Source organism: Anas platyrhynchos, chromosome 5, assembly GCF_047663525.1.
Source record: "Anas platyrhynchos isolate ZD024472 breed Pekin duck chromosome 5, IASCAAS_PekinDuck_T2T, whole genome shotgun sequence".
NCBI lineage: Eukaryota > Metazoa > Chordata > Aves > Anseriformes > Anatidae > Anas > Anas platyrhynchos.
Genome location: NC_092591.1, coordinates 37,259,426 through 37,394,871, shown reverse-complemented (window position 1 = coordinate 37,394,871; position 135,446 = coordinate 37,259,426). Strand labels below are relative to the sequence as shown.

The following is a 135,446-nucleotide window of genomic DNA, read 5'->3' as shown; positions in this document are numbered from 1 at the left end:
ACTGGTTTTCAAATTTTTTAAATGATATTGTTTAGGATACTGACAATATTTCAGAACCCAACTCTTAAATGTCTGGGATTAGCTGTTCTGCAAAGAAGAGGATGTTGGCCGCCTAGTACCACTTGGGAAATGTCAAAATCCCAGCCCACAGCTCTGCAGAGCTTAATCTAGAGCTTAATCAGAGGTCTGTTACCACCCTCAGGGGGCTCCAAGAGAAAAGCAGGTCAGGTTTTCTCTTTCATCTCTGCTGCATGTGCCAGTCCAGATGGATAATACTTCCAGCAGTGATTCCCAGCAGCAGGAGGCTGGGGCTCTGCGATGGCTACCTGACCTCCCCTGTGAAATGGAAGTACTGCCAACAGTACTGGCATTTCTTAGCAGACAAGCATCCACACGGTATAATTTCCACAGTAACTGGTGTCTTCGTGTCTGCCATGACCATTCTCCCTGCCAGCCCAGCAGACAGGACTTAAGTTACCTGGAAACAAAATTTCTCAATGAAAGTGTCCTCCCAACTTGCACCGCTCTGCAATAACAGCACATCCACTACCTTCTGTGTTTCTTGCTGTAGTTTGCCTGTGGATGGTCAATTGCGATCTTCAGGCCTACAGAGATGATTCATGTTTCCCATTGTTAGGCATATTAAAAGATAATAATAATAAACTCCCAAATTCACTGCCCTCCAGTGTGTGCACCTCTAGCCTTTATAGCTGAGACGCTGTACCCACCAGTGCTCCAAAATAACCAGCATCACCTGCGAATGTGGGCTCTGATCCTTATCTGCTGGCCAGTTTCTGAAGTTTGCAGTTAGTTGACCCACCAGTACAGTGACAGGATGCTGGGTGGAGTTGTGTGGTTCTTCCCAAATTCAGATGCGTTCAGGATGCATGGCTCAAAGATGACCAGTCTGTCACCTTTAGTATCACTGATGGATCAAAAACCCACAGATTCATGCTGCGGTGGATATGACTGTGTCTGTTGCTAATGCAGCTGCTCCAAAATGCAAACCAGAAATTTTAAGTGCTGTTGAACTAGTGAAAACCCTTTGAGGAGCAGGTGTGGGGGTGGTGGATGGCAAAACCTTGTCTGGTGAAACTGTTCAAAAGAGCAAATCTGTTAATGAACGGGGGGTTCCACATTCACCTCCAACGCCATATGCAGAACAACAAGAAGCAACAGCAAGAGCCAGCAGTGCACCAAAAGCAGAGTCCAGAATAAACCAGGCCAATAAAAAGAGCTGTGCATGTGAACAAATATGCCAGTTTAAGCCACGTTTCCTGAAGCAGTTGAACCCCCAGCCACAAAGTTCATCCCAGGAAGAAGAGCTGTTGCAGTGACGGTGCAGTGGGATAAGTCTGCCTCACAGCTGCCCTGCATACGGCTTGCCAAGCGCGTTGGTGCAGTGCTTGATTATCCATCTCTCTTCAGTACAGGAGAAAGCACTAACCTATGAAGAGCATGTGTGCGCATGAACAAGCGCCATGGGACACGTGAGCAGGACGCCGAGGGGTTACCACAGCCACCCGTGCGCATGGCCGCGGCTGAGCACCCTGGCCCACGCGAGGGACGGCACCGTGCTGGCAGCCGCGTGCCCGTGTGCAGGCAGGGAGGGTGTGGGACCGTGCTGACGGCAGCGTGGCTCTGGCAGGGAGGACTTTTCCTGGCTGCTGATGAAGTGCAGCTGGGCTCAGCAAAGAGTTAAATTGGTAGAGAAGAGTCTAGAAGGGCTCCTGCCAGCTATAAACAGAGCGATCAGCGTACACAGGATGTGGCGAGCAGCTAAAGGCGTCCCGTTATTAACTTCACTTTTATTTCAAGGGGATTCACTTCTCTGTTCTGTTTCCCATTTGGGAAGTGAAACCTAAGACCATGGTACCACTTTAAAAAAAAATGGTCACAGCTCGTTTGTTTTTCTACTTTATTCTTTTTTCTTTTAAAGGTTACTCTGCTGTTCCTTTGACGAAATTTATTGAAATCACTGGTAACACACTGAGTCTTCACTGAGAGTAACTTCACTTCTGTTTCTCTCCTGAGGCATTATCTCATTTGCTCTCATTCAAGCCTGTTGACTCTGAGGGGAGTGTTTACTTGAGGACACCTCGCTGCATGGTGCAACCCAGCCTGGAAGGAACAATGTGGAGAGCGTTAGCGCCGGTTCCTCTGAACAGCAGCGTCAGAGGCACACTGCTCACAAGGTGCTTTGTAAACATTTATTCATTCTTGCACACGCTCCCTTCCCTCCCCCCATAAGGTGAGGAAATGTTATTGTCACCATTTCACAGATGGAAGAAGTGAGTTCAGATAGGTGCAGTGACTCACCGGCCGCAGCTGAGGCAGATCAGGAGCTGAGGAGTCGAGCATAACCCAGGAGGTCACGTTCCCACCCAGGGCTGGCAATGTAGGCAGAGCCAGCTCCATCTACCTGCCACCCACTTGTCCTGAGAAGCAGTAATGCTCATCTCAACGTTTGCAGAATGAGATCAGATCGCTGTGGCTTGCTCCATGGGCTGGTGTCATCAGTGTGATATATTATTATGATATCATGATGTTATTACGCCTGAAACTAACGCAAGGCCACTCGCAGAACACGGGTAGGCAGCTGAACACCGGTGACCGTGCGCTCCGCAACCACATCACACGCACACACACGCCCTGTACCGAGGTGTTGGTCAACCCCACCACGCCGCAAGGATCTGCAAATGATCTGCGTGCTGGGAAGGGTTGTCCCCATGCCTGTCCCCCCTTCGCTGCTGTCCTGGGTTACCTTGGCCCCACACAGCCCTGGTGTGAATGACTGAGAGAGGAAACGTGGCTCTGTGAGGCAATGGAAGGAAAGTGCTTCTCAGGTGGAAACGGCTCTCACAGCACATGGCCAGCAGATAAGGATCAGAGCTCATGTTCACAGGTGATGCTGGTTATTTTGGAGCACTGGGTGCTTGTTGGAAAATCAAGCTTTCCTCAATGCAAGCACTTAGGTGACAGGCACTTGGTGCCCAATGGTGGCTGAAAATTCAGGGCCGTACATTACCACAATTTGGTGGCAACTATTGCTGTTTACAATCCTCACCAATATCGTTTTCCTCTCCCACACGGCATCAAGAACAACAACAACAACGAAAACCCCCGCTCCTTATCACCTCCGCTTGCTTTCCACACTGTCTGCACGGTGCATGGTTTCACTCATCCTCAGCTCGGCGCGGGCGAGTCAGATCAGTCAGTTCCACTTTCTGACGCAGGTCTGTCTGTCTGTCTGCTCCTCAGGCCCGGACAGGATGTGCCTGTGATCAGGTTCATAATACCGGAGGGAAGGTTGGAGTTCACTGTAGAAATCTGTGCATTTTTAGGTAAAATGCTTGATAGTCTCTTCTTTTAAACAGAACCTTTGTGGCAGGTCATCCTAATTAAGCTGCAGTTTAGCTGCCTTCTGCCTTGCCATGTGCAAAACTGGCTTCCGTTGCCACAATGAAGCCTGCAGAAAGATTCTCTTTGATGTCTGGGGGCTTTGGGCTGGTCTGGGGGCCTGGTCCTGCACGTGTTGAGAGGAATGGCCAAACCCCCGTAGACTTTAAGGTATGAGAGACCAAGCTTCTCAGAGGACTCGGGAACATGAAGGGCGTGCACCAGAGTGCCTAGGCCTCTCCAGGCCCTCCCTGCATCTCTTCCTACCGTGGAGTGTGGTTGTGGGGAGCAGTGGGACCTTACAGGCATAGGGAAATTGAGAGATGTCTAAAGCATCGAGAGCAAGATGGCTCTTGCTCCTCCTCTGGCCCTCCTTTAGGGAGCAAGCACCACATAAGCTCTGCCAGAAACCTGTCTGTAGAGTCACAGCGGGCTCAGGTTTCCCGTCCTTGCCGAGGGTCAGGCTGCAGTTTCAGGCGGTGGGGAAGGCAGGCCAGCAGCGTGAGGGGTGGCGGGAGAGCGTGGGCTGGCGTGTGGAAGCGCCTGGAGTCAGCACCTTTCGTCCTCTGTTGTGGAACTGGCAGGGAGTTAATCTCATAGTTAAACTATTACTGGGCTTCACCGCTCTTATCCCTCCACAGTGCAAGGGGCAAGGGGCTTAGTAGGTCAACTGGCACTGGTACCTGACAGCAATTAAAGGGGCCCGGCCAAGGCCCAGAATTTGACCTACGCCTTTTTGGTTAGATCTTTTTCCACACTCCATGTCAGTCCTCACAGGACTTTTTTTTTTTTTTTGTGCTTCATCGTGTTTTGTGCTAAATGAACAACATATAAATCCTGCAAAGCAGGAAGCCCAGCCCAAAGCCAGGGATGCTCAGGGCAGCCTTCATGAGCTCCCTAGAATAACGCAAGAACACACAGCATGCTTGTGAGGACAGCCTTAATATAACTGATGGGTACATGGCAGTCAGGTCCTTGCAATGTTGCAAAACACAGTGCCTGAATTTCAGGAGTTCCAGATGGGGAAGACAGCTGTGCCAGCTGTGAGACTGTGAGAGACAAATAAAACAACTAGCTGAGAAGGAGTTACAAATTCAGGACAAACGCCCAGGCAGCACCCCGCCTTCTTCTCGTAAGATGCATATAGCCAACACCCCGTTGCAATGGTAATCAGGGCCCTGGATAACATGGGGTTTGTTTGCTGCTAATATTGCCATTGTACCTACCCTAGCCGCAGATCTCTGCTCCAGACCTAAGCCACCAAGACTGCAAGTTAGAGCTCTGCTGGCCGAAAGCTTTCTGAATGGGAACAGAGAGCGATCCTCCCTATCTCTACAAGTTCTAGCTCAGCAATGTGTGCTACGCCCATTCATCTGAATGCAGAATTAGCTCTGAAACTAATGATAAGGCTTTAAACGCCATCACACAGCTAATTTATTTTCCCACTGTCCCAAAGTGCTTCCCAGGTGCTGAAAAGCTTGGCTGCCAAAATCTCCATAGCCTCTGCTGACAACCTCCGCAGTGCAGCTCTGCATTGCAACACCTTTCCCATCACCGCAGGCCCGAGCGCTTCGAGCAGCAGCGTAGCTAGCTGTGGTGAGGGCGGTCACTCTCCTCCATGCATGTTGCTGAGGCAACGTGCCCTCTCCCCCCACTCAGATGGGAAGCGTGTGCACCAGCACCAGCTGATGCCTCCCATTTTCCACGCGTCTGTTCCCTCCTCAGAGTTAATTTAGCAATTTTCTTTGCCTTGATGTCAGTGGCATTACATAAGTCTAAACTAGGTGTGAGATCACGATACAACACATCGATTATCCAAGGAGGCACAAGGTCATAACCACCCTTTGGACAGAGGGAGGACGTGTGTATACACACACATAAACACACCTAGGTGGATATATATAAACACACACGTGTGCACACAGCGTTTCCATTTGGAGATGTGCCATGCGTGGCACATGTCTGTTGGGGCAGAAAAACATCGCTGCCTGTGTTTCTGCAGCAGAATCTTTTGTTTTTCTCTCTTGGGCTTTGGAGTTACTTCTGTTTTACAAAAATAGCACCACTCAGGGCAGTCTTCCTGATAGGTGGAATAATTTCCCCTTGAGAAGGAACTGGTGGAAATCCCCTCTCTTGAGACATTTTAACTCTGCCAAAAATGTAGAATGGGAGTGACTGCTTTAACTAGCGAGCTGACTTGGATGAGCTAATGGGTTTTTCCATCACTAGTGTCTAGTTCCAGGGATTTCCATGAATTGCTGTCAGGACAGAAGAAGGCAACAGATTGCAACTGTGGGATCTGCTGTTTCAGCTCCACTGACACGTCATTCCCTCAGGACACCCAGTGACCTGGTTAATCTAGTTCTTTGCTTCTGACTTCTCCTCGTAAATGATTTATCAACTGGCGTGGATCCCTGTTTGCTTAAGGAGGCGTGTGACGACCTCTAGCAGACTGCCTGCTCAAAGCCACGGGCTGCGTTTGGCACCCGGCTGCTGGTCCCAGCTCGTGACCCTTGGGCTGCAGCGGAGCCCGGTGGCGCGGGCAGCTGCGGGGGACTGTGGGTAATGTTTACACGGTGTCTGGAGAGCGCCGTGACTAAGCTGCCGGCTCGGCAGCCAGAGCGCCTGCCCAGGACCTGCCTCGGCCTGCTCTGACCCCCGTGGTACCAAGGTGCTGGTGGGCAGAGGGCTGGCTCACTGCTGCGTACGGGCTGCTGCCCGTGGGAGCATCAGCGGTACCAGAGCCAGCCTTGAGGGCCGTGCGCTCCATGGAAAAAGTAACGTCACCGTCCTCCGCCTTGTCCAATCCCACAGAGAGATCTGCATCGGCAGCGGTGACATCAGTGTCGTGTCTGAAGCAGATGCGGCTCTGGAGGTCTTGGTCATGCACACATGTAGGTCACTATGCGTGTCACCATGTGTTAAACGCTGCCGTAAGAAAAAGATGGTACAGATCTAAACTCACTCACTCAGAAGTCAGGGAGTGAGGGTGAAGGTAGTTCCTGCAAGATTTACATTTGTACCTGGGCTAAAGGAACGTGGAAAGAGATCGGCTATCAAAAATTGGGCACCCTTCTGAAAAACTGTCTATGGGCAACTCCCTGCCTTCCCTCCAGGCCAGTTATTGCTGCTTCCTGCTCTGATTGTTTCAAATCCGGTTATCTTGAGTTGTGCCTGTCCTGGCAAATACGGTACAGCAGAGGGGAGGTTCTGTTCCAGTCGATGCTGTATGCATGCCACAGATCACAGAGATTAGCATGGGAGGAATCGCTGAGATGAGCTGCTTGAGGCAGATAGTGGGAAGCTTACAACAGAGCTGTGTAACAGAGTCATAAAACTGTTGAACGAAATCCTAATTTTGGAGGACACAGGGCCACGCTGGATTTGCAGCTGGCAGGAGGCTGCTTCACAGGGGCAGCACCCAGCAGTAAGCGAGCAGAGGAAGCCCGTTGTGGGCAGCCGGGCTCCCCAGCAGCGCGGTGTCACACCACCTAAGGGCCACACATCATCAGGGAGGGCTGGTTCAGGCTGTGGCAAGGAACCTGCAGCCACATGTAGAAAGAAGCAGGGGTGTGTTTTCTTCTCGCGTAAGGGTGGATCTGGAGCAGCTTTCAGCTTCCCGAGACCTCAGGGGTGGTCGTTCTTCATGGCCCAAGAGGGTGGAAGGTGCAGCTCCCGTTCCCTTTTTGGGGGCACACCACTTGGATGTGCCTCAGCAGAAATCTCTGTTCACACGCCACGTGCTCCCACTCTGCTCCTTGTACTGTGGACCAGCGTCACCGAAGGACAGAGAGATGGTGGGATATGTGAGGGCTAACCCCACCTCACCAGGAGCAGCCACGGCTTAAAAAAACAAACCCATGTCCCCACAGACAAATTCAGTCTAGGCTGGGCCCACACGCCCTATGAGATCCTAGTCATAGTCACAGAGCAGAGAGGCAGGGCAGGGAAAGAAAGGATGGTCAGTGAGTTATCCCCCAATCATATTTCCAACCTTTTAATATGTGTGGAATTATTTTAGACATAAACTTCAGTCTGAATTCCCAAGTGCTGATAGATTTGTATATGGATAACACTGGGTTCAGGCTTAATTTCAAGCCCAAACTCACTGACCGTTCACACCACGTCTTCCATTCAGTCTTGCTCGTCAAAGAGCAGAGAGAAGCCTGCTCTGTATGGAAGCTATGTCCTTACAAGCAGCACAAGTGCTCCTGGCTCAAACATCTTGGCTTTGTGAATTCAAAACACGTTTACTGAGGACAGCATGGATATAGAGTGATGCAAGTGCAAAACTCCCCAAAAGCATTCCTGTGTCCCTAGGGCACTGAAACAAGAGCCGGGTTTTCTCATTGACCTCTTTTGTGTCAGGTGCACAGATTTAGCAACAACACGTTAAAAAGAGCACCCAGAAAATCTTTGGCAGCGGTAGGACTGGAACCTGCTTCCTCTCATAGCATCTCCCAGGCTGGGGGAGAGCTTGCTTCCAAGCGCGTGGCTTTGTTCTGGTCCTGGTAACACAAGACAATTTTCTGGTCTGTTCTTTGTATATCCCAAAGGGTTTTTAATTTGCATTTTTGACCACAACCAAACTTAGATATTTTCATTGAACTGTTCACACAGAAACCATTTTATTGAGCTGCTTTGGTTTTGGTGTGCTAAAAACACCAGCTGGTGGAGCAGTTTAGTGCATGACAGAGAGACGTCACTTACCTCAAAGTTGTGTCTTACTGTAGGGGATCCTACCATGATGCTCTGGACAAGCATCAACTACCTGTCATGTAGCCCTGACATCCTAAGGTACCACCACTCTTCTGGGAAGACAGTCTCAGAGGCAGAGGCAGCTGACCACAGTTTCTTGTCCAGAACCACTGCTGATGAGACTCACATTAAATCTACTGGCAAATCTAACAAGATTGAATGCAGAAGGACACAGCCCCGAATAAATGGAAGTTAAGGGAATAACCTGTTTTTCTTGGACTTGGTCCAGTATTCACTAAAGGGATTCCGTGAGTATCCGTAGGATTGAAATCAGACCATAAATTTCTTATTAATTCTCTTCTGCTTTATTAAAAAAAAAAAAAAGTGCAAACCCTAATAAAATAAATAAATAAATAAATCTATTTTAAGAGTTGTTTCCCCTTTTTCTTATGTATTTATTCTCCTTTCTGCTCCATCCCGTCACTAGGAAGGGTACAGTGCACCTCTGACAGCACCATGATCTGAGAGTTGCCCATAATCTGAGCAGTATGTTCCTGAACAGGAGACTGAATCCTGCTCCGAGCTGCTGCAGCAGAGCACAGGAGTGCTGGGGGAACGTCCAGCTTGCAGCTTGCCATTTACCAAGGGCCCTGTCAAGGCAGAACTGCATCCTGCAAAGACATCCTTCTTATCTTATTATTGCCTCCCCAAACTATCAATTAAAAAAAAAAATGTCACGTTTCTGTATCTGTGGATGTCATTTGCCTTCTGCATGCACTTTTTTTTCATGCAGGGCTGTGACACACACTTCATACAAGTCATCTAGGGAGGGGTACTGTAGGCACTGAGGCACTTAAAAATGCCAGCAAAGTGCCTAATTGGATTTCAAAAGGGCATTGGCCCTGACTGCTGATTTCAGTGCAGCTTAGACTTGTAAGCCCCTGTCTCTGTCTCTAGGTGCCAAACACCTTTGAAATCTGGCTCCCTCAGTTCCCTTTTTGGCTATGGCAATTAGCTCTCAGGGAATTATGATGATGGAAGAACACCCTGACTATGAGTTCTCGGGAAATATAGAAATGGGGATAACTAAGTAACATTTAAATCAATTAGACAGTTCATTAACACTTCTGCTAACAGCCAACTTAGATTCCTGTGCATGTGCATTCTTTCCCACTGTTAGCATCTCCACTCACACACGGATTATTTACGACCCTTCTCCAACAAAAGCCTGGTTATTCTTATTTAAAATAGACCATAAAGATACATTTATTAACATTAAGGACGTTAACGCTCCCTTTTTGTCCCCATGCTTAAAAAAAGAAAAGAAGGATTCAAACCTTAAGTGGGAAGTGAATTACACAGAGTGGCTGCAGATGGGAGCCATTAAATGCCTGGCTGCCTTTTTTTTTTTTTTTTTTTAATTGAAACAATAAAGCAATTTTCTGTACAAATAGCTCTGGCAAAGTGTGGCTTTGGTTCTGTCGAAGTTCACAACCACACATCCCTAAAGATCAAATACAGCAGCGGAGCCTTGGACCTTCCTGCTCGCTGAGGAGGCCCTTGGTTCTCACCCAGGAGAGCTGCTCGCCCATCAGGCGGGGCACTGACCAAATGTGTGCGGGCTGGAGGGCGAAGCAAAGCACCGCAGCTCTTCTTTGGTTCCCACACAACTGCAGAAATTTCAGGATGAATTCCCAGGTAGCAACTCCCAGCCCAGTAACGACAAGTACAGAGTCCAGAGGAAGGCAAATCCATATTCCTTATTTTGAACAAGAAGAGGGGAAAACCCAGACATGGTCGGTTTTCCTGTAATCTTGATTGCCCGTAGGTTTTGGTCCAAACTACTAAACTGCACGGCCTGTCTGTAAATTGAGCGTTTAAAAGAAAGGCGTGTCTGTTTTTTTAACTTTTTGATGTGTGAGTAATAGGGGTGCCATCTAGAGGACAAAGTGACTTTCCAGCACATTCCCTTGGACAGGAATGGCGCTGTCAATAACCTACTCCTCTCACTACCTCCTTATAAACGACTTATCATTTCTAAATAAAATTGTTACAGTACGAAGCACTCCTCCATACACATCAATTCAAGAATTGCAAATCCTGCCTTAATCAATCCAGTTTAAGAAGGGGCTATATACGTTATCCACGTGTCTACCCACTGCAGGGATGAGATACTGAGAGCAGCAACAGGCTCTGGTTATACAGGTCTGGACACCGTCCTTCCCATCCTGACCTTGAGCTGGACACTGCAAGTCACACTGAGCCGAACTGCCAGCGGTGGGATCCAGTCTGGAGCTTGCCTTGGTGGTTCCAGCCCCATGCAGAACAACCACATCTCGTCTCATGCTCCTCTGCACGGCTGCCTAATGTCCTCTCTTGCCTGGCTTAGGAATGGCCTCTCCCTGTAGGATATTCCCTACAGTGGGCGTAGGAATCATCTAATGTTAATGCAAGCGTTAAAAGGAGCCCCGTACAGGGTAGGCATGGCCACCTCTTGCTCCCCACAGTGCTCCATGCTAATTAGTGCTAAACCCTGCCTGCCTCCCACCCACCCGGAGCGGCCGAGCAGGTTGCAGTGGAGCAGGAAAGGGAGGGTTGCACAGCACTGCTCAGGCCTCACAGCCAGAGGAACCCCAATCCAATGCCCTCGCGAAGCACTCCAGATTTGCTTGCAGACTCCCTGCACCCACTGTGTTGCAAAATCCCCTGTTGATGTGACTAAGAGTCATGCTGGCAGCCTCGGCTTCGGTTTCTACCTCTCACAGTCCTGAAATGGAGACAGGGAAGTGTCAGATGCTTTCTGTTCTCCTTGCCCAAGACTCTCTGACCACGGGTGTTTTTGCATCCACAGCGTTCAAGGGACCTTTCAGTCAGTGCTATCTCGTGAGTAGCTAAATAAAAACAGACCCAAACGTCGTCGGCTCTGCTTACATCAAGGAAAGGAGAAGCAGCTCTCCTACTACAGCAAACGCTAGCAAAGTTCTGCAAGAGGCAGCTAAAAATAGGGCTGCCCCCTACAACACTTCCGTCCTGCCTTTCACACACTTGCAGCTTTCACGTCCCATCGGCCCCACAATTTCCTTGTCGCTGGTTTGCCCCACGCCCAGTGTCCCCGCGCAGCCCTTCCTGCCGGCAGAGAGCCCCGATGGCTTTGAAGTGCGGGAAGCTCCCTTGCACCGGAGTGAGCGGCCACTTCCCCTGCTTTCTTCACTGTTTTGGTCTGCATCAGTTGCAAGTGAGAAGTGGGACAACCCCCCCGGTGAAGGTCTCGCCCCAAGAAGATGCTGAAAGTCCCTGAGGTGCCGAAGACAAGAAAAGTTTTCCTTAGCGGAGTATTTTCAAGGGTATTTTTCTTGGTAAATGAAATGATGGAAAGTGTTTGTGTGAATACCTCTGGGATAACATTCCCAACCATTCCCTTCCAATTTTGGCATTTGTTCCTGGAGAACCAGGAGCTGAAAATGGCATGAATGTGCTTCTTGGAGTCAAAAGGAAAGCAAGCACACCCGTGGTGTAAAGGAGGGGTTGTGAAGGGGACCTCCTCCGCCTGGTTGGAGGCGCGAGGCTGAGATGCCCTTGGTGCCAGGGTGCTGGCTGTCAGCAGGCCAGTGACACCTGGATGTTGGATGAGGGCACGTGGAAGGTGGAGGTGCGTTAGCCGTGTGCCATAGGAGGAGCAAGAGTGGTGCCAGTTCTGCCAGGGCAGTCTGTGAGGAGTGACATGGGACAGAGCTCGTGGGGACAGGCATCGCTGCTGAGGCAAGGAGAAAGCCATGGTGTGCATTAACCCCGATGAAACTGTTGAAAATGGTCTGTGCTGTTTGCCCAAGGTTTTCCAGACCCTGGGAAAGTAATGCCCATGGGAAGTTGGGCTGATTGGGAGCTCATGAGCATTACTGTCTTCTCCGCTCATCAGTCCAGCAGGTACCGGAAAGGGTAAGGCAGCATGTGCTGGACTCCCAGCAAAGACAAATGGATAAGACAAATCCAAGAGCAGGGCTTTGCCACCTTTTGGGCCACAGGAGGACTGAACAACTTACCACCATGTTGCCAAACAGCAGGAGCAGGGGCCCAGGCAGTCTGGGAGCTGATCCACACCTCCAGGAACTTGGAGTCCACCTGTTCTGGCCTCAAGTGGAGGGATCTCATCTTGAAGGGGAGTCACTTCACAGCCCCTGTTTGTGCTTGGGGGAGTGGATGAGGGGTAGGGTGTGTGGACTGAGAAAGCCAGATGAGTTCCCTTGCTGTAGAAGTACTGATGAGGAAAGAGAACCGTGCCTCTTCACCAGGGGTGGGTGCACTGCCTCGGGCTGTCCCCCCAGAGCCCCGACATGGTTAGGGAACCCTGCAGTTCGAGGCTGCCATAGTGAGCTGGCTTGCAAAGGGCTCAACAGGGGAAGGCATTTCTGAGGAGAGAGCCCCTGGCCAGGCTGCTGGAAGACGGCTACTTCCCCATCGGATGGTAAAACACAGCAGAAAAGCCATCAGCTCAGAAGGCACACCCAGACCACTAGAAATTCTGTCCGGACCAAGCCAGAAAATATTTCCTGAAGCCTCTTTGTCACCAGGCTGCTTTAGAAGAGTGGCACCATTGAAAGTGTAGCTAAGACTGGCTGGAAACAGGGCTGTGGCAGGAGAAGGGTGCCAGCCCCACTGCTGGGTAGCTCCTGTGGGTACACGTGTGTGCATGTGCAGGGAGACGGGGGGGGGGGGCTGGTTCCTCAGCAGCTTTATTTTTCTCAGTCAGGTTCAGAAAAGAAGCATTTGTAAGCTCTCACTACTTCTAAGCCTCGCCAACCACTCTCAAGAACAGCCTGTGAAGGTTTCCTGGGTGGTTGCCTTGTGGTTTCTACCGTTGCAGTTTAGTATCTGGGTCTTAATTCGGCCTCCCCCCTCACCCCGCTGCCCTGCTGGTGGCCACAAAGGCGGGCTGCGTGTGCCCTTTGTCAGGCTGTGCCCCGCGTCCCTCAGGAGCTGCAGCAGGGTCAGGAACAGGCCTGCAGCCCTCAGGCCTTTCTCACAGTGCTCCTCAGGGCAGAGGCAGCCCCAGGGCAGGCAGCAGGATGGGAAGGGACAGGCAGGTGGGCTGACAGCAGATCCTTCGAGGGAGCTGCGCATGCCCCGGCTCCTTCGGCTGGTTTTTGAGGCCCCCGCTCCCCCTCCTCGTCCTTCCGCTCCCCCGGCAGGTGAGCCTGCCGGAAACCACACGAGCGGAGGAAGGCAGAGTTTCCAGTTCTCTAGTCAGGGGTGTTGTTGTGTATTTTTGGTACATAAATACATATTTTTTTTCCACAAAGGCTTGGGTCACCAGGGCTATTTTAAGATGGGTTTTTCAAGTTTCCTCTAAAAAGGGTATTTCGTTGAGGCAGTGTTACAGCACCATCTGGTGGGGTCACAGCTAGCCTCCCGCAGCAGAGGGGCCGTGAGGCTTTCTGCAAATGGCTGGCACGAAGGGGCCTGTGGGAGCAGAGGGCTTCTCGGTCTGTCTTCATGGTGCGCCAGCCCTAGGCAAGAGAGCTGAATGCTCTTTGCGAGCATTGCCTACTGCCGTGCTGAGAAATGTCTGAGGCAACTCAGTCTGTAACACCTGTCTCGAACTCGCAGAGTAGGTTGGAGAATCATCCAGAACGATCGAAGGATTTACAGTATCATCCTGCATATTTTACAGAGGGAGATGCTGCAGTTTGGAGGCTAGTGAATGTTGTGGCAAGAGACCTGGCGACGGGGTGCAGGTACTTCAGCTGTATCCCCATGCTGGTTCTGTAACCAGGGAGAGCCTTCCACACACACCCACCTGCCCTCGGCCTGCCACATTCTGCGTGATGCTAGAATATCCAACAAGTCAAGGACTGGGGACAGCTGCAGTGTGGTCTAGAAGCTCCCAAAGAACACATTTGGATCCAGCAACCCCTGCCTCCCCCAGCCCATGAACTCTATGCTACGGCAGTTGCTTGCTTCACATGATATATCTGATAATAAAGTATGCTGAAGTTTCCTTCTATAGCACAGCATTGCAGCTGACACTCTGGTGCGCTAATTGCTGATATACTGGACAAACCCCACTGTTATGTAAAGTGCACAGTCATAGTGTGGCCACGCATGGGGCAACTTTAGACCCAAGTCCACCTCAGCGCTGGCTGCTACGTAACACCACTTTTCCACTGTGAGTGTAAGCACAAGCCACTCATCGCAGTTTTTCCACACACAGCTATTACTGTTGTTCAGGTTATGTAGACAAATGGGAGTGTGCAGTGCAGGTTTTTGAGATATTAACTGAACTAAGTAAATTTAGAGATTTGGAGTCTCAGAATTTATACACTAACTATCACTCATTCTTACTGAACAATACAGCATAGTGTGATTCTTCTGGCATTCAAGGATAAGAGATACGAGTTACTGGAATAAAAGAAGTTCAGGGAAGGTCATATAACGAGCAGATGTGGATTTTAAACCACACAAGTGCCAGGACTGGAAAAGGGAGCAATTCCTGGCCTGGACTGAAGCATCTACTCCAAGCATGTTGATCTGGATCTTTCCAGCTCAACCTGTCACTGCTGAACACCTGCACAGAACATGGGTTTTCTAGGGTGGGAAAGCAAGGAATGAGGAGAGGAGACCCCGGTTATGGGAAGCAGCCACTGTAACACAAAAGAGTATCGTTCAGTTCCTGTGAAACTCTTTGTCTTTTATTTTAAGCCCTTCATTCATCTTGAAGAGCGGGTTTTACCTTACACTCCCACCTCTTCCTTGTCACTCCCTCATAGTCTAGGCCCAGCAAATCAATAGTAGCGATTGTCCTTTGAACATCTTGAGACTACCCAGGCCTACAGGGTTGCCATTACCTAGTGTTTCACTACAGCACATAATGCGGCCTTGTTTCTTACACAGGCCCCCAGCCTGTTACGCCTTACACTTTCCTTTTGGTGCCTGGAATGGCCGCTTTATGTGGAGTCAGTGTACATGTACCTGCTGCATCCCATGCAGCTGATATGCACAGAGCACCCTGCTTGTGTGCCCCCCAGCCCCAGGGCTCTGCTAGGCGTAACTGCTCGCTCATCAGCGGCATTGTCCTAGCAAATCAGCCCCAGGGTGAATGGCTAACAACTCTCTTGCAGGTTTGGAGGGAGGGGGTGGAGGGGTAACTGATGGCAGGGCTGGTGAAAGGGGAAACACCCCCAGGTACTGTACGCACAGCATTCAGCCTTCCAGCCAACAATTGCTACATAGGGGGAATGGAGGAAACATTGGAAATCACACGTTTCCAAAACCCTTGTGAGAAAATCAAAGCCATTTAGGAGCTGTACAACGTTCAGGCTGCTACAGCTCCTAAGGGGCACAAGGTTTGCATTTTCCAAGGCATTTTTTGTTTTGTTTTGTCCTGCAAGAGCATTCAGCTCTCCAGATTCCCAGATAGGGCCTGATGGAACACACCATCAGAGCCACCGTGCTTCCAGGGTGCCTGTGTGACTCTTAAAATACATTTTTCTCTTCTGTGAGGAAACAAAACCTTCTGAGCCTGTTTTATGACTCTACAAGCAGTGGGAGCAAGTACAGCCACTAGATGGCACGAGTCAGGGATGAATCTATTCAATGAGGAATCCTGGCCTTCATTTCAGGCACACTCCTATCTGTTCCTGAACTCCCTCACTTTTCAGCTACAGGTGAACACCCTAAACCACTTGCTTTGCTTTTCTCATCTGTCAAGTAGTGATGTGACATGGCCAATTATATCAAAGTTTAATTATCTTCACAACTACTTGGATACTCTTGGTTGAAGAGCCATGCATTAAATTGACAAAAATGTAACTAATAATAAAGAAATGCAATACACATCATAAGAAAAAAATCTCTTATTTTTGGGGATAGTAGAATACTTGTGCTTGTGAGGGAAACAGAAGGATCACAGGGGAGTTACGCCCCAGGACACAATTCCACTTCCTCCCTCCATGTGTCAGATTCAGAGAGAACTGGTAAAAGTAGTACTTCAGGAGACCTGAAGCATCCACTCTGTGGTGGAATCGTTACAAAAATTTTAAAAAACTGCTCTTCAAGACCCAGGCTAGCAGGATAAAGGCAGGAGTAATGACAGGTTTACTTGTTCTCATATAAAGTGTCAGATGTTAGAACATACTGCCTGTAAAAGCTGTGACTTCAGAACATTAGAGTTTATTTATGGTTATTTTAAAGCTGGGCTTTCGTTCCTGTGCCCTGTAGTGTTGGAACTAAGGCACCTGGTACAGGTAAATAATTACTATAAATATAATAAATACTATACTGTGTTCCCTAATGAGTCTGCCAAGTTTATTTCTTCTAATCAAGATGCCTACCTGAATCAGACACTACTAACAGAAACACAGGTAGTGTTTCTTTAGACCTTTTGCTCTTCTGCAGAATACCAAATACTTTTAAGCAAAGCCAACAAGTACACAGGTTCCCAAATCCGTTTATCTTAAGATCACATGCATAGGAAAACTACATTTGAACTACTATCTTCAGTAACAAAGGTCTCATTTCCTTCTAAGGTGTATCTATACAGCCTTTGACACTGAAGCTGCCACCTCTTAAAACCCAAAGTCCCTCTGTCCTGTTTTACTTCACTGCTTCTTTCTACTCTAGTCCCTCATCTTTCCTCTCAGGACTTTTCTACACTAGTTGGCCTCAGGCTATCTTATTCAGGCTGGAGAACTTTTTTGTTTTGTTTTTTATTTTTTTTCCACCAATTCAGATGCCTTAAAACTAAAAATTCTATATTGGGTTTGCTTCTCCAAGCTGAGGTCACATATGACCAATTTACAATGGCACAATGAGTCATCCTTCATCAAGGTTATTAAGTGTACAAAATTGTAGCTCATTTTACATGTCAAGTAATGTCTAAAGTTTAAACACAACTAAAAAATGTAGCTTGCATTTCCGCAACTACCTACCTTTCTTTACTCACCTGTTTTTGCCACATCTGAGTAAAACAAGAGAAAATTATGCAAGGGGAATGACACTGTACAATAAAGAATCAAAAGTGAATAGTAACACTCACAAGCTCTGTATTTATGCTATTTGCAAGGTAAGCATGTCGTAGCCAGGAGCACTCAAGGTCTCCAGTACTGCACTTGCGAATCTCAAAGATTCTCAAAAGAAGTGGACATTTTGGAAGGTTTTTGGTAACATCACTAATTTACCAAAGCGAGCAACACTGACAGTTAGAAAATTGAGCAAATCCCAGCTTTCCTAATGTAGTCACGTCTAGCAAGATTCCTTTGCGAAGTGATTTCTATTTGTTCCTTCCATTTTGCTGAAGTAAAAATTCAGGTAACATCAAGCCCAGTATGTAAACGTGATTAGCAGAAACTTCCTCTAGTAATGGTGCCTGTCTTGGCGCTTTACATTAACGGAAGGAGTGTAGGCAATATAAGATTTCCTGGAACCGTATTTCAAATGTTCCAAGTGGTTTTACTTACACGAAAATTCCTGTATGGACGTTTGGCTGTTGGTTCTTCTGTCAAACTGGGGACAAGAAGGTCAATAACACAAATAGTTCTGCAAGGACAGCAGAAAGACTATTATTTGTGATCAGGGCTCTGAAACACCAATGGCCAGGACAGGAGAATCCTATCCAGTCATCCTTTTGGACAGGATCTGATTACTTACATCACAACTGGTTTCTAGTTTACATTTTGGTTGCTTTCACAAGGGTTCACCTTCCAGTAAGTTTCCTTGCGATCGTATTTGCAAGACTGTACAAAGTGAACAATACCACGTAACATTAGTACACAACACTGCAGGGTAAGCCAGAAAAAGGTTTTATTTTTATTAGGATTGGTACATTTAAACACATGTAAGACTGAGTTTAATTTACATGTATTTTTCCAAAAATGTTTCCCTTCTTTAACAATCCAGAAGTTAAAAAAATCTTATTCCAAATTATAAGAACAAACAGTATTTGCAGTGGAAATTTCTATTAATCAAAACAACTGTGCATCCAGGAGATTTAAAGAAATTATCCTCTTTACCCTTTAACATGATTAACTTTTTGTTACAACTGACTACACTTTTCCTGGGAATTTTTGCTGCTGTCCTTTACTAAAATAACCTTCCTTTCCATCAAGACTATTTCTAGTCATACACACAATATTCAGTATCATACATCTGGGTATGAAAGCTATGCCACTTTTATAAACATTAAAAACATGGACATGCATATTGACATTTCTGTGCAGTTTTATGGAGTCACCTGTCAAATAAGGCCTCTACATACAATAACACATACTAGTGAATTACTGGAAAATTAGTATAATGGATTCCCAATAATCCTGACATCTGAATGGTATGACTCATTTTAACAGGAAAATCCAGCATTCCTTACTGGTTAACATTGTATTCTTTCACTAACCAAATAAACAATATTCAACTGGCCAACATGTATTCCTGAAAGTCTGTTGCAAATTAAGCTTATTATCAAGGTCATTTAAAGCTGGAACTTAAACAGCCTGTTAAGCCAAGCAATGGGGGAAAAAAGTGAACTCTAAACTAAATTCAGCTGGTCCATTCATACTCACACAGAAAAGTAGCCACAGAACTTTAAGGAATAAAATCTATACTTCTCGTTCTCGGACTTAATACCAAGGACAAAAGATAACGTAGTATTTTGGAAGTCAAAGGCCTTGAAGGTGGAGGGGAATTTGGGGGCAGGAGAGGGAGAAAGCAGCGTATTGTCTCATCCCATTACCTCAGCATTATGTGTACATATTATATCTATGATAGAAATGTTTACTAATAGCAGGAAAAAAAATAACAAAAAAAGACTTCCCACTCCAGACTTCACTGAAAGGAGAAAGCTGACAGCCCCTCCTCACAGAGATGGCCTATTTGATGACAGGCACTTTGGCAATGTAAAAGGAGGTTACCCTTTCATCATGTTAACTCATCCCCTCCCAGTTCTCATGTGTATTACATCTCAAGTCTTCAAGAAACTTGAATCAAATTAAACGTATTAGTACATCTCTAAGAGCAGGTTAACTACGGCTATGAGCAGAGCTCGACCTAGAACGAGATTTTCTTTTAGAAGAAGAGGGAGATGGGGAAGAAGCTAGCAAGCTGGAGCGGTGGCTCTTCTGGGAATAGCTCTTTTTAGGTGTACGGCTGCGAGAGCGAGACCGGGATCGGGACCGGGATCGCGAGCGAGACCTGGACCTAGACCTGGATCTGGACCTTGATCTTGACCTAGACCTGGACCGGCTGTATGATCTGGAAGATCCTGTAGACTTGGATTTGCTGCGAGATCTTGAGTAACTCCTTGATCGAGATCTGCTTCTAAAGAAACACAATTAAAAGCTGTTGTCCCGTTTCCTACTTTATGTAACTGCTTTGTGTACACAGCGCTTCCAGCTGACCATCTGAACGCACTAAACACAGCATTCAGTTATTTCAGAGAGCTGCTCTGTTAGTTCTATCAAATAATATCTTAGGCCAAGGATACCAGGAACTGCTAGCCTTAACATTCTCTGCTAGGTTGACAAAATAAGACCGACCTAAGAAAAGGAAAAGGCCTTTCCCCTTTTCTGCCTCCTCCTTCTCCTCTCTCCCAATCTCTCAGAGCAAACAATTTTTAGCCATTTATCAAGAAAAGCACAAAAATAAAAATTCATACCTGTTGTCTTCAGTCTCTCTAGAAACGCCCATGCAAATTAGTTAGGGTTTTTTCAAGATGCTAAAAATGTCTCTGGCACATACCACCACTACATTTCAAGGCTCAAGAGTTTAACACAATCTCTAGTTATACAACCCTTTTTCATGGAAAGAAATAGATTTATTTTTAAGAGACTTAATGAGAGAGCTGCAGCTAACCTGCTTTTATGACTAAGTGGCAGAACTGCTTTGGGAATAACGCAAGGAAGCTAATCTTTTCTTTTATTCTCGTGAAAATGTTGGCTTTCACAATAATCTGAGAGTCATTTCACAGGTCCCAATAAAGTAAAAGGAATTTAATATCAAAATATCATAGCTTATAATCCTTTTAAATATAAACTACGTTTTATTTTAAAGATTTCTCCTTACTCTTATCCTAACACATTCTATTCAGTCTATTTTTAGCAAGTCAGATCTTACCTAACCTGTTTATACTGCTAGAAAGTGCTTCTTTGCTGTGATATTTAGCTTGGGACCAAAGAATTAGATAATACAATTTTGGCATTAATACTACCCAAGTCCATACCCTCAGCAGAATTTTATGAAGTCAGCTGACATACCTATGCCTTCTGTGGTCTTCAATCAGTTTAATTCTGCGTCCATTCAGCTCAGTGCCATCCAATTTTTCCAGCGCACTCTTCATATCACTGTAAGATGCAAATTCTACAACCCTATACACCAGAAAAGACAAAAAAAAATAAAAATCAGAGAAACTGAGAAAGCAACGAGAACAAGTTCAAACCTCTTAAAATCTGTTGATTCACAGCTTGATGTTTTATCATCTCAAAGCTAATTTTTAACTTGATGACAGGAAAATATGACCCCAACAGGCCTAGCCATACATAAACCTCTCACATCTTCTTAAACATTACTGAAACTCCCATCTGCAATAAGGTGATAAAAATCCAGGAAGCTACACAAACCTGCACCAACTGGGGAAATGTTAACAGTGAATAAATAATCCCCTCTTTGGTTTTTCATCTCTTTTCCTTGGTTACGTTCATTTCCGGTGACTTTGCCTGCTGAACCAGTGCAAGGTAGCTACAGACAGGTGATATTTTGGCCTCAGAAATCAGAATTAGACGATAAATGGCTATACATAAATAACTCTTAAGTTTAAAACTGTAAAAAAAAAACCTGTTGACTTTTCTCCCTTCTTCTGTTTTGAAGTTGTTTTCATTGTGGAGGACAGATGAGCTCAATACCCCTTCTGAACTCCTACTTACTGACAGGTTTATTTATTATTTTTAATCGGAGAAATTTCAGCCAAGCTAAGCCAGACCATATAGCTATGTTTCATTTATTTTTATATTACAGGAATAATAATCCTTAATGGTTTTCATTATCACACAGATTTATACACAAACATGAACTTACCCTTCATTCCTGTTGTTTCTGTGTGCATCCACATAGGTGACCTCCCCTGCCTTTCTCATGACATCTTTCAAGTCCTGCAGTAAAAGTTAACATTTTAGCCTTAAACAGAACACAAAAAAAGTCAGCTAGCAGTAGGCAACATCCCCCTAGAATTCTCTCCACTAAAACTGCATAATGCTTTTTCCCCCCCCTCTATATATACCCACAATTTAGAAAAATCAGTTTCTTAATCTCAGTCTACGTAATAGCAGCTATGTATAGAAAGAACCCCTCACTTACGAAGACACTGAATAAAATACTGCTCTGCAAATGATCCTGTATCACAAAATAGCTGTTATGGAAACAGTACAAAACTTAAAATACCAACATATGCATTGATACCAGAACTACACCAGATGAAAAGCAACATAGTATTAAATGCAAATTTTAATACTATGAGGATTAATGTCCCAGGTAACTGACAATCCGGTATACTTCGACAAATTCATGCTATATGCTCTCCTCCCCAGCTTCACAACAAAATTAAAGGCAAATAGGTTTAATTAGCATATAATAAATAATCTTGTAAGAGCATTTTTTCTTAGATTTTAACTGATTATTCTGTCACACTATAGAGTCATGTCAATAGACATCCTTGCATTTAACTTAATAGAGGCTAAACACACACGCACTATGTAATTACTTGCTCCACAGTAGCATAAAGTACAAAAAAAACAATGTGAAAGGTCACTAAACAACAGAATATTTGCATAAGTTAAACCACTACTTTTTACCAAACTGTAGCTGGTATTTTAGTCCCAGACTACTTACCGCAGCACACCACAAGTGGCAGATGATATAAGAAGGTACCTTAAGCAAAGAGTTGCTTGTCCAATACCTAGCTGGCCAAGAGGAACTCTCTTACATGAGAAAGGCAGTGATGGCTCATAGCAATGTGCTTCACCGAGGTACCAGAGGCCCTGAAAGCACTGGATAGTCTCCAGAAGTGGCTAAAGAACCCGAGGATGATCTGCGCTAGCCAATCGAGATCAAACCCAGACAAACCAAGATCTAGATTGCCAAAAAACAGGAGTGTCACAGGAACCAAAAGGAAAATTCAGAACAGGCCAAGCCCTAGAATTTCAGCCACTAGAAACCCCCAAATCTTTGGTTCTTTCTCTTCCACACAAGAAAAATGAGGGTTAACCAAATCAAGGTTGTTAGAAGAGGTTCAAAATGCACTTGGTTAGAAATATGCTTAAGGAAGAAAAGACTACAAAACAAAAAGCCAAGAAAAACTTCAGAACATTTGCCACAGGATATAAGAAGGCTTAGTTTTATCTAATTTCTTAATTAGAATTCAGTAGTTTAATTTAAAAAACTGGCACATGCAGACTAGTAGATTATTCCCTTTGTTTCGTATGTGCAAAGAAACGTAATTGTAATAGCAAGTGAAAAATGGGCCCTGCACCACCGTTAAAAGTAACATTTCAACTTCAGTATATTTAGCCCAATTTAGAGGTTAAGAACAAAATTTTGGCCCTGCTTAAGTCAATGAAAATCTAACCAGACCAGGACTAGTAAATCAAGAGAAAGTTAAAAATATTAAACTACATCATTTTCTAATTTAAAAAATGTTAGTCTTTAAAACTGAGCCCCCCTTGCCAGACAGTACATTGACTCCTAAAGGTTATCATGAAATATAATTCAAAATAGTACTGTCAACATAATTAAGATGCCAACATTATTATTCAAGAGACTAAGTGTGCAAGATAAGTAGAATTTGGGGAATGTTTTAAAGTTATCTAGTTTGGTTTTCTGTTTGTTAAACCCAAGTCCCCAAGTCAAATTTTATTTTAACTTTACTGTTCTGGTTCACCTTAAACAGCACAAGAATACTCTGTTGTCCTTGGCATCAAAAGACAACAAGGTGTAGGACAACTGTAAATAGGAAAAGCATGTATTAAAAATTAGATCTTCAAGTAACACAGAGCCGGTTTTCCCAACTGTTTGGAAATTGACAGACACTGAAGAACTAGTAAGTGGCTGGAGAGCTCTGAACATGCAGAAATGCTTTTACTAAAATAAAGAGAATTCTGACAAAATTGTCTACTACTTTCGTATGTACCTAATTACCTAATAGATAATTAGGTAATTGTCTATTAACGATATCGTCAATGGTTCAAAGAAGCTAATCTGAAAAGAAATATTATAATTTTACTCATTTATCTTTTTAATATCTCAACACAGTAACTCTTAAAGGAGACAGAAGTTCTCAAAGCATGGGGATCTGCACACACCAAAGATGAAAAGATGCACACAAGTTTTAAAGCAAGGTTCCGTATCAGTTGTGGCTGCTAGAAGCTTGAGGATTACAAAGGAGTAATAATGCCACTATTGTTAATGTATTAGCTATTTGAATCAGTTGTGCAAGTAGCATAGTTAAAAGAAGTTAAAACAGTATCAGTATCAAAGCAGGTCAGCTTCAAAACTAAATGAGGCTTGCATATGGATTTTAGCTTCAAGTGATCGTCTCTTTAGACAGGTATCAAGAAGTAAAGTTTCTTATAGTAACTTATTATACATATAAAAGAGTCATTAAAACACGTAATTAGAATCCTAAAGATTTATAGCCATGAAATCTATATTGGGTGGGCTTCAGTCTAAATCAGTAAGACACGTAAAGCCATTATAAATATTCACAAGTAAAAGAAAGTTTCAGAAATGTCCCGTCCCCCCCCCCGCAGTTATGAATTTAACACTGAACAGCATTAAAAGATTCACTCTGTTTAACACTATTCTAGCTTACTTCTCTGGTCCCTATTGTCGTTTCCAAATACCTTTTTTAAATTATTATTATTTTTTATTTTTTAAATGATCTCTTCTAATACATAACTGCATAGCATACCCAGAAGTGATTTAGATGAAATCCACTAACTCTACATCGACTCAGAATTTGTTTTTCTAATTTTTCGGTAATTAGCACAATCATACAACTAGAAACTTTTTAAACCCATCACACAGAAGATGAACAATCCTAGTTCTGCTATTTATCTGCACTCAAGCTCTTATGAGACACATCAGTGGAGCTCCAGGCAAGCAAAACAGCCTCAAGTGGACTTTGCTGCAAGAGCAAGTCTTTGAATATTCAAAAAAACTAAATGTTCTATACAGACTGTATATGACATAGAACAAGTGAAGAAACTGATTATGTGTTTATTCTGTTTAAAAGCCAGCTAGAAAATCTGGAAAACATTAGCACGAGGCAGGAAAAAAAGATAGAAAAGTGGTAAGAAATCTACAGAAGATGGTTTATTTCATCATTAGGAGATGACAGGGTTCTTGTTTAGTATCTACAGTAAGCACGCTTTACACAGCAGCTTTCTTAAGACTTCCTTTATTAACGATGCCTTACGACTTCTCAATCATGCATCACATCACAAAAGTACTTTGTAAAGCACAAGAAAAGACCATAAATTTCTATCCAACCAAGTGCATGATTATTGTACTACAAAAAGATGACATGGTTTGAATAGATGTCATTCTTCAGTAATTCAGAAACAATCTAGAGTTGTTTCAAGTTTTATCAGTCGGTAAACGCAAGTAAGCAAGAATCAGTTCCCAACTACAAAATCTATTTACAGAACTATTTGCACAGCTGTGAAACCAAAGACTTCTTTAACTGTTTGAACGCTAATTGTTTGCAATCACTGACTTTTTTGCCTATTTTTATTTGCATTAAATATTTATGATGGCTTTAATACAAAATTAGGTTGAGAGCAGTTTACCAACAGGGCAGAAAAATAAAGTGTTAAAAAAAAATAATAAAAGAAAAGATGGTAACTCACCTGCCAGCTGATACGGGACGAAAGGTTTTCAACTATGATCCTGTGTTCAGTACGAACAGGAGGTCCATACCGGCTAGAAGAGTTCAGAGGGGAAAAAAAGTCTCCAGTGTAAGGAATTTAGAACATAAGAAATTTAATGTTTTCTGTAGTTTGCTGCAAGATTTGAGTCAAGTACTTTCCTTATTTCTGGACTGCAGATTTGATTCTCCCTAGTAAAAAACATACCTAAGAGTCCGCTACAAGAGAACAACTGTAATAAGGGGAATAAAGAGGATTTTGATGATGAACATTATGCCAATGCAGTCAATACAGCTGCCATTTTTCTAGATAATACTGAAACAAGTGCCTAATAGAATAAAAAAAAAACTTTAAAAATAATTAGTTTCATTTCAGCATTTAACAGGCTTGGCTCACACACAGGGGTTTGGAGGTTATTCATCTAAAATGCAATATTTTATTTTTATTTTTTAGTTGGTAAGATAAATTCAGCTTCAACTAAGCAATTTGAGGCACAATTTAAAGGCACCTTGATTCATGCTTCTAAATGCCAAATCACTTGTCAATATTTATGCATGACCTATATTCAATATTCTTGTGCGTAGAAATATTACTGGTTTAGTAAAAAGAGATCTCGGTAACTGTTACCTTGAAATAACCGTGGCAGTTCACAGTTCCTGAATGAAAGCGGATTTTTTCTCCCCTTAACCAAAGGTTAAAACCATCTCGAAAATGAAAATGTGGCTTAAAAATATTCATACAGAAAAGAACAGTAAGACATCCTGAAAAAATACTGCCTTTGCAGGCTATTTCTGATCCTAACGCTAGCCATTTGAATCCAAAGGGATCTGAGAACTATGGAAAAACATATGCCAGCCTTTTGATAAGTAATGCAGGATTCTAACAATGGCACTACTTTGTATTAATACAAAAAGACTCAAGAATTAAGAACACTGACCTCAGAGTAAATTATTCTTATCTTCTCCTCCCACAAAAACATAACCCTAAATTGTGCGTATTGATTTGTACACTGAAGCATAGGCAATTTCATTTCAGTGCATACCTCCAAGTGTCCCAATTTTTTTCAGAACATCCAGATCTTCAGAGCATTTAAACAGAGGTCCCAGAGTCCCAAAACTGGCAGGCTGAGTCTCATTTTTCCATTATTGCAAACCGAAGTCTCTTCCTGTCTGGCATCGGCAGTCTGACGTCATGAACATGACTACAACGTCAGACGCCCACGACCTCCAATCACACTTCCTACTTTAAAAGTCCACTTTTAGCCTGGACCTCGGATCAATTATACCGCATCAAGGTTACTGCCGCTAAAGAAAAAATAATCTAATTAGCATACTTGCATATGCAAATTAGATGTTCCAGACACTAGTTCGTAACTGGCTGCAATTCTGTCTTTGAAAGAAATGCAGAGGTTTACGTCAGTTAAATCTTCCTCTTTCTTCCGACTGCTACTCTGTGTAGGCCACAGCTATAAATGTCTTTACAGAGTGAATTATTTCAAGCATAGATAGGTAGACATAAAGTACAGAGATGTAAATGTGCTTATCTGGTGGAATATATGCAAAGCTGCAGAACTTCACAAAATTCACTGCAACGTGGTGCAAGATTCACCACTGGCTTAATTCACTGGAAGTAAACACGGCCACAAATACTGCAGGTCCACTACAGGTATTCCACGTGAGCTATCTCCTGCTTTTCAGATTTTGTTGTTCAGAAGGCTCCTGTTCGGTCAGCAAAGATGGTATTTAAATGCTTCTGCATGTGCTAGTACCTCGTCCCCTAGCCCTGCTTCTGAAATACAGTTCCTTTTGTGCACTGTGATGAAGTCAGCATTTTGATAACCATACAGCTGGAAACGTGAAAGCTTGGTTAGATAGTAAATACCTTGGAGAACTATTATTCCACAACACTTCTACTTAGCTTGTAAGCTCAGTTTAATGACAGAAACCTCAGCAGAGAAGCTCTGGCATTCTCCTTGGTTTAGCGTTAAGAACAGCCAACCCGACTGCAGCGTTACTCCTTCACATCATTTACACAACAGTAGGACGCGAGACCAATGCAGTGCCTACAACAAGGAGGGGAAGCATTTCAAAAGGTGTTTGTGAATCTCTGCGAGCCAATTAAACTGCTTTAAAGACCACAGTTTCCTCAGCCAAAAGAGGTAAATAACAGTAATGGACCTCCAAGGTTTGAGAACGTAAAACCTCTGCCATGAAGCTCCACAAGGAAAACAGAGCTGGATCCCTAGCTCCAAGCACAGGAAGAAAGCAACAGTATAGTACAGTTCTTCAGTTACTCTGCTTGAGGGAACAGAGTCCAGACCACCTACCTAGATCCACTCGTCGACTGGTAATAACTGAACCGTTGCGGGAATCTGCCCCTTCCTCTTCGGGCTCGAGCATGCTCAATTGTAACCCTTATGCAACAAAACAAGCAAACAAAAAAAGTAAGTATTTGAGAGTGACTGAAATCTTTCGCAACTGGAACCACATGTGCACAAACAAGAAGCATCTTGCCCTTACAAGCAGTATTTTATAATACAGTCACTGGCATTTCTTAAAGAGGCAGAACAATGGTGTTCTCCTGCCTCATTCATCTCCCTCAAGACTTTCAAGAAAATTGTCATGGGTCTGTAATTGGTTTAGCAAATTTAATTAAAACAGAGCCCAAAATTAATCACAGAGTGACAAAGATACCAAAAGGAGTAACAACAACCTAATAACCTGAAAACAATTTCCACAATGCAAATGAAAATGACCGTAACATGCAATCACTACTGACCATCTCATTGCAAACTGAAGGGCAACACCCCAAATGATGAGAGGTTATCATCAACTTGTTTTCTGAAGTCAACATATTCAAATAAATCTCTTCAGATAAAGTTACGGAAGGTGTAACATGTCACAGAGCCAGAACAAACAGGCGTCAGCACAAGCTAACGTGCCACATCTAGATGCAAGACACTCTTGCTGACCTTAAGGGAAAATGTATCAAGCTTACCTTTCATCACACAACTCTTTACCATTTAGTTCATAAATTGCATCATCAGCATCCCTGTGGTCTTCAAATTCCTACAGAAAAAAAAAAAAAAAAAAAAAAAGGAATATAGAATTATTTTCCCTCACAGGATATTCAAATGCTAGAAAACACACTTTATTCACAAATTTTCAATTTCTGCAGCAAGTAGCAGCCAGAACTTTGAACAAGAGAGTGGACTCCTGGCACATTATAATGACTGAAAAGCCTGGACCATTTCTTCTACCTGCACCCTGCACACTCCTTTTGTCTCCTTCAGCTATTTCAGTAGAACTATTTGTGGGAGCTACGTAAAATAAATTAAATGACTTGGATTATTACATAAATATCTAAAATACCATTTGGGGGAGGGGTGGGAGGATCATTGCAAGGTATACAGTTTAAAACACAGCCCTACATGCAGGGAAATTCTATGTAACAGCTCAATCTATTGAACTGCAATCAAAAGCAGGGGAGTAGCACACTTCCAAAACCCTCCTAAGAATTCATTTTTTACTGAATTGGCAAAGAAACAGCAAGGAAGAAAAAAAAAAAAACTTCTGATTTTTTTTTTTCTGAGCTAAATTCAGCTCACTACTCTGGAAAAAAAGGTGCCTGTGTAAGACAAGCAAGGAAGATAAGCCCCTCTTTAGCACTGGCAACCTGTGGGTCTGGATCAGCTGTGATGTGCAATTCCATACACTGTTGCAATGGAATCTGCTGCTTCACTTTTGGCAGCAATGCTGCTTTAGTCAGCTTGAGTCGATCCTGCCCACTATCCAGCCCACTGGTTCTTGGCAAAGCTGTTTGTACAGCTCTGCAGGAAACTAGGTCAAGAAACCTATCCAGATGAAAAACAGCACACTTGCTGCAGGAGGTGGGGTGAAAAAGACAGTGTTATTTTTCAAATAGATCAGCTTCCCAGGTAGGCTTATCACGTGGCTGAACAAGTGTGGTAACACCAAGTGAAGGCAAGGGGAGAAAAAGAAGAAAGCAAGCAGTGAGAACAGGCAGTTGGACAGGGAACGCTTACACCAACAGCATTCTGTAGAAAACAAAAACATGGAAATGTAGCTTGAGAGCAATGAACAAAAAGAGCTTCAAGTGGAAGAAAGTGTTTTTATAACTGTAAGCAGCTTTTCAGAAGCAAAACTGGCTTATGCTTTCCGCCCCATCCCGCACCGAAATCTGCTTCACTACCAAACATCACACAACCCTGCACAACGATGCAGGAATTATCTGGGGAAAACCTATTTAGACCCATCATTAACTACACGAAGGTGTGTAGTTAACACCTACAACTCCCACTGATTCCAGCTGGTTTCTAAGACACTGAATGGCTGCCAGTCTATCTAGCTTCACATACTAGCTCTCAAGTTTGAAAAAATTCTGTATTGAAATCTACAGAATTTAAGTCAAAATCATTAGTTTCAAAGATCAAGCAATGATTCGGATCAAGCAGACTAAAACACGCTTTTTTCTTTTACAACAATGTTAAACCAGAATCACTTGGGTTTTTAAAAGGTTTTATACAGATTTCAAATAACTGAAAACAAAGGGGAACTGACAGCCAGCCACAAGTAGAATACCTCAAGGGCTATTCAATGTTTTTACAAATGACCTGGATGGCAGGATTGGATGCACCCTCACCAATTTTGTGGATGACACCAAAGTAGGAGGAGAAATAGATACAGTAGAAGAAAAAACACACAGAGAGCGCCTGATAGGCTGAATGATTACTTCAACAAAAATTGCAAGTTTTAACACAGATAAATGTGAAGTCCTGCACGTGGGACAGAATAATCCCAAGAAGCAGTACAGGCTGGGGTCTGAGTGGCTGGAGGGTAGCTCTGCTGAAAAGGACATGGGAATCCTCACGGAGAGTATGCCAGGTGTAGGTCAGCAGTATGGCTTTGCAGCAATGAAAGCAAACCATGTCCTGGGCTGCTCCTGCAGGGATACACCCAGCAGGCCAAGTGACATTGATTACTCCACCCTGCTTGGCACTTGCTAGGCCACACCTGGAACACTCTGTCCGCTTTTGGTCTCTCCAGGCTCAAGACATACATTGAAAACCTGGAGCAGGACCAGCAGGGGGTCACCAAAGCTGATCAGAAGGTTGAAGAACTTAATAAATGATTAAAGGTTGTCAGAGTCATATTTGTTCAGCCTGCTGAAGAGAGGGCTCAAAGGGGATCTAGTCAGGGTCCTCCAAAACGTAAAATGCAGTTACAGAGATGATGGAAGTATGTTCCTCATGTGGGTGCACAGTGACAGGAGAAAAGGCAAAGGGCACAAGCTACCTAGGCAACATTTCATTCAGAAAGAAGAAAAAAACTTCATAATGGGAGCAATTAAACATTTTTGACAGAGTTATGGGACAATTATTGAAGTTTATTTGTAAATTTTGAAAGGAAAATGCCACCACCTAGGAACTGGAGGAGGAAGAAAGAAAAGAAGGTTGGCTGACTCACATACAGGAGCTCAACAGAAGCTTTCCTGAATGAGTCAACAGCCCTGCCCAAGAAGAGAAGAGAAATGCTCAGGGAAAAGCAATTGAGAAGTAGCACCAACTGGAAAGGATGGACTAAATAAACTGCTCAACTGCAGACCAGCCATTTACCTCCAGACTTCAAGAGGGAGGTATTTACCTACTGGTGGCAACCAACAAGAAGTAGCTCGCGCTGCGCTGCAATCAGGAACTGGCACGTGTAAGAGTTCAGAAGTAATATTCATATGAAACTTAAGCAGGCAAAGCATTTTTTTTTCCTTCTTTTCCCCATAGCTTCACACAAGCAACTGATCACGGCAGAACAAATGGCATGTAAGCCCACTGCTGTGTGAGGGCAGTATAAACCTTTTTGGTTGGAATTTGCTGCTGCAGAATGGCCAGTTCTTGGCAGATAACAGCAAAGAAACAGGCAGCCTGGGAAGCCGCAAAGATTTGGGTCACAGTTTAGGAACACAGAGGTCAAAAAGCAGTGGTAGGAAACTGAGATCCGATGAACTGTGCTTTGTTTACTAGCCTGAGAAAAACATATACTTTATGAACATAGGATGATGGTGAATATGCCTAACTTTAGCTGCACAACCATTTAAACTGTGCTACTTAAACCCAACAGCAAACACCTATTACACCTGTTATCTTAGCCAACTACTTTGCCTTTATGTCTGGATATTATTTAGAAATACGACCAAGCAGACTAGGAGTGAGAGAGAAACTATAAAAATGTTTCTCTAGGTCAAGATTTGGTTGAGTATTATAGTGTGTTAACAGGCTATTTATTCTGCCTGCAGAAAGAAGGGTTAAAATCTAAATGCCAGGGAAGACAACGATCAGGTTCAGGATGCACTTAACATAGTTAGAATATTAACAAGATTTTGAGCAAGACCTTGCAGAAAACAAGGAAAAAGCTTAATGAGTGAAAGAAAACTAATCACATCATCTGTAAAGCAATCTGAAATGTATGTTAATATTTTCCATTTCCCATTGGAACTATTATTATCTCCAGCATTTGCTCTTCCTTGACTTCAGACTACCATGACTAGTAATGCCAAGCAAGACAAAATAAGGTACTACTCACCACAAATCCAAATCCATTTTTTAGATGTATTTCTCGTATGCGTCCGTACCCTTTGAAGAATTTTTCCACATCCCGTTCCCGAGCACGTGAGCTTAAGTGTCCAACAAAGACACGGCAGCCACTCATCTTGAGTTTGATGCTAAGAAAGAAAACATCATTGCTTATCAAATTAACTAATTTAAAAGAGGTCGATTAAGATCACTCTTACATCTCAGAAAACTTGGTTAATTGGAATTTGTTTTTATTGTCCTAGAGATATATGTGTTAAAAACCTGACTCTTGTCTATAGCAAGAAAAGTGAGAAATTGCTGCCTTACTGACTTTTAGCTGAACCTACACAGAACTCCCAGCTTTGTTCTTTTCAGTTATGTAATTTAAAGCCTCCTGCTCTCTGAAATAATGGCTTTGTTAGCTGCTACACTAACAAGGTTTTTGTGCCACAGAGCACAAAAAGAAACCCCACTCTATAAGCTCTAAGATGAATTTATGAAGCTAACAGTAGTTAAAAATGTTAATCATTAGAGTAACAACATAAAACCATCTCAGATGCCTGCTTTCACCTGAAGAGACTATGCCAATAACAGTTATATTAGAACCCAAGAGACAAACTATATTAATCAAATTCCTAATCATAAAATTCTGTTTTTTAATGAGAAAACTGTTATGAAAAAACAGTTTGTTGTCACGAGGTTTCAACAAGGGCAAAAACAAAGGCTATTCTGGATATGCAGATTTTTGAAACTATTGATTGATCCAGGAGACATAATTTGGGATATTTTACTTAAGTCCCATTGTTTACGTGGGCTGTGTCACATTTTTGGTGGACAAGCACCCCAGATTCATAACCCCAGAGGTGACAACGTACTTCCTTTTTATAAGACCAATAAGAGTGGCTTATTGGTCTGAGTATTTACTTAAAAAAAAGATTATTTGTGTGCTATTTAGTTACAAGTTGACGTAATTTAGGAAATCTTACGTTCTCGTGACTAAAAAACGTTAATTGTTTGGCTCCCTCGGTAAGCTCGCTGCCATACAGAACACAAAGAATCCGAGCCCTGGGGAGCAGCAATCCAACATGGCCTTGTGCGAGGCCTCCCGGCTGCGGAGCACACCGAGCGCCCTTCCTACAAAGGCGCCGGGCTGGCCCTGGCGAGGTGCTCGGGATGCGGCATTTGGGATCAGCGCGCTTCCCCCCCGGCCCGAGGTGACAGCTATACCGCTGCCACAAGGCCGCAGCCCCCCCACGGGCCCTGCCCGGCCCTTTTTGCCCCCCCCCTCCCCGGGGCTGCCCCCGCCTCCCCCCGGCCTTACATAACGGCAGCGCGGCGGGGCCCGGCCGCGGCCCCCCTGCTGGGCGCATCCCGGCGCTGCCCGAGCAGGGCCCCGGAGGCCCCCGCACAAAGCGGGCTCAGGCGGGGCCAGGCCGCGGGGCTCCTGCCGGGCCGGGCCGGCCCCTCACGGCCCCGCCGCGCCGGGAGCCGCCCTCGGCCGCCGCCTCCGTTCCCTCCAGCTTCCCCCGCCGCCGCTCACCGTGTCCGGGGCGCTGCGCGCTGCGGGAAGGCGGCTCCGGGCTGCGGGCTGCGGGCTGTGGGCGGCGATGGCTGCCTCGCTGCCGGAGAGACCCACAGCGCCGCGCGGCCCCGGCCGATGCTGCGCAACCGCCAACGCCCGACTACAACTCCCAGCCTGCCCCGCGGCCGGCCCGCCGCCGCGCCCCGGCTCTCCGCGCCGCATGGGGGGCAGCGGGGCACGCTGGGAGTTGTAGGCGCGGCGGCAGGGACGTGGCAAAGGCCGGGCAGGGGGCTCTGCCTCAGCCCGGCCCTGTTGGGCAAAATAACCCCTGGAGCCCGCCTCAGGCAGGATCACGCAGAGCAGGGTGCCCAGGGGACCCACGTGCAAGGGACACCAGAACCTGTGCCAATGTTTGGCTGCCCTTAAAGCAAACTCTTCTCTCGTATTCACACGAATTTTCATGTGTTTTTATTTTCTCCTTCATCCCCTCTCATCAGGTGTTTATACACACACACTGAGCCTTCTCCTCAGGCTGACCATCCCAGCTCTCAGCCTTTCCTTACCGGCGAGATGCTCCACGCCCTTCATCATCTTCATGGCCCCTCTCTCCAGTCTGTCCATGTCTCCCTTGTACAGGGGAGCCCCAGTCTGGATGCAGCACCCCAGGTGTGGCCTCACCAGTACTGGGGAGATGGGAAGGATCACCTCCCTCAATATTCCACGAATGCTGTCTGATGCAGCCCACCATGCTGCTAACATTTGCTGCAAGGCAATTGATGTGAACCCTTTTAGTAAGAAAAAGTTGTAATATGATAGCTTAACAAAACTGTCATTTAAAAAGTGGGTGACTGTAGCTACGGCACGTATGTCTTACAACTCCAATACAATGTTCAGTTGTAAGGCTGGTTTAATTCTTTGTTTATTAAGACCATCCAGGACACTCAAAATGGCAGCCCTGTTCCTCTATTCCAGCTTGCAGAGCTGGAATATTACAGGAGTAGCATCAGAGCCTTTGTGGGTCTATGTGCTTGGATTGCTGTGTAAGAAGCTCAGAAGCATGAAAAAGCTCCTTAGGTGGCAGTCTTGGAACGGTATGAGAGTAATAAGGATTTGAGTTACTGGCAATAATGAAGATAAGTCATGCCGGAAGCCCAATTAAAGCATTTTTTGGTTTTATCCCGCATCACTGCAGTCTCTGGGATCATGTCAGCAGGGAAGAATGTGGCTGTGTGTCTGGAACGAAGCTCGGACTGCTCTGGCAGCGCCTGGGCTGGGCTGGACTCCTGCCTTGCCTTTCTTGGTTGCGGACATGCTGCACAGGCAGTAGAAGGCATGAAATTAATCATTTGAAGAACCTGCAGTGTTGCTTCTAGCATGTGGGTAGTGTTTCTGGATGTTATCATGTGCAAAACAACTCTCACAGCAGAGCTGCACGTCAGTTTCCTAGTTATTTTGGTGGCACAAGAAGATTGGTCTCAGAAGCCTGTTTGAAAGCCCCTTGGGAACTGTTAGTGTCCTGACTGCACACCTACAAATGAAAACAAACACTCAGCTGAAATCAGCATGCTTAAAAACATAATCTGCTTATTGCTATTTTTTTCTTGGTTCCCTGAAGCAAGTGTTTTATTTTCTCTGTGGCAGAAAGCAGGATGGTGTGGTTCAGTGCCACAGATGAAAGATTTGTTCTATTCAACTAAGAAGCAGCAGGAGAGAAAATCTTCATTAAAGTGATGGTGGAAGTGTTTGAATGTACCTAATAATAAAGAAGTCATAGAATGCCTTCTTAATTCTGCAGTTTTTAAAAGATGTTATTGGTTTTAGGCAAATCTGCACAACCAAAGCCACAGGGTTCATACAAAAAGCAACAATAGCAATTAGGGAACTAGGGGGAATCGTCTGGGAAATGTTTTGAGATACTTGGAGTATGACTGTGGCACTTGGACTGGAATGTAACAGAGCTGGGTTCAGTTCCCTGCTCACCACTGACTTCCCCAAGGACTGCAGGCAAACGGCTTCTGGCTGGGGACACAACTGAGTTGTCTTCACCACAGCTCCCACCTCAGAGGTGCCAGCAGACCCGGTGGGCTCCAAGACCTCAAGTTGGGTCCCTGCAGAGGACACAGCAGCAGGTGGGCACCTGGTGACCGAAAATACCTGTGTGGTTAGGAAAGAGCTGCCTGGAAGCAGTAGCGAGAGATGTACATCTTTATGTCCCTGCTCATACACACCCACCTGCAGCTGGGAAACCAGAGCCTTGTTTCATTGGGATCCACAGGCTGGGGTTGTCTCAGAGGAACCTGCTGACATCCGTTTCTGTCAAGGACTGACTGGGACTCTTTCCTTGAGCCACCAAAAGATGTTTTTAGACCAACAGCTACTTTTTGTAAAATAGCTTATGTTTAATATCACCATTGCTCTGGAGGCTCAGGCCTGGTGTCTTCCTCAGCGTGGAGGTTCAGGCTCCCGTCCACCACAGAGAGCCCTGACCACAGCGCTGAGCGAGGTGCCTGGTGTGGAAGGCAGGCCCCTCTCACAGCGGCTGTGCCACCACGGGGCAGGCAACCCAGGGGAGCAAGTCTAAGGCTGACCTCGTGTTCAGGGTGCTGGGAGAGGAGCCCCAGGGCCTGGGGCCTGCTCTGGGGCTCTGCTCTGTGTTTTACCCTTTGTTTAACACAAAATACCTAAAAAATTCCTTCCTGAATCCCGGCAGTCTTCCTGCACGCTTCCTAAACCACAAGGGTGTAGGGTTGTGCTTTCTGTCTCATTATTCTTTATTTCACAGACACACGGAGCCAGGTTGGTGAGGTGCTCCCTGGCGCAGTTGGGCTGCAGTGCTGGGGGTGGCGATCCCCTGAGGAGGGATAAAGTGTTGACCTTGTGTTACTTGCCTTACATGGAGATATTTTAGGCAATTAGGCCCTTGTGAAGCAAATGGGTGGCAAACCCACCTAGTGGCTTTGCAAAGAAAGCAGCAAAGAAGGCTTAGCTACAGGAGGGAAAGGCCTAGTGAAGGCCTAGAGAAATATTGGGTTTGGGCAGCAACTGAGTGGAAACTGGATTTCAATTTTAAATACAGACTTCTCATTTCTTCCTTCTAGTGATATCTAGCCTTTTCCCCTATGTGCTTTTTTCATCTGCACAATGGGAATGACACTATTTCCCACAGCAGTGGTGAGAGGTCCTGTTTTTTTCTTTCAGATGGTAGGAGGGTGGGGTCATCGAGGTATTGCTCTGGCTAGAGGTCCTGCTCCTCAAATGATACCTTGCATGATGCTCACTAGGTTGTCAACTACCCACAGACAACAAGAAGGTGTAAAAATTGCTAAGAGAGAAGACAGTAGTGCTGTTTCTACCAACATATTTTCATGCATGCATGTCCCAGAAGTATATGTCTGAGAACAAAACTGAGGAACTACTTCCTGACTGTTGTGTGGTATCCAAATAAATGGGAGGAATCCATTTCAGTGTTTTGGTGGTGAGATAGATGCATAGTCTATAGTAGCTTTAAGTCCTCAGAATATAGAAAAAACTAGTTTTATTCCAGCATTTTCAGTGGGTTGTTGAGATTTCAGTCTGCCTAAAATAGCCAGATAGGAAATCCTTCCCTGTACAGGAGACAGTCGTCCATCTCTTGCAATGGCTGACTTCTCTACTGTCGTGCTGAACACATTTCCTCCGTGCATGCTGGGGCATGCTCTGATTACCTGTTTGTCTCAGGGTATGCCCTATACTTTGCTAATCCAGGTTTATTGTGCTAAGACTTTCCCAGCAGCTTATGGCTAATGCAATGGATTTTAAGGGTTTATGTAGTGGCAACTCTTGTGGTAGCCAGAGTCACCTAGGCAATTTGATTAATTCAACAGGATTAAGCTTTCTTAGTATTTGTCTACCACATGAAAAACAAAAAAAAAACAAACAAAAAAATCTGTTCTACCCAGACATCTGTTGTGCAAGTAATACAGTACAAATAATTTTCTAGTTATGGTCTGAAATCGTACCTGTATTCTGGTTTCTTAAGGAAGATATTTCAGTTTGAGCTGTTCCTTCTCCCAGCCATTACAAACAGTCACCCTCTCCTTATTCCTTGCCCTCTCTGTTATTTCACTGATAAAACCAGCCAGCCTGATTCAGCTGTATGGATCTGCTGTGGATGTATGAATACTTCTTTGAAACTAAGTTCATTCAAGGTTGCAGAGCAGTTTCCTTTCATTGTCTTCTGAGACTCCTGGCTCCACTCCTCTCTTCTGAAACCAGATGCTGGCAGCACTGAAGACATGCGATAGTCACAAGCTACACTTGAGAGGCTTTTCGAGACGTGGCTGACATGCTGGCAGGCAAGACAGCTCCATGTTTTCTGAGCACTAATGTGTTTTTGTCCCTGGGCTGTCAGAGAGCCATGCAGGGGCAGGTACCGAGATCTCCAGAGCTGAAGATGGCAACAGCCATGCAATGAAAATGGTTAATTTCTGGGAAAACCATTATTTCAGTTTCCATGCCTGAGAACAGTGAGTCTGCCAGGCTGAAAAAACGATCAGTTCATCCCTGAATGGGAGATGTGAGCTTGAGATGCGTTGTCTGCTGCTTCTACTCTTGGCAGGGGAAGGGGCAGTCTCTGAACTGCAAACAGCTGCTTCCAGGAAGGAATTTAATCAAGGCTGATGTCAGGATTTGGCTGAAAAGTGGCACATTAGCTGCAAGACCATGATCCTCACACAAAAAGCTGTTTTCAGATTTCAGCACGGAAACTGCCAGGGGCAGTTAGGCCACAGGAGTGCAGAATATGTCTTGTGCTGCATGCGAAGAAGGTTGATTTGCTGCAGCACCACCGTGCCTCCTTGGGTGGCGTGGGGATGGGAGGCCTTTACCTGCAGCCCAAGGGTCAAAGACCAGGTCACATCAGCTCTAACTGGTTTATCAGAGGCTATGCAGAAAAAATAACAGTACACGTGACTAAAAGGTGTACCTGTGCTTTCTTCAGCCCTATTTCAAGATAACATTTTCTCAAGACAGTGGTCATTGAAATCCTGATGGTTATTCCCCTCACCCCTTGGTATTAGTATTTTTTTTTTAAAGCACGCATAAGGGAATTCATCACTCCATCTTCATGTGTACAAGCCACTCCTCAGAGAACCTCAATTTATATGTAAGTGCCAATGTCCTTTCTAAGAACCAGGCAGCTATTGTGCAGGAGGAAGAAGGGTTATAACAAAAAGGGCAGTGGGTACTCTGAGGCAAACTTCGATACAGATTTTCTGCTCGTGCATATAATCACCCCCCCTACTGTTTTAGTTTTAAAACATAACCTGTGTTTTGTACATTAAAACATGGTAATGGACTCGTCACTCTACCTTTGAAGAGGACAGTCCCATTTGTACACTCATTGTAGAGACTTGGCTGAAAACGGGCCTAGAAAGGAGCTTGCAAGTGGGTTCAAGTAGCTGCAAGTCCGACGTTACTCATCACAGCTATTGGCCCCTCCAGGGGCCTCAGTGTTAAGGATTGCAACTCAGCCTTGCACCCAAGGAAACTTGGCTTCTGAACTCCAGCACTCATTAACCACACAATTTTAGGTTAATTTTAAGCTATGTGAACTGTCTCGGCTTCAACTTTCAAAGACAAACTGTTGCTGAGTATAGTCTGGCCTTGCCTACACATGAAGCTAAACAGCATTCACGGGCGTACCCTCTGCCAACACATTATCAGGAAGAGAACAGGGGTCGCAGTGTCTGCTGGAGGAGGTACAGTGGCAGACATTAACATCCCCTCTCCCAAATACAGCATGCAGATGTTGTCAGGTTGGGATACCTCAGAGCATACTGCTGTGGTTTTTACGGTGTGTCACACTCAAGGTCAGGAATGAACCCGAAAGCTGTACTGAACCCAAGTACAATTCTTTCCTCAGGACTCAGCTTTGCCCTAGGAAACAGAAGGCAATTCTGCTGAGAGCTGCAGGAGTTCATTGTGAATCTGTGAATGAATTCTCAGCTCCCGCAGGCTAGTCACTTCAGAATAAAAACTGCCCTCAGGACTGGAGGCAGCAGTATGTGGTTATACCTAAAAAGCCCACTTGAAACACATCATGAAGCACTAATGAAGATTTTTGTCCTTAAGTCCATGTTTCCTAAAAAGTTGTGTGAGGGCAAGAAATGTCTTTGTAACACAAGATGTCTGGGAAGGGATTAGCTGCTTCCCTTTGCTAATTTTCAGGTGCGTGCGTTTGCTTCTACTTTATGATTCGTTAAAGGTCCTTAAAGAGATGTTTCGAAGGCTGCTTTCTTTTGAATGTCCAATACAAAGCTGTTCTCGAGTGCTCTGGAAGAATTTACAGTGTCAGAAGATGCGATATTAAAAGCAGTGAGATATTAAATGCTGAGCATGGAACAGTGGAGGAACTTCTCATTAGATGGTTCAAAATATGGTGATTGTTTGTATAGCTCTAACAACAAATTCTGTACTGTTTTCTAAGAAATAATGAGGATATTGTTCCTAGAGGTGTGTGTGTGTAAGGAATGGTTAAAAATGGTATAAATCTAATTTAAAGTGGTCAGAAATCTGTGAAATTTTCAACTTAATTAAACGAAAATTAAAAGTTAAGGGAGAGGGAAGGTGACATTCAAAGGACTGTAATTTTGATGAAAAAACATTTTGGATTCTCTTCTTCATGCCTGTGGTTTCAATTAAAGAGGATTAAACATTTACTGTACAAATGAATAAAGTCTAGATTTGTTATCACAAGAAATTTTTAATATGGTTTGTGACAAGCAATATCAAAGTTATCAACTCTCAAGCTTCATGTTCTGAAACCAGACAACTCTCAGCAACAAAAAAAGTTGTGCACTGATAAACATAGGAGGCATATTGTATTTTTTAATTAAATATGAAAACATGAGCTGTGTACATTATTTTTTCCCTAGAAAACACAGCAATTTCAAAAGTTTATCATAAAATATTTTCATGAAATGAGTGAACCAGCAAACACATGCACTTGTGTGCCTTCCCCCCTCCAAAGATAAACGTGATAAAGAGACATACGCAAATGTAAAAGTTAACAGAACAAGTGGCGTTTTGTTGTTGTTTGGTTCTTTTTGGAAAGGATGGAATGTAACATTGTGCTCGACTTTCTATGTCACAACAAAAAATATTTGGTGTAATATTTTAACATTTTCATTTTAAGTTTCAATCTGGTGGAGAAAAATACCTTTTTTCTATAATAAAATATGTCTGTTCTTTTTAAAACGTAACTTTTTTTGCACAAAATAATTTTGTAAACTGTCATTTCAAGGGCAAGGTAGGCGGTGTCATGTCAATGTCCTCCCCCCCACTTAAAAATGTGATCTGTTATCTGAAGCAAAACAGGGAAACACAAAAAAGAGCGGAGCAGAGGCTGCTTTGCAAAGAGAAAGAAGGGTGTGTTGGACGGGGGAGAGGGGAGGGAGCGTGTGGTGGGACAGAAAAAAGTTAAAGGTCACTTTCGCCATAGAGCGCTGTGGAGAAGGACATGTAGTCCAGGGCACCGGGTACGGCGTCGCGGCCGTTGTAGGGTGCCATTCTAGCAATGCAGTATTCAGCCTGATCAGGAGGCAGTTCCCGCCGTAATTCGTCCACAGTGATGTAGTTCTGCAATGAGGACACAAGATAAGGCAAGCGTTATTTTCAGAAGACTGACATTTCTCGTGGGACAATCGCTCCCTGTCCCCCAAGGGCAGCAGATGACAGTCAGGGACAGACCACAGCTCAACTAGGACTGTACATCTGTACGGAGTTTGGCCAGGAAAATGTTTTAAAAATGGATAGGAGGATTGTTTTTGCAGGAGAGATGCTGGCACACCTAAAGAAAAGACCTGGTGGTAGGTGAGGTAAATTGTTAGTCTGAAATTGCCCCTTTTTGTTGAAAGTGGAGGTCCTACTGAAGGCAAATGGAAGGAAGCAGAAGTTTGATTTGGATCCTGCTCTTACTGGCAGCGGTTCATGACACTTGGGAACTGCTGTTGCCTCTCTTCAGACCAGAGAGGAGCCATCCCTACTAGCACTGGTTGGTGGCACTGATGCAGGCAGCAGACAAGCCAACACTTCCTATTGCTTTCACAGCTCTGCTGACAATCTTTGCCTTTCACAACATACATTTTTAATAGGCAAGTAAAATGTCTTACATAAAACTGACTTCTGGAAGCTCATTCAGCTGAGGTGAGGCTAGCTTAGCTTCTCTTCATGCAGCTTGCAACAGTAACTGCCTGTTTGCTAACCAACATGTTGTATTTAGCTAACTGACTCCCTTGCAGTCTTCTGAAAAATGGCTCAGGTTTCAGAGCATCTCTCTCTCTCCTTTGACTTTCTATACTTTTTTTCATGTCTTTCAGTTTCATGACTGGAATGAATAAAATATTTTTTTTCATAATGAAATCCTGTCTGATTCATGTTGTAGTCACTGAAGCATATTAAACACTGAAAATTTTATTTGAAGTACTGTACAGAGTAGATGAGTTAGTAAATAAAACTCTATGCCAAAAAACTTATTTATTCAGTGTTTTAGCTTGTCACAATAAGCTGGAATTTTCAAGCCTTGAAAGACAATAGAACTGGCTTTAGTCAGGTATAATGCCTTAGAGAAAAATGGGCATCATAAGTTTCTACATTATTGGTTATTAAAAGATTATTAGTAAAACACAGAAAACAGTAGTGGATGAAAGGATAACTCATTACAACCTAAGAAATTTCTTGTGAGATGAACAAAATCATTAGCAAATACAGAGAATCATTAATAATTGACATACTACTTATTTATGCAGTTGTAGCAAAGATTAGTGGGGATTTTTATATAAGAAAAATAAGAATATATGTATTTTTATATCAGCTGGCTCCACTGATGCAAATTTAGAAAATTAGTACTTTACATTCATTCTGTGAGTTTTCCTATTTTGGGCCAATTTCTGTGATCAAAAGATGCCCTTTTTATATCATACAACTTGCAGAGAGAACATATCCTCAATGAAAATCTAGTATTGATCGTATAACAGCAGTAGTTATATCTACAAAGATCACCTCAAGTTTACAGCTGTCTAATAGTTTTTATTCTTGAAAAATAGTTTTTTGAAAATGGTTTATTCTTGTAAAACTAATGGTTTGAAAAAACATTATTTTTTCAAGAATAATCAAGAACCATCTGTTGAATCCATTCATACATTTTGAAATAACAAATTGCAGCTAAGCTCTTAATTCAATTTTTAATGCCAGAGTGGGCAGCATAGTTCTGACTGACAGAGGAACAGGACTTCAATTGCTTGGCAGGCTGCCCGTTAACCCACACTTTAACCCTGCACTCCTCCAGCACTGCACAGTGGTCCTGTGAAAACTCTCCTTGCTAGGGAGCGCTCCCCTTGACACTCTTGGAGACAGGAGGGAAAAAGGGAAGCAGGAGCAATGAAGATTGGAAAGAAGGATGTAGAGCCTCACCTTATCTCCAGCCAGGATCTTGAAGGAAGCCATAACCTGGTCAGCAGTATCTGTGTCTGCTGTTTCCCGGGACATGAAGTCGATGAAGGCCTGGAACGTCACTACACCCAGGCGATTAGGGTCGACGATGCTCATGATGCGGGCAAACTCTGCCTCTCCCTGGAGAACAAGACAGGCATGTGAGCCAGGATGCTTGGGCAGCAGTGCTATGACAGTGGGGAACAACTGTTCCGCAGCACATCTTACAGCTAGGAAAACAAAGCCAGACAGAAACAACTTCAACCTTTTGTCAGAATTTTCTTTTTTAATCTGTCTGTTGTGTAAAAAAACTTCCAAATAATTTGTCCTTTGGAATAAAATACTTTCAAGCTGTGACCTAGGATAACATCCAGCTCCATCTGTCTCTAGGACAACACTCCTATCAGGGAACAATGTCACGCAGACCTCAGGGGAAGATGCAGCTTTCTCTGTACTACATGTTGTGCTAGATGCCTGTAGCAATATTGGGAGATCTGCATTCCTCAAATCCTTTTACTTTTGTTTACTAAAAGAGAACTTTTATGGTTCTCCTCAGCAGTCAGAACAGAATCCACCAGAAGAAACCTCTTTGGGGCCCTTAATAGGATCTAATTCATCCGAATTAGACAGGCCTTGGAAAGGACTTGCAGATCTGGAGAGGCCCAGGGAAGTATAGCCTTTACAGGAAAGGTGCTACAGGTAAGTTTGCTAGAGAGGCCAAAACCTTGTAGTAAGTTTTTTGTTCCTTTTTTATTCTTTCATATAAACAATGACCTATTCTCATCTCTGGGACTCCTTCCTCCCCAGGTAAGGAGGAAGGGGAAAGCACAGCTGAGTCTCCTGGGAACAGGCTCTTCTAACACCTCTAGATCAGTACACCTGCAAGATTAATCGAGGTATCTAATCAAATGCTACTACAGCTTGGCACACTACTTTAAAGAGTCTGTGTTTACATTGGGCTGATAAGTATGACAAATCAACACAGCTTTGCCTGGTATCGGGAGCAAAGGTACTGAGCGTACAGTTCAACATTTCTGCACTACGCTGTTCTCCTGCCCTTTCATGACCCTCAGTCTTTGGGGAAGCTCTCCCCATTAGTTATCATGCCTCTCAAGGTGCCCTGTTCCTGTTGTGAATACGCAGGTACACTGGTGAGGAAAAAGCTACAGGGAAGATGACTGGAACTTGAACCTACTTACACGAACAGGAAGATCGATGTGAAATAAGTGAATGAGAGGAGTGGCATCTGAGTGTATTCAGAAATCAGGCTGTGCATATGTCCAGATGAGTTCAACTGATGCTCAGGGCTGGGGAGCTTATATGCCACTGTGCATACTGCCCATAGCAATATGAAAAATTTATTTTCTTCCACTTGTAGCTGCACAGTTTGATAAATACAACTCTTATTTGACATACACAAGAATTAGACAATGATTTCAATTTTTTTAACCTTCAGCTACTGCTGCGAGACAAGAATTTTACAAGTGCTAGATTTAACTTCCATTGCTGGAAAACAAGACCGCGTTTACCTTGATTCGCTACACATTCTCCCTTTCTTTTTGAAGGTGGCTATAAGAATCACTTTGAACAGGAGTGACAGAGGGCTCTACATTACCATATTGTAACCCATGGAGATAAGGCAGGCTCGGAAATCTTCACAATCCATCATACCAGTCTTCTTCTACAGAGAGTGATGCAAAGATGGAAAAAGCCAAGAAAGAAAAGGGAGACCAGGCCAGGGAGAAATGAACCCACAGGAGACATTACAAAGAATGAGTTTTAGGAAGAAAGTATTTACAAGACAATGAAAAACAATACAACACAGGTAGTTTGTGAAACCATAAAGAAATAAAGGTAGTTTTGGAAATGAAACAGTTTACACACAAGGGACACATTGATGATGAAAAAGAGGAATGAAGATATCAAGCAAGACCGATTGAGAGACGGACAAGAGAAGGATTGTTACGTGACACAGACATAAATGGAATAGTTTGAAGATATAAAAGGAATTTGCCGAAGACAAACAATTAGGGAATTAAGAAGGAATAGATACCAAGGTACATTTAGGGAAGAAGTAGTATAGAAAAATGATGCATTTACAGTCAAACACAAGAATGACAGATGGATTAAGACAAACAAGAAAAGAAAGGAAAAAAACTGTTATTTTTTCACAGTTTAATATCTGGCTGTGTTCACCACTAGCATTCAGTACCTGTGCATCGTTTCCAATATCGTAACCCAAGCTGATGAGACAGGCTTTGAATTCCTCAGGGCCAAGTGTGCCGGAGTGGTCCTGGTTATGCGGTGTGCCAGGCAGCAGGACATGCAGTGCCAGTGGGGTGACGGTGTGGGCAGAAGGAAGGGAGACACAGAGGAGATCAAAGGGAGGCAGAAAGACAACAAATAGGTGCCCCATGCAGTGGGTGAGAGGAGGGAGAGGAAGAATGACATGCAGATAGAAAGATAGGGAAGAAAAATAAAAAGTGCACAACATTAGATATCACAATGACATTTCAGGATGTGCTAAAAATGCTCTTGGAACAGTTCCTTCTGAGAAAGCTCGTCACATCTTGAGAGCATTTCAGTGACAAAAACAGTCAATGCTCAGAAGCCTCAAGATCTCAATCTCCCAAGTGAATTGCTCGCATCACTGCTTGTTATCCATAGTGCCAGAAGCCCTGTGTTTCGCTAGTAACCTGGGGTGCAGGTAAGCAGGCAGAGGCAGTGGGAAGCATTGCCTTATTCTTCTAGTCACAAGTCCCACCAAAGGAGTAGCTGAGGGCAGGTATGTTTGGCAACACACCCGAGGAAGCTGAGCTGTCAGGGCATCCCACGAACAGACAAAGAAAAACAGCTGAAGCTCAAGGGAGCAGTGTTATTGCTGTATTTATGAGACCTGCACATAAGGTGGAGCTTTGACTGGCAAGGCTGTTTGAAGTGCTCAGCTCTGAAAACAGCACTGCTGTACAGCATGGCACAACGTGGCTTGGCAGCTGCTCTTCCCTTCCCTCATTCCCCCTTCCCCGAACATCAGTGTTTGGATGTACCCATGATCACAAACTATGACAGGAACTGAGAATCCCCATTCACCCCACAAAATTTTAGCTCAGGACAGCCTCAGGCATTGAAGAATCCCTGCATGCAGCCACCATCTCTAGCCAGAGAAAGAAAGCTACAGACAGGATTGTGGGGCAAATTCCACGTGACTTTCCTCAAACAATCAGCTTTTTAAAGCCAGACTTAAGCCTTCGTAACTCAAACAGACAGCTGAAGATTGGGAAAGACATTTTTTCTCTGCATTATCATTCAGACTGTTGTGCAGGAAGGGGCAAATGACATGAAAGTCAAAATATAAAACTTACAGTGCTTTCTGGGTTCTTCTGCCAAGGAAAGAAGCTATGTTTTTGGTTTTCCTTTGGCAGCTAGAGAGGGGCTGAAATGGCTAGTGCTCAGCAATCTGAAAACGTTGCCAGCCTCTGAGAGGGCAGGCTGCAGCCCTGTTCTCTGGACACCTTTCAAACAGTCTGACTGGTGCAGCAAATGGTGGAGACCTACATTTGCATCACTGACTTAGTATCTCTGCAGGCACATGGATTTCCAGACAACAGTGAGGGGGCTGATAACTGAGCCTACAGAACCAGTCATGAGATGGTGTCAGGCTGGGGCTGCTGTCTCTGCCTCCCTGCGTTGACAGCTTTCTGATTTGTTTGGTAGAGGGATGCCAGCTGATGGCTTCTCAATGGAGAAGGAAGAGCTGCGGGAGCGTGGCAAATCGAGGGGAGGAGGATTGCCTTTGAGGAATTCTTTTCTTATTGTACCTGTTAGTGCCTTGACAGGTATCTCCACAGAAAGGCAAGGCAGGCTTTGCATCAGGGTTTATCTACATTATGTAATGTCATTCTGCGCATAGATCCTCCTGTTTGCTCCATACAAGAACAATGCTGGTTCCTTCAGTACTGGTGTATGTGATGGCATATCACAGCACAGGACGGCTGCTCCAAAGGATTTATAAACTACGGATTATAAACTAAGATAGTGAAGCTGGGGTAAAAATGTAATTTTCTAAATAAGCCTTCAAACTTTTTCACACTTTAGCTTTATCAAGAAACTTTCTGTTTCAGATATACTTCTCCTCCCAGGCTAACAATCTCTTGGCAATCTCCCTGCTCCACAGGAGTGGCATTTTTAAGAATTAAGCCTCTTCTATTAATCTAATTTTATTACAGTGACTGTTTGTTACTGCACTACACAGTCTACATGGGAGCTTGTAACTTACCAAGCTGCAGTCAGCACTGACTTACCCTGTCAAAATGGTTGAAAGAAGCCCGGAACTCGTTCATCTGTTCCTGGCTGATTCCTTTGGCATCACGGGTCAGAATCTGGTTTTCCACTTCATTGATGGTTCTAGCAATTGTTGTTAATAGCTGCTCCCAGCCCACTCGGATATGCTGGAAAAAGGAGGAGAAGACAATTTATAAATTATATAAATTAAAAAGTCCTTCTGCCTCTGAGGCCGTTGGATCAAATATGCTACTTGTTTCAAATTAAATGATCCTGATGGCCAAGGTAGAAGTCCACTTGCTCAGAAACATTTCCTTCTCATCCACATTGTAAGCCAGCCGGATATTTAAAATCTGAATTTTGACTGAAAAAAACATTGAAGAGGCCAATTCCTGCTTGTAATAAAGTCTTGGTCCTATTGCAAACTTCTTTTCCTAGTAGAGCAACACAGTGGGGGCCTTTAACACAAATGAGAATCAAACCCAATGCTTCTAGGACTTAGTTGGGCAGAAAACTCTCCTTACATGAACCAAGAAAATAAATAAACCACAGTCCTCGAAATACATTGGTGCTCCACTGCATCTGCTGTTGTTCAATGAAGAGCTGGCCAGAAACCAAAAAGCAAGTTTCAAAGCCTGTCTGTGTTCTGCTGGACTCATGCTGAATTCAGATTGCTTCCAAGAAATCTCACGTTGTCAACAGAAAGCCAGACTCTGATTTTAAAAAGGTTTTGTTGGACTTCTTTCTTCTTCAAGGCTGTAGCAACTCAAACTCACCAACGCCTGGCTGGTTTTTCTAATCCCAGCTAATAGGCTGCCACAGTCATGTGGCAGGAGAAACAAGGCCAGCCAATTTTTCAAGCAATACTGTTGAAATCTCATTTAGGTTATTTCTATTGTCTGTATTTGGAAGAACAGTGGACCACGTTGGTATGAAGTACAGCAAGGCTGAAAAGAAATTTATTAACACGTTGTTGCATGCTTGGCCATACTGTCAAGCTCTCCACTTTGCTGAGAACCACAACGCATTGCCTGAGCAGGATGTGGCTGGTGCTAACTGGCCACAACAGATCAGGCTGTCTGATCTGCTGGCACTACACTCCAGCATGGAAAAGGCTTTGCAAAACATTTACCTCCATGGTGTAGTTGGTGTGCTTGTTGTCAAAGATAAGCGCCTCCTGGATCTGTTGGTGGTCTCCTTCCAACTGGTCAATCTTTGGTTTGTAATTCACGATGCTCTTCTCATACTGCCGCAAGTGGTTGAGCTGGTCCTCCAAGGTCCCGTGCATCTCTATTGAAATGCGGCCAATCTCCTGCATTAAATTAACAAAGGGAAAGGAGTTACACCCCATTAGAAGGAAAAGCCTTAACATGGCTGACATTTAATGCAGCTATTTCGCACTTGCATAGGATGATGATTCAGAGAAAAAAATCTCAGAGAGCAGTTACTTGAGATGAGCTGAGACACTGTCAGCAAAAATTTCAGCAGAGACTTGAACATTTTCCAAGTGGGGTGCGTCACATGAAACGTGTCTAATATAAAGATGCAAAAAAATGAAACTGCATTCCATAAGCTAGTAATGTAGCAAGAAAGATCTTCTCTTGATGTGCTGTCCACTACTGTCAGTCCCTTCATAAAGAAATGTTTGTAACTGCTCTCTTCTTTACATCTCCTACCAGCAGTAACAGCTTCACATTCTTTCATCTCATCAACTCCAATTTTAATTCAAATCTTACCTAAAGAGAGAAGATTTCCATTAAAAATGTTTCTTTTCTGCTGATGTTTGACATGCTAGTTGTATATATTTTCTCATGTGTACCAAGATGTGTGCAATTGCTGTGAAAGCAGTTATGGAAAATATGCTTTTGATGTAGAGTCTTTCTCTTGCTGCATATATATTTGACTCTATTCAAATACCACTGTTCCCCATTTTAAGTAATGTATTTTTATCACTTTACTGAAGAGTTAGGGGAAGAAAAGTAAAAGCACTTCAGTAATTGATAACAATCTTTGTATTCTCCGTATTTTCTAGGAAAGTTTCTCTTGTTGCAATCTGAAGGAAAAATGACCCAAACAGTAGTCAAAAAAAAAGAAAAAAAAAAAAAAAGAACCAAGTATCAGTGAAAATCACAAAGGAAAACAGATTAAAAATGAGAAAAGCAATACCTCCATCTTGGTCTGGATCCAGGGTCCAATGACATTGGCCTGTGCACCAAACTGCTTACGAAGTCGTTCATTTTGCTGTTGGCGAGCGTGTTCCTCCATCAGCGCTTGATCCCTTCTAGGAACCAGCTGCCTCACCTAGAGCAAAAAGTGAAAAAGCGTGCATTTAATACATGCAAAGCTAAGTGAATAATAACTGTAGGAATTGATGCAAGGAAGGGGTAAGGTTTGGAGAGAGAAATGACAGCCCCAGTGTGAGTGGGGTTGTGAAGGGGCTTCCAAAAGAGGGTGAGGGCTGCCAGAAGCATTTAATCCAGGGCTTTTTTGGGGGGGAGCCCCAGGTGGGGTGCTTGTTGGACCTGGGCTCTCTCTAGGGCTAGGATTTGGAGACAGCAAAAGTACAGAGATCCACTGTGAGTGGCGTTGCAAAAGGGCCTGTAATGTGCTAAGATGTTTGCACTGAAAAAAAGCAGTCATAATTTTTAGGCTGGGGCAGGGAGGCTCAAGGAATGTGAATCCTATTCACTGCAGGACTGCAAATTCATCTCAGGCCATGAAAAGAAGCTTTCATCCACTATCTGGGGGTTTGGTGCCTGATGCAGGTTGAATTGTAGTAGCTACAGATATCATTGAGTTTGTGGTAAGAACCACCAGCATAAACTGGTATTAAGATTATCTGCTCTTTTAGGATTACAGCGTTGGAAGGCTCCATGTCTGTCGAGACTGAACATCTGAAAGGTTGAATGGTGGAGAAGGATATTGACTCCCATGACATACTTACTTGCTTTTCAGGTCAAATGAGGACTTAAAATCTCAGTTTTTAATTTAGCATCTCTTGTTAAAAGCAAAACAAAAAAAAGGAATGAAAAGGGATGACACCCTTAGGAATATATTTTAAAGGTGCCTTACAATTTCCCAGCACATGACTTTTGAGCTGAAAGCAAATGGCAAATGTGCAGGAGCTCAGCAGTAAGCATAAAGGATAACTCAGATTAAATAATCCCCTTCCTGGGGCCCCAGTGACTAAGCAGCAGCCTCCCCCACACTGACTGCAAGGTTGTAAAGAACTCACATGTTCCCATTTGCCATTGATCTCCTGTGGGGTGATTGTAGTGTACGGATTCGTTCCTGCCATGTTGACGTGGTATGTCTGGACAATCTTTGAGACTTCGTTGTGGATTCCCAGGATGGCCTGTCGCTCTTTGTCGGCATCTGGCAAAGTGGCTTTGAACTGTTCGTGGGCTGTTGTCAATCCCTGTAGAAGGAGGGCAGCAGCAAAAAAGAGCATTAGTCACTGAGTAGCCTCTTCAGCAAATATATCCCCGCAGAAATGACTGCAAAAGCTTACATATTCCCAGGATATAAAATAGGCTACTCTAACACACTTTCAGCACCTCCCAGCATCACTAAACAGGCTGTTTTAAGTAGTTAAATGAAATGAATTCTCATTTTGCCTCTTTGTTTCTGTCCCATGTTGTCCAGGGAAGGAGATCACATCCCAAAACATGATGGAATAATTCTGCCTCGTAATAATAATGGAACTATTTCTCTGTTATTGCTCTGTGAATGGCTCTCAGCCCCCTTTGGGAAGAACACTGGAGTACTTGTCTAAATGCAGCACATTTTTCTTCTCCCACTAGGTATGTACCAGTTCTACATCAAAGATGATTTCAGATGAATAACAAAGAGTCAGATCCAGTCTGATCAGTGAAGTTAGAGACAGGTGAAGGTCTTCCAGCCCACAGCAAACCTGCACAGGCAGCACAAGCTCCTGTTGCTGAAAACAGCTCCCTCTCCCTGAACACAACAGGCCCTCTCTGTTGCCCATCTTGCTGTGGTGCCCAGACTGTGATCCGAGGACCGACGGTAGGGGCACACTTGCTGGTAGCTTGTGGACAGCTGACAAACCAGTTGGTCCTGGCTCATTTCCCACTGCTTCTACAGGCCTTTAAGATACTTCATCCCAGAAGCCTGGAAGATCAAGACTAGGGAAGCAAACACAGGGGAAGAAGCAGCAAAACAAATGGGGGACAGAGAGGCATGTGCAGGGATAATGGAAGGAACAGCGTGGACAGAAGAGGGAATGAAAGTAAACCTCGTGACTGACCACTTTCTTACCACACACACACTCTAACTAGTTTTGTAGAACTGCTTTCTTACACGGTGACTCATTACTTTGCAGCTGCTGCAGTGGCCATAGAAATGTAATGCAAGTCTGGGGGAGCTGGGAAACAGTCTGCAGTCACAAAGAGATGATGGAAATGTTTAAATGCTGTTCAGATTTGTTCTGCATTATGAAAGACTTAATGAACCCCTTTGTTCAGAAGGGAAGGGTGGAAGTAGCAAGTTGTAGTTCAGTAACAGAGCTCAAGCCTGGTTAGGGCTATTTCACTGCCTCTCTGATGCCCCGGCTGCTTTGTGTTCCCTGTTGGTCTCCAATTCACTGCCTCAGTGATGGCCATGTTGCTGTCAACCATTCCTGCAACAAACACATCAGTTTTGACAAACTGTACAGGTCCTGAGAGAGAACAATGTCAGGAGTGGCAGCAGTGCAGCAGCTGCTAAGAGCAAGAACATCCTGGCTCTTCATCTCAGCCAGCTGAATCCAAAAGAATACCTGGATTCTTTTCATGGGCCCATCAAGCGGAAGAAATAGTCCCCTCTGGAATCCAGAGAAGGGTAATTCCTGCTCCCAAAGGTCTGAAAATTACCTTTAGATACCTCAAGTTCCTCTCATTACAGCCTTTCAGAAGGGGGAAAACTGAGATACTGTCCCTGCTGTCTTCAGGAGGCAAAAAGTCTTTGGCTTCAAATGGCAATCCACTAACAAAGTACAGAATCCTGATTTTTCCATTGCTTAGCACTGAAGCCCAGCTGGCAGCTCAACAACTGCCCTCATGCCACATCACATAGGAACAAATGGCTGAACATGGGAAAACCAACCCACAGAATCTGAGAGCAGCACTAAGCTTTCTTCATTTGGATTAAAACCAACCAACAAACACAAGACCCTAAAAAGATCCTCTCAGCTTTCAAGCTCCTATTACTAATACTGGAGTCACAATGAAAAACACACTTTCAGTTCTTTGTACTCAGCTAGGATAGTGTGAACATGTCTCTTATCTATTCAGATACATTTTTCTTTTTTGAAGAAATCAAGGGAAAGCACAGTCCCTTTTGTTTCTCTTGCTAAGGCTGACTCACTAGAGCAGCACCACCAAAACATGACCTACAAATTCAGCACTGTTAGGAATCCAGGAGACCCCTGATTTCCCTGGCCGGTGGAAGTGACTGCTCTGTACCTGGATCTCCTCAATGGTGTGAACGATGAACGTGTCCTGCAGGTCCTCCATGGCCCCTTCCATCCAGTTGTTGAAAGGGGCAGCTCGTTTGGCATATTCCAGGTACAACTGGTCAATTGTTTCCAGTAGCTTCTCTGTCCTCTGAGCGTGCACAAAAAAAAGAAAAAAAAAAAAGAAAGAAAATGAGGAAAGATGGTTAGAGAAGAATAATCACACAGATATATGGATTCTCTGAGCTTTCAGACCTCCTTGGAGAGTGCTACAGTAAAAGTCTCTCTGCTATTAAGATTACACACAAGATAGATTTATTCCTCTCCATGAGGGAAAAATATGAGGTCAATTGAAATTAAACAAACAAGGACAGTCTTTTCAAGCAGAATAGCATTACAGAACTCAAGAAAGTATAAACAAATCAATAGCCTGAGCAAACAAATGGTATCGTAACTGGGCTGGAAGTAGAGAAGCTGCCTAAGTATTCGGAAATGCAGCCCTGGTTTACAGTCTGGGATGTTCCAGGAGAAATTGGCTGTTCACACGCACTGCAGCTTGCTTTCCACAAATGACCTACCCCTCTAATCCCAACTGGCAACATGTCTCACCTCCAAAGCTTCTCTACGTTTCTGGGTTAGGGCACCCAGATTATCCCACTGATCGCAGATCTTCTGGCACCTGGCATTGACACTTGGAGAATCGTAATAGTCCAGCTCACTGTGAGGGGTGGGGAAAAAAGGACAAAATAGCAAATTAAGACCTTTTGGAGAAGAAAGAGAAAACTTTATCAGCCTTAAGGACAGACACAAAGGGCTCATGGTCTCTGCAAATAAAACGTGCCAGGAAGACAGCAGTATCTAGCTTTGGAGACACTGGCACATCAAACATCATGCAACAGGAAGAAAAACAACCCCCACCCAAGGCTGCAACAGGCATTGGTGCTGGCTGCCTGATGTGGATAACTTGGCACCAGGGGAGGGGAGTGAAGACTTTTACTCAGGCTCTGATTAAGCAGATTAAAAGCAGCAGTATGCCCCTGTATTCTGTGCGAGAAAATCGAGTAGGCTAACTACCTGCATCTTGTACATCAGGAGAATGGGCAGCAAAGATTTTATTATGATTGCAAAGAAAACTACTTAAGATGTTCTAACAGTTGCATAGGAGAGGTGGCAACCTTCAGCAACAGTGGAAACGTACAACCCATTCATTGATTTAGGACAATCCCAGAATTACAGTGTAGGTTTCTCTCTGGTATGCCTCATCACAGAGTGCTTTGCTGGGGGTGTCTGTAGCTTGGCACTCCTGGAAGAAGGGCTGGTAAGAGTATGGCTGGGGAAAGGAGAGCATGGGGGTAGGCTGAGGGCTGTGGTCTTGCATGAGTGTGTGCTCTTGGCTCTGCACATGATCAAAGAGGGAGAAGCTTGCAGGCAGAGGGAGACCAGCCAAACTGGGAAGTGTCACCCATAAAAGAAGGTGGAATAACTTGCTGAGCTACTGAATGACCCTGGGCAATATGATGAGCATTTCTCTTATGCAGTAATGCAGGTTTAAACAGTTTCCTCCTACTTCATTTCTTCCCATCATTGTATTGCCCCTCCTGAGGTGTGTGGGCTCGACTGTTGGTGGAGTCTTGTGGAAAACTAGTCATGAAACTGCCTTCGGCTAAAAATAACTTTTTCTTTGCTGGGTTTTTAATCCAGATCAGTTCCTTGATCTACTTTGCTGCACAGCCAGCACTGCAGCTGAAAGAACTGCTTCTGAAAGCCTTGCTTGTAACACAGCCAGGCTGGACCACTAGTGCTGGGGAGTGAAGTGTACCTGCGCCCCTCCACTTGCCTGGTGTGGGCAGCCACAGGGGCTTCCTTCCCATCCTCTCAATCTCCCTGGCAGGGTATCTCTGGATGAGGAGAGAACTCAGCCATCTCTTTTTCTGGGCACAGCACCTTTGCTGACATAGGAGATGGCTTTCAGAAGGACGGCAGAGCCTTCTGTTCTCACACTTTGGAAGAAATCAGCCGTCTCCCAGCTTAGGGCCCAGTTTTCCCTGTCGCTATTAGAGCCACAGCCGGTTTTGCCTGGCCTGTAGCATTTGCTTTGGAAGTGGCAGGTCAGCTAATGCTTACTGACTAGCCAGCCTCAGTTTTAATCTTACTGACATGGAGGATTGCCTTGAACCCTCCTCCTGTTCCAAGGTCAATCCTCCAGTGGTCAAGTGAGCACTTCTGTAAATCTTTGCTGGTAAAGGAGATAACGATCTTGATACAATAATCCTGATTTTTTAGAGAAAAATGGTCATTCAGCCCAAGCAAGATGATCTAGCCCAGATGCTGTCTAACTTGAAATAGCCTAGTGTGATATATAAATATTTTTAATAATGAGACACAAAGTCAAAGCCAAATTGTTCAAACTGTTTTTGCCAAGGAACATGCAGGGCTTCAAAATCTCTCTCTGTGCTACAGAGACCAGCTCTCCCTAGCAATCAGCCTCACACTCTGATGGGACCCCGTTTCACCTAGTAACCTGTGTCACTCCTCAGTCCAGGAAAAGGAGTAGGGGTGAAGGTTTCTAAGCCAGGGGGAAGCCCAGAGGAAAACGAGCTGCTGTAAAGGGTCCCTGGTGCAAGTCCCAGCTGGAGTGCATGCGGTGCATTATTCCTGGGGCAAAGTGCCTGCAGTGGCAATAGAGGCCACTATGGGCTGAAACAATCAGCAGACTTTTTTCCTCAGCAGTAAGGACTTTTTTTTTGATAAAACAGAGCAAACTGGGAGTCTCTGGAGTGCCTGCTATCCTCTGCTCTTTCCCTCTGTTCCTGGAAAAGTAGGACAGCGTTACAACGCTGCATCCTAACAGGGGCCAGAGGCAGGTCAGGCTCTTTAGGAAAGGGTTCATGGCAGTATAACAAGCTGGAAGAGGATGGAAACTTGGCTTGAGAACGTAATTCTGCCTCCCCCTCATCGGCACCCACGACTCAACCATTTTCTGGCCTGCTTTTCTGGTATGTCTAGATACTGGAGAACAGTATCCTAGATACTGTTTGGAAACACTAGGGCTTCCCAGCATTTTTGTATGGGAATGGATTCATGGCTCTCCAGAGGGCAGAGGGCAATGCTGATCAAGTCTCCCTGGCCCCAAGGATCGGATGTGCGTCGGGGTGCCGTACTTGAGCTCTTGTGCAATAGCAGCAATCTGTTCCACGCGGTCCTGGTGTGCGGCCAGGTCGCTCTCAAAGGCCTCGTGTTTCTTCAGCAGGGCCTTTATCTCCGAGAGGGTTGCAGTTTCGTAATCCTTCTGCTGCAGCATTGCTTCCTTACCTGAGGAGGGAGCCAAAGGACAAGAGAATGAAGGACAGGATCCCATGCCCCTGAAGCCAGCTCCCAGGCACCCAGACAACCCTGGGGCCTTTGCTGGGGCACCTGCCCCACTCCAGACACCCTGCCTGAGGCTTGCCATCACGCTTGCTTGCCTAGAGATGCACAGTTCTCACTTGCAAACGAGTGAGTTTGCCATTAGCAACAGATATGGGCAGGTAGTGCAGTTTAAACCGTCGCAGTCACAGTTTATACTGGACTCATCTCACTATGCTGTTCCTGTAAATGCCAACTGTGGTATTTACTTTACAGTAACCTTTTCTCTGCTCTGTAGCTCTGTTCAATCCAAAAAATCTCCCTCTGGCATGGTTAAGGAATGCCAGTGCAGAACAGAGGTGCTTTTTGTGATTTTTTTTTTCTTCTAATAAAGTAAGAAATGAACCTAGCACTCTGGAGAAGAAAATCTCCTAGAGAACCCATGTAATACCCATCTTTTCCCCTCTAGATAACTGACAGCGATAGGAAGCATACAGGTTGGCATTTACCATCTGTCCAGGACTCGTGAATAGATGCCTTCTGCCGGAACTTCTCTGCCAGGTGATCCAGCCTCTCTAGCCTCCGGATCTCATTCAACAACCACTCCTCATAGCCCTTCTCAGCCTGCTCTAGGCCACCCCAGGCATTGTTTATATCCTAGAGACAGGAGCACGGGAAGAAAAGGGAGGTTAGAAGATGGGGGAGAAGATGTACTTAATGTACAGCATTAATCCCAGAGGGCTACATGGTTCAAATTGGTTGGAGAGATTGGGTGTGTGTGCTTTCTATCTCAGAAGGTTGTGCACACAGGTCAGGAAGACAAAGTGCTAGACTTAAGATAAGCAAGCCTAGCAGTGTCAAGATATATCAGTCTACACACGAAACCCTCTCTATACACTCCCTCACATGAAAATATAACAAAATCCAATTATTTCTGAATTAGAAAGCATGAGAGGCACCCAGACATCTCCCCATAAAGGCATGCAACTTGTGAAGAGCCTCAGAGTCTGGTTTAGGTACAGAGGAGCGGTGATTCCTTGTTCCTCTCTTATTATGGACTCACTGAACTACATTCTGTAGGGTTTCTGCCACAGAACAGCTCACTCTGGAGCTTGGCATTGCTCGGCCCAGTTCCATTTTTTGGGGCAGAGCTGGAGAATATGTATGCTCAATCACCCCCACTCACCGAGACCATTTTCCCTTCTGAAGGCATGAAGGCTGGCCTGTTGCTGAGCCGTAGCTTGGTCTGCAAGGTGTTGAAATTGATCTCAAGTTGGCACTTCTCTTGGACTTTGGGGGGCTTGTGCAAGCGGCGGTAGTCCCGGAAGTCCTCCAGTTTCTGCTGCATGGCTTGCATGGTGTTCTCTGGTGCCCGGTTCTCCAGCCAGGGGATGGTGCGACGAATCCACTCCAGCAGCTGGAAAGATCAAGAAACCTTCAACTGAAATTGTGTTAAAACTACAGCTGTTGGTCTGATCTCATTAGGGACTACTTACTTTTATGTTTGCTTTCAGAAAGGCTCTGCCAACAGCAGGGCTAGTAAGGAAAACCTTGCTAGCTTTTTGGGAGTACGATCGTTTTTCTTATGAGCAGCCCATTCCCTACCACACTGAGTAGTACTGCTTGTTGCAGCACTGCTAGTACCACATGCTAAAGTCATAGATTTTACACAATCAGGACCAAACTACATCCTCTGACTGCACTAAATAAACCCTAGAATTTTGCTGGGCTACAACTAATGGATGCTGTAAGCTGTATTATATATTTTCTCCTGACAGGAGAAAACAGGTCATTGCTTCCAGTTCCAGAAGAGCCATGCTTTTCTCTCTCTAGCTTTTTAGAAGTCAGCATTGCTCTTTGAATTGCCCTCCTTCACAAGCCAATGTGCTAATGCAATGGGCAGTCTGTAGCGTGAGTGAAGTAGTGTCAAATACTTTTTAAACAGGCTGAAGCCAGGCTCATTGGCAATGTTTGACCTTTTGTTCTCCCCATCTTCCCTTCCCGACTTATCTTCCATAAACATACTCCAGTCCACGTTTGGTCACTTCTGGAGTCTCACATCTGTCAGTCTGTCAGGCTCCTCAGTTAACCAACACAGCCTCCAGCTTGTGTTGTACACAGATTCCTCCCAACTATCAGCAAAGGCGTATTTCTTTCCTCAGCTATATCTGACTTCCATTCTCTCTGATCCAGTTCCTGATTTCTGCAGTATATTGGCACACAACATGTATGAAAGATATTATGATGTTGTGCAGTCCTGAGCAAGTCAGAACAGTTTGATTTTTTGTTTTATTTTTTCAGTATTTTTGTGGCTGCTCCTAATAAACTGAGAAACTCAAAACTGCTCCAATGGAAATTTCTATTTTAAGCCACATTTTTCTCTTCTTTAAGATATAATTCAACCTTTCATCTTCCTCAAGCTAGAAGGGAAAAGAAAATAAATTTCTAGGAAAACACGGGCCAATAGCACTCCCTAGGATTAACTATCAGGGATAAATGCAATTCCTTTCTACACAACACCACCCAGAAACCAACAGCACCATGGACACCTACATCACTGGCCAGTTTTTCGTAGTCTTCCATGAGCTGTTCATTCTCTTGGTTGACTGCCAGCACCTTGCAGATACGATTTGCTGCTGTCTCCGCCTGCCAAAGAGAAGAAAAACAGGAGAGGGAGAAAAGTGTGAAAAAAATATAAGCCAAAGCTTGCGGCTTAGCTTCCTGCTACATACCTGTGGGTAAAGTCTCCTAACCTTGGCTCTTGCAGCCTGACTGGGCTTCAAAAACATCTGTCCTGATCTCTTTGCTTTCCATCTGACCTTCTGTAACAGTTTTTTTTTTATTTTTTTTTCCCCTTCTCAGGTGACTATGTATGTTCTTTCAGGGATTCTGAGTTCAGCTGACCCCAGCCCTGTGTGTTGTGAGAGGAACACATTTCTCTGCCTTTTCTGAAGCTGCTCCTACAAAAGGGCCCTGTTGTTTGCTGCCTACAGAAGGACCCCAGACGGCACTTCACAAAGACGGGGAGCTTCTGTCACCAACTCCTCTCTCCTCACCAACATTCAGAGCTCCAACACCAGGCACTGAGTGGTGTCACACTGACAAGTCTCTCTACATGCTTCTACCTAAGGAACACACTACCTAAACACAGTTATCTGTATAGAATCACAGAATGGCTTGGGTTGGAAGGCACCTTTAAAGCTTATCTTGTCCAACCCCGCTGCCATGGGCACCTTTCACTAGCTCAGGTGAATGCATACATGTATATTGGACTTGGGAAATTTTCTAGTTTTGCTTTGAAGATAAAATTAGACACCCTTGAGCTTAATTTCAGCCCAGCAGAGATGTTTTCCAGCACTCCCTGTATTTCTGGCATCCATTACAGGGCCACCTCTCCCAGCATTTTGCCACATGACACCTACCATGTATTCAGGTTTGCATGATCCAGGTGAGAAGAGGATTTTTTCCCCCTTTCTGGATAATCATTCTGCTTACTCTCACAAAGCAAATCGCACAAAAAAAGAGCCTGTTCTTACTACTTATTTTTTTCCTTTTTTTTTTTTTCCTATTATGGGACCAAAACCTGGCTCTCTGTGGGGAGCTGGACACGTTAAAACATGAAGTTGGAACAGAACAATGCTCAGAAAAATCCCAGCTATGAGCTCAAGAGCAAACAGTCTGCCCTGAAGTGCCATGAAAGTGTTTGGCACGGGGAACATGCAGCAGGCCGATCCTTGTACAGCACGTATCTGTGGATCTGCACAGCTCCTTTTATTATTACAGTGGTAGGTGCAAGGCCATAAAGCCTTGGAGGACGTGGCCCTGTGACAGGTGCCTAGAGATTTCTCAGTATCCTCTTACCACAGCACAGTTATCGCCCTGGTGCCTGGGGTAGGTGCTGGAGCTCCCCGTAGGACCCCTGTGGAGGAGTTCTCCTCACTCACTCCCTCACTCGCAGAGGCCAAGTGGAGATGAAGAGGAGGGCACACGCCAGCACTACAACAGACCCGTCATCAGCACTGTGCCCTGCCTTAAGATTCTGTGTGGGACTGATGACAAAAGAAGTTTTGCCAAGCTTATAGTTGGCAAGTTTCAACCTCTTTCTATTTTTAAAAGGCCTTTCATTATCTGTTTATTCAAGGCCAGTTGAGAAAAATCCTCTAAATTTTGCAGCTGACGCGAGGCAGCAAGAACAGCAATAAAGTCACAGGCTGTACAGTGACATATGGATTGCGAAGGTCTCAGGGGATATGATGATCTTAGTCATTTGTAAGAACCTCTAAAAATGTATATTCAGTGATCTGTCCCTTCATTACAGTGGGCCAGCTAGCGGATGCACAGATATTAACTAATTAGAAACACATCAGAGGGAACCATACAGGAAAAAGTCATTTCACTTAAAAAAAAAAAAAGTAAAAAATGTAAATGATGATTACATTTAAGAAACTTGTACTTTGATCTGTTTTTAACAGAAGTTTTTACTTTAGTGGAGTGCTTTTTGATATTCAGAGAAAACTTTATAGGCATGAGACCAAATGGTCTGTTAAAAAGCCAGTGCCAGAGCCCTACCACGATGTGCCGAGTGGCTGCAGGGAATGGTGATGCCAAATGTTTGTATCAGCCTTTCCAGGAGAGGAGCTCCCTGCACACTCTTAACTCTCCTTCTTTCCTTTTTTACCCCTGGAGCTCACTGCAGCGGCAGCCAGCTGTGCAGGAAGGACCCCATTTTGCACAGGCATATTTACATCTATCTGACGATAGATTTCCTCCAGCTGCCCAGGTCTGCGTGTGTATATATGTGTTGAACATCTGTCCAAACACAAAAGCCCTCTGAATGTCAGCAATTACGGCATTATTTGTGTTATCTTAACAGTTGACATGCAGAGACCAATCTTCTTCCCCTGTACCAGTACTTGCTGCTCCGTGGTTCTTGCCTGCTCCAGACTGCTCCGTGTAAGGGTGCTCTATGCAAGTGTGTTTCTTCCCCATAGGGCTTAAGGCAATGATGCATTTGGGATGCTCAGCCTGGTTCTAAAGAAACCAGGATGCCCACAAGGCATGGAGCAGCCCTGATAAGCCAAATGCACCATCCTGGGGTCTGAAATCTACACAGCTGGGTTCTCTGAGGACTCGTGTGAGCTGATCAGCTTTGGTACAGCATGGCACTAACACATTATACTACTTACTCTCATCAGAGATCATGGAGGGGGGGTGAGACTAGGGCATTCAGCTTGATACTGCAGTGCTGTTAGGTATCTATGTCCTGCTTGGTGGGCTCAAAATGGAAACCTGAATGGCCAAAGAATAGCAGAAGTAGCTGTAATTTCTCTGCCTACTGTCTTCTCTCTAATTCTCAACCCTGACTTGGACTTCTTAGGATGGAAGTGGAGTTGTGTCTCTAGCTCTTGGATCCAGGTCCCTTCGGTGAGGGTTATGACAAAGGAAGGCATCCCCCCAGCGTGCTACGTAGGGGGGAATGCCTGCCTGTTGCAGCCCTCTGGCCTCAGAGGACCACCCCCGAATACCATATGCCAAACACAATCTTTAATAAAATAGCAAAACGTTAGTTAGAAATTTTCACCCCAGAAATAAGGTTTACAAAATATTAAGCCAACCAGTAGTAAACAATCATGCATTTAGTGTGAAAGTCAGAAGCAGTTAGAAAACAAGCAAACCAACCAAAGCAAGTATACCTACATATATATACTTATAACAAAATGGCATAAAGAAAAAGCAGCCATCTACACACACGTCAGGCTGGGGACCCTGTACCTTCAAAGGCTCAGTATAAGAGAGTGAAAGAAGCAGAAAGCGGCTCATGGGACTTCCCCTTCAGGACTGGTGGCAGTAATGAAAAATCTGAATGAAAAATGGAGTGATACCACAGTAAGTCACCTAACCACGCACAAGGCAGCAACATGTTACAAGACACTTTGGGCTGGGGCTTGCGCTCAGCAATCACTCTGCACTTGCCCTGGGATTTCAATCTGTGTCACTCAGCAGCTGCCTAATGTACGGCGGGGGCAGCTCCAAAAAGGAACGGGGCCCCTCCTGCCAGCTCTCCGCTGAGGCACTGGCCCATCAGGCCTACTAAAAATTTAATTAATGATTAAATCTTTTATCTTCCCTACAAGCCAGTTAGACCACATCGGTTTGAAGCTTTATTAACAAAGAAGCTCCGTCGCTAGTTGCTGCCCCAGCTGCTTGGTTCAGGTCCTGAGGCAGCAGAAGATTGTTTTCAGTTATCCCAGCAGACCTAGCATCCGCCTCAATTGCTGATGAGAGCATGGGACCTGCTGAGCAGGTTTCCAAAGGGTGGAACGGGCACAGAGGTAAGAGGAGGGGACTGGAGAAGGACACGGCCACTTCTGCAGCAGGCCACTGCCCTCCTCGTATTTGTGGTTTGCCCTTTCTTCGGGTTAAGCATGGAGCAATTCCCAAGGGGCACCTGGCAAACAACAGGCCTTATCGCTGGGCTGGCATGAGTTCTGAGACTGCAGTCGTCAGAGGCAAGTATCAGCTGGATGGAGCCCGCAGCCTGGTGTTAGGGGTTTTGAACTATTCACAAAGCAGGATCCCAGTGGACAAGTCCTGACTACATAAATCATGCCAAGTGGGCAAATCTACTGCACTGCTGTGGAACATATTTCCAGTTCCTTGGAAAGCAGATAGCATCATCTCATTCATATGGAACAAGGCAAGGAGCAAAAAGCTTATCCCAAAAAGCTGCTCCCTGGAACCTATTGCCCATTTTTGCCCTCTGAGAGCCAGCCTCAGCACGGTATCTATATCAACGCTGCAACCATCAGCATTGTTTTGCACAAAAGAGATGGAGTCTTTCTGGAGTCAAGTTACCCCTCAAGCTGGGCAACACACGGACTGGGCCTCAAACAGAAAAGGCCTGGTGAGAAAAAGATGTTATGGAAACAGGGAGATTTTACTTCCTGTACGTAACAAGAAGAATCCAGTCTTGAGCTTTGGATTTTATTGTTCCAAAGCTCATAGTCTGAAATCTGCAATGATTTCATGGAAAGGCTGCAGCCCAGACAGGCTATGGTATGGGAGGAAAGGCTGGAACTTTGTCTTCTATTGAAAGGACTGCAGGGAAATTGCCATTTTGTGGGAAGTTTGCCCAAAGAACGTGCCTCTGAGTGACTGGTTCCTCCGAGGAGAAATGTCCCAGTGCCAGGCAAAGAGACTCTGGGGTAAAGAAGAAGCAGGACTGAAGCTACGGAAATGGGCAAAGCAGAGGAAAGAGAAATAAAACATACAGGTGGTTTGGGAAGAGAATGACTACAGAGAAGCAAGGAATGGAGAAGTGGGTGTGTGTGGGAAGGCTCAAGGCCTGGTAGGGATGAACTTCATGGCTGGAGCACAAAAGTGCTCCAAAAGAGGCTACCACTGTGTAATTAGCTGACGTGATACAACCTAGGAAGCGATGACTGACCTTGCAGAAGCTGAGTGAGAACAGAAGGCAGGCAGCTCAAGGGAGACAGGATGCAAAGTCCTGGGCCAGACCGAGCTGATTATGGCACTGCTGGAGATGCACCGCCTGGCCAGGATGATGCCCGCTAAGTCACTGACAGGGTGCTGCCTCTGTCAGAGCAGACACTCATTCCTCGTTCTACGCCAGCTTAATCAAATGCTTTCTCCACCACTGGGGCATGAGAACTGGAGAGAAGGAGCAGCTGTTTGGAAGGACATCTAAATCACTTCTCCAGCAGGGCTAGAGCTGGATGGGGTGCAGCAGAGACTGCTCAGCCGCAGCGCTGCGCCGGGCGGAGGGGCTGGAGCCTTCCTCGGTGGAGAGGACGAGTGGGCAGGGCAGGGAGTGGGGAGGGGGTTGTTAGCAGTAAAGTCTCACCTTCTGCGCCCCTGAGAAGGCGTGGTAGTAACATGAAACATAGGTCATTATGGCCTTCTCATCCGGCCTTAGCGTGCCTATAATATCTGTGCAGAGAAGGAAAAGAGGTTGAAAGGATAAAGTAAGAAGCAGCACATAGAATAAAACAAAACAGTCATGGGTGGCGTGAGAGAGGGGGAGAAAACTTCCCATCATGCAGAGCAGGACAGGCCAAACAGATTTCCATGCGGAGCTGGGAGGTCGGATCAGAAGGTGGCTAGCAGCGTTGGCTTGTGGCTCGAAGCGGCACCCCTGCGCCCTCCCCCCGCATCCAGGAGGGTTTGAGCTGAGGATCCGGGCTCTGCACCTTCCCAGCGGTGGTCGGAGGGTACCAACGGGCTGTTGGGAGGTGTTCGGGGCTGTGCCCAAGGCCTTGCTGCACACTGAGGAGCTGCAGAGACCAGAGCTTCCTACGCGCTGCTCTGCTTCACCACGCACTGAGCGCTCCTATGGCACTCCAGTATGCTACTGGGTTTTGGGCAGAGACATTTACAAGGTCTCACACACAAAATGTTTTCCTTAAGTGACTCTGTTACCAACAGGATAATGGCTGAGCCAAACATGGCGAGGACTCGACTGCCTGATTTTCAGCATGGTGGGTGAGGAAAGGTTAAAAGGAAACAAATGAACAAAGCCAGGCATTTCAGTTGTGATAAACTGTGCTCTGTTCACATCTCACCATATAAGCCCTCATTAGACATGCTTTGTAAGACCCAGATGAACCGGGACTGAATTTGTGGCATGACTCAAGAAAGCAGCAGGTTTGGACCTTGAAGGACGGGTGTGGGAACCTGCAGCATATATAAGGTAAAAGATAAAGCTTTGGGTATTCGTTGAACACAGCATAAAACCACTAAGACAGCTCTGTTACCCCATCATTGTAAAGAAAACAAAAAAAGTGTGTAAGTATCAGCATAGTTTCCAGTGGGGTCAGCCTGCCGTGAGCAGCTGAGCAGAGCAATCTGTGGTCTCCATCTCTGTGAAACCAAGCATCGCAGCTCAGATTTTCCAGACACAGGGAGTGCAGGTCCCCAGCCATCAGGGCAGCAGTTTGGCTCCCCCCATTCTTGGCCTTTATGGGCACACCAAGGCACTGGCATATGTAAGTGCCACTGGAACAGCAACGCTAACTACAGGGAAGTAGGACTCCTGGCTCCCTTGCCCCATGTATTGAGTCTGGGGCACCACTTTGAACCAACAGCCAACTCTACCGAAAACATAATAAAGATGCCCGTAGCTAGAGAGGAGAGAGAGAAAGAAAAAAAGGTTTGGACATTAGCAACGGCACCAGGTGTGCTCTGTGGAGGGAGCTTGGGATCCTGTGATACCTTCTGGGCTCCTGAGAAGGCGTGGTAGAAGCTAGAAACATAGGTCATGATGGCTTTCTCGTCAGGACGGGCAGTTCCAACAATGTCTGTCAAAAAAAACCTCACGTTAAGAGCATAACCAACTGATGGGAGGGAAGTAAAGGAAGGGGAGAACCACAACTGTCCAGGAGGCCTGCTAGGGTATACACTTGTCATAGCAACTCTGAAGAGTTTCCCAGCTTTGTCTAGAAAATGTATCACTCTCAGAAGCCAGGATCACCCTTTCTGGTTCCCCTCCCTCACGATAAAATTGCTTCCAGTGTCTGGCAGGGCTAATGCAGCCATATGTCAACACGTCTCACACCAGAGCGCTTCCCCATCCTGAGAGCATTAATGTGAATGATGGGTTGAATCAATCCAAACTAGCAACAGGTTGATATGGTTTTTATAGATGTACCATTCTGCAATTCTTCCATGCAGTTCTTCAGAAAAGATCCTTTCTTCCTTCCTTTCTGTGCCCCTGTCCTCCATTTCAACACAATGATGATTTGAATTTCAAAAGACCCTTTCATTAGTTTCAAGAGAAACTCAACACCTCCAGAGATCAGAATTAATGGTGTAGAGGAATGCACATTAGTCCCAGTCTGTAAGGGAGGAGACCGATCAAGAAAAAGCAATAGAAGCTCCTTTAAGTGACCCTCTTCATCACTGTTAGCTATGCTGAGATCTGAAGCTAGATCTACTTATTTTGGGGGTGGCTTTATTCCTACAGAATGGCAGGAAGCACTCACATCTATTCCAGAAACCTCATGATTGTTTGTGACCTCAACATAGTGAGTGTAGGGAAACCGAGACTCATCCCTGGGAATGGGAAACACTGCCTAAGAATATGAACATGAACTTCCTAGTTACCCGAATACAGGTTAACTGGGTTCAACTGTCTGATTTCCACCTTCCCCCTTAGTTCCTCTTTCTCTTTTATTTAAAAAATGCCTTTAATTGCTTCTCCTGTCAAAACCAAGCCTGAAATACAGCTTCCACCACTGAAACCAGCTGGCTTCAGCCCCTGAACCAGTGAACTATTTTAGGCTGTTGTTTATACTTCAGAGTTACAGTCTCTGGTCTGTAGCCAAGCTGGTTCTGACAAGGCTTGGAGAAGTAATCCTTGCTGTCCCAGTGGCCTCTGGGAAGCAGTTATAGTCAGTAGCAAAAGCATCTCTGAAATACATGGATTTCTGCCTTGGTCTCAAGATCCAGTCATTGAGGGATCTTCATGCCCAAGACTTCCAAGTAGTCAAGAAGAAGCAGTTTATAATACTGATGTCGCATCCCCAAAAGGAAGATCAACAGCCGTGTCAGAAAGAGCACAGAAAAAAATCTGAAGCAAAAGGAACGCTGTCCTACACCATACATTATCTCAGTATTAAGCCTGGTTCTTGAAAGGCAACACTTTGGTCAGCTGTAGACATAGCCAGGTGTTACTCATCTCTGCCTAGTGAGTCAACCCCAGGTTAAGATCTCCGTATCAGACTCAGAAAACTGAGGGGCACAGGAGGAAGAGGGAAGCAAAACGTGATTAATTATTCCATTGTAACTTTTTTCCTGCACACTTAGTATGTGATGATGGAGAGAGCACTCAGATGTTACTGAATTCTTGTACAATACAAATCCACCTAGAAGAAGTGGGAAATGTCAAGAAAAAGCAAGTTATCACCCCCTGCATTCCACTTTACCTTCGGCATCCAGCATCTTGGGGATATCCAGGTATTTCTCAGCCACATCAAAGGCTGTGTTTAGGTTAGTGAGAGGATCATCCTGGGAAAGAAAGAAAGAAAGCCAGAGCATTAGCATCAACTCGTAAAAAGGTTCACAGCATTTCTCTCAAAATAGAGCAACTGTGCTTTATTTGGTTCAGGTAACTCAGCTGTCCAGACAAAATTACGTGCAACTCCTCATGTAGCAGGATGAAATAATTAGCCTCCTTTTGAAAGCAGAGCCTGGAGACTCATGATATGATAATAACATATAATCTATGCACTTGCAACAAAAAGGAGTAATACATTTTGTTTTGCATTTAGTTTAAAGTAACATTAGCTTCACATCATATTGATAGTAAATGGCCATATCACACATTTACATATCATGCTTACATTAGGTTTGCATCTTCCATTTTAAAGAACTGCAGAGCAGTGTAGGAACATCTAAGCAATACTAAAATAGTAACAACATCTGCAACGGGTGCTGTCCTTAGCTAGTGTACAGTTTGTTGAACACCAGTTGAGTGGGAGGAAGAGAAATGTTTGAACGAATCTCTACAAAATAAATATATATAAAAGTACCCATTTTGTCTGAGCATTGGTTTTCTTCATAAGTGCTGCAGAGTACTTGCCATTTCCTTAGTATATTTCTATTCCTCTAGGTATAAACCTTCTGCTGTAGCAGGATGCACTTCAGATACAGACATCAATACACAGTAATCAAATTCTAAACAAAGTTGCGTGTGACATGAGTCATATCACAAAGGTAACTAACTAGATTTTAGAGAGCCAAACAAGAGAATGTGAAACACAGATGTCACTGGAAATGAAAGACCTCTGCAAATTGCTCCCAGCATTCAAACGTAAAGATCTGCAACAAAACACCTATCAAGCAGCATCAGCCCATCATACAAGCTTGATTCCTATATTCCTGCATATCCATGACATTTATTCTGAAGGATCAATCAATCAACTTCATGGATGACTATTTCTACTGTTGAGACAGGTGGCTTCTGCTGGAGGAGGGGCTGTGCACAAAATGCTAGTGTTTAGTCACTGTTTGCTAAGAGGCTTTCAGGAGGGAGGAAGGATAGGGTGTCTCTCCATACTGTCATTTCTGCCACACACCGAGTCCCGCCTTAAAAATTAGGAAATAAGAAGTGCAGTCATTTCACCTTTCTTCCTGGACTAGCATCCATGCTCCATTTCTCTTCTACTTGACAGCATGTGCTTTCACTTACTGCAATGACTTGGAAGACTGAGCTGTACCTGACCTTTAATCAGTAGTCAATCTCCTTTGAACCCACTAAGCATGACAGATGGAGCCAGGCAGGCTTGGGCAGACAGGTGTGAGCGCACAGAAAGGTTTCTTTACAGCACTGGTCACAAAGTAGCCCCTGTATTACTGCATTCAAGAAGCTATGAAACCAAGCCATTCTGGAAGAGGCTTGCTGCAGCAGTTCCCCAGGAATTAATGCATGCTTTGGGTTGGCATCCCATAACAATATCATGTTCCTTTGGATGAATGTCTCCAGCAGGCAGCAATGTTTCACCTACCAAAGTAAATCATACACAGAGGCCATCCAAACAGACCCAAGCAGTAATCCATATTTAGTCCACCGGGACAAGTCAGTACTAAGTGAGGAAATGTTGCATGGGCATGTGGTGATGAAACAAACGTCTGTCACACATGGCGACAGGCCATCATTTCTCAGCACCAATTAGTACTTTATCCCTATTTAGTACACTTTCAGGGGTGACTTCAACAGATATATCTAAATCCACCTCTACAGAGCTTAGTAGTGCAGGGGATTTTAAATATCCTCCAGCCACAAGGAGCCACCCTGTCCAATGGACTTACAGACACTGGCACCAGTTCAACTTCAGCCTACTTGCCTCTGGTACCTGCTGTGCAGAAACCACTATGAACCCGAAGGGTAACCAAAAGCCTTATTTGAGGGGCTGAGACTAGCTACATGTAGACAGGACCTCACCTCCATTTACACTTATAGGAAGGAAGTGTAACAGCCTTTCTTTCACTTGAGTGAAATTTTCCCCTAGCCCACACGCCATTTTCTACTTCTGTAGAAACATCACCAGCACGTACTTTTAATTTCAACCCATGCTGACCAGGAATACCATGACATCACTAATACCCCCTGCCCCGAGAGAGAGACTAGTATTAGTATTATTAACCCAGACCCTTCCTCAGCTCAGCCCCGTCTGCCAGAGCTGCCGGAGGAGCGGTCAGCCTCTCCTGGAGGAAAGGGAGGTGCAAACTCGCTGCAGATAGCTTCCCTATCAGTCTGCGAGTAACAACGCCAGGGGCGATGTTGCCAAAGGTTAAAAAGAATTCTAAGCTGCAAGATGGGAGAGGTTTCCTGATGGGAAAACTTACTGGTCTTGGGCACTCCCAAAGGAAGGGCTGGAAGTCTTAACGTGTGGGAAACCGAAGGCTCACCTAGATGAAGCCAGCAGACTTCTATTTCGTGTGTAACAAGGATGTGTGATCACATCGTCTCTTGGGGAATGAAGCTAAAGATAACACTACTGAAAGCAAGCTGTCTGAGCCCAAGACTAGCCTGGAGATTTACAGAGAGCTAAACCTGAGCAAGGCCCTGTTCCCTGTCGGAAAAGCTGCACCCCTCACGGACAGCAGAGCTGCTTATCACAGCTTCTTGGTTGCAAGGCAGAGGGTTCCCTGGTGGCCCCAACAGGGTCTTGAGCCTCTGGAAATTACAACAGACACCACTGCTTTCAGTTCCAGCCCCTAGTACACCAGCTAATCATTACTTCAAATTCCTCACTTCATTTGACTCCTCGTGAAGAGGGAAAAACAAGTGAAGACTGCCCTGCCCTGGCGGCTCCAGGCCTCGCAAAGCAGCACTCCAGCACCACAGGTGCAGGCATGCTTCAGGGGCCCAAAGGCAGCAGGGAAACGAGCCCAGTGACTTGTCTCTTCCCTCCACGGCTCAGACACACACCCCAGAGCAGCACTGACTGAGATGAGGGTCTCCAGAGGCGCCTCAGTCCCCAGCCTGCTTACACGAGCACAGAAATAGAGACACCTAAGAAAAGCAGTAACCTGGGAGCTCTGGCGGGGCCAACCCCCAGGAAAGCTATAGTTGTTTTCCACGTAAGAATAATGTTGTTTTAACAGTGGCAGACAGTACACCTGCTCTAAACAGATGCCTACCTGGCACGTTCTCTGTTTTTGCTGTCTAAAGACGACCACAGCTCTTCCTTTTCCACCACAACCCTAACTCACACAGGGAGTCATCTCTCCTCCTCCAGCTAGTCCCAAGCCCTTGCAGCACACAAGGTTGCCATGGCAATTATTGCAGTGTGACAAGAAAAAATCTTCTATTAACTAGCAATCAGGAAAGGGGATGGAGGAAAATCAGGAGAGAGCAAGCACTTCCTACATCTGCCAGAGTTGAAGACACCGGGAAAAAAAAAAATCCAATTAGTACAATTCATATTTTCAGGAATATCTGTAAGAAATGCCTCCAACAGCAGCACACAGATGACACTTCTGTATGGACTTCAGTACATGAGGGGGCGTTTGAGCTATCAAACTGTACTGGATGAAAATATCTTAGATTTGGTTCACAATTCAGCTCTGGATGGGGGTAAAAGGCGTATGGGAAGCCCCATCTTCTTGTCCCTCATGTGCAGACCATGAGCTGAAGATCTTACCTACATTGACCAGAACAATAGCAGGCAGACCTGCACCGAATAAAAGCCATCTAATCAAATAAGTTATTGTGGTGTCAGGGAATTACTGACACCAAACTGTGTTGACCTGAACCTTTCATTTCAGGGCCTGGTCAATACAAGCACCTTCAGTTAGGCACTGCATGTCAGCAGGAAATAATTGTGCACACTCCACTACTATAGCTAACGAAAAAAAGAGCTAGGAACCAAGAACAACCATGCTGATAAAAGAACTTTCTAACTTTTTGGAAAGCAGACACACAGCTACACCAGCTACCTTTTGCTACCATATGCTGCCAATACACAATATGTAGCACAGACACAGCCTTTACAAAGGAGCAGAAAACACTAAAACTGCATGAGAATGCTGCTCAAACAGGAGCTATAGCGCAGACTTCTTATCATCTTGGACTGCTGATGTTCACTTCTCTCTCTCATATATTTGTGTGCTTGTGTGTATACAAACACACATCACCAAAGGCACACACAGCTGAGGTGTGTGAGCTAATCAGTCCCTAGGGATGGAAGATACCTGGAGGTGGACCTTTAACCAATCCTCTGCTGCAATAGCTGATCTCAGCAGCCCTCCTCATATCTTTCCCTGCAACATAAATCCCCTGCAGAGCCAGGGCAGATACAAAATGCTGGGTTTTTTTGTTTGCTTGGTTTTGAGGAGAAGGGTGCAGAAATTGTGCAGGTAAATACTGTATTTAGGAAGGTGCTGTGTTTGTACATTATACAGATGGGTTTGAAAGATCTAGTGTAAAAAAGGCAACTTCAGCACATATCAACTGCAATCAGAGCTAAAGGCTAGGCTCTGAGCTAAGTTCTTCCCAGCTATTTGCTCAAGACTTTAGTTCTGTAGAGTTATCAAACATGCATTTAATCTCATGCCTGTAAAGCAATCAAGGCAGAACAAAAATAAAAATGATACAGTAAGGGTCAGAAGACTGCAGGAAAGCAGAGGGAACATGATGAAGGATGTGATCAAAGTCAAGGGGAACACAAAAGGAGCTGGTTGCCTTTAACCATGCTCCAAGGAGGACAAATTCCCTCCCATTAATATTGATTTTGGCTAGAACAATCACCCTCTCCTTCACCTTATAAGGCCTGCAGGCGAAGTGACCAAATAACTTTCATTTTCTTTCCCTTACTTGAGTTTTGTTTGAGCTTGGCTTAGGACTTTGTTGGTAATGGAGAGCATTGTAGCATTTACCCTGTTGGGTTTAGCTGCTTTTATTTTCCCAAGATCAGACACTGAAAATGTAGCTAGCTCCAATAATTCCATTTTTTATTGCTGCTGTTTATGTAAACAGGTAGAGTCTATCCCCACTGTTTATTCATCATATGCTGACTCCAGACACTAAAACTGATCAGATAATATAATTGACTGCTCTGCAAGACAGTAAAGATCTAAAAGGTTACTGAAAAGCAGATCAGACATTGTACGAGTCATTGCCTCAAGGAAGCAGCTAATTTGATTAACTCATTTACATATTGTCCATTTGCACAGTAATTCAAGAGCCCAGATCTATTAGTGATGGGATTCTACGCTTATTTTTCTAGCTAGCATCTTTCTAACAGCCAGCCCATGAGATCAGATGGTCAAACTTTTAATAGATTAGCCCCAGTAACAGTACACAAATAATGCTCTTGATGACATTTCACTCTGGTTGTATACACAGGTATAGGTAAACAGGATCTAAGCAGGCGGTGGGAATGCAAGTAGGATGCGAATCCAGCTTGCTCTTCTGTCACCTGGTTGGGTCAGAACACTGCGGGCAACACAAAGAGCTGATCATTCTCTCTCATCATTCCAGTAGCAGTCTTGTTTCCAAGACACACAACAGGAGGCACTTTGGAGCAGCTAAATGCCATATTGCCAGTGGCAATTTTTAAAGTATAACTGAAGTGTTATGGCAAATACTTTTCTGGTATTTGACAATGCTAGGAGACGTCCAGTATGCAGATGGCTCAGTGCTGAGCTGGAAGCATGTGGCAAGCATCCAGTTGGGGCACAACACCCACCTCACTTGAGCTTTTACACTTGATTAACAGGTAACCGGTTTCCATCCAGCTCTTCCCAGAAATGTTAAGTCTGATCTGACTCACTAGTCTGTGACATTAGTACAGAATTAGCCTTACATTTGGTGCTACTGAATTTGCCAGTTTTTGCTCATTAGCTGGGACTGGGGCACGTGCGGCTCATATAAGGCAGTCTGAAAGCAAGGAAAGTCAAGCAGGCAGCTCATTAAGTTCATGCTTCACTAAGAAGCATGAATGTACTGATTCATCCCCTCCTTCCTTCCCCCTTGTCCTGCAACTGCCAGCTTGTGTTGAAGTTGTCCAGTTATCTGTTTATCAAGCTAATTCTTCCTCTTTAATTCCATGGACCCAAGCATTTACTATGACAAACAGACTGAGTTGTACCTTTCGTAGCTTCCCATAGTCGATGAGCTCTGGACGGTGTCTGTGAATTAAAGCGCAGAAACCAAGGCCATCCTTCCAACTGTAAGAGAGAACAATGAACAGTGTTCAGCCAGGGAGAGATACAGTGAGGGTATGAGCATGAGAGAAGGCACCAAAACAGGAGGAGGATTAATGAGAATTTAGTTTCTAACCAGCAGTGCCTCTGTAAGTGCTGGGAAGGATTCCTTCCAAGCCCTAAAAAAAATACACTGCAACTAGGACTTGCCCTTTGAATTGCCACCTCCTTTACACCAGTTCTCTGTGCTGAATTTTTACTGTCCTGGGGAGCATGCAAGAACAGGTGCAGAGCTCAGGGTTGAAAAAAGGTGTATATACATGTGCATGCCTTAGGGAAGAGACAGATTGAGGAGGAAGGGAACGACTGTTGGTGGCTATAACCAGCATTAAATAAGCCAATGCTTCACTTCCCAGTCTGCTCAGGACGTACAAGCAGAACTGGAACCAGAATTCCTCATTCCAATTAGCATAATCGTTTCCTACAATTTATCAAATCTAAACACTTCATCAACTAATCTGGGATGTGAAGCACTGATGCACTTGATTTTCTGAGAGGCACTTCTGCACTCAGTCTTAAGAAAAGCCCATAGCTAGGTCCACTACAGTACTGGTTAACATGGACAGATCTTCAGCTCTTTCACAAAAAAAAATTAAATAAATATTTTACATTTATAAGGTTCATAGAGTTTTCTGAGATGTACTGTAAAAGCACTATTACACAGAATCTTCAGTAAAGCACCTGTCAGTTTACAAATATTAAAAGCAGAGCAAGAAAACCTTTCATCCCATCCTAACTCTGCTATACAACGAAATTTCTGGTGAAATAAGGGTTTAAAAAGCTCTTAATTCATTTCTTCTAAGGTATTCTGAGTTTTCACAGAGTGGAAGGTGTCTTGCTTATCCTTTGTCATATATGCTGCTCTCAGAGGACCTCATGCTCCATGAAAAGTTCTCCAACTTCTCAAAAGCAGCAATTGTAACCAGAATGAAGAATTGGGATGTAGGTACTCGTATCCTCTTATAACCTCTGCCTTTAATTTCCTATGTGCCTCTCTGGACTATGCCACCATGTAACATATTTTCCGATGGAAATGTAGATGTGTCAGGAAAATTTTTAAATATAGCATAAAGACATCTCAAAATAACATAGACTGTAAAGCTAAATTCTTGCCTGTGACTCACCTGATATGGAAGTTTTGGATGTTAACATTTTTGTAGGGGGCTGTCTTCCTCTGACACCATAACAAAAGTCCTTCTTTAGCAGATGTCTCTAAAGAAAGAAAGAATGCACGCCAATTAACCCACTTCCGCAGAAAGCAAGAGTCTCTGGAGCACATTAGAAAAACATGACCAACTCCTCTTTAGTAGAGGCAGCACTGAACTGCACTTTATTTAACTTCCTTTGTCATAAAATTCCTTGTTTGAATAGTGTACTGGAATGATTTTGATATTGTTATTTTCTTAAAGAGGTTCTGCAATAAGAAGATGGCATTTTGGGATTAGAGAGATCTTTGTAGGACTTGCAGAAAAAATGTTCATTTTCAGTGCTATTGAATCAGCCTGCAAGAAATACAATAGATTCCAACATCAAAGTTGATTTTCCTGCTTAGCCATCTTTTTGAGCTGCTCTCAAATTCTCTTACAAGAAGGTGAGGTGAAAAGACTTCTCAGCACTTCCAAATCCTGACAGAAAAGTCAACAAGACCATAGGGCAGCTTGGGAATGGCAGCTCTCTGGGATCTTCCAGTGACTCATCTACAAGCACATTCTGGGCCTTTTAAGTGGCAAAGCCATGTGGCCACCCCATTTGCTTGCTGCTCAACCATGGCTTGAAAGAACTGAGATTTACCTTCAACTGAGATATCCTGAATGGCAAAACGAAGAATGATGGTCCAGATCATGCCAAGAGTCATTTTAACGTTGCCATCCACAATTTCTAGGGGAAAAAAAAAAAAAAAAAAAAAGGAGAAAGAGAAGGATTAGAAGGATTAGAAGACATCAAGTTGCAAGTGCAAATCCCAATAAAACAGTCACATCAGGAAGCCCTCCATTTTGCAGATGGGGGAAACTGTAATTCCAGCTAAAAACAGTTCTTTGTCTCTCCAGATGCTCTGCTGGTGCAGCACAGTCTTGCACAGTAGTTCCCACTAATTACAGTGGTTCTCTTGCATTATACCACTGAGAGAAAAACAGATAGTGACACAGGAACAAGGACCAATATAGATCAGTGTAATTCACCGCAGGGACCTAAAACCACACTGTTCAAGTTTAATTTCTATCACTCATAAACCATATTACCCAAACTGGGAAAAAGTAAAGCCTTCCTGTCTTACTCTAGTATACCTACTACGAGTCACACCTATGTAACTGCTCCAGGGAAAATTATACCAGAATAACCAGGGAGACTTCCCAATGCACATGAGTTCTGGCAGCTGGTTGTGTAGTGTGAACAAAATAAAACCAAGAAAACCAAGAAACATCAACATTTTAATTTCAAACAAGCCTAAATGCCCCAGACTGCCTGCGTAGCAATTCCTTCAGCCATGTAATTGCCAAAAGACACAAAAGAGCATTCCTCAAAGTACATGCATCATGCTTGAAGAGGAAGCAAAGACTCATGCTGATCAGCTTGAGCAGAGCATAACATAAACTAAGATGTCAAGCAGATTGTGCTTTATTGCTCACTGGACTCTGCAATATAAATCAGCAAGGGTCAACAACTGGGAGGTTTTAGAAAGCAACCACTTGCACATGTGACGTATGGTCTGTTTGGGACGAGGGATGTAGATTCTGGGGGGAGGTGCTGGGAAGATGCTAGACCAGAAAGGGGTTTCCACTGCGTGCAGAAGAGCACCGAACAGGCCAAATTGCAAGCAGATGGGTCTCAAACGCTGATCCTCAGCATCTGCAAAAATTCTGCACGGACTACATATTCAGGTTATGAATTTTACAGCCTTCTTTTTTTTTTGGATGGTGAAAATAGCCTATCTGTTTTTTCTAGTCATTCTCTGGTGGTTTCCTGAACGGCAGAAGGATGTTTCACAAATAACTGACAAGTTACAGAGGTATTTTCAGTAAGAAAAGGGTTCAAATTAACCTACTGTTTGGGCTAGAACAACTCAAGTCCTAACCACATTGTCAGAAACCATTTTTCTGCAACCGTAGACACCTCCGTGTCACTGCTTCCACAAAGCTGCCCTGCAGAAACACCTCGTGCTCTGGGGCAAGGAGAAATCTGCAGTACAGGCAACTGCCACCCACCTGGATTCTGTCGCAAAAGTAACAATACTGGAAATTTTCTGTTTAAGCTGTTAAAAAAAGTTTTTCCAGCTATGAGATATTATCAAAATGTGAACCTCCCTGCCTTCAAAACCAACAGACAAGTAACCTGTAGCCCAAACATACTGCTTCAAAAACCCTCTCCATCCAACCCAGCTGTCTGGCTTGTGATTCAGTGGTACTTGTGGTGCCACGTCAAGTGCAAACTAGAAGGATAACCTCTGCTGTGCTTTGTCATACATCTCATTAGGAATTTACAAGTTGAAAAGATATAAAACTAGATGCACCAGCTTATTCTGCTTCAGCACACCTGTGTCCACTCCCTTCTGCACTTACAGCTTGAGGGGGACATCAGTTTGCTCAGAATTAAATAGCCAACAAACTTTTCATTGCATTACAAAAGAACTATGGTTATTGTTTCTGGCATGAAAAGAACTGTTTTTCCTGCTGACAGTTTTATCAATTTGCATTTTCCATCCTCCTGTGAAGCACTGCAACCAATGTAAAGGAAAATCCTTTTTTTTGTTAACTCCTTTTTATTGTTAAGGATACCTGAGATACCATAGCTGAAACATTAAAGAAAACATCCATGTTTTCAACTTGCTTTGTTCATGTGATAGATCTTTGTGGTGATTTAAAAAGAAAAAAGAAAAAAAGAAAAAAAAAAAAACAACCACAAAAAAAGCAATGCCTGTAAAAACCACAGCAGTTGGCAGAAGGACCCTAGGGTATACTTAAGATCTGAAAATAAATTTAGCTCTTTATTCTAATGGACTAGATTAAAATCTGATGGCAATACTTTAATGTTGGAAATGGTTTATGAACACTAATAAATCAATCAGTGAGCTGAAACAGGTAATTAATATTACTGTTCCATGGATTTTAATTGGAAATAAAGGTCAAGATACTACATAAAACCAGATGGTGTTAAGTTGCTAATGTGGCATTAGAACTCAGTACTATGCTCTAGTCACGTTCTCAAATTCCCCTTTTTATAAAGTTAGCTGGTAGAGTTAAGGTGGAAAGTATCCTTTCTCCCCCAGTTCTCCTCTTTGCCATATTCAATTTAAAAGGAAGATGTCTGCTCCCTGCTCCCATGTCAGATTCTTCCTTGGCACTGCTCCAAATCAAAGCTGCTCTGGAAGAAGCCCAAAATATTTCCACCACTTCATCTCTACAAATCACTTTATTTTTTCTTGACAAAGAGAAAACTCACCACCTACCAAGCAGATACTGATGTCAATGAGATTAGTGAGTGATCCATCCTGGGATACAGATTTAATCTACCATACCATCCCCAGTCCTTGCCTTCCTTTTTTTTTTTCTTCTTTTAAATAGAGTTGACAAAGCTGCTATCCTTTGTTAGAAGCAGGCAAGCATTTTTAATTTCTAGAGCAAAAAAAGTTCTCCTGGAAACCTGGTTACAAAAGCCACCAGCTTGTTCAGAAAGAGCCATATGCTCTTTGGCCCTAACTCACTCACTTTTCCATCTCTGCATTCCCCATTCACAACCTCCTTTTCCCTTAGGATTCCTTCAGTGCCCTTCAGCTGGTGCCAGTCTCTTTCTAGTATAGTGGAATATGGCCAAGAAGCAAAAGCAAAAATCACGTTTGCATGAAGCCTTCTGCTTCCTGGTGACGACAAGAAAGAGATTCCACAGAAATTGTTAAAAAGTTGAACATAGCACTACGAAGCTGGAACAGCCTAATGCTTGTTTAATTAGCTATGTTTGTTCCCTCTGATATAAGCAACACTCGATAATATGAGAGTGGTATGGAATAAAGGCCAATAGCCAAGCTGTATCTTCTGCCTATCTGTGCTTTCTCAGTGCCCCTCCTAGGCAGGACCTCTGCAAACGTTCTCTGCATTTTCTCCACCAGCAGCAGCTGTGGTCTGAGCAGCAGCAGCAAGTACATGCTATTAATGTGATTTACATTCAACTTGGGGGTGGATCGTTGCTGGCTAAAGCTGACGAGGCGTCTGCAGCCACTGGAAGGAAATTTCCTGCACCAGTGAGTATGATTCCACCCAGCTCCTATTATTGTACCAAATACCACAAACAAAATATGTAAAAATTACAGTACTCTCATCCAATTGTTTGACAGTCAATTAAAGGCTTGACAAATATTCAGTCCTTAGGAGTAAGACTGGCTTGCTACATAGATGTGGCTTTTAAAATGGCAATTTTGAATTCAAAAACTCATTTTGAAAAATAGAAAAAGGACCAAGCTTACTTTTCTACCTCTGACCTGGGTAGTTAGAAGCAGAAACCGTTGTGTACCCCAGCGATTTCTGAGTTGTCCATAACTGCACCTGGCTACCCCATGGAGCAAAGCAGTTGCAGAGGAGGAGCAACTGGCAGGATGGTGTTAGGTTTGGGAATTAAAGACAAGGTGACATAAAATAAAGGCTGCTCTTTATTTTTTTTATCCTAACAACATGGCAGGTACAGCAGGACAAGCTTCCACGACTCTGTCTGCACAAAGCATGTTGCTGGGCAAGTTCCAGCCAGATTTAAGGCAGATTGCTGGCATTGATGATGGGGGTATGCATACATTTAAGCTTCCTAATTGTGAGCAGGCAGGGGGCAAATATCATGCTATTTGTCACTCACTGACATGGAGAGACCATATTTTTTGCCTCTTTCTGCTGTCAGATGCATGCTTGCTCTGCTTGGTGGTTCAGCGTTTTGCTCAGCTGTGACTTCTACAGTCACTGAAATCTTTATGTGTTATTTCTCCTTTCGCTTATACAGGTGAGAAGAGGAATCAGTCCATCCAAAGTTATCTTCATGTTGAACTGAGCTACATCTGTCTAAGAAAGCAGTTACTTTCTATGGAGATTAGAGGTGCAAATAAAAACGTCTTGGGGACAAATACTTGACCTATTCAATCTGTTAAATCCCTGAAGCATTTGACCCTAGTATGGAATCTATTACAGCAAAAGAAAGCTCCTGAGATGTCAGAAGAGGGAGAGATGTAGAAGCAGATAAAGAACTATTCGGAAGCTGCAGCTGGCTAGACCCTTTCTTGATCCAGGTTTACACGGATCCATTGTATTACCACAACTGCTTCAATCCAATAGACCAGCTAAACAAAGATGTTTAGAATCATCTTGGATTGTTAATGTCAGATATGGCTGTAAAAAGCTGCTCTTAATCCTCATTGCTTATTCTTTTTGCTTAGCTCACCCTCCATTTAATGCGAACACAGAACATGTACCACACACATACTCTGTTAGGAAGCCCTCTTCCACTCTGGTTCTCATCCACTGGGACAAAGCTGCAAAGCCTGGCTTGTAAGCAGCACAGAGGGACCTTCATTCGATGAATGCTAGAGAAATGCCATGGAAACATTTTGCTGGCTTTAACTCTGGTTGAGCGCAAGGCTTCACAAGGCTTAAGCTAGTTGACCAGAGAGTCTCCCACTGAGATTCTTAGATTCTTTCTGGAACTTATTTTTCAACCACACTCCAAAAAAAGATCAACCACAACAGGACATTAATGCCCAATGCCTTTTGTCTAATTTATAAAGGGAACTGCAGACCTACTAATGTATACATGGGCTGCAGACCTTTCACACAAGACTGCTGCCTGGTGGATACCCAAAGATGAAGCAAGCCCCCTCGAGGTGAGGAGGTGCTGCCCTAGTGAGTACACCCAAATTGCTACTGAACTGTATTTTTCCCTTATGGTAGAAAAGACACCTGGAAAACTTTCCAGATCAGTCCCACCTGCCTGAGGCATTTACAGCTCATTTTCTTGGTGCAGTGTTATGACTGCCTCATTGGCTTTGATTTCCTACTTTGCTGTAGCGTGATGTCTGAAAGTCTCAATGTATGACCTTAAAATTCTTGCCCAGGAAGGCATATAAACCCTTCAATGGACAGAGCTACTGCCATCCTGTTCAAAGCAAAGGTCCATTTTTGCAGCTGATGTTTAATTTACCGTGTCCCCAGCTTAGACAGCCTGGGCAGAAGCCCTGCTGCAGGCCCACATCTCACACCAGAGTGGCCTGGGCTCAGCCTGGGGGCACAGGCAGGTGCTGGGCTGGGGGACAGCATTCATGATCACACTTGCACAGCCCAAGCTTGCATCAAATCACAGGCCCGAGAGCCTGTCTCACTGCCAGTCTCAAAGCAGGCTCTTCTCCTCTCATCCCCTTTCACAGCCGTGTACCACCTGTACCTTCAGCAGCCAGCTAGTTTTTATCTACATCAAACGCCACCTGAGCATCCTGAGAAAGATCCCTCTTGGCTGTCAGAAGCAAAGTCACTGAGATGATCTGTTAAAAGCCAGGTCTTTTGGGTGGTGTAAAGAAACCCACATAGGTTCACCATGTAGTTGCATGGGCACCAGGACAAAGAAGAGGCAGGAAGGTTTGGCAGGGGAGGTTAGAATCACAATTTAGACTGAACTAAATCATGGCTTGCCACAAAACTGCACCTTGCAGCCTACTCCCGAGCAGGATAACTGCTATGAGTCAATGCTGAATAAAGGGGCCCTGGAGATCATTGGTCACAGAGCCTTTTACTTGCAAATGATCTGTAAGTGCTGTGAGGGTACAGTCATAGCTGATGCAGGAGCAGAGATCAAAAAGAGAAATCCAGTGGAAGGAAAGGAAAAGGCCAACTAGTGCCAAGGAGACCAGAACCAGAAAAAAAAAAACACATAAAAATAAAAAGGGATCAAGCAGTGAAGTTGGGTTTGACGCATGCTTTAGACTCCCAGAAGAATCCATATGTCTGTCCAAGATCCAGATGACAGCAGGAGCTGTCTTCTCCTAAGGCAGGAGACTTCTGGCTTCAGGTCCAGCCTCTAGTTATAAAAAAGTCCTGTACAGATATGGACTACTGAATCAGACGCTGGATATATTAGTCATTTTAATAAGGGCACAAAATAACTTTAAATCTGCTCTTGCGCTAAACAAACAGTACTCAGGGACAGCAACACCCTAAGGTTGCTCCTATGGGAAAAGCTGAGTAAAACGAGGGCAAGTTTTGCATGCAAGTTATATCAAGCCATTCATCTCTTACATTTAGCTCTTAAATAGGAAACACTGTAAAGAATTGTTTCTGCAATGCCCCTGAATGCAAGCTGCAAACTGTTACAATGTCTTCCTAACTTTACATCTTTAAGCAGGGGTATTTGGGGTAAGGCAAACACAAATACCTGCAGTGGTCTAAGTGTTCTGCCTGATCTGACACAGAACTAGGGGACCACAGGATGGGCACATGTTTTGGAGATGCTCACAAGAGCACGCCCAAGAAGCCAAACCTAGGGACAGCACGTCAATACTGCTCTGACCTCCTGGGCTAAGAACAAGCAGAGCGCAGCCCTGCAGCCCCACTCCCCCCCCAGAGGACGACTACTCATCCAGAACTGTATCATGGGCTCATATCCTGGCTGTCACGAGTTTCCGTGGAGAAACCACGTATTCCATCTGTAAGATGGTGATAACAAACCTCCCTTATTTTCCGTGGTCACTGTAAAGGCAAACGTAGAAATACCACAGAAGCGGAGTGTCTCCACAGCAACAGGGACAATAGGAGTCCATAGGCACAGGTCCAGAGCGGAGGAAAATGAATGTCACAAAAACACAGTCCAGACAAGATGACAAGTTACTAAGGTCTATAAAAGTCAGAGCAAACTATCTTACTAACCTGCAAGCCCTTCCAGGTTTTGAGCTATGTATCTGCAGAACACCTGCCACCTTCGCTAGGAAGACAAAAATCCTGCACAACTCTCTGCTGTGCAATTTGCATGTTCATCACCTGGTGCTGCCCTTAATTGTCTGCACAACAGTACACGGGCTCACCAGCCAGAGTACCCACGGTTCCAGAGTGTGCAAGAAGCCTGGAAGCCCTGAGGACTGAAGTCTCTGGGATCCTTGACCTGTGCTGGTGACTGCCCTTGGCTTTGACCCATGGCACGTCCTACAACAATAAGGGTTTTCCCACAAGCTCTGCAACAAGCTAAATACCAACAGCTGCTCTGTTTCAATTGAGAAATAAACATGGTAGGGCCAGGGAGGCACAAAGGGAACTGAGATGCAGATGTGAGAGAAAGGCAATGGTAAGTACAGCTTGGACACAGACAAATCAGACAATCAGCTGGTTGCTTTACCTTCTGCTCCAATAGATACTAGTTTGACTCCTTTGCTGGCAATGAAATCCAAGGCCTTGTTCACGTTGGAAATTTTGTGTACTCGCATTTTGCCTCTCTCAGGCTTAGCCAAACGTTCACCTAATTAGAAAAGAGAAAAAGAATTGTTAGAACTCTGCAGCCTTTCCTCGCCGGTGGGTGTTTTCCCATGCTGGTGACTCCCACTGCTCTGCCAGGCAGAGGGTAGGCTTCCCCAAGTCTTTTCTTGATGGTGAATGCAGAACAGCTACGTTCACTGTTAAGTACTCTCAGAAAGAAATAGATAAAGAAGTAGTTTTGTTGCATCCCAGGTAATTTCATAACTGATAATCTGTCGGCACTGAGTCCTTTCCACAGCAGGTTTGTACCAGAGGTACAAAGATCCTTATAGAAATTGTTCAAAATCATACTGAGCTCAGCAGTGGAATTAACCTCTCTGTACCATTAACCACAATTAATGGTGCCTGGAAATGACATTAACTGCCCCTCCCTGTGAAGACAGGTGAGGAACTCATCTCCAGCATCTACAATGTGCAATTTACAAAGCAAATATCTCTTTCTTGGAACTCCTTATTGTCAAATATTAGGATGGGCTTGTATCTTGCTTTTCTTTTCCCCAGCCAAGCTACAAGCCTTTTGTCTCTCTAGCTGTTGCATCAAATGGTCACAACTGCATCTATCAGGAAATAAAATCACTTCTTCAGTGAGCAGCTTTATAACTGTAAGAACCATCACCTCAATTCCTCTCCATTAAATGTTCAATGTATTTCTAACTCTATGTGATGGCCTTTTACACAATGGCATGCATTTTAAATGTATATTATGAGGCAGAGAAAGGGAAGCAGCCCAGCTCTGAGCTAAGGCAGGTAAATCTCTAGTGGGATATCTCTTAGGATACACACTGGATCCTGACTACAACTAAGCTGGGGAACTTGGAAAAGCACTTTGTGGGCCTTATTTGTTTGAAAGAGCTGCATGAAGTGGTGTCCTTCTTGACTGGCTGCAGGTACTACTTCCATGGCCTGCTTCTCCTAGCACTAACCCACCACTCAGGGTAAGCAAATTAAAGCCTGGGCAGACAAGTGGGCTTTTCAAAGGAATCAGTGATAGAAACATAACCAGACAGGACATCAGGAATCACCTGATGTGACTGACTTCACCAAAAAACAAACAGAGCAGCCTGGGTTTCAGATCACAGGCTCCAGAATACCATATACAATATATATATATAAATACACAAACAAAATGCAAGAAGGTTTTGCATTTGGAAAAAGAAGTTATGAACTAATTAAAAAGAGATCAAATGGGCAAGTCCAGGCAAGTAATTACTCAGATCTGTTCAGTTCCAAGAGCTCCAGCTTTATCTCAAGCCTGAGTATTTGAGTCAATGCGAGCCATCTCAAAACCTTTACTTGAGACTTAAGGGTGAGAAAGAAAAGTATTTTTTTAAAGAACTTTTTTTTCATATTAAAACTGGATGGCTAGTTTTCCTAAGAAAAGAGTGAGGAAATGTTACAAGGGAGAAAAATAGATTATCACCATAACCATGCCCTCCAAAGGAAAAAAGGTCTGGAAACGAAAATCCTTTAAAAGTGTTTCAATTATTACTGTAGGCTGGTGTCAGGCTTAAGGATAAAACCAGATTCACTTTCAAAATGACACAATTAAAGTAGAAAAGATGTATTTATGGTACTACCGCCTTCCTAGGATTAAAAATATCTCTCTCACTTTAATGGACCCTCAAGTACACATCATGCTGTTTTGCTTTCTTTTTCCACCTGAATAATGCTAGTCATTGAAAATACAAGTGGAAGCACCTTTTGTGACAGTTTCACAAAGATATTTTTACAAATGTCACTTCAGAATAGACTTAAGCAGATTTATGCTGCCAAACATCAACAAACAGGTTGAGCCAGCTGAAAAATAACCATTTTCTTCACTGATGTGACTGTAAACTACCCTTGCAAAAAGAAAAATAAAGAAAGAAGCTCAGGTTTCAGCTGGAGCAGCAGCAGGCCGATCCAATTCACCTTGTGGCTGCATAATGCGTGCTGCCAACAGGAGGGAGAGCATCCGAACTGCTCTCCCCAGGGCTGAGGAGGGCAGGATCGCTCCCTCTGCCAGCAGCATGATCCAAGAGCAGCCAAAGGTGTTTGCAAAACTGCAGCTTCCCTTTCTCAAATACCACAGTAGGATATTTGTTTTAGAATCATTTTTTAGTGAACTTAAAGAGTCCCCAAGCCCATTGGCTATTTCCTTCAGTCCTGAACTTTATTACAAATTTAGATTTCCAGAGCAAAGCTTCACATGGTTCCATGCCATGCAATATTAATAATGTAGACCGTTAAAACGGAAGCCTGCTAGAAATATGTTCTACTTTCAGCTATTTGCATTGCTGCTTTATTTCTCAGAACTTCTCCCAGCTGAGACAATGAAAATAAAATGGTCGACTCGCTTCCATTCTCCAATTCTCCTGTACTAGCCCAAGGCTGCACTTCAAAAGCCAAACAATGCAAGGAAGTGTTGGCACAGAAGTTGTTTACAGCAAATTTGTTTAGGAAAAATTTCAATTAGTCATCCCTTCTGTTTGGTAGGAAAAAAAAAAGAGCTGTATAACTTCATTTGAAAAGTACTAAACGTGGGCTTGGACTTTTTCAGTCTCATGGTGTTATTTTTAAAACAGCTTTGTCAGGGGAAGGAAATACATGCAGTGAAAAATGAAAGTGTCTCTCATAGGGCAACTTCTATGGGACCCACCACGAAGGCCAGCGGGAGAGGACTTGTGATGATAGCACTACCTCCCTCACATGTCTCAGGCCGGAGGGCCAGGTGGAGGTGGCACTTGGCTCTGCACAGCTCTTGGCCCGACCCTGTGCTTTCATGGCTGAAGGCTCCCCCAGCCATCAAACTACCCATGGCGTAGCTGGGTTAGAGGAAAAGCTCAGCCCACCACAGAGCAGCCCTGCCCACGCCAAATTCCTGTCAGCAGCTCTGCAGTCCCCCGAAACGCGGGAAGAGGAAGGTCTGGAGAGAGCCAAGAGCTGAGAGGAAAGGCCAGAAGCCGAACCGGAGAGCTACGAGCCATCCGGAGACTCTCCCTGTTGGCAGGCGACCAGCAGGAGCCGTGGCAGGAACAGAGGCGAGCCCTCTCCAGCAGGGAAGGCACGAGCAGGAGACTCGTTCCCCTCACGTGGCAGCACTGGGAACCGCTGGGCTGCTGCTTCCAAAGCTACGAGCCCGAGGGCTACTGGTGGGGCCAGCAACTGCGGGCAGCTTTGGCCCTCACAGTGGGATGGGGATGCCCACGCCTGCTGGTGGGCTCCCAGCAGGACAACAGGCGAGGAAAGGTGAGAGGTGAGAGGAAATCAAGCAGTGTGAGGTGAGACCTGCTGCTTGAGCAGCCAGCCTGCCACACTCACCACACTTCCCTGTTCATGCTCCCCTCCCCTGTCTTCCAGCCCAGCAATCAGTAACCAAGCCACCAGGGCCCATGTGGAAGCCCCTCCGCTGGAAGGGAACAGCTCAGCAAAAAGATAAACACAGAAAAGAAAAACCGGGCTCTGCCAGCTAGCTTCTCACAGGCACTGCAGGAGCAACGCGTGCTGCAGGGCTCTGATAACATTTTGAACTTTGATTCCTATAAACCACCAGCGTGGGCAAAAAAATGAGGTTTTATTCTATATCCATAAATTCTCAAGAACACATACTGACAGCATCTTTGCAGGAGCTGGAGAGGGTTAGGAAAGGAGGGGCAGAGAGAAGGTAGTCTGAGTGCCTCTATCATGGCAATTTTATTGGAAAACATACCAAGAAGGTCAGGAGTGCAAATCCCAGGGTTGCTGTTACTGGCTCTAAAGCCATCAGAAGAAAGTCTGTGAGCACACAACCCCAATTTCACACACGCAGTCTTATCCCCCGTCATGCCTCCCACAATACTTAAGGTATTTATTTCATCAATAGGGATTATTGCTTATATGAAATAATCCCTGCTGAGGGAGATACCTGCCAAATAGTGGGACATTTGTGATAGGGAGTTAAAACATATCTGACCTAACTTGGTCACTGTTTTTATTTCAGATTGTTTTCTGGGATTTTGTTTTGCATTGGGATTTTTTTTTTCCTGAAGGCCTGAGCACTGAGTTCAGATTGAAAGTAGAATGGAAAAACTTCAGTCACAGCTGAAACTGAATGACACAGAAGATTTACTGGTCTGACTCCCCTCTTCCAAAAACTTCTATCCTATTCCCACTGTCATGTGGCTTTGGGATGATTTGCCAGTGCAGCATTCCCACACTCTTTCCAGAGCTGCTTCATCAGCCCTGCCAAGCAGTAAGAGACGTTGCCTGAGCCTTCACAGGAGGCTGCGCATTCCTGACGGGTGGAGGAAAGCCGAGAGGCAGGAGCAGGAATGCAATGGGCAGCCTGCACAAGCCATGAGGCTTGGAGCACATTCCAAAAGCACATTCATGGTCACTGCTGGAGACAAGATATTCGTTAGGGAGAAATTTGTTCTGAATCAGAAAACAGCTGTTCTTATATTCCAGCAAGATCGGCAGCATTACAGCCCTTGCTGTCCCTAATCTGCAAGAAAGGGGGAGGACAGATTTCAGAACAGAGATGCTAAGGACGCTTGAGAGCACCACACAGAACCTCTCTCACCTGAAATGACTTCCAGAAGTAACATGAGTTTAAGACCATCCCTGAAATCTTCCTCTATGTTCTCAATCTGTGTCCCAGCCTTGCGGAGGTGAGAATTACACCATGCTGTAAATGTCTAAAACACAGAAAAGAAAAAAAAAAAAAAAGAGCAGTCAGTAATCTTCCCAGAAGCCAAACAACAGTTCAGAACCAAAGCAGAGCTGCTAGGGCACTGCGATACAGACTGAAACACCACTTAGATTATCACTTTCCCATCTCGCAGAGCACAAGTGTTAGTATCTAAATATCTGAGGGAGTTGCAGGGTGCTCCCGTGACAGAGGGAGTCTGATAGAGCTGGTCACTTTGTGGCGCCAGGGTGCCTGATCTTCTGGAGAGGCCCTAAAGTTTCTGTTTAGAGTACCTTGAAACTAATTTTAAGGCATGCTAAGTTACTGGGGACTCCAATGGTGTTGGGGGGCACATGTTAAACATAATATGAAGGAGAAAGGAAAACAGTATTCCAGATCTCCCTGTCCCTAGATAGGTGCTTGAGAAAAAAATATTTATTTTTTTAAACTGCAAATTGCCTCCGGACTACTCCACCACCAGCAAAGGCTGCAGCCTGTGGGCAGCACCGAGGGGCAGACAACTTGGCCATGCAAACCACATCCAAGAAGCGTGGGTCCAGCTGCCCCTGTTCTCCCTCTCCTGCCTGCCTGGTTCACACTCGCCCTGCAGCTGCAGCAGCTGCTCACGTGAAGAAGCAAATGCTTTCTGAACTACACCACCATCACCCATCTCAACAGAAGTGCCAGTCCTCCAAAGGGTAAGAGTGAGCGTTACCCACACCGCTGCCTAGCAGAGTCCCAGACTCGCAGCGCTTGAGGACCTCTGGCAGAGGGATCGCTGCAGCCACCTCAGTGACAAAAATCACAGCCACTCGGTAATTAGTGATATTCTGCAGGGCCAGTGGGGTAATAATAGGAGTTTGAAGTGGAGGAGGGACTGAAATCCAAATTACAACACAGCCAGTGGCATTAAGGGTAAACAAAACTCTTTTTGGAAATGCCTTCTGACCTCAAGTGGCCAGGATAAGAGGATCTCTCATACGAGAGAAATGAATTTTGCCACAACTGATGACAGCACATATTTTCTGTGGTTGGGCTCCGCTGGCCCGTGCTCTGAACAATGGGTACGTGGGGCACTGACGGGGAGGAGACCATCTCGCCTGTCAGGGGATCCACGCCAGGGTCTGAGCTCCCACGAGACAGGATAATAGAGATTATCTCAAAAGAGCACCACGTGAACGGGTCTGAAAGAGAAAAGTATGTGCTGTCACTGGACAGTGACACACAAAACCCCGAGGTTGTGACATGCTCTCGGCCGGATGAACCACAGAGCCCAACCTGGAGATGCAGAAGCCATTTGAAACAAAAGCACTGTTTGGAGAGTAAAAGGCAGCAGCCAGCTCTTTATGGGTGGACAAGTTTGTCCAAGTGCTAAGGAATGAGTTTCACAGTGTTTGAACAGGGCACCAAGCAAACCCTTTCCTTTGTACAGATTGATAACCCCTCAATCACTCTTTAAATAGAAGGGTGAGGTTACTCAAAGACTGGGCAGCTCCCAAAGCTCGGCGCTACCACAGAAAGGAGGTCTTTCTTCCCAGCCGTGCTCCCAGAGCCAGCTCAACTCACCACCCCAGCACAGAGCTGTTTGCTTGCTGTGGTGAGGCACAGCTCCTGCTGGGGCAGTGCCTGGAGACAGTCCAGCAGCGTCCAACAAGCCTCTGCAGGAGAACATTGGGCTCACCTGGGCAGGCAGGAGGGTGGGGGGGACCACAGCACTCATGCCATCGCCAGCTGCTGAGGAACTGCAGCGGGAAGGACTCTGCTGATACTGAAGCAAGGCATGCCAAGAATTTAGAAATGCTTCGCCACTGCTCACACCACGCACTGGATTTCAAGAGGAAGATTGCCCCAAACAGCATGGAGACTTTTCTTATTTTTTCTGGAGGCTGGGTTTCCTCTATTAACCTGCTTGCACGACTGCAAATAGTGTAGCAGAACCTTGCCTAGGAAAAAGCTTTGCTTAGCAGCTGCCGAGCTTTGTGGTGTTGTGCTCGAGCCGCGGTCTCTGCCGGGGCTGCGGGATGGAGCAGGATAACAGTGCAGCTGTAAATACTTCCATGGCAATAGCTCTCTGGACGGGTCCACGTATTGTGAAAGTCTGAGATCTCTATTTTCAAGATGGCCTGGTTTCCTTCCAGACTTGGAAGTTTTAAAAAAAGATTAAGCCATTAAGCACCTTTTATTGCTTTTTATTGTTATTCCCCTGGGAAGTGGTTTTTTTTTTTTCTTTTTTCTTTTTTGGGTTGTTGTTTTGTTTTTAGGATAATAGTAGCTGTATTTGAAAACATGCCCTGTATCCTGAAGTACATCCTTTTGGCACTACTTTCTTCATTCCACTGCCCGTGCTATGTGGAAAGAGGTTCCTTTATTCGGCTCCCTTTTGCAGCCGGGCTCCTTTGCTCCTCCAGAGGGGCAGATGAGAGCAGAGACAGTTTCAAATGCTATGTCCTCATCGCATATCAAAGTACAAGAGCAAGATATGTCAGGAAAGTTGTAGATACCCATCAACCTCCCTCTCATTTGTGGAAAGCAGAAAGAACACCACAGCTAGTGACTGGCCCGAGGTCACGTTACAGAGCAGTGTTGAAGTGAGGAGGAAGCCCAAGATTTAACTCACAGGTCACCAGGCTGCACTTTAATTTCTTGTACAACTTCTCTGAAGACAGTTCAGTTTTGTTATTCATTAAACTAAAGCAGATCAGAAGGCTGTGCTCTAAATCATGGAGAAGCCCAGCACAGCTCAGCTGGGCCTCTTTGCCCATTTTCTGAGGAACTAAGGGGGTTACAGGATCTACATCGCCAAGAAACACAGATGAAATTACAAACAAACCACAGATCTTCTAAACCTTGCATTATTGCAAGGCCTGGCATGATAACCACATAAGTGAGATGACATTTATTGGTGCAAGAGACACCAAAGCATGGGTGGAAGGGTACAGCCCAGAGCCAGCCCTCCAACTCCTCTGCTGGGGCCTTCACCACGTCACAGACATGGACGTGCTGAAGCAAGATGCCCCTGCGAACTGTTGCCTTTAGGCACCAGTGGGACAGCTGAAGCCTCAGCTCCTCAAGGCCACGGACCAGGAAGAGTTAACAGATGGTTCCCCACAACAGCTCCCAGATGTGCAGACACTTTCTGGAGGTACCCTTCAGGTCCTACATGAACTCCAAGACACCATAAACAGCACAACATGTGGAAACAGCAACAACCAGCAGCCCTACGTGGATGCATCAGGCCATTTTACGAGCAGGATTATAATGCTTTTAATGAGAGTGGGCATTTATAGCCATGGGATTCACAGAGAGTATTCTTCACAGACCAACCCTGAGCAACATCTGTCAAAACACAGCAAGAAGAAAACAACTTTACGTTGCATCTGCTGCACACACGGCTTGGAAATAAAATATCTTCTTACTTCAAAGTAGTCAATTGGAAGGAGATTTGACAGACAGCTGAGAGAAGGCTGAAGAAATGTGTTAGAAAAGTCAGGGGGAGCAGAAGGGAGAGATGAAATTTTTGCTGCCTCCTGGGTCTTGCAATCCTGGCAGTCTTGTTTGGAGTCATTTTTACTGACTTGGCTTCATGCAACTGCACAGGATCCTTTTTGTTTTTCTGGGAAACCTACTGAAACCGCTCTCTCATCCCATCCACCTTCTGTGCAATGAACCCGCATCCCCGTGCCCTGAGTCACAGCAGCAAGCAGCGGGGGCAGCCGCCGAGCCCTGCGGGGCTGCCTGCCGCCGCCTGACAGCCTCCAGAGAGCGGAAAGGGCTGTCGTGAGCAGCCAGCCCTATTTTGGGTGCAGGCTCGGCCCAAAAAGCACCTGTGTTTCCTGGGGAGAGGCGAGGCAGACCGCAGCGTGGGGGGGAGGGCTGAAAAACCCCATGTCGGGTACAAGCACAGAGCCACGAACTCAACCCTTCTCCACAGCAGCAGATATTCTTCCTCGCCGTCTGCAAGTGCAGAAGGCTGGAGATTATCCTCTCACTTACCTCTAGCTCCCTGTCCCAAAGAGAAAACAAATACTCTGGTAATCTTGAGGCTTAAGAAAATTTCACAGAAGTGGAAAACTACTTACTCTTACCAAATAACGGCACAGAAACACACTGTCGACTGGATTTTCTTCCTATGAATCTCACACCGTAAATTTTCTATGGGAACTTCACAAGAGGTGTAAACGGAGCTGTGTTTCTTGGCCCTCGGATCTTTCCATAGACTGTACCCTTAATTTCATTTTTGGACACAACAGATCTCCCCAAAGGCCTGCTTCTTTGTCAGTGCTCACAATGAAGGGATGCCCGAGGAAGGAGTGTGTGTGCGTGCATGTGTGCATTTGTCATCCCTGCTCTCTGCCTCCCCCTGCTCCAATCTACAGTTATGACTTGTACCTTCCTTATTCATATGTTTTTTTAAAACACCCCAGCCTCATCAGCAAGGTCCCTGAGACTGACATCGCCTCATACCCCCTTGCTATTTGTGTGCCTGGTGCTGTACAAAGAATAGGACCTTCAAATTCTACCACAATATAACCTGCCGGATGATAAAAAGAATAACAAAAGTCACCAAAAGCAACAAAATATGATCGACTATTCTGCCGTTGCCTCAGCATATAAAAGAAATTTATTGTTGGGGTCTCTACAAGTCTAGTTGCACACCTATTTTAACAGGCATGAGTGCCCTTTTTTTCTGACACAACTCGAGAAGTCCCTGCTTCTCCAGGGTTTGCTGTTTCAGTCCTTGCCTGGGCATGTTACACGCTCTCTGGTACTCTTTGCACCCCACAAACCTTTGTTTCTGTTCCTGAAAGTCAGTAACCTTTCTTCTTTGCACTGCCTTTTCCCAACTCTCTCTCTTTGTGGTAGCAGAGTGGTTCACACAACGTTCCTACAACTCGGGGAATCAAGCCAACATTTTTAAGTTCAGAGAAAGCTTCTGCTTGCACTGTGCTGCTGCTGAGAGCAGATCTAGAGAGCTCTTTGCTGCAAGAAAACAGTCATAAAGCACTTCAGCCTCTGAGCAATTTTAGCAATGTAAATGTCGGAGCTACCACAACCACGCAAATGACATTAAAAAAATAATATATGGGCAGTTTTATCTCTTTGCGGCTGTGACAGTGACATTCCGGCTTTATCTGACCTTTCCAGATGCTCTTTACTTCTCTCCTTGCTAAATCACTCTTCCATGCAGCCCTGCTTTCCATGGGTGAGTGTAAACTTCCTGACACAGCCAAGAGACTGCCGTATTTGTATAACAGCCTCGGAGAAGCTGTAATTGAGCCTGAGCAGCGCTGCTCGCCTCCTCTCTGACAGCAGAAAGAAGTCTGGCTAAAGCGACCACAGAAAGAATTTGCTGGAGCACTGCTTCGCCGGCACACCACCACCACGCTCAAAGGCCTCCAAGATACCCTCCTCCCTTCCTCGTATGTACACTGGGGGATGGATTTTAATCGAGTATTTCAACACTGTTCTGCTGCTGCCATGTGTCCACAAAGCCCTGGCTCCTCTGAAGGAGGGGACGGAGTTGCTAGCACACGAATCCCAGCCTAGGACCATGGTATTACACGATCTGCACGCGTGCCCTGCAAAGTGAGGTCCTGAGCAGGCCGGGAGCTAAGGGTACCGGTGGCTCAGGCAGATCCACGCTCGCTCTTGCAATGACTCCTACAGCCAATTCCAGGCTGCGAGGAATTTCATTTGAATGAAATTATCTGGAACAAGGATGGAGGCACTCACCCAATAACGACTAATAGTTTTTTAAGAGCAGTCAGAAAACTGCTGCACACGAGGTTTCTTTAAGCCGCGGAATTAGTCCTAAAGCAGTTCCAGCTGCTCCAAAATGGGCTCCTTTCCACCCTGGTAGGCTGGGAGCTGAACACACCGTATTGAGCAAGGAGGATCCTAACCCACAGCCACCACAAACCTCTCTCTTTCTCCCCGAGCAGACAGACGAAGCCACCATTTGCTCCTTACTATGAAGCATTTGTATGGCAGGCCCTAGCTCCCAGGCCCCCAGCCCAAATTCCCTGCCCTCAGCACCAGCGCACTACCACCATTAACCCCAGAGCCCCACACGGTTTCCCCCCTGCTGGGGCCATTGCTCTCAGAGTTTCCCTGGTGCTCCTTTCCCCCACCACACACCCAAAAAGCATTAGGAAGAACTGCTGGTGGTCTCCTGGTGGCTGCTTGTCACCACAGCCCAAACTCAGCACGGGCCCAAAAGAGGGGCTTGGCAGCAGCTCTGCTTCCTGCCTGCGGCTGTGCTGTGAGCTGACACGGAGGTGTTCAGTTACACAGGGAAGTTACACAGCTATCCCAGATCCTGTCAATGCCTTGGCACACGGAAGGCCACGGCTGGACAAAGCAGACCACATAAAACAACCCTAGTGAAGAAATTTGGGTGTTGAAAGGGGCCTTCAGGAACTACTCCTGCCATCATGTGCCAAAACAGGGTCTCCAGGCCCACCCGAGCAGTTTCCTTGCCCATGGGCTGCAAGTGACAATTTTACATGTCTATATTTTTAATTTTCAACTGTGAGTGAGGAAGTCCAGCCCTACAACCTTCATCTCTGTATTCTATACTCTGTAGTTTATTCATCAGGCACCCTAGCAGAGCTTTAAGTACACTAACGCCACTGGCAGATGACTGTCCTCTGCCGCAGATTGGAGATCCTCTACACAAACCTCACCAACTCCAGGGAGCTCCCCAAAGTGCTTTTTGTTTGAATCTGAATCTTTTGTTTGAACTTGATCGGCCACTGTTCGCCATACCCTTCAATTTCATCTTCCAACCTGAAAATACAGCCCTGCCTTCGCTGCCTGTTGCTCTGTATTTAACGCTGCCTAACAATTCCCAAAGGAAGAATGGCACTTGATAAACCATTTCAGCATTTACTCATTTCAGCCCATTCTCCGGGACACAAGGGCGGCTGAAAGAGCTTGGTTTGTGCTGAAGAGGTTTGCTATCAGCAGTTGACCTGTGAAGAATTACAGGTATGATGGTCAGTGAGACCAATGCCGCACAACAAAGAGCTTTGCTTTCCCGTGGGGTTAGCCCATTCTCTCAGAAAAAAGCTGAAGGAATTCAATGGATATTCAGAAAGAATCATTACAGAAGCTCTCAGCGCTATTTTGCCACCTCCACAAAAGGAGTTTAGTACCACCGGCATCAGGGATAATGTCCTGTTCTGGTCTAATTGCAGCTGCTGAGCTCCAAGTGCGGCTGAAAGCCAAAATATAGCCCACTGCTCCTGAAGTACTATGTGCTGAAAGGGGGAGGTGTCCCTGTATTATACAGCATGTTACCAGCACCCAGATAACGAGCCATTCGGTGGCTGCCTAAGGAATTACCCGGGGTGAAAAGGAAAATTGTAATTTTAGTTGCATCTTCCAACTCCAGGGAACAGCTGCTGAACTTGGGAGGACAGAGCTCGGTCGCTGCTTCTGCACACCCGGCTCCAATGAACAGCACTAAAGGAGTAAGAGCCCCAGTCCTGACTGCATCTGCATGAGCCAGGCTGGATCCCACTGGGGATATAACGCTCACTACCAAAGCCTCTCCTTGTCCAGAAGAGCTCGGAATTGGTGCACAGGGAAAACAAACCCTTCCTGACAGCCAGTCCGTCCTTCTGGTCAATGGCAACGAATCAGCGTACCACTTGCAAGAAGCTCAAGTAAATTCAGTGTTAAGATCTTGTTTTCCATTTTTGCTCAGTGCTTTGCACAATTTTAAATTCTCCACTCCCAGAGGAGGGGAGAATAAAAAAAGCCACAGTCCCTTCCATGTTGGCTTTCCTCTGGCATGGTATTAAATGTTCTGGAGTCAGAGCAAGCCTTTTATTAGCTAACAACAAGCTAAAGCGATGAGGGCAGAAATCTCAATCCAGTGCACTTCCCTTCCAGCACAGCGTAAATATTTGTTCTTCTCTACATTTGTGCCTCTGGAGCCTTTAACTCTCCTTCTGCTACAGACCTGCACCATTTCAGGAAGAATCTGCTGGCCTTTAAAAGCTCCTGGCCATTAAATCAATGACTCGGCTGGCATTTCGGATCCGTAAAGTACAAGCAGCCCTCATCCCACAGTTACCAGGGAGCATGAACAGCTAGGAAGTTACAAGAAGTCTTCAGACATGCAAAAAAAAAAAAACAAAAACTGAACGGTGAGATTGAGTGGCCAGAAGTATGATCTTTTACAGTGTATTATGAAGCTCAGGCTAGCAAGTCTCTTCATTATGCTCTTCTCTCTCCTATGAAATCAGCTCATAAATGTCAACTTGCTTCAAGCTCTCTCATAACAAAAATTAAACAGAGCTGGCCTCTGCACTTTATATGCTGAGCTTCCCAAATACTTCATAGCATCTGGGCATACACTGGAAGAAATCATTTTGCTGAGCACTGGGATGCAGCTATTTATGGACTGAAAAGTGGCAACAAACCACCGAAAACAAGACTGCTCACTTCAGGGAGGCATGAAAGCCTCCACAAGCAGTTTTATGCCATCAAGATGATGGCAAGTCTGCTCTTTAAAACCTCAGTCTCTCAGGTGGTTTACTCTGGCCCGGTGTTGATTTCAGTTCAGGGAATCACTCTGTGCTGGGGCAGGCTGGGGGAGAAGACAGTGAACGCCTGGCCCCATCGCACAGCAGACATAAAGGCAACTGTGCTGTGCTTCTGCTCTCATGGCGCAGGGGGTTCTACCAAGTTTATCTCAATCCCATAAAGCCAGCAGTGCAGGGAGCTGATCTGGCTGCAAACCAAGCTGCCAACCAAAAAAAAAAAAAAGAAAAAAGAGAGACAAAAAGGGCTGACATGGCTCACTCCATACCTGCACGACGGCGGTGCAGGGAAGCGTGCTGCCAGCATGCGAGGGGCGTCCCTCTCTGGGCAGCCCACGTGCAGACTGCTGGAAGGCGATTTCTGAGCTGCAGCTCTGCAAAGCCCTCGCGTGGCCCAGGGTCAAAGACCCTTGGGATGGCCCCGAGCCCTCCCTGCCACCCAGCACGCTGAGGGTTCACGGGTGTCGCCTTTTCTGGGGCTTTTCTCTGGCTGTTTACTTTCTGGTGAGAGGGAAGGCAGGAAGAGGAAGTTACCGCTTCATCTACTCAGGCTTTCTAAAGAGAGAGCTAAGTAAACAGGTTGAATAATTGCAACAACTCCGTGTATTTGCCCACTGCTCTGTACAGATGCTGCAAAATTAGCCCAAACAGCTGCTCCTCAGCCCACCAAGCGTTGGTGACTGCAGCTCCAGAGAGAAGAAACCTGAAATAATCTGGTTTTCTAAGGGGAGCTGGCGAGTGTCATAGCTACAGGAATCTACACACGCAAGAAAGGGACTTCAAAGCAGCGTTTGACGTGAAGCCTGAGCTCCCTGACAAGCAGTGAGGAATCAGAAAAGATACCTGTGTCCAAGAGAGTTTCAGAACACTCCATGGATGTACCTACGTGTCTGGGCTTCGCTCCCATCACTGGGGACCCAAACACTTGGCTAAAGGATGGCAAGAAAATAGACTTATGGATTCACTAGTGCCCAGCTAGGTCTTCCCCTTCCACACCTTTCAGCACCGTCATCTCTGTGAGCATGCTGCTGTCCCTGTGGCTCTCACCTCTGTCCCTGACAAAACGTGCTGTCAGCACTCAGCTCTCCTGCTCGCCCACGGCTGTGAAACACATCACCCCCAGCTCCAGAGTGCCTAACAGTCGCAGATGTTGTGATCATTCACTTGATTATGGGTTTCTCCAAAATTTAGAAAGCAGCTCCTGGGTGAAGATGGCTGTGACGTGCGGTCTCAGCGCACCCACAGCCTGCTTCTTGTCAAGCTATTCACCAAGATCACCTCCTGCCACGCTGCAAATTGCTCACGTTTGGACCAAATTGGAAAGGAGACGACAAAACTGTGGCTGTCTCTAACAGGTTCCTCCTAGGTGAGAGGCAGAACAACCAAGAGCAAGAAAACATTTGTTTGAAAACACAACGAGCAGGCTACAACAGGTGGCATTGGGCTGATAGACGTGAGAGCTGACATCTCACAGCAAGGACATAAGAATGGGAGAGGCAACTCAGGGCCTTGAAAGCAAAGACAGGCACCTCCTGCTTACTGAGATGAAGGAGGAAGAGCTACTGGAGAGATGCAAACTGAAGAGCACGTTTGTAAGCAATGGGTCATGAAAATTTTCTCCTGCAGATGTTTGGATGAATGCAAGTTTGACTGGATTGCTTCACTGGAGTCAGGAAAAAAGGGTGCTGCAGCTCCTCAGACAGAAGATAACTGAACACCCATGTGGGAGTGTTATTGGAGATCCATCGGCCATTCTGGAGGGAAATGAAATATCAGGTCGGAGAAGGGGATGTCTCATCACTGCTCCTCAGCGCATCCCTGGGTGGATGTGCTCTTCCATTCACAAACACGGTTGTCACTTTTTGCTGCCGTTACTGGTGTGAAGCCAGCACAGATAATCAGGGCGGCACTGAGCTCTGAGCTTCCTCATGTGTGAAGAGTGAGTCCTAACTGTGGTTCATTCAGCCCCTGGGCCTCTGGCAGCACACAGAGAGCACTGTGAGGATGGTCAGAGCCTCACTGATTTACCAGCAGCTGACCACAGGCATCTCTCCTGGCAGGCTGTAACTCTCAGGTGGGCGCACACATTTGCACAGCTGTAGGTTTTAGGGTGTTTGTACTCGTGGTTTAAATGCCCAGCACATGAAACAGCTAAGAACAAGACAAATACAAATACATGAGTGCCTGTGTCCCCTACGGTTGTGGGGAGAAGTATTTATTAAGGTTAATGGTCAGATTTAAAGTTGAATTGCGTCGTGACTTATTTTAATTGGATGCCAAAAGTGCTAGAGCTACCGTGGGTGGTGAGATTATGAAGATGGTCTTTTCTGGGATCTTAAGACACAGTCTCTGTTGAGGCATGAATGTGTCATCTAAGAGCCAGGATAAAACAGGATTTAAACTCTACGCTAGCGCCGAGTAGCAAGCTATTCCTATTCCTCGGTGTGCATCACAGGGCAAGGAGTGGCCTCATTAGTTACCATCTCCAGGGGCCCTAGGGCTCCTGCGTGCCAGCGCAAGTTCCTAACACCACCTTTCCACCACACGCACTGCTAGAGATGGGATCTTCTATCTTCACGCAGCATGTGCACACCACTGGGCATATCCAGACAGCGCTGTGAAACTGGTGGAGAGGCGTAGGGCATCCAAGCCAGGGTACCAGAAACAGCAGCGGTGTGAAAACAAAGCTGGGCAAGGGCTGTGGGATGCAGGAGCACGGGGCACAGCCCCCGGCAGAGATCAGCACGCAGCAGGTACGGGGCCAGGCTCGGAGCTGCAGTGGGGGAAGGAAGCAGGGGAGGTCAGGCCAGGTCTTCCCAGCATGTGTGTTCAGAGCAGGATGGAGATCTTAGAGCAAAACAAGAAAAAAGGCAGCGGAAGATGAAAAGTGATGATAGGGGATAATTACAGCAGGAGCTTTGTTCCAGGCTGCTGCGGTTCGACGTTTGACATCCAGAGACCGTAGCGACTACACCGAGCCATGGAGGCAGCGCCGGCTCACCCCGTGTAACACCTGGCTGAGGACGGCACGGCATTTATCCTCTGCCTCCCCCACTTCGCTTTCTTTGCCCCAGCCTCATGCTGCTTTGCCTTCCCCATGGCCACAAGGACGCCAGACCGGTGATGTGAGCAGAATGTGGCCCAGCTTTCAGGGGATGCACTCTTTAAACATCTTCTTGAACTGACAACCAAAATGTCTTTTTTTTTTTTTTAATTTAAATAAAATTTGTTGGTCTTGAAGCTGTTTATGAACTTTATCAAAGCAAGAAACTCTCTTTAAAAGAAGTCAGATGTTGAACTGATAGGAAGGATTAAAAGGGAAGGAGAAACATTCAAGGATTTTTTTTCTTTGATGTTTTATTAAGCCTGAGCCATTAGCAAACACGTTTTCAGTTCTTGGTAGCACAGTAAGCTCTGACCTAGTGGAAAACCAGACGCTATTATTCTTCAAAAACCTTGTGCTAGGGTTTTAGTTTATTTTTTTCAAAACTTCTACGAAAAAGGAAAGAAGGAAGCGAGGCTTAAAGGCACGCACTAGGAATCTGCAGCACTCCGGGTGGATGTCAAGCCTGCGTGAGTGGCTGTCCTAGGTGAAGCCTGGGAAAAGCCGTCCATAAACCTTCTGGCCTCGATCCAAGGGCTACCAAGAAGAATGTTTCCACGGACTTCATGGGGTTTGGGATCAGGCCCTGCTCCACAGGGGGTGATGGCAGAACGACAGAGTCTGGTGACTCCAACCCAGTCCAAAGGAGCCGTGAGGAGCTGCTGCTGCGTTGTTTAAAAGCAGATCTGCAAAACGCTGTGCCAGATACTAATGGGAAGAATTTGAGCTCTCTTTTTAAACCCTGCAACATGATTTTCACCGGTCTGATGACAGGAAGACCTATGGGAACGCGGGGGAAAGCATGCTGCAGAAAGAACTGGAAGCAAAACGCTGATGTTCAGCCCATCAGGAAACATTTGCTGCTTTTACTTTTCCACCCCGAAGAGCTGGAGGCTTCAAACAAGGCTCTCGAGCACCAGCACAGGGGGTGAGGGCAGGGAGGGCAGTCCCAGTGCCGCAGCCCTGTATGAACTGAAGTTCCCATTAGCCCGCGAGGACTTGGGGCGTCCTCAGCCCTGGGTTGTCTTCCATAAAAATCACACTGGGCTCCTCGCTTGCCCTCTGGGAAGATGCAACAAGCCCAAACCTCACCTCGATTAGCAACGCTGTGCTACTGTATTCATTCAGCTGGGGAAATTAACTTCTCAAGCTGGGCAGTCGGGAAGGCGTGAGAGCAGTGGGAAGGCAGGAGCCGGAGCTGCAGCAGCCACGGTTGCAGGGGACAGGGCGTGATTTACGCCCTGGCCACAGACACGTTCACATTCCTGCATTTGCTCATTTCTAGGAGATGAGGTCAAAGAGCTCACCACAAGAGAGGACGGATGATGTAAACTGGATGCTGAATGCCAGCGCTAATTTTTCTTCCCCATGCTCTGCACATACCCAGAGCCTTTCCATTTATAGGAAAGGCCATCGGTATAAAAGGTGCATTCTTCAGCGGGCCGGAGGAGGAGGCATCACACTGGGTATGAAAATGCTAGCACGGTTTCCAAAGCTCTGCAATCCCAGTTAAGGGATGAGAAAAAAAGAAAAAAAAAAAAAAGAAAAAGAAAAAAAAAGAAAAAGAAAACACTTTCTCTCTCTCTAAGGAGAAGCTTTCAGGAGGGTAGGGGATGGGAAATGGAGACTGTCTGCGAAAAATCAGGTATTTTCGGTGAGACAAATGAAAGAGCCCCAGAGGTAATGATGTCTATTTTCAATCGAAAGAACTAGATAGCAATTTTTTTGATTGTCTTCAGGCAGGGAGAAAGAGGAGTGGGACGACTCCTATTTGCCATGGCAAGCCTCCCAAGATGCTGTGTGTTAATGCAAATACCTCGGGAAAGAGAAGACGGGAAGAGGAGAAACCCAAGCAACACCCAGTAAAATCCCTCTCAGAACCACAAGTGAAAACGAGCTTTGCTAGGCGTTTCTGTAGCACTTCAGGACTGGAAGTGTTCGGCTTTTCCCTTCCTTTCTGTAGCTCCATCCCAGCTCCAAGCGTACTCCCAGCTCCGCTCTGACTAACCAGCGGGTGCTCTGCTCCCGTTCGACAGCTGCAATTTTGCCCTTTTAAAAACACGAGTGAGTTTCAGCATAGCTCTGACACTCTGAGATACCGGCTAGGGTGAATCAGACACCTTCTTCCTGCTGTACAGAAGGCGGTCTGCTTTCAGCAAGGGTGCTTACAAGAGGACAACTTGGCCATAAGCTGCAGGATTTTGCCTCAGCAGTAGTGCGGCGATGCCTTTTGGGAGCTGGGCTTCAGGTGCCTCGTGCTCCTATTTTCTCCCGCAGGAATTCTTCTTTAAAGGTTTCTTCCACAACAAAGCACCCAGCAGGATGGCGCATTCCCACGTCTGACAAGTGCAAATCCTGGGAGATGTAACTCCACGTGGAAACACACGGTCAAAGAACGTTTCTAACACTTCCAGAGGGACTGGCCCTTTGCAGGAGCCACACGGGGATGTAAGTGGCCAGTGCCTCAACTCAGACGGGCAGCAAACACCCCCAGCTACCAGAGTTTCCCAAACCATCATCACGAGAACAGGGCACACTCACAGTGCTGCCAGCTGTGCCACCAACCACATTATTCAGAAACACAGGTCATTTTTTTTCTTCTGCCTGCCAGCAGGCTGCCCCAAGGAGGAAACAAACAGGGCACTTTGGGAGAGGGTGGCAGAGAGGCAGGGGCAGGGTTTGACTTGTGACTCATCTGGAGCGAGATGCTCTCAGTTATAAAGCTTCACCGGTACTCGAGGGCATTGATTAGAAGAGAGTTGTACAAAGATTAATTATTCCTGGCTTTTGCTGCCGTTTAAAGAAAAGGCATGGTGAAAATTGCAAAAGGGGAACTCATCCTGGGATAGGACGAGGGAAAAATGGGAAGTGGGGACCAGTTTTGTTTTTTCTTGGATGAGGGAAATTGCAAAAATAGCTGGGGGAAGAGTTTATTTGTATTGTGAGCTTTAATCTCAGTCTGGCGGTGGTGGCAACAGGCTTTGGTCCAGCAGCAGCTGCAGAGGAATGACCATAGGACAAATCTGTATTACACATGAACATAAATCCAAAATTTTCCATTCCTCTTCCTTCTGCCTGGAAGCATATGGCATCTATTCCCAAAAGTTTCAAACAGCAGACACTGAAACTACCACTAGCCCTGTGGGCTAGAAATTATTTCTTCACAGCTCTAGGTCTAAAAACAAGTATTTATTTTGTCCTTGAACATGATGAACTTCCACGATACATTTGTACGATTACTGACAGCAGCATTTCAGTAAGAATTTGGGAGAATTTTTCCCTTCCCTGCAAAACGGAGCAGAGGAGCTGAGCGCTGAGTCTGACAAGTGTATTTCTCCGTTAGACAGGAGCGGAGGGGCAGGCAGCCCTCACGACATGTGCTGCACGATGTGCAAGCTCCTGGTGGAAGGCAGCATCCGCATGGGTTACCACAGCCTTGCGCAGCCCTCTCCTCCCTTCTCCAAGCAGCTCGCCCAGCTAATGCTGCTACATCCAAGGCTTCCTTTCGGAGCTTGGCTCTGCTGAAACTCCTCCGAGACCACAAACCACACTTCAATAAAGAAAATACACACACACACAGACGAGAAATTCCACCACAGCTAAAACCCGGCCGTCCTCCTGCTCCTTCCACCTCCCACGCTGAGCACGAACCTTGCCTTCAGCCCAAGTCAGAAGTAACCGGCCCTCCTCAAACCACTGCAGCAGCCAGAACACGGATGCATCAGCAGTTTTATAGCCTCTGTAGGTAGCCACTGCTCGCACGGCCACATAAACTCCTAACCAAGGGACTGCTTGTCTCCAGTTGTAGGCTGAGCAAGATGGGAAGCGGCCAGGACAGTGAGCGCTGCTGGAGAGCCCTGCGAGACACAGCGCTGCGCTCGGACATCTCGCACCCACCCGCTACCTCTCTGATCAACAGCCAGGAGTTAGGGCTTTAGTTAGGGAGCCCAGAGGGAGGGCATGGGGGTACCAAAGGCTCAGGGTCCCCCCAACACAACCAGCTCGAGCACCCCCCTCGCTACGCACCCGAGAGCTTCACTGTAAACACGCCCTCCACCAAAGCAGAGAGCAGTAATATAAACCAGATGCTGCAGGGAATTTTTTCCCTCTTCGTCTGCACTAAATTTAAATACTGAGCTCTTCCTTTGCCAATTCCTTCTTAAAGGGGCTGTACGCCGCTCTTCATCTCCGTCCCACTCATCTGAAGCCAGCCGAGCCCTCGGCAGCCCTGGGAAGCACGTGTCCTCCACGAGGCCTCGGAGGCCAAGAGCTGCCTTTGCAGCCACAGCACCCGGAGCCCTCCCGGCCCCTCTGCCCCTCCACCTGGGCACAGGGGAAAATCTGCGGGTGCAATCACACGAGGAGTGCTTGGGGGCTGCTGTGGGGCTGCAGCACAAACCTCCTGCTACACAAACACACCACCACGTTTCAGCGTTGTGCCATGGCTGCGTCTAAATCCAAGTGAGGACTCCTGGGCTCGGGACTTCGCTTAAATTATGAGGAAAAGAGCTAAATGCAGCCTGACGTGTTGAATGCTGCAGTGTGCAGGGCTAATTGTCAAAGTCCAGCTGAAACACACAAGCAGCAGCATCATTGCACACCACCTAACCGTGCTTTCCAAGTTTTTTTTCCAGCTTTAACTAGAGGGTAGGCTCCAAAAAACTTGGCTGTTGTTTAAGACAACACTACCCTGCCCTTTGGTTGAGCACTGCTACTCCCTAAGAGGTGCAGCAAGGAGGAGCACGTGCCTGAGCCTCAGCTGCTCCACCTCTAGGTCCAAAGTCTTTGTTCCAACCAGGTGTGAGCCCCATGAAGTTTCCCCATCCTTGAGTTATATCCTACTCCATCTCTTTATCTTCTGACAAGGAATGTGACAGAGTCAACACAGGAGCAGCAATTCCCACCTCGTGCATGCCAAAGAATTGCATTTAGCTTGTAAAAACTGCACCAGGCCTGATCAACACAAAGTCCTACCATGAAGCCAGCTGCAGTGCCAAGAGCAACCTGGAGGCCCCTACGAGCAAATGGACAGAAGAGATGGAAAGCTGTACCCATCCCACCACAGGCCGTGCCTCACAGGAAGAGTAATGGAAACCCAGATGCCAGTGAGACACCAAAGCACCTACAGGACTCGATGATCCCTGTGGGTCCCTTCCAGCACAGGTCTCGTAGCGGAGGAGGACCCAGCTGCATCACCAGCTTCATGCTCAGCTGGGTTTAGCCCCCAAAAGTGACTGCACCTGCCCCCGGCCTTAAGTCAACACCATCTTCCTTGCAAATGCTTTCAGCACTTATCTGTCACTGGCCTGTGGCTAACCATTCGGGTGGCATTGCGTTTATGCATCGTTCAGGCCCTTCCCCTCCCCTTCGCTGGTACTGTCAAAGTGCACAGCTGCTCAGGTAATCAGCAGGGTGGGTTTTATTTCAGGAAGTCGCCTTAGCCTCCTAGCTCCATCAAACATCAGCTGCCCATGGTAATTCATAAGCAAATCACTGGTAATTTAACCGAGTGAGCCATTCTGGAAAGATGCAGTGGTGCTGGCACACACTTTTCTGTGTACTCCTGCATTACATTTCTACTTTTGGGAATACCTCACTTCCAAAGTCAAACAGTAACCTATTTATTTTTTGATAACAAGCCCTTCAGCAAGCAGCGGAACCAAGGAAGCCTGGCTTCCTACAGCGCTCCCATTGCTCGCCGGTGCCTCACCGGGAGCAAAGCTCTTTGCCTTTCCCCATCCCACCCCAAATCCTGAAGGCAGCACACAGCTAGCACCTTTCTGTGTTGCTTGACTTGTTTTCCCTAATTCTGTTGTACCATATCACTCTTCAAAGGTAAATAGTCACAGGGTAAGGGGGATGTTCTCTCCTGGATTATTAAACTAGCTAAATAAGAGAAAATGAAAGAATAAAAAGGCCAGTCTCCCTCACAGGGAGAAGGGCATTACCCACACTTCATGCAAGCTCAAATACCACTTAATTTTTAGAAAAATAATATGATCAGCAAGGTGAAAACACAGTTCTGCTTACAAAGCCTAGCTGTGAAGAACTGGATTTAATCAAAAGACAGGTACATAACAATGACAAACAAAATTCACTGGTGATAAATCTTCAAAGATACGCTTGCATTGGAAATACTCAAATGTCTTTCTGGATCCCGAACGAATTCAAAACAGGGAAGAGCCCCGAACAGCTCATCAATTCACCTGCTTAAGGCACAGCAATACCCTAAACGTGAGGCCACAAGTGCAGAAGGAATAGCACGAAGAATAATTATGGACATAAGAGTACCAGCACGCCACTCCATGCTGTGCCTGCATGCGGAGCACGGCAGGGGCCTGAGCTTTCACGACGAGGGAGCAAGAACAAAACATTGTAAGCAAACTCTTTAAATCATCTGAGATGTTCAATTTACTTCTGCTTTACAGTTCAGTAGGAAAGAGCAGAATGAAATTATGCAGCAACTGTTCCATACATCTATGGCAGTTTTTAATGTAGAGCTTGATCAGTGAAGGTCAGATCTATACTATGATGCTTAGAGTTGGTTTGTTTGCCTTTTTAAGGGAACACTGTAAAGTAAATCACCACTTTCCTGCCCCTCCCTTGCCACTCTTGGAAAAGACATTGTCAAGGTACAGAAATAATTGTTGAAATCTAGACTTTCTGTGGACATTGTGGTTGTACATTAACTACCAGTGAGAACTGCCACCAAACAGCAGCTTTAAGGGCAGCGTGTGGAGGTGCCCTTCTCCCATGCACAGAAAGGGAACCATTTGAAAGATGGGGTGATTTTAACAAGACTTGTGTACCACATTTTGAAATATTCTCACAAAGACACAGTTATTTTGGGTGCATAACAGAACTGTACTGCTTCAAAAAGCAGTAAGTACATCAGCACCTTCTGTAAAACACTCAACCATCACTACACGTTATTTGCCTAACTGAGTAACCGTGTAATCATATCTCTAACCCATATCCTTCCTTAGCTTTTTTTCTTTCTAGTAAGCACTGATCTCATCTGAAATGCATGTTATTTAGCTACAAAGTCCCCAGCCTGCATACGTTGCTCTCGAAACTCTCAGATGTGGCTCCTGACCACAGGAAACAAGCTGTGGTCTAGTCCATCAGGAGGAAGAAGGTACAAGGATGCCCGCTGCCTTCTGCTTGCACATGGGTAGCTGGAACCACTAATTTACCTCAGAAACCCTGCGGGACACAGCCTCATCTTGTTTTCTGTGATGCATGAAACACTTGCAGGTGGCTCATCTCTGCTGCATAAATTAAGTCTGCATAAACATGGGCACTAAATGGTTTTCAAAACAGGGGACACCCATTAAGAAATGCAGCGGTGTTCTACAGCAGAGGTCCCAAATTACCATAGCAGCCTATCACCCTGGGGCGCTGGCACGGCAGGATGGGATCTTTTCCCCCCAGGGACAAGAGAAAGCTCTAATCCCATGTAGTCACTGAGGTGGGCATTTTAATTCCCAAATGGCATTTCTTCAAGCATCTCAGTTTCTTCAGTAGCAGAGGCTTTATTTAATCCAGAGGCACAATAAAGTTCCAGGCAAAGCTTGAGCTTTCTTCTGTGGTGATTTTGGAAGAGTCTGTGGATCTAAGCGATGCGCCTGCAGTAGACTGAAGCTGAAATCATTAAGAAATGCTCTTCATGATCATCACTAAGAAAGAAGATCCCACAAGACCAGGGTGCCTTCACAGGTTTTTATCATCCCACACTCTTTTAAGTCCTTCATCAATGGCTTAATTTAGTGTGTATGTGAATAATTTTTTCCCAAATCCCTGGAAAATCACTTTGAGGACTACAGAGTATAACTGTTGGTGTGGTAAGCTGCAGAAGCACCACAGGGCCATGTATTTCCATGGCTGTTCTCTCGGCCACCATCTCTGCTTCTTAGAAGGCTTTCAGCGGCACCTGCTCAGATGGATGCCTGTCTGGGGGCCTCAGTTACCAGCACTGGTCTCTAAACCTTTGCCCACGCCTCCTGACACAAGCCAGTTGATTTCTTGCCCTAGCAGACAGGTCGCTGGAGCTTGCCATGGCCCCACCACCAGCTGGGGAACAGAGACAAAGCCACGCTGAAGGAGCCCACATGCTCATGGGGCGCAGAAGGCCCTTCCCTGACTGGGAAGGCCGTGGGGTGGCAGTGCCCTCACCGGCCAAGCCCAGGAGGCAGGGGCGGCCTGGGTCCCCCATGAAGAATTGTCTGACCCAGATAATGTCTTGCTGAAAAGCTTTTTTCCCTGCCAGGTCCTTCTGGTCCAAACGTGGAAGCTCTCCCCTTAGAGAGCGTCCACTTGAGCCATGTTGTCACCTTCGCAAAATGCTGATCCCTATGAGCCACGTTTGGGGCAGGCAAGGAAGAAAGGGCAGGTACTCAGAGACAGGGCCCTTGTCCCAGCTGATCCCAGGCCTGGAAAGGCAACGAAAGCACTGCAACACCTCCCTGTAACACCAGGATTCTGGGAAAAATGACGCCTTCCCTCCAAGCAAGGGCAAGCAGTCTGGGCAGACTACTACAAAGCTATATAAGGAAGATTCAAGGTTACCCTTCGATTTATTTTTGCATAGAATTTCACAACCATCTGAAAAGTCTATAAAACATACGTCAGACACTCTCACAGATAAGCCAGCAGAAAGGCCCTACGTGTGCCAGCTCGAGGCAGGTTCCTTTTGCCTTTAATCATTTCTCCCATGAATAAGTAACACCTAATGAAAGTGCTCTTACCCAGGCAGTATTTGTAGTCCGATACCGAACTGCTACTCACATGCCTCTCCTACGACAGTCCCTTGTTACGATTACAGTAGCGAGGGCAGGAGATGTGTGGAAGCAAACATTTGGATGGCTGCATACGCCACCCAAATTCTTCAGTGCTGCTCACTGAGGGGCCACAGAAGTTAAAAACACGTAGAGCTCTCCGACTCTGCAGCCTCGTGCTGGGAAGCTGCTGAGAAAGATCTACAACACACAGAAAGCCAGTAAGAGCATTCATGTAGCTAGGGGATTAGCCTGAACTTGCTTTGATGCATATTCATAAATGCGCATATTCTTACATGTTCACAAGAAAATGCCAAATCATTTAGTCACGGGTAGCACGTCAGAGTACAGCTCATCTCTTAAAAGGAGTGCCTTCCATACTCACCATTCCTGATTTTGCTGTTGCCTGACAATTTTCCTTTGCAACAGTTGCTAAGCAAAACATTTGCAATTCAGCTTACTATCACAACTCATGCATGGGGATTGTTCCTAATGGATACAAAGTAAAATTCATGGCTGTTCAGTCCTGCTCCTCTTTTGACCTACCCTAGCTTTCTTTTTTTTTTTCCAGACCTGTGACACCCAGGATATTTTATTCTTTACCTACGTAACGCCTAAATTATTAGCACAGCAATATACGCAGGCACGGATATGGTAGGAATAATAAAACCAGCAGATCCTGGATCCTGAGTCATGTTACATTTAAAAAAAAAAAAAGCTTCTGACGAGAAATAGATAACCCAACTGATGGTACGTGCAGCTTCTGTGTAATCTATAAGTCATCACTGCCATGAAGTTTGTCATCTGCTTTCTTCACTAAGGAACCATCTGAACGAGGCAAAGTGCATGCATGAAGGTGACATTCAGATGACAGATAAGTGTTAGAAACCACGTGAAAGCCAAATGACACCCTGACACGAAAAGCCAAAAAAAAGAAAAAAAAAAAAAAAAAACAACCCACAAAACACACTATTATTTCTGAAGCTTGCTTTAGAAAAACTACAAACTCATTCCAGTGACTGTAAGTAGATGTCTTACTGGAACCATAAGATACCCACTGTGAATTAGAGGAATTTGAAATTATTTCTAGAAGTCCAAGTGTTTTTTTATTTCTCCTGCAGTAATCCAGTTCAGACTAACACCGATACAGAAAAGTTAATTCAAGACAGGCTCAAACGGTTATATTTTTAATATTGGCAGCTAAGGCCCTGTGCCACAGGTCAGCAGTCACAGCTAGTAACCAATGCAGCAAGAACCTGGAAATCATCTTCTTTCCTGCTGAAACAAAGTAGTAAATAAAAGCCAATTTTGTTCTGAAAAAAAAAAGGAGGCTCCTTCTGACATTGCTAACAGACACAAACACAGGTGCATTTCAAGCTTGTACTTAGATTCTCCCATTTTCCTTCAGCCCCAAAGCAGGCAGACCCCCGTAACAAACAAGATGGTCAAGAGGCAAGTTCCCTTTCCATTAGTTTTGGCTTCATTGTGGGGAGAAAAAAAATGCACTTCTCCATTTTCCTTCTTCCATGTCAAACGCACAAATTTCATTCAGGGATGATGATCAGACACTTCTCATACAAAACAGAGATGATGGTGGAAAAAGCTTTGGAAGCACAGAGGAAAAAGAGATTTCTGCAATTCCTAAGACACAACAGGAGCCTTCAGAACTGGCTTTGGAAATCACCAGCAATGCAGGTTGCTGCCACAACTTGAAGCCCTGAGGAGAGCAAAGCAGGTCTTACAGGTTGGTGGGATACAGGAAGAAACGGAGCATCTGCCTTGTGCAGCAGGAGGAGTAGGAAGATAAACTGCATCCTGCCTTTGGCCCCATGGAGGCTAATTACAGTTATGCCCATCCTCATAGCAAGGGCAAACTACAGACCTTGTGACAAAATTACACTTTCCTTCTTGAACAAAACCACACCTCAAAAACTAATTTGAATTTTATAGCAGGTTCTCTGCTGCCACAGCTGCTTGTATTCAGTACTGGCCAAACGGCTGAGTGACACACGTACAAACCCTCTGGCCACAAGGCACGCTCCCATTTCCCAGACTGCTCACTGTCAAGCCTGGACAGCTTCAGGCATTCATCTGGGACTGGCGTCCCAGCCAGAAACTCCCAGAACCTCTTTTGGAAGAGATCAGGTTATTATGGAATAAGTTAACTCCTGGCAAAACTCTCTCAGCTTCAAGCTTACAGCAAGATGAATGCAGCCCAGTCCGGTCCGCTCTGTGGTTCCTAAAAGCATTCATTTTCTGCTCTCCCCGCAGCTCCCTGCGAGGGCTGCAGGGAGGAGCAGGTCCCTGCAAGAGGGCTGATGGCAGACAGCACAGCTTCACAGGAATACCAGCCTGAAACACATTGTTTCAGGGTCTCTGGTTAAGTGCTAATCTTCCGGATTTGGATGCCAGCCCTGATTATGAGAAGTATGCGGTAAACAGAGCCTCGCCATGTGATACGAGCGCTTAACCCTCTTCCTGCTGGCAGCCGCGCGTCAGCACAAAGTTGCAGTGGGAACAGCAAAACCTCGTTTCCACGGGCGGGCTGGCCTTTTGTCCTCAGCTTGGTGCTTGCTGCCATCGCCCTTGGAAAGCCGCGCTCACAGCGGAGGGATGAATGCCATTTCCACCAGGAGCAGCCCCCTGGAAGGCCAATTTACGCGGTGCTTGGCCCCGTTCGGACCCGAGCAGAGGACTGGGCAGCAGCCACGGCCAGGCCGGAGAACAACGCCCATCTGTGCGCAGCTTCACGGGGACAAGGGCATGGGCAATTCACATCCACAGCGGGGGGCTCTACCTCATCTTGTCTGCAGGCCAGGAACGAATAATCCCGCTCCCAGCACACTGATTAACCAGCGGGTGGGCTTGAAGAGGCAGGGCACGGTTGTCCCGGCCCTGTCCTCATCAAGCAATTGCTGGGCACTAGGGTGGGCACTGGCTGCTGCCCTGGGGAACCACGGCCGCTGTTCCAGCACCCACCGCAGCCAGGGAGGGGAGAGAGGCCTGAACCAGCAGGCAGGGAGCCAGGGAAGGGATGGATTTCAGCCCCTGCTCCCTCCCAGGGGATCAGGTATCCTTATCGTCAAGGCAGGCAGGACCGAGTCTTCGCAGGCCTCTTCCTACAGGTTGCACGGATGGCCTCAGAGCATCGTGTGTGGCAAGGAAACATTTTCTTCCTGCACAAATTGGGCAGACCAACTCAGAAAGCGGAGTTTTCGCAGCACTACATTCAACTTGGTACTTAGCAAGCCTAGCCACCCTTACTAGTGGCCCAGGACCTCCTCACATCCTACCTCCTACGTCCTAAGCACTGCACTGGCAACTGCTGAAGGAAGTTAGTCACTTCCACATTAGACTGTCTCCCACGCCACGAGCAGCCAGCCCATTTCTGTCGGCAGGTAAGGGATTGTTAAGCCATTTAGAACTCATTTCTTCCCTTCTCAGCTGCCAAAACTGTTAAGCCTCTTGCTTTGCTTGGTGGGTTACTCTTTAGCACTTTTTTCCCTGATGCTTAAGAACCCAGCCCTGACAACGTGGAGCCTGCCTCCAGCTCTCTGTGGTTTCTCTCTATTTAGGACCGCCGTATGACAAGTCCCAGACAGGAAGCTTCAGCACAGAGCCCTGACGTGTTCATGCTGCAGACTTTGAACTACACTTGAAGCAGCAGAAGGCAGGGACATATAGGTTTGTATGGGCAGCAACCAGGCAACAAAACAGAGCAGAGCAGCATGCATTTGCTAGGGAATAAGGACCCAGGCACCCGTGAACAGAGCAGCTGCAGCAGAGCATCTCCCTGCTGACAGGGGACTCCCCCTCGGCTCACTGTGGGAGCAGCCAACCCACAGCACTGCCCTTTGCTCCCCAGACTCCCTAAAGCAGCCTTGGGACTCTTTAAAGATGGGGATCAGACTACTGGTACCTGCTCGTGGAAGAAGTCTGATACTCTGCAAAGCAGCATGGCAAAGGCTCCAGGTTTTAGGCTCTCAGACTCTCAGGGCCAAAGGCTGCACTGGCTGGGCACCTTTGTTTCCTCAAAGCTCCAGCGACTGGATCCGTGGGAACTACTCTGAGCTCAGTCTCTGCAGGGCCTGAGGAGGAGGCAAACGTTCCTGCACAGGCAACAGAAGAAGCTTCTTTCCCAGCTCAGCAGCTGCTGCACAGCATTTCTTTGACCCGCTATTAAGCGCTCTTTTCCAGAAGGCAAGAGACTGCATCGGACTTGACAGTGAGACAGATGCCAAACCCCAGTCCAGGGCCAGTGCTCAGGGAACCAGCAACATGATGGTCAGAACACAAATCCACTGCTACTTATTTCCACAGGAAAACCAGTTAAAAGCCTCATTTTCTTATGCTCTCTCCCATTCTCCTGCTGCACTCTCACCGTGGGGAGCTACGTAGGTTTAACTTCTCCCTTTTATCTGTTCGGTAAATTCATTTTAACCCCGATGAAGTCCGTTCACATGGCTCACAGCTCAGGTCTGCAAGCAGTTACGCCGGAGCAACGCAGATGCTGTGCCTTGCAGGGTGGGAAGGAGCAGACGGGGACAGGTACTCCGCAGGCAGCTCTTGCTAGCACAGCCGCTCAGCGCATCAAGCCTCCAGCACGGCCCCACTGCTTCCAACATTACTTGCTGGTGTCAGGCACATTTCCATTCCCCCACTCCAAAACCCTTCCCCCATGCATCTCCGCTATTTCGCATGGCTGGAGGTGGCTTTAAGCAGCATTCCTACCTAGGGAGAGCTGGCGGACAGCTTATTCTTTTCACATGCAGACTAGAACTATCACCTGGTCCAAGCTGCAAAAATTCAAGGAATTTGGGCAGGGTTTTAAGAGAGTGAGAACGCATTGCTTTGCTTTCCAACCAGCATGAGGTGTTCAGAAGCCTCTGCTTTTGCTCCAGCCCCAAATACCATATTGCTGAGAGACCGGTTTCAGGGTCAGCTTTGGCCACTTTACTGACAGTCTGCATCCAGCTGAGAATGGGTGACAGGTAAGCGCATGCAGACTGGTCTGAAGACTGAAACTGCACCTGGAGTGAGTCCTGCACCGAGTAAATGGATGAAGAAAGCACTCACCATTTGCATACACAGAAGTTAAATAAATTAGGTGCAAAACGTTAAGATTTGGCAGGTCTTTGGAATCAGTGACTGCCAATTTGAAGATACCTTACATCACCTTCTGGCAAACTATCTAGAATATACTTTGCAGGCTACAGTTACACAATACACTTGTACACTAGGGCTGCAGAAGTACCAAATTTCACCAGCCAAGAAACAGATAAGCACTACATAAATTACATTAAGAGCTCTGGAGCATGCTATTCCTAATATATGTATGTAAAACATTTTGCCCACTCATATCTTCTTGGGAAGGCAAATGTGCGAATGGGGGGATAAATTAAACTCCTGTCAGTTTGACAGATGCAGGCATGTTGAGCTCGTATTGCTACTCCTATTGGAAGGGGAGCAGTTGTTCACTGCACTCCAATTTCATGACAAATAAGCACCCTTACAAAACCTTGTCAACGGTTCACATGAGAAGTAGTCATAGGAGAATGTGACTTATGACTTCCCAATCCATCATACAGGAAGGTCAGAGGGGAACAGGAGCAGAACTGCGTTTTGTCAACACCTCATTGCTTGCCCTAGCGTCAGGACAGCCCTCGCAACCCACAGAGGCACGCTTAGCCAGAGTACAGCTGCGTGTGCGCTGTACCCCGGAGTGCTTCCCTGGATGGGATGAGCAGACTGAATCCACACCTTGCATCCTGGATGTGCCCATGGCACACACTTCCCTCTTTCAAGCCTGCCCACTGCTGCGCTGCAGAGAACCAAAGCAAGGCTTACCCAGAGCTCGCTGCCAACCAGAGACTTCCAATTAAGCTCTGAAGCAACACCACTGAAATATTATCTCCTTCATGAACAGACGAAGTTCTTAATAATTATCTTCAGCAGAAGCAGCTGCAAAAGCCCCTTTGAGTACCATACCGTTTTGTTAATGTATCGGAGATGAAAGCCAGCAGCCCACCTAAGCAGGACAACAAGCAGCAACCCGAGGCGGAGCTCTCAGTACAACGGCAGCGTAAGATGCCCAGAACACGGACCTCCCTCTTTAGCTCCCGTTAATGAAGGTAGGGCGAGGAAAGGCAAGGAGAGCAGGAGGAGGAGGAATTTGGGACTGGGAAATACAGGCAGAAAACGAGAGATGAAGGAGTACTACCTGAGACTTCAAACTCAAAGCAAAATGTAATGAAAACAGCATGCTTCTGTATATTCTCTCTGCCTATAGCCACATCAGAAACTTGCTCCAGCGTACTGCTGAGTTGGGATAGCGTGGGGAAAGTGACATGCTGAAAGCAGGCGTTTGGACCTAAAGACAACAGAAATACAGAGGCATAACTCCGAGGCAGCCTACTACTCGGCCTCATGGTCACGAGAGACCAGGAAGCGCTGAAGCAGGGTGTGCCAAGACAGCACCTAAAGCAGAAACCCAAATGCATGGTACTAGCACAGGAGAACATGGAATTGACAATATTTTTTTCATTTGAGTCAAGTGGATTTTAAGCAAGTACCACAAACATGGAAACAACTTTTATTTGCTGTAATTGGCATAAGTAGCCTTAAGAAAACATCGATGAGTACGTGCTAAGAGTCCATTTAAAATCTGTTAGCATCTCTTCAGTGCTGCTGGCCATCCAGTGTCTGGGAACCATGCTCAGTGATCAGAGAGGTCTGTACTGCAAGGTGCTGCAGGGCAAAAAGCCCACTCTTTCCCCAGGCACCTCTTGTCTGCGAGCACAGTGAGGAAGATGCCAGCAGAGGTGAAGAGCACAGGGAAGCAGGTAGCTGCCCCCTGCTCAGGCCAGCAGCTGGTGATCGTGGCCTGTTCCCAGTACGAGTCCCAAAAGTCTCTGTACTCAGTGCCTGGCTGTCCACATTGACCCACAGGGCACCGAGCACACGTCACGTTGTGTGGAAGATTGAACAACAGTGGACACCAGGGCGGTGAGGCAGGTACGCAGACAGCAGTGCCAGAGGTCAACAGCCCGCACAGGATCCTGAGGGTGACAACATCTCCCCTCTCCCAGGCTAAATCCACTGCACATGAAGTTGAACTCATGCTCAGAGTTTTTTTCCCTCTGTTCCTTTCAGCTGCTAGGAGGCTAAATCCACTGCACATGAAGTTGAACTCATGCTCAGAGTTTTTTTCCCTCTGTTCCTTTCAGCTGTGCAAGCCAGGCATCTCACTGCACCCCTACTGCCCAGCACCAGGCAGGAATGAAGCCTAGAAAAGCAGCAAGATGACTGATTGCTCGAGAGCAAAATGAAAGCTGTGATGAGAGTGTTTTTTTGTTGTTGTTTTTGTTTTTAAACCCTGTCCTCCGGCTGAACAGACTTCTCATCTTTCTGACCCCACCAGAGGCCAAATACCACAAATGAACACCCTGCTCAGCTGCTGAGTCCAGAGAGGAGGCTGACTGATGGCTGGCACCCGGACAACTAGGTGTTTTACTTTACCCTGGAGGAGCCTGCTGCAAGGTAGGCATTTCCTACCACATAATAAAAATAAAACAAACCTTAAGTACTGCCATGTTTCAGCTGCCTCGCAGTGCCCTCCACACCCTTCGGCAGCACTGTGCATAGCCAGGACTCCTGATGTGATGGAAGCGAGCCTCGTGCCTCACTGCGCTGCTCCAGGCAGAGCAGCTGGTGCTCAACAGCCTCGAAGCATCCCCAGCTTCTCCCAAAGCAACCTTGAGGACTGGGACATGGGCACGCCAGCTCGGCGCCCCATAGCTCCCCAGATGTGGGAAGCCCTAGCGGCGCCAGTGTGGGCCCACGCCAGGCTCACCCGGAGCCCCAAGCACCACGGGCAGCGATCGCATCGCCCCTCGCAGCACCGCAGGCAGAAGTTGTTCCAAGGCCTGCAAGCGCAGAGGGTATAACACTCACAGTTTTACTTACTGTAAGCAGTTCACTAATTACAGTAGTAATGATTGGATTATGGCCAGTTAACAGCTTTAAAGAAACAAGCCATTATCGGAGGGGGAGGGAAATATTCCTCAGGGTCTAGGCTGGAAACCGCTTTCAGATTTCGGCAGCCTACCCCGCAGGAAGCTGTTAGGAGCTGGCTGGGTCGGGCCATTTGCAACAGGCTGCAACAGCGAGGAGCAGTGTAACGTGTCACTAAATGATAGGCTGGCACCTGAAAATTATCAGTGTTGGAGGAGGTGTGCTTGCAGGAACACAAGGGCTCCTGTTCATGCGCTGGCCCCATCGGCTCCAACGCCCCTATGTGAGCAGGCCCAGAAGACAGGTGCGTGCATGCAGAGCTACACAGACAGCACCGTGCCGATGATGTTTTGTTTCAGCACGCACTGCACTGTGACTACAGGCAGTTCAGAAACTCTTTCGCAGGGGCCTGCTAGCTCCAACCACGCAGCCGGCTGCGAACACCCACGGTATCAGGAGCCAAAGGCACTCACCAGAAACGGCAGCTAGAAATTTCCTTTCCCTAGCAATTCCTGACAGTGCTGGAAGGCCCACAGTTATCAGGCATTAATCCCTTTAGTCCCTCTGGTTGCTAAAAATCCATACAAGGCACAAGCAGGCCCTAAATGAGGAAAGCCAACCCCTTGCATCCCCACCACCCACCCTGCCCTCTCCACCCAGCCCAGGCATCACCCAGAGGCACCCCACAGGCGCCCACCCACCGCAGCCTCCCCCTGTGCATGTGCTCAGTGTCTCCCCTCAGCGCCGTCCTGCTCTGCTTGGTCTTCTCCTCCTCCTCCTCCCTGCAGAGATCTTTGGCTCAGGGCTGGCAGAAACTGAGTTTGGTGTCGCTGGCTGGAGGGCGAGGATTTCTGGCAAGGGAAACCAGCGGAGCTGGGCATCTTGCCCAGGGTGAGTTCACACTTGGCTCCCCACAGCTGGAAATAGTCTCATCCGCAGCCAGAGTTCCCCAACGGCCCAACAAAACCCTTGGGAAACGGCAAGTTTCCACGCGTTGGCCATTTTGAGGCAGTCTGGTGCGTGGCAATGAACGCGCTCCCCCGCTGCCCCCACCCAGCCTCCTCTGCACCACAGCCAAAGGGTGCTTGGCGAGCGAGGGTAGACTCCTGTGCCATGCGAGGAGCCCAGCACAGCCAAGACCAACACGACTGCTCCTTCGACCACTCCTTTTCCTACAGAGCAACACCAGAGGGAAGAGGAGGGCTGAACAAGTGTGCTCCTGCACCCCCCTTCCCAGCGCGCTCCTGCAGCCAGGCTGTTGCGCTCCTCACTTCATCTCCCAGGCCAGATAAAACATGTAGGAAACTCACCTGGAAGCATAAACACATTTAAAGAGCTGCAACTGCTCTTGGCTGCAATCAAAATTTTCCTCAGGAAATTAAGTATTTTCCGTTGTGATAAAACCTGGCATAGGCATGGCCTCAACAGCTTTAAACAAAGTGTCTTTACTTTGGCATTGTTTAGCAATTAAGAAATCCATTTACTTGCTTTTTTTTTTTCTTTTATTCTGTGGACACAAATTTTTGCAGTTTTCTTGTGGATAATACACTTTGGTAGCTGAAGTAGCTCGCCATTTACTGAAGGGTACCTTTAAATAAGTGGAGGGGATCACAGGTAAGCACGGGGGGCAGCAGAAGCTCTGTCCCTGCAGAGCCAAGGAATCCGGCCAGGAAGCACGGCCCCGGGACGTGCACATCACTTTCCATGATGAAGAAAAGAGCGCTCTGCCGGGGTGTGGAGACCATACATGGATCTCTCTCCGTGCCTCGTTTCTCGGAGGCCTTTACAGGCCAGCTCCCAGAGCGAAGTTGTAACAGCACGACTTCCATTTACAGCAGCGGCGAAGTCCGACTGCTGGGCATCATATGCTGCAGCGAGCAGCAGCAAGTGCCCTGCCTGCCTGCTCCGAAGGCCATGGAAAGCAGGAGCTCTTCCTCAGCTGCCAGCTGGCCTTGGCTCAGCACCTCTGTAGGACGGGAGAGTTGTCCTCGGTGTTGTAAAAGGAAGCACGAATTTTCTGGGCAAAACTTATCCAGCCCCTCCTCACCCAGCAGCATCATTCAGCTAGGGGATGGCTGTGTAGTGATACAGAAGAGGAGTAAACTCTGCCCCAGCTTTCTGTGTGAGAAGTTTTGGTCAAGCAACCATCCCTGCAGTGATGCACGGTGACTGCAAAGTCGCAACGATGACCAAAGCTGCAGCTGGCTGGTACAAGTCCCCCTGCCTGCCCACCGACCACGTCAGCCATCCAGGAGGCTGTTGGTCTCCCCGCAGCCTCCCCTGCCTATGAACTATCACCCCGGGGTGTTTCTGTAAGGCTGTCCAGAAAGGATGAATCACTGGCACTCAGAGGCTCACCTGAAACTACTCCAACTACGTGACAGGTGATAAAGGGAGCCTCACGGTGGTGGCGTGCAGTGTAGTGAGTGTAAATAGCCAACGCAAGGCATTTTCACCTGCCAGCACGTCCCATTCTGAGCTGTACTTTAGCCCCCACCCAGTGGAAAGGCCAGTTCTGTCATTTCCCATAACACAGGGATGAACATATCTGAGAGGCTTTCAGTCTATCTATATAGAATGACAAATCGGAGTCACCTGGATGAGAGGCCAAAGTCCTGTTTCAGAGTGTGTGTACCCCAGCTCCCAACAGGAGCTGTTTTGGTGCACTGAAGGCAGAGAAAGCCTCCGCAGAGACCATGCCCTACTGCTTCAAAACAGCAACACGTTTAGAAAAAGGAGAAGAGAGGACAAGTGCAGGTGAGGGCCTGAGGACAGCTGGCTGCATACTGACCCAACAAGGGGTGGCTTGCAAAGGCCTGACCCAGGCCTTACCAGTAGGATGCACGCGTTGCCAGCTGAGCAGGAAGGACACAACGACAGGAAACTAAAATAGGAACAAAAAGGTTCTGCTTTACTGCCCGATAGGGTGCTCAGAGGTTAAGCTGGCAGCGGGCCACACCACAGACATCCTATGGCCAAGTTCTGCTCGAGGGCGGCGAGGGAACGGGAGCAGGGAAGATACGGCCGGGAACAGGAAGGCGGCCAGTTTGCTGAGCACATCACTGCTGCTGGGCCTGCTCACTTAAGCATTTTTGGGGTTGGCCCAAGAATTCCCCAGTTGTGTCTCAGGGATGTGGGTGATTATTCAGAACCAAGTGAGGCTGAGGTACAGGAGGTCAAAATGCAGCAGTGGGTGGCTCCAGGGACCTAGATAAGATGGGCTTTTGCAGTGTGGCTAGTGCCAGACTGAAGGTCCCGCCACTGACAAGCCTATCTCACCACTCTGCACCAACTCATCCTCACAGATCCAAGCTCTGGGTAACATGCTTCAGCCCCGGTATCCCACAGATGGAGCAAATACTATGTCCCTAGGAAGATGACAACTCTGGGCCTTTCTTGCTCAAGTGACATTTTTTCCACCTGGCAGCTGCCAGGCACATTAAGCACGTGCTTCGTGCTCCCCCTTCACAAAGTTTATCTCTCGGAGAGGTAGGAGTGTTTTACACTGCAGCACAAGACTTGTGGAAGTCATGTTAAGCATGTTCCTTATGGTAATCACCATGTTTGTAATAGTCACACAGGACAAGAAATCACGTTTATACATATACACATAAAAGAATCAGTTCTGTTCCACTCTGCTCCCCGTCCTCCCTCTCAAACACCACCAGAAGTCACAGCAATGCATCCAGCAAGCCCCTGGGCAGACACTATATATTGAAGTGAAACCAATCCACCCTATTTGCTGTATATTAGCAGCTTCCCAGTGTTTCCCCGAGACAGAGCTCCAGCCTCTTTTCTACACTGACTGCTTTCTGCACCTCGCCGTCAGACGGAGCGCAGCCACCCCCACCAGCCTAACGATGCCCCAGAGAAGGGCCCAAGTGTCAGGCACAACAGCGATAATCCGCAGGCAGCTGGAAAGAGCCCTCAGCCCTTCTCCAGCAGCCCCGTGCTAGTTTTCACCATCTCTGTCACCTCTGCTTGTGCCAGCCCTAAGAACTCCAGGCCAGAAACTTAAGCACATCCCAACAAGGCTGCAGAAGAAAGTGCACAGGCCAGGGGGGCTCACCAAGTGCTGCTCCTCCTCCAGCCAGAAACACACAGGTGGGCTGTGAAGGTGCATCTCACATGAGAAGAGCAAAGTGCCTCCAGCAGGAGCAGCTGGGGCTCGTTATTACAATTCACAGTGGCCACTTGGGCATTGTGAAGCACAGGTAGCATCCCCTGTAACACACAGGGCTTCTAAAAGTGTGGCCTTAGCATTCACAAAGGTTTTTACTGAACAGGTTTACCAGCCCACGTTCTCAGAGCTACACTTGATTTTCATGGCAAGGCACCACCACCCCACACAAAAGCACCCATTTCCTTCTAAGGGCACAACTTCTCACCAGACAGCCAAGAAAACTGAAGTTTCTGCTTAAAGACACGTGGCGGGGCAGCAGACCACATGCCCCCAGCTACCCCATGCAGCACTGCAAGCGGGCAGGGGAGAAGCAATGTCATCACATCAGGCCTCTGCAGCTCTGCACCAAAAACGTCATGAAATTCTTGTGCCTGTGATTTGGTAAGCTGCCTGCCTGAAGCAGCCCGTGAGAAGTTCCCCAGACAGGCACATTTTACATCAGTGGGCTGGTAGCTGGATGCCTTTGAGGTATTTCATCCGTCCCTAGAGGATAAGGAGGATGAACAATTCAATCCTGTTTGGCGAGTGTCTCTCCTCACAGTGGCTCCTTGGGGTCTGTAGCAGCAAAGCCTTCCAAGGAAGGCGCAGTCTTCTTTTTTAAGTCTTCTTTTCCTAAGTTTCTCTCTCAAACTGGCTGCTGCATAGGCGGTAAGTCGCTGCAAAGCACGCACGCCTCATTCATCACCTATCTGAAGGGTACGATGAAAAATAATGTTCTTGTCAAAAACCCACAAGCACACTTCCTGATCACAAAACACACGAAACCTGATCACAGAAAGCAGGAGGCAGCTCCCCCACTCAAGGACAAGTAGCTGATCTACAAAGCCAGATACTTGTAGAGACCCCCTACAGCAACTTCTCACCTTATCGTTCTGAAGAACAAGTATCTGGCGACAGCTATCTGTGTTAAACAGCAAAAGCTTGATCGGAAAGATAACAAGTACCTGGTGACCCGTATTGCCTGCCTATATGACGGTAAAACAGCAGCTGAGTGAGCAGCCACACCAATTTCCCCATCCTGCTTCTACACTGGTATCAGCGAGTGCAAAACAAGGCACAGAGAAACCTACGTGCACCAGGGCCACCCTGCAAAGACCACGAGGGCCGTTCATGATCACCTGCTGATTGTCATCGTGTCACTTAGAGGGAGCAAAGGGGCCAGCGCTGTGTAGTCACCACCACCGAGCATTTATGCTGCTGCTGAAACTACAGCGGGAGGTACTGAGAGTGACTGTAGCAAGCTAGAGATTGCGTGTGGCACCGCGTCTCCAGATGGGCCCCCAGCAGCCACCAGAGGTGCAACTTTCTGGAAATGTTGCCACCCTTCTCAAACCAGGGAGGGAGGGCACTCAAACCAAGGGGAAAGGAAGCGGTGACTGCAACTTGTACGTCTTGTCAGAGATATTAGTCACCCTCGGTATGAGCATGTTACCAGCAGCCTGGGAGGTGGGGTGTTTCTGCAAGGGACGTGAGCTAATTTCATGAGTATTTTCTACCCTTAACAACCCCACCTGAGACACAGAGGTGATTAGCACAGCAAAATTCAAATCATAACGAGAGCAGTAAGACCTGTCAGGTGCAGACACAGCCGTGCTACCAGATCCATAGCTTTCGGGGGTATGGGACCACCCTTGCGTTCATACGTATCTCCAGATGTAGCTCATGGCAGAGGGTTTGGGAGATTGCCATTCCCGACTGAGAATTTCAGCAGTTTCACGAGTAACAACTGTACGTAGCATTTCTTCAGGGCAGAAAACATGCTCCAGAAGCTTGTGCTATCACTGCTTCAGCAGCACCGTACACCAGAACACTTCATCTCTCTCAGCTGGTCACATCATTTACTACCACAGGGGTGCCAACCTGGAGAGGCAGAGCAGCGCTGGACAAAGACAAGGCACATTTATTTCATTGATACCTTAAAGAGAAGCATGACTGTGTCTCCTTACAGCACAGAAGTTGTATGTGGCTGTCTTCTGTATGTTGCAACGAACACTGCTTCCTACTCACACTGTCAAGTCAGCAGCTGTCAAGTCTGCAAGCAATTCAGCATTTAAAGGGTTTGTTTCGCCCCCAGCTCTGCAGTTTGGACGAGTCATTTCAGGCCACATTTTAAAATAAACTCTGAACAACCAGCCCACAAAATGTGCAACCAGAGGGAGAGCCAGAACCACCCCCAGCCCCCAAAAGCCCCCAGCAGCACCAGCAGCACCCCAGCACCACCTCAGACCCCTCTGGGACACTGGGGGCCAGTGGGAGGAGGCTGGAGGTGCACCACAGGTGCTGAGCATCCAGCAGCTCATCCAGGCACTCATGCTCCTGCACCAAGAGCCCCACAGGGCGCTGGAGAACTCTGGCCATCTGCAATCAGGAGGGAGAAGTGCCTGGTACACGCTTTCTACAGGGCAAGCTGGTGTGCCCCGATCGACAGCTGCTTTTCAGGTGGGACCTTGGCAATGGCTCTCTGCAAGCTCTGCTTCGTAACGCTGGAAAACAGCGAGATCGGTCTCGTTATGCCTTGGCCAGTGCTACTCCACAGCCTGACTCCAGACAGGAAAGAAGAAAAAAGGGAGAGGAAAGACAAGGCTGTTAGAAGAAACTACTGAGATGAGTCCAATAGAACAGAGAGGAAAGTATTTTAATCCCCAGCAGAGACCCTGCTCCCGTACAAAAGGCTGTGCAGAGGCTCAAATCAAGCGAGAAGTAGCAGTTTGTTCTGCACATTACATTTTTTGCCACTTATGAATAGCAATGCTGCAAGGAGCTCTTTGAAACCTCTCAGTCTCTTCTGATAGGCACAGAAATGCCTCCTGTGGAAAGCTGTGTGACTGGAAAGCTGCTTCCCTCCGAAGCGCTGTCGCTTCATCCCCAAATTTTAAACCAGCAGCTTCCCAGGAAGGGGCAGGTAGGAAGGTGTGAGCCCAGTGCCTCTTGGCTGTATCACGTTTAGAGGCCTAACTTCACCCTCCAAATATGAAATATGAAATTCACTCTGCCATCCCTCGACCTCTGTGAAAGCAGCTCACGAGCCCGTACCTCGAGCTCTGCCCCAGCCAGCCGTGCCCCTCTCAGTGCAGTAGGAAACCTGCGCACCAGCTCCGTGAAACCTGTCCTCCTTCAAGCACAGCACACCTGTTGAGCCCATTCCTAAAAATAAACTAAAAATCAGCAGATCTCCCTGCTTCTGATACCTGCCATTGGCTCTGCTGAGCCCAGTAGTAATGCCACAATAACTCGGTGGTACTTAAACCCCTCCACAGACCCTTCCTCGTCTCTCTTTCCCCACACTGGCACAGAAGCTTTGGGGTCTACTGCTGCCAGCACCCGAAAGTGAGTCTCACCCATGGGAGAGGCCCGGCTGCTGTGCCTGCAGGCAGCAAGACGTCAGCGATCTCCCACTGATAAAGGCCCCGACTGAATGGCAGTGCTGCAACAGGCACAGCGATTTCTAAGAGCTGATCGTCCAAACAGCCATTTATGTAGGCAGAGAAATCGCACGTACAGTCAGGATTCATAAACAGCGGAATTAAGTTCACATAGCAACATCCCAGCCTTCTTCCACAGCGATTTTCTGCTTCTCAAATCTCGGTGCCCTTTTATTTCTAGACAGACAGGCTTTTAGAAATTCTCTGGCTGTTCCTTGCAGGAAGGAAAACCTAAAACACGTGAGCCAACTAGAAAGCCCCAACAGTGGGCCAGAAGAGAGCCGACAGATCATTTGGGAGGTGTGAACCCCTCCGATTCACCTTGGCAAGCTATCAGTCCTGAGCAGGGAGACAAAGGTGCAGCTGTAATTACTGCAGTGACTTCATTTTGCAGGTGAGGAGGGGTTACGGTCTCAGCACACCCCAGGGCTGTGCCCACTGGATGCTGTTACCTCCTGCCCTCTGAAGCAAGCCCCAAGGCCCCAGCAGGCCCAGCACGGTCACTGGGAGCTGCTGGCCAGGTAAAGGACCTGGCTGGGATAATTTCCGAGCAGACACACGGATACCTCCCAGCTCCCTCCCGGCTTCTCCCCTCCTGTGCGAGCACAAGTAACCCAAGTTAACGGAGCGGCTCTCTGTCCCCCTCTGCTGATAGGACCACGAGGACCAAAAAAACCTCCTGGCAGGAGGTAATTAAGGAAGCCGTGGCCTTCGGGGCACGTGCCACAGCTCCTGCTTTGGGGCTCCTCGTGAAGCCAGAGGCTGGGCTCCTGCTCCCAAGCACCACGCCAGCCGCTCCGCTCCGCCTGCCCCCAGCGCCCCATGAAAGGCAAGGAGCTGCGCGCAGCCTGAGAGCCATTTATTTCCCCTTGTGGGCAACGAGCAGTGCTGCCCACCTCGCCCTGCGCCCCACGGGCTGTCCCACACCCCTCTGCAGGGCTGGAGGCAGCGCTCACAGCCAGGCAGCCCTCCGGAGCAGGAGGAAACTTCTCTCCCTCCACGAGTGCATGGTGGCAGATAAGCCACCGAGCGAGCACAGCCCAGACCGAGATTGCATTCCTCCTCCTCCTCCTTTGTTGAGGTGCGAGCTCGCACACCGCCAGCTCGCTCTCAATCAAATGCCCTGGTTTGGGTGCTTCAATTCTGCTGCCTCCCCGAGCGAGGAAGCCGCGGGCAGAAGCCCCGCAGCTCTCCCTTCCCATTCACCCGGTGGCGATGGGCAGGGGAGCCTGGCAGCCCTCCACCCGCAAGCAGCGGAGGTGGGAAGGGACGGGAAGGGAAGGGAAGGAGGGGGCTGGAGACGGAGAGACCCCTTATGGGGGGGCAGCGGCACCCCCACCCCGGCTGGCTGGGATGCGGGGCTGGGAGCGGTCCCGCGCGGGATGCTCCGGGCTGAGCACAGCGAGGAGAGCAGCGGCGAGGCTGCAGCTCCCCAGCTCCCAGCTCCCCTCCCCGCTAGTTCAAAAAAAAAAAAAAAAGGGCCAGAAAAGGGCCGAACGTTACCATTTTTGGACATGACTCGGCGCCAGCCCTGCCCTAGCCCCCAGCGCTCAGCCCGCCGCCGGGGCCGGGTCCCCCCGGGGTGCACCCTATTTATTTTTTTTGGGGGGGGTGCGGGCTGCCCGGTGCCCCCCGGTGCCCCCCGGTTTTCCCCGCGTGGCGGTGCCCACCTTCCGCTGCTGCTTCTCCCAGGCGGGGTCGAGCAGCAGGTCGCGGTCCCAGTCCTCCTCCGGCTGCATGTAGTCGTTGGTCTGCTGCGGGTCGTAGTGATCCATGGCGGCAGGCAGCCTGTCCCTCCGTCCCTTGTCTGTCCGTCCGTCCGTCCGTCTCACCCGTCTGTCCGCGCGTCCTCCCCCCCCGCCGCCCCGCCCCGCCCCGTCCCGGCGCTGCCGCTGTGCCCGGCCCGCGGCCGCTCAGCCCCGAGCAGGCGGCGGCGGCGCCCGCTCCCTCCCCCCCCTCCGCCTCCCTCCGCCTCCCTCCGCCCCTCCGCCTCCGGCCGCGCGCGCCGCACCGCGGGGGCGGGACCAGCCGCCCCGCCCCCGCTTCTCATTGGTCGATTCCGCAGGCGGCGCGCCGCTCATTGCGCCCCCCGCCCGTCAGTCACGCTCCCGCGGCCCCGCCCTCCCTGAGGCGGAGGGAGCGGCGGGGAGGGCGGGCAAGATGGCGGCCGGGGGCGGCCGGGCGGCGGGAGCCGCGGTGCCATCCGCGGGGATGTGCCTCAGCTGCCGCCGCCGGCAGCCCCCTCCCTGCCTCAGCCTCTAGATACAGAGTACGATATGTAATGCACAACCGCACACAACGTAAAGAAATAAAGATCCACCATATCACTGCAATAAAGCATAAAGAAATCAAGAATTGCGATGTTTCTGACTGTTTGAGCCCCTCCTCACTGCCCCTCACGTTCACGCCTCACGCCTCCCGCTCCTCGCCTCTCCCAATCCCTCCCTGCGTTTCTGGGAAGTGCCGCAATCTTTCACTAATCCCGACCCTTAGATCCTCAAGGGCTCCGTAACAAAACTCTTGGCCACAGTTTGTGAACTTACGGGCAGCAGCGTGGGGGGCGGAAAGGAAAATAAATGTCACTTCTGGACTTGGGACGCTTCCCGGCCCCGCTTGACCCGCTGCCCTGGTGTGGAACCATACTGGTGACACCACGGGAGCGCAGCGATGCTCCTGGGGGATGTCTGCAAGCACAGCAGCACCCCGCTTTTCCTCCTGCAGCCTCCTAGAGCTCTCTGTGTGATGTTAATGCCGACCTCCTTGGGCATCCTTCAAACCTCGCTGGACCAAGCAGGGCTCCAGCGAGGTCCTTCTGATCCGACAAAAGGGCAGCGGGTGTTCCTAGGGCAGTGGGAACAGTCAGACCCACCTCCTGCCCCTTCAGATGAAGGAGCCCAAGGACACTTGGGTAGCTCTGCTCACTGCTCTTTTGCTTAACACATCGGCTACAGGTCCGAGCTTCCCTGGGGAGATAGCTGTTCCCTTGCCAGGAGCATCCATAAGCTCCTGTAGGAGGCCCAGCAGGTGAGCTGGGTCACTGTACAGCAGCACACAAAGCCGTATGGAAGCGGTCTGCCCTTTCTGGGGAGACTCACGGCCAAGTTTCAGCTTTTACATCCTGCAGGTATTCCAAACCATTGTAGCACTGTGACTTAGCACTTACATTTGAACTGTGTGTTGGACTCTCACAGTTAAAAACTCAACAAATTAACATCATTCTTACCCTCCCAGCCCGGGACACGTTACCAATAAAAACTCGGCACCTCTGAAATGCAGACATTTATCTGGTGGAATTTAGGGGGCTATAGCATGCTGTGGTGAATATGAGGAAGGAAGGTGTCTCATAGCCAGAGATTGGGTAAAATCTATGCTTTTAAGAAATGTCATAGAATAACAGTGACAATACTCATTATCCAGGGTTCATTTGATGTAAATGAGACAAACACACACAAAGGCAGGGATACTGTGTTTTGGGGAAGAGGAAAGAAGGGGCCTGGTAAGGTACAAGACCTCTTATCTCCCTATCAGGGCCTCTCCACCTGAGTTGTGTTCCTCTTCTACCCTGCCCTGCCCTCCCCTTCTTCAGTTCTCTTTCCCAGTACTTCCCTTCCCATCTATCTGAATTTCCAAAATTGGCTTCCTGGCCCTGCACCCCAGAGCCAATGTAGCTGCTGGGACAACTTCTTCTCCAGGTACTTGTGCCATCTCCTCCTGCTGACTGGGTGTCAGCTGTGCTTGTTCAGAGCAGAAGATTTAAGGTTAAACTGACTTACAACAGCTGTTTTCATACTGCAAGTGGGTGTAATTTTCTAATATTGTTTGAAGTGTCAATGTGTTAGCTCATCCTATAAGGACACTGATTTTACTTTTCCAACAGAAGAGTCCCTTGATTGCTCTCTTTGCTTTCACAGTGTCACTTGAAGGATGGGATCAGGAGTTATACATCTGCTGCCATGCCCTTGTTATTATGTACCCACTGTATCTACTTGTATCCTGAAAGATGAATCGAGTACATTACAACGTTGCTTGTATACTTATTTGCCTCTGCTTCCTCCCATTCAGCCCCACAGAGGAAGGAGCTTGCTGCTCAGACACGCACAGGAGCATCATGTGCCAGCAAAGCAGGCTCGGCTCAGGCAGCTGCCAAGCTGGTTCTGCAGAGGGATGTAGGGAGTAAAACCAGACAACGGGTACCTAACCTACAGTCAGCAAAATGACCACCTCAGTGGGGTCAGCATCCTTGTGTTAAGGTGTGGGCACACTGACCTTCAGTTGCTTGTGGTAAGGGCTTCCTTTTTTCCATGTTTTACCTGTTCATTGTCCTGTAGTGAGGGGCTGAGGACTTGTTTGCTCACACCTTTTGTTTTCCTGTGTCAGTCTGAAACGGTGTCCCATGTCATGGTCCTGGCACAGTTCTGTGATATGGCCCAAGTGATAAGGAGACTCAGGGAAGGGCCAGAGATGCTAAAGACAAGAGCATCTGTCTTCAGGCAGATCAAGCCTGTGCCTCCCCCAAGGCCAAGGCAGAGGGAAAACAAGAGCCTCCTTATTTCTGGACACCGAGGGTGAAATCCAGGCTGGATCACCCCTGGTGCCACCTAGCCTAACACTCAGCTTTGAGTCTCTTCTCACTCTGTCTCTGCAGAGCTTGCCGGAGGACTTGCCAATTGCCTGCAGAGGTGAGATCAGGAATTTGCTGCTGCTCTTGTTTCCAGTGTGCCAAAACCAGACATGGAGCGATCATGACAGGCTTTGGAGTGAAGTCCTCTGAAAGGGAGCAGCAGCAAGATGGCAGCAGAAAGGCAAGCACAGGGATTAGCCGCTTTCCAGCTCCACCCTTGCCCTCACAGAAAATCTTTTCTCATGAGAGAATCATTGAGTTCTCAGACCTATCATTATTTAGCCCCAGCTTAAAAACTTCGCTTAAAGATCCCTTCCCTTCTCTTTGATGTTCTCTGTAATTGAAAGCCTGCAATTCTCTAGCACAAAGCTTGAAAAAAGTAGTGCTCCCTCATCTGTGGCTACCACCAATGCAGTGGTACCCTCAGGCTGTTTTCCAGCAGAACCCCCCTCCATCTAGAGTTGGAGAGGACTTCCCAGGCAGATGGTCAACAACCCTCCCACTTCTGAGGAGGAGAGCAGCTCCCTCACCATGCTTTAGCCACAGTGAGCTGTACCAGTGGCAGTCCCTCCTGGCTCTGCCACCAACCTGTGAACTTAAGCCTTGGCCAGAGCAGTGATACAGCACCATCGTGCCATCTGCCACCAGTCTGGGACACACTGGGTCCCTTGCAGTTAGTGACTACATTTAGGGCACGCAACAGTAGGTTATGGTTGTTGCAACAGCATGTCAGCTACCCCCGCCTGACCAAAACCACCACCACTCTCAGGTGTTTTAAGAGAGGTGCTTTGGGAATGCCTGCTGAGGTTCCCAGTGCTGTTTTACCAGTCTGTACTGGGCTGGAGCCCACAGCTTTGCAGAAGATGGGCATCTCTTGGGGGAGGACCTCCAGTGAATGCTGGGCCTGCCAAGGGTGATGCTTCAGGAGGGCACTGCCAGAGAGTTCACAGCTCGCTCAAATGGTGCAGCCCCTGGGAGCTGGTGTAGGACCTGACTGTGCACGTGGCTCATTTGCTCACTGTGTTTGGTGCCTGCATGATGCAGACCGGCAGAGGAAACCACAGAGGACAATGGACAGTAGTGCACGCACACAGCAGTGCCACTCGCAGGACATGAGGACTCCATCTTCCATTCCCCTTGGCATTTGTAAGGCTGTAGCTGGAGGGCTGTCTGGCTTCGGGTGCCTGCTTGTAAGAAAGATGCACACCAGTTGGAGAGAGTCCTAAGGAGAAGTAACAAGAAGGCTCAGAGGTCTAGGAAACCTGACCTTTGTGAGGAAACTGGGAGAACTCAGCTTGTTTAGTCTAGGGCAGAAAAAAAATATGAAGTGAGACACAGTAGCAGACCTCAAATATGTGAAAGTTTACTGAAAAGTGGAAGTCAGTAAACAATTTGCCCTAGCTGCTACAGAACCTGCTAATGGTCAGGCTAGTGAAGCACTCAAGCACACCACCAAAGAAGGCGGCTCAATCTCCACTGCTGGAGGCTTTAAAGAACAGGTAGAAGACCTATAAGAGGTTGAACTTTTAGGATAGGTCAACAGATCCTGCTGTGGGCCCAGAGGATGAATGTTATATCACCTTCCAGGATCACCTTCGGCTCTGTTTCATAGCCCTGCAGCACAGTCTGCTTCAGAGGGCAAGACAACACCATGAAGAAACATGACAAGGTTGTAAAGAGACTAGTGATGGAAGAAAAGCAAATACAGCTGCTGGGAAAAGGCAGGGATGTGAAATGTAAAAGCAGACACATGGAACATGACCTTGATGGTCCCATCAACACACCCATGTGTGAAACATATTGCAGCACAACAGCATCTGGAACTCAAAGCAGCTGAGAGGTAACTAGGGTAAAAGGGGCTGTGGGGGTGAAAAAAAAATACAACCACACATTTATGTTGACATAAACTGCTTCAAAATCACTTCCTGACAAGGAAAGATGCAGCTCTCCTGCATCATGGCCAACAGCAAAAATCACCATCACTATTCCAGATGCTGAGACAAGATGCTTCACTCTTAGTTTGACTTTCAAACGTGACTCTCGTGGCCTCTCCACCTCATCATGTTTTTAGCATAAATTGTCTATTTCAGTAGCAAGATAGGTCACAGTGACATTGGACTCCTGGCAGCAATCTATACGTAGAATCAGTGCTTGCGTATGGAGCCACGACAACAGATAGTTCACAAGGAGCTGAGAAAACACAGATCTGTATGATTGAAGAGACCCCACTCTCATCGTCAATGCACCCATAGGACATGAGTGCTCTTAAAACTGGGGTTATTAAATGTTACCTGTGGTCTTCAGGATACCAGTCAGGGCTCCTGTAGCATCATCTAGTGCTTGAAGGCTTCCCTGGGAGACTGGGGAAAAACAGCTAAGCTGCAGATTTTTGGTGTCTTCTGTGCTGTGCCAAGCCACCCACAGTCACCAGCAGCAGAAGTGGCATAGCTAAGCACAGTGTGTTGTGGAGGAAGAGCTCATTCCTCTTAGAAAAACAGTTGGTGCAGCTGGAAAACACACCAAAAGCCTCTCAGACACAGCAGCTTTTTTCTCAGGGTGGCCCAGCAGCGAGCGGGGAACCCAATGCTGAGTCAGTGAGGCTGGGCTCCACGTTCAGATATGCATCAGAGGTGGAGCAGGCCCCACCAGCTGCGCTGAAACCCACTGCACCATTAACTTGCCTTCCCAAAGGACACTTGTTTGAGCCCATAGTTCTCCATCCCATGAGGATGGACAGCTAAGGGCTTTGCTTGAAGGAACCATTTCATCCTGCTCCTCCAGCCGATGCGGGGAGCAGCTGGGCAGCCAGCAGCCTGCCTGCTTCCACAGGGCAGATTAAGCTTCTGTGCTCCACAAGTGAAAGCTGCTGCGTAGCAGCTGCTGTGGGTTATGTATACTTTCACACAAAAAATCATCCCATGTGTTTTATGCTTTTCTCCTAACTGGCTCACTCTCCCTGTTAGTTTTTTCCTTGGCACAACAGTGCAGAGCCACCCCAAATAAAACCACACAATGCAAAGTTACCTCCTACATCAGAGAGCTTCTTATTCAGGAAGCAGCAGCAAACCCCACATCCTCACACTCGCAGAAGCTCTACCACCAGGAGGAGGATACTCGTGGAGCAACATGTCGGATGGTGTAAAATGGAGCTTGGAGAAGACAAGCAGCAAGCGAGGAGGTGCTGGCAGGCAGCACCAACAGCACACAGCAGGGACAGCAAGCAAACTAGCTAAGCCAATCTCCCCAGCTTCCTTTAATCTCTTCTCTAGTAGGATTTCCCCCTCCTCGGCATTGTCTCACATGATGCACACCTGTGACCCTGCCTGTGACAGGAGGCTGCAGACCAGCAGTGCGAGCCCAGGGCTTCCTGCAGTGTTTTGCGTCTGCTGTTTTTTTTTTTTTTTTTTTTTTTTTCTTTTTCTGAGCAATGCTTACCTGTTTGTGCCTTCCCTCCAAGCCTATCACAAACCTAACCAACCTACCGTAACCCCCAGCATCCTAACCCCGTCCTTTCACAGCACAGCAGTGAAAAAGGGCTCGGTGGCTTCTGTTTTCAGCTGACCAGGAGCAGCCTGGCTGCAGGCTGCCTGGTGGGGACTCGGGAGACCAGCTCTGGGTAGCACTGGGCACACGGGCATTTTAGAGAGACAATAACCTGCCATGGCTGATAGCAGACTCACCTTAGAGCCAGTTATGCTGTTATAGCCATGAAATCAGGGTGTTTTAAGCATAGGAGCTGCTGCACCTCAGGTTTCTGTTGCCTCTGCACCCAAGGTCCAGGGCAGCAGGTCACTCAGTGACAGCAGGGCAGCTCCAGGGGTGCGGTGGGAGCCCACTCGCAGACAGAGAGGCTCCGACCCTTCCTCCATCTCAGCATGTTGGTGATGTGCATCCTGGCATGTTTTCCTTCTGACCAACAGCCCCAGGAAGCTGACCCCATGCAGATATCACTGCTGCAAAGCTGTTGGACAAGGAAGGAGGGCATCCTCATCTGGGCTACAGAGACATGACAAGAACGTGCTGTGAGGTCAGTGTGCTGGCCTCTGCCTCTTAATTACTCATCTCTAGCTTTTTTTTTTTTTTCTTTTCCTTTTTTAATGACCTCATCTCATAAGGTATTTTTACTCCAGTAATTCCTGTGATAACTGAGCTTGCAGGTGTTTGGAAGCAGAGTTACAGATGGGGCCAGCAGAAAGCCTCCCACAGCTGATGGCAGCGCACAAGCCCTGGGGCTGAAGGCCTCGAGGATTTGAGCTAACGAAGTAGGCAGCTCAGGAAGGTTTGCTGTATGGTTGTGGTAAAGAGCCACAGGCACTCTCAGCCCTCACTCATAAGGTGGAGCTCAACAAGCATCTTGCAGGTACTGTATCAGCCAGGGTTTTGAAAAGCAGAGAGGGCACTAAAAGCCTATGAAGACAAATAAAGTGTCCCGGTCTTATTGCAGGACTGAGCAGATCTGGGGCTGAGGTGGCACTGTCCCGTTGCTCTGGCTGTCCCTCTGACATGCCACGTCTCTGGGACAGACTGCACCAGTGCTGCAGCCTGGCAGAGAGGAACTGGAAATGCCAAGATGCTGTGGGTTTGTGAATTACCCTGATTACTTCTTATGAGGTCCTGTTCCAGGTGCTTCACTGTCATAGGTGAACACAGGTGGTTCCTGAGATGCCCCATGGGTGGCAGCCCCAGATTATAACCTCTCTTTCTCTATGGCAACACCCACATAAAAGGAAAACCCTTGTGGCATAGCCTGCCTGTCTGTTTATAAAGGCAGTTAGATCATTTTTGAAAGGTAAGTCAGTTCTGAAAGGACAGGTCTGTGAAAAAATAATATTAAAAACCCATGTAAAGTGAATTGACAGCATTGGTCGCAAAATACAGTGAAATATATTCCTTTCTTCTGCAGAACCAGAGAAAGCAAATCATTGCAACTATGATGTGTCCTAATGCTCATGACAGTCTCAGGTGCAGAACCGGAATGCTGCTCTCAGGTACACACTTCCAGTTCTCCACTGATAGATGTCCACCTACAGCTGATGAAGCATACTTTAATTCCTCTCTGTTTCTCTCAGATCCAAAGCACCTGAAGTACTTAGGTACTGGTGCTCTACAGAATAATGGAAATGGAAAGTAATAAAATGTGAATATTTGACTAAGTACCTAAGGGAACTTTTATGCAAATTATTCATTTGCAAACTGCTGCCAAGCCAGTGCCAAATCCAGCCCCAGTACTGCACAAATGCAAACTTGGCTGGTGCAGGGTTTTTGCTGGGGAGTTCTGGTTCAGTTCTGGCCTAACAGCACCCCTTTGGGGCACCCTGTGCTCCTTGCTTTCTTAGCAGTCAGAGCTGTGAAACGATTTTCATTGTAGCTCTGTGCATGTTCTCTGTTCCACATACTCATAACTTCTGAACCATGCAGCTTTCCAGGCTCACGTCTTCATTCAAGGAGGATTTTCTGCTAAGCCAAAGAAACAAGCAAATATCCCCATTCACTACTTTGGATTCCTAAGCCGCCGTTCTTTGAATGACAGGCAATGCAATGAATGCACAGTTAATGTAGTAGAAAAGAAATATCAGTATTTCTCCATCGCTTGAATGAAGGCTCCATTTTGGATTTTGAAAGGTGCTCCTTGTACTGAGTTCAGTTTAGTGCCACTGCTTTACTTGAGTGAGAAGAAAGGGGAGAATATATGAACTTAAGGTTGGGGAATATCTCTCTGTAACATACTCAAAGATCATCTGCTAATAGTTGGCAAAGCCCATCGCAGCTCCTGATGTGGTGGCATCCACGTGCACGTCCCCTCAGCCCAAGGCTGGGGCCCAGGGCTGCTGGAGCAGGCTGCGTGGGTCTCACTGAACACATAAATAACCTCACCCCTCTCCACTGCTGTTTCATTAAAGCAGCAAATTAGCCACAAGGTACGTTGCTTTAGCTAAAAATAAAATGTAAATAACAGGGGGTTGTCTGCAGACGTCTGGTCTCCGTGCGTGACACCTGAGATCCCTTCAAGGCAAAAACAGCGGAGGGCACAGGGCTCCCTGCTTTCTCCGTGCTTTCGTGGTTTGTTTTCTCTGGACATTTGTCAGCGCTGTGCAATTGCTGCGTTTCCTCCCCAGGGCCAGTTTCCTTGTTTGCCCAGGTCTTTCAAGCGGTTCTGGGGCGAGAAAGCCCAGCCCCTGCTGTGTGACCACCAGGAGAGGCACGTCCCGGCCCAGTCATGCAGGTTCTGTGGCATGGCCCGGGCCAGCCGTCACCCTGCTGGTACCTGCACTTTTTTGGCATCACAGCGTTGGCACAACATCTCTTCTGCTGCCGGCTGGTCTGGAACAAGCCCCCCGACCCTTCTTATTTTGCAGCACATCCCATCTCGGCGCGGTTGCACCCCAGCCCTTGGGCACTCTCTGGGAGTGACTCTCATTTGCGTCATAGCTTTTACACTCCAGTAATGAAAACTTTCACAAGGGAAACAAAACAAAACAAAACCAAAAAGAAAAAAAAGAAACACCAAACCACCACACAACAATAGTGGTAATTATGGAAAGAGCAATTAAGAAAAGAGAGAGGGAGAAAGAGGACCTGGGCACAGTCCAAATTGTGTGTAACCAGCAGCAAAATTACCATTCCCTTGAACGGGCCTGAGGTTGGCATCTTCCCATCCCCGAGCAAAGCAGCAGACGAGGCACACCTGGGCTTACAGTAGCGTTCTCTCTTCTACCTGCTTATCTGTAATTTAGCATTTATATACACAAAATACAGCCCATCCAGCAGGTTTCGGGGAGCATATGCACAGCGTATTGCGTGCATCCAGGACACCCTGGGAGGAAAAAAAAAGGCGCCGAGAGCTTCTGAAACATCAACAGACCTCAGCTCTGCCAGAGCGGCGGTGGGAGAAAATTAGAGATGGGTGCAAGCGGCTGGAAAATTCCTGCTGCCTTCCTCTGGCCTGGTTCAGCAGCAGTACGGATCTCTGGGCAGCAAACTTGTCCCCCCTGATGGATGAGCTGTTTCCATTGAGTGCAGCGCTCCCACAAGCAGCCCAGAAACCCCCAGCCCCCCGTGGCTATCGCTGGTGTCGTTGTTTCAAAGGGAGGACTGTGTTATCCCCCTGAAGACAGCTGCAGGCTTGGCGTGCTGGCACTCTCTTAGGTTTGCACCATCCCTTTTATTAGGCAGAAGATGACATTTGCACCAACCTGGTCCCAGCGTGAGTCTCTATTTTCAGATGGGGCTGGGAAGGATGCCCCAGAGAAGGAACAGGGCCAGTTTCTGCCTTCCACTTCCCTTGTGAGAACAGAAGCAGCAGTCACTCCACCCTCAGCCCTGGTGAGAAAAAATCAGGTCCCATTTTTTACTCTTTACAGACACATCTTGCTCCTTCCAGCACCAGCAGGCAGGCTTGGGAAGAGCTACAGCTGCAGGGTGCTGCCCTCGGAGAGGATGGGCACACACACGGGCTGCCAGGTTGGGGGGACTGGCTGGGGGGGTTGGCTTCTGGGGAGCCCTGGGTGCTGCCTGCCCCTGGTTTGCTGAAAAACAGCCACATCACCTCCTGGGACTGTAGTGTAAGAAGGCATTAGGAACTCGAGTCTTGTTCTGCTTTAATGTTTATGAAATTTCAGGACTGTTTTTTCTGCAGACCGTCAGGAGCCCGCCATCCTTCAGTATCACAGGGTAATTTAGGTTGGAAGGGACCCCTGGAGGACATCTGCTCAGGGCAGGGCCAATTTGCTCAGGTTTCTCAGTCCAAAAAGCATGATTCCA

At 46.7% G+C, this 135,446-nt stretch overlaps 2 protein-coding genes and 2 long non-coding RNA genes across 11 annotated transcripts; all 4 read right to left on the bottom strand.

Moving 5' to 3' along the window:
• Positions 1-1,904: 1,904 nt before the first annotated feature.
• Positions 1,905-6,831, bottom strand: LOC110353222 (uncharacterized). The gene is made up of 2 exons (XR_002403464.4): positions 2,320-6,831; positions 1,905-2,121 (listed from the first exon to the last, which is right to left on the bottom strand). It is a non-coding gene; the product is annotated as an uncharacterized lncRNA (long non-coding RNA).
• Positions 6,832-17,875: 11,044 nt separating this feature from the next.
• LOC101794750 (serine/arginine-rich splicing factor 5) lies at positions 17,876-33,286 on the bottom strand. Of its 2 annotated transcripts, none has more exons than XM_027457829.3 (8): positions 33,125-33,286; positions 31,595-31,733; positions 27,996-28,066; positions 27,325-27,411; positions 24,981-25,053; positions 21,154-21,227; positions 20,337-20,447; positions 17,876-19,401 (listed from the first exon to the last, which is right to left on the bottom strand). In XM_027457829.3, the coding sequence occupies exons 2-8, from the start codon at positions 31,718-31,720 to the stop codon at positions 19,104-19,106; spliced, it is 840 nt and encodes a 279-aa protein (XP_027313630.1). In that variant the 5' UTR covers positions 31,721-31,733; positions 33,125-33,286; the 3' UTR covers positions 17,876-19,103. The 2 variants fall into 2 exon arrangements, with proteins under 2 accessions (XP_027313630.1, XP_027313631.1); XM_027457830.3 differs by lacking the exon at positions 33,125-33,286 and adding an exon at positions 32,906-33,055.
• Positions 33,287-39,828: 6,542 nt separating this feature from the next.
• On the bottom strand, positions 39,829-124,958 carry ACTN1 (actinin alpha 1). 5 transcript variants are annotated; one of them, XR_011809706.1, is made up of 21 exons: positions 124,735-124,953; positions 86,907-87,021; positions 82,230-82,349; positions 74,676-74,762; positions 74,009-74,096; positions 72,770-72,848; positions 66,599-66,680; positions 64,887-64,972; positions 58,209-58,301; positions 56,842-57,072; positions 56,165-56,312; positions 55,472-55,622; positions 52,920-53,028; positions 52,321-52,461; positions 50,091-50,273; positions 49,022-49,156; positions 47,988-48,167; positions 46,876-47,022; positions 44,190-44,867; positions 42,557-42,715; positions 39,829-40,723 (listed from the first exon to the last, which is right to left on the bottom strand). XR_011809706.1 is itself a non-coding variant. In XM_038179255.2 (21 exons), exons 1-21 carry the CDS (start codon positions 124,837-124,839, stop codon positions 40,565-40,567), a joined length of 2,679 nt encoding a protein of 892 aa, XP_038035183.1. In that variant the 5' UTR covers positions 124,840-124,958; the 3' UTR covers positions 39,829-40,564. The 5 variants fall into 5 exon arrangements, 4 of the variants coding, with proteins under 4 accessions (XP_038035183.1, XP_038035184.1, XP_071894947.1 ...); XM_038179255.2 differs by having other exon boundaries at positions 44,787-44,867; positions 124,735-124,958; XM_038179256.2 differs by having other exon boundaries at positions 44,190-44,255; positions 124,735-124,951.
• Positions 124,959-126,330: 1,372 nt separating this feature from the next.
• Positions 126,331-130,991, bottom strand: LOC140002648 (uncharacterized). Of its 3 annotated transcripts, XR_011809710.1 has the most exons (4): positions 130,710-130,991; positions 129,977-130,045; positions 128,953-128,989; positions 126,331-128,869 (listed from the first exon to the last, which is right to left on the bottom strand). It is a non-coding gene; the product is annotated as an uncharacterized lncRNA (long non-coding RNA). The 3 variants fall into 3 exon arrangements; XR_011809711.1 differs by lacking the exon at positions 128,953-128,989 and having other exon boundaries at positions 126,331-128,872; positions 130,710-130,990; XR_011809712.1 differs by lacking the exon at positions 128,953-128,989 and having other exon boundaries at positions 130,710-130,990.
• Between the last annotated feature and the right edge of the window lie 4,455 nt (positions 130,992-135,446).

What these genes read in the sequence shown, in the direction of transcription:
- ACTN1 (XM_038179255.2), bottom strand. Translation starts at nt 124,839, where the DNA reads ATGGATCACTACGACCCGCAGCAGACCAACGACTACATGCAGCCGGAG. An exon ending in AGTATCTATTGGAGCAGAAG is followed by an intron (nt 74,763 to 82,229) that starts GTAAAGCAACCA and finishes TTTTTCCCCTAG; the next exon opens with AAATTGTGGATGGCAACGTT. An exon ending in CAGAAGGGAAAATGGTCTCG is followed by an intron (nt 56,313 to 56,841) that starts GTGAGTGGGGGT and finishes TCCTGTCTCTAG; the next exon opens with GATATAAACAATGCCTGGGG.
- LOC101794750 (XM_027457829.3), bottom strand. Translation starts at nt 31,720, where the DNA reads ATGAGTGGCTGCCGTGTCTTTGTTGGACACTTAAGCTCACGTGCTCGG. An exon ending in AAAATGGATTTGGATTTGTG is followed by an intron (nt 28,067 to 31,594) that starts GTGAGTAGTACC and finishes TTTTTTCTGTAG; the next exon opens with GAATTTGAAGACCACAGGGA. An exon ending in GAAGACCACAGAAGGCATAG is followed by an intron (nt 19,402 to 20,336) that starts GTATGTCAGCTG and finishes GTGTTTCTTTAG; the next exon opens with AAGCAGATCTCGATCAAGGA.